Source organism: Balaenoptera musculus, chromosome 16, assembly GCF_009873245.2.
Source record: "Balaenoptera musculus isolate JJ_BM4_2016_0621 chromosome 16, mBalMus1.pri.v3, whole genome shotgun sequence".
NCBI classification, from domain to species: domain Eukaryota; kingdom Metazoa; phylum Chordata; class Mammalia; order Artiodactyla; family Balaenopteridae; genus Balaenoptera; species Balaenoptera musculus.
Window position 1 is genome coordinate 64846745 of NC_045800.1, and position 144179 is coordinate 64990923.

Here is a 144179-nt window from a genome sequence, read left to right on the forward strand (position 1 = left end):
CTATTTGAGGCTTTTTCAGTTCTCAGAGGGTAAGCCAAGAGTCCAAACTTCTAAACATTGGCGTAAGCTGGGCATCCAGCCACTGAATCCCAACGATTCAAAGTTTGTGAATTCTGCCAGAATTGGTCTTGGCAGGATACCTGGCACCACTGACACCCCAAAGCCTCCGTGGCCCAGCTCAGAGGCATAAACAAGATTTGTGAGGCTGCTTTGTTATTTGTTTACCTAAACAAAATCTGATTTAAAGTTCATACTTAATTCCTTCATCCCGAGAATTTCTGGATGAGAAAAGACACAGAACTTGGCTGTGGTATATCCTTCAGAGAACTTAGAAATATCAGTACTTGTCTGATATTTACTTGATAATCGCCACCCTCTCCCATCAGGGGATAAGTTCCCAGGGTGCAGGGACTTTGTGGGTCCCCAGTTCTAGGCACATAGTAGGTGTTGAACGCAGCCTCGAGGTCATGCTGCTTGGTATGGAGCCCTACTCAGCCACATAATAGCCTTGACTCTGGAAAAGTTACTTAGCCTATCTGAACCTCAGTTTCCTCAACTGTAAAATGGGGATAATAACTGTAGTAACAGAGCCACATAGGAATGAGGTGTGTGTACATAAACAGAGCACTTAGAATAGTGCTTGGCATCTAGCACGTATTCAAAATATGTTAGTTAACCATCATTCTTGTTGGTTGATTAGCAAATGTACTGAAATTCAAAACAGTTGTGAAAGCAAAAGGGCTTTTACTGAGAGCATAAGTGGCTCATAATTGGAGGCACAGCCTGTTCAGAGGTGGTTTAGAGCAGTGACTCCACAGGGAGAGCACAAGGCAGTTTGTTGGGGTGAGGGAAGACACTATCAGAACTTTTATTTACAACTTTTTAAATCTCACTCTATAACTTTTTTAGGCTATTCTTTATAGTGTGTATATTCTTTTAGTACATTACTAAATGTATATAATTTTTTAAAAATTGAGCTATAATTCACATACCAAAAGATTCACATTTCAAAGTATGTATATAATTCGGTGCTTTCAGTGTATTCATAAGGTTGTGCAAACATCACCAGTATCTAATTCCAGGACATTTTCATCAACCCCAAAGGAAACCCTGTAGGGAATTCCCTGGCGGTCCAGTGGTTAGGACTCGTCTCTTCCACTGCAGGGGGCGAGGCTTCGATCCCTGGCCAGGGAACTAAGATCCCACAAGCTGAGTGGCATGGCAAAAAAAAAAAAAAAGAAAGAAATCCTGTACCCACCAGCAGTCCCCCCTCCCCACTCACTCCTCACCCCCAGCCCCTGGCAACCACTAATCTACTTTCTTCTCTATATAGGGATTTGTCTATTCTGAACATTCCACATATATGGAATCATACATGTATATAATCTCAAAATAATTAAAACACATGCATTTGGGAATGTGTCTACAAAAATATTTTACTGATAGAGTGCATGACCAAAAAAGGTTTGGAGGGACCTGGCTGGGAGCGTAAAGCCTGCTTGGTTTTATCCGCAGCTCCTCTACTAGTTTGCTCCACCGACACTGACAGGAGGTAACAGGCTGCATCAACCCAACGCTAATGAAATTCCAGTCGCAGAACATGATCTAAGCATAACAAAGGTTTTGCTTTGTAAATTATGATTTAACTTCGTTTTTATAAAAAGATGTTCTCCTCCTAATTATGCTAGATTGGCTAACAGTTAAAATAGCAATGCAGCCTGGGACCTGGGCTCAGTCCTTGCTCTGCCACTTACTGAACTTCTCTAAGTTTCCTTGTCTGTAAAGCGGGGGTAATAATAGTTGAAAATTAATAACCCTTTTCTACTTTTTTTTCTTTTTGGCTGCACGGCACGGCTTGCAGGATCTCAGTTCTCTCACCAGGGACTGAATCCCGGCCACAGCAGTGAAAGCCCGGAATCCTAACCACTAGACCACCAGGGAACTCCCCGTTTTGCATTAGAATGTGGCCTTAGGTTAGTGCTTTAGCTCTGTTCCCCTGCTTACCTGGTAAGGGTAGTATGTCAAATATATTTCTGAGCAACATCTCCTAGGGTAAAGATGACCCTAGTTGGTAGATTGCTTCTGGGTTGGAAGAACTATAAATACTAGATGGAATGCCATAGCTTTGGGCTTCCTGAGAGAGGTGACTCTTGTCTTGTCCCCTGCAGGGACTCTGGAAGATGTCCCTATGGAGCTGCTACAAGAGAATTTGGTTCCTGTGGGGCAGGAGGCTTTTAAGCAGAGAGGAATCCTGCACCTGCCCAGTGAGATCTTGTCTCCTCCTGTCTGTGGACTGCTACACGGACTCCCTCAGGAAAGAAGTGCTCCGCCTTGCCCTGCCGGCAAGCTGTGGTTCCTGTCTTACAGCCTTGCACGCAGAATGGGGCCGAGTGTGGCCTGTGGCAATCATTAAATCTGGAGGTCTAGTAGAGTCTAGAACTCTCCTGACGGGCACTGCAGATTAAGTAATGCAGAGAGCCTGGCATAACAGTAAGTACTTAATAAGCGACAACTATCAGTACTAAATAAATGGTCATTATTATTATTAATGTTTTGTTTTATCTGCACTTACCAACTCACAGTGGGCCAGAGATCATTCTAACCCCAAGAAGCCCGGGTCAGGATATCAAGCTGCCAGATATAGCCCCATTATGAAGCATGAGAAAACACCTCTCTGTAATTCTCAAAAGAGAATTTATACAAATGTCCATTCACCAAGTATTTCTTTGTACTAGATATTAGGAGCACTGTAGTGGAAAAGAGGGACACAGTCCCTGTCCTTGCAGAGCTTATAACAATTAAAGAGCAATTATAGTGCATTGTGACAGGAGAAGAGTGGGGAAATATATTTTGAACGATATATATTTAGAAATCCAAGAAGACTTCTCAGAGTAAGAACACCAACCTCTGGCCCATGGCACAGAACCCTAGGTTGGATAAAGACTGGAGCCCTGGCACTCACCTTCTCCCCCCATCACTGTACACACTGTACACATGGTAGATTGTTGCAACCATGGATAGGTCTCTCTGTAGCCGGGCCCTTGGGTAGTTCCCGTCCACAAAGACCCGGGCTTGACAAATGACTTGCTTTGGCCGACTGGCCAATAGCAACTGTGCCACAGGAAAAAACTTGAAAAATGCCTACACATGAGGGACTTACTCTCTCTTGTTGCTCTTGGGAGCCCTGCCACTGCTGTCATGGGAAGAAGTCCCTGCTGGCCTACTGGATGATGAGAGGCTACAATGGGGCAGAAACAGTCATCCCAGGTGGGTATCTGAGGCCAGCCCCCAGCCAACCAGGGAGTTGACTGACATACAGGAGCGAGCCCAACCAAGACCAGTCACATCTGCCTCAGATCTGCAGAACCACTGTGATACTGTGATTTACAATAAGAAATATATATTTGGTCTTCAACCCTGTTCCTGGCACATAGCTCCTAAAGCCCTTGTAATTTCCTAAGTGATAAAAAATTATGGGAGAATCTTTGGTTATAATATCTGGTCTTTTGTCTTCAAACAGCTCCAATTCCTGAAACAGCTCAAGTGATAAAGGGGAGTGTCTTGTTATTCATAACAAGCCTCTTTTAACCGCACCTTAGTTTATGTTAATGAGGATGGGGCTGGTTGCCAGGGGAACCAATCCTGGGATTTGAGGGTTGGAATTTCAGCCCCCTCTCCGCCCCACCCTCAGCCCACCTATGGGGAAAGGACAGGGGCTAGAGGACAAATTAATCAGCAACGGCCAGGGATTGAATCAATCATGCCTATGTATTGAAGCCTCCTTGAACACTCGAAAGGATGGGGTTCAGAAGCTTCCAGGTTGATGAATATATGGAGGTGCTGGGAGGGAGGTGCACCCAGAGAGGGCATGGAAACTCCATGCCCCTTCCCACATACCTTGCCTTATGAATCTTTCCCGTTTGGCTGTTCCTGAGTTATATCCTTTTATAATAAACTGGTAGTCTAGTAAGTAAACTGTTTCCCTGAGTTCTGTGAGCTGCTCTAGCAAATTAATCAAACTTGAGGAGGGGGTTGTGGGAAACTCTGATCTACAGTCAACTGGTCAGAAACACAGGTGACAACCTGGATTTGTGATTGGCATTGAAGTGGAGGTGGGGAGACAGTCTTGTGGGACTGAGCCTTTAACCTGTGGGGTCGGTAGATGGTGTCAGAATTGAGTTAAATTAGAGGACATTCTATAATTCTGATGTCACAGAATTGCTTGGTTTGGGAAAGAAACCCCATCCATTTGGTGACCAGAAGTGTTCAGTGTGAGTAGGGAGAAGGAGAGACACAGGTGAAACGTCTTCCTTTACAACCACCCAGCTGAGCCCAGCTCAAATTGCTGTAGCACAGAATCATGAGCTTATTGTTTTAAGCCACAAAGTATGGGGGTGGTTTTTTAACGCAGCAATAGGTGACTGAGCCCTCCAGGAGCAGGCTGTCATAGAAGAGTCCTAAGTTAAGAGTCAGAGAGCCGGCTCGCTCTAGTCCTGGGTCCACCACCTGTTACCTAAATGGTCTCAGGGAAAATGCTTCACCCCTCCAAGCCTCAGAGTGTCACCTGGTAGCAACTGCTCTCCTGTCTACCTCAGTGGGTCATTGTGAAGATCACATACAGCTACTTGGATCCCTCAAGGGAGCTATTTAGCACGACCTGAATGGCAGCTGGCCGTAAAGAAACTTTGTTGCCCAATAATCACTGATAATGCCATAAGAAGAAAGAGTTGCTTTTGCACTTATACATTTTCTCACTTGATCCTGGTAACACCATTACAAGGGGGATAATATGATCCTAAGTTATAAATGAAGATGCTGACATTCAGAGGGGTGCTGTAACTTGCTTAAGGTCACACAGCAGGACATGGGGAAACAAGCATGGGTGCAGCTCTCACAGACTCCAGAGCCCTCTTCCCACTCCACGAGCTGCCTCTCCTCCAGAGTCTGTCATGTCATCCACCCCTCCTCGCGCCTCAGCATCCTGAATGCTGGGGTGGGGTGAATCACACACTCCCCAGCTCCAGGCCCTCTACAAGGAGAGCCTGCAGGAGCTGAGCTGCCCACTAGCTTTCAAAGCTGCTCATCAACAAATTCCACATGCACACTTTCTGATACCAGGGCAGCTTCCCAAGTCTGGCTCAAACACTGCCCTGGATCACCAAAGCAACCTAACAGAGAATAAACTTACATCTTTCCCATTGGTATTTCTTTCTTAAAGACCCCATGGGTCTGTCGTATGACAGAGAAGATTATGCTCTCATCCTCTTCTTCTCTGGCTTCCTATCTGCTGTTACCCAGGAGACAGGAGTGAGGGGGAAAAGAAACCCTAGGGACTGGCCCAGCGCACTCAGTTTGAAGGTCATTCAAAGTAGCGTTGCTTTTTGTCAAAAGACGGCTTGGCCCAGAGTTCATGTAGAAATTGGTGTCATTTCCACTGGCCCACCGCCGTGGTTCCTTCTGCATGCACACCCTCCTTCCTGCTGGGAGCCAGCATTCTTCTATCACTCAATTCCCCTGGGAGCCCATCGGTCCTCTCTCTGGGACTCACACAGATCTCCCTACAACTCCCTCCTCAGAATTTAAAGCATCTGTGTAAACTGAATATTGCCCTTCCCAAAAAAGCTGGCAAAGGTACCATCACAACACAATTTCAAAACAGTTGCTTCACAACATTATAAATCAACTATACTTCAATAAAAAAAAAAGCTTCATTTCTTGCGTCATTTAACTGAATGTAGGGATCCTGATAGCCCAGCATTTTAATAACAGAAAAATCCACTATTCACTTGCATCTACCAATGGCTGTTGGTTTCCAGCTATGCTTTCTTTGAATCGTTTTCGGCTCTTTATCAGAGAGCAAGAACCCCCTAATCAACTGATTTCCCATCTTTCCCTTAAGCAACTCACTTGGAGGTAATTGTAACTAGCATTTATTGAGGGCATATTATTTGTCAGGCACTGCTACAGATGAGTCAAGACATTAATTCACTAGAACACATCATAAGTAATATTGTCCCATTTTACAGATGAGGAAACTGAGGCTCAAAGAGGTCAAGTAACTTCCCAATTTCACACAGCAGGTAAGTAGCAGAGCTGAGATTGGAGATCCAGCTGGCTCCAGCTCCTGCACTCTCCACCCCTGTACTACACTCTTCTTCAACAGCAGAGCATCAGCTCAGACACTGAGGTTAATAAGAAGGGCAAATGGTACTCAGGGGAGAGAGGCCTTTTACAGTCTATTAAGCTATGGTGAATATCACTACAGCATTTACCTTTTAAAAAAAAATCACACTGTAGACAACATTAGCCCAGTTATTTCAAACAGAAAGACCTAACTGAAGTGAGTTTGGGTCCAGCTAAAAATCACTGCGTAACCTGGCAAAGTGTTTGTCCATCTCTGGGGCTCTTCAGTCAAGTTAAGTGGGTTTAAACTCCAGGATCTACCCTTTGAGATCATGAGACTTGAGTATCTCTTTATTCATCCTGTTTTACAGAGAAGGACAGGAAGGTGCCTAATGCAAAGGTCAGGGAGAGTGTGGCTTGGGGAGGAGTGAGACCATCAGGGTTTGGCCGCCCACTCACTTGCCTTGGGATGACTTGAGACACCTCTACTGGCTCTTCACTTGGTCTCACTTTCATTTTTCCAAAAGGACAACATATGCTGCCTTGCAACCCGAGTGTAGATTCTTGGCACAAAGCAGGTGTGTGTGGGTGTTTGGCTCTTTTCTTCCTTGGGAACAATGCTCTTGGGTAACAGTTCTTTGGTTGGTTAGTTGGAGTCCTGAGAACAGAAAGGGACAAAAGATGCATTTGTCACAGTATCAAGGGTCACCAAAGGACTGGAAGGGGTGAAGCCTGCTCCAGCATCCTGTGGAAGCAAGGGTGCGGGCCTTGTTTCCAGTGAAGGGGATGTTACTGCAGCCTCGTGGTCAGGGGCTGGGGCCCTTGGTGTCCTTGTCATTCAGAGGCTGCTTTATGGTTATAAAGTTCTTTGTCCCACTGGGCCCTCACAGAAGCTTTGGGTGGGGGGGACAAGAATGGTGACAATGGTGAAGAGGATGGTGAAGATGGTGATGACAGCGGCAACCTGTGTGCACTGAGCCCTCACGTGTGCCAGGCACTGTGCTAAACGCTTCCTGTGTATTGACTCCAGAAGCTTCCCAACAACGTCAGGAAGTAGGAGACTATTTCCTTATGCCCAGGGAAGCTGAAGCTTAGAGGGGTTGAGTCAGGTACTCATGGAAACGCAGCAGAAGCAGAGCCGGGTTTTGAACTCGGATCTCTCCCACCTTGGGGCTTTACTTTTTCATTTTACGGGTGCAGTAGCTGAGGCTTAGAGCCGGCAAGTAGCTCAGAATTAGTAAAACCAACTCAGATTTTTATTTTTATTTATTTATTTATTTAAGTAAAGCATTTATAGTCTAAAGTATGTAGAAGGAAAACACCCTGTAAATAACAGAATTAAGCATGAGAAACACATATGTGAATATGTTTAACCCAAATTCAGTACAGTATTCGTTAAACAAGTTCACAAAAATTGAACTGTAAGTTTTGAAACTTGTATAAGGTTCATTCCATTTCTTTCATTTTTTTTAATGTTTTTTTTTATGGTAAAAGTTACATAATATAAGACATACTATTTTAATCCTATTTAACTGTACAGTTCAGTGGCACTAAGTACATTCACACTGTTGTGCAACTCTCACCATCATCCATCTCCCGAATTTTTCACCTTCCTAAACTGAAACTCTGTCCCCTTTAAACACTAACTCCCCATCCCCCCTCCCCACCCCACACCCCCCGGCCCCTAGCATCTACCAATGTACTTTCTGACTCTATGAATTTGACTATTCTAGGTACCTCGTATAAGTGGAATCAAACACCAACTCAGGTTTTTAAATCTGGGGAGATATGAAGTGCCCAGATTGGTGGAAAAAATAGAGAAGGTAAACCTTGTGTGTTGGTGCCAGACTGAACTGGGGTAGACCTGAGCCAAAAGTCCTAGTGACTGTCCCAGGTCACCTCCTTCCTTCCTCCTCGCATCACTAGGAGCTTCTTTCAGGACAAATACCCCTGTTCTTCCACCCTCTTCCACAGTCCTGGGGGTGATCTACCACTGTCCCTCCACCTCTTTCCTACTGTTCTTAAATCCTGCCCTCATGGAGCTTACAGTCTCTGGAGGAGAGGGAGCTTAATTAAGAAGTCACAAGAGGGGGACTTCCCTGGTGGCACAGTGGTTAAGAATCCGCCTGCCAATGCAGGGGACATGGGTTCAAGCCCTGGTCAGGGAACTAAGATCTCGCAAGCTGCACTGTGTGGCCAAAAAAAAAAAAAAAAAAAGATTTAAAATGGCTTCCTCTGAGTGGAGTATAGCCTTTAAAAATTGTGAATCACTACTGTGTACACTTTGTACACCTGTAACTTATATAATACTGTACATCAACTATACTTTAATAGTATAGTTGTAAATAATAAATAATAAAAAAAATAAAAAAAAGAAGTCGGGACTTCCCTGGCAGTCCAGGGGTTAGGACTTGGTGCTTTCACTGCTGAGGGCCCAGGTTCAATCCCCTGGTCGGGGAACTAAGATCCCACAAGCTGTGAAGTGCAGCCAAAACATAAATAAATAAAATTAAATTAAAAGAAGTCACATGAATTATAGTTACAAACTGTGAACGGGGCGTGGTCACATCCGGAGGAAGTAAGGGGAGGCACAACACCTGATCCCGGAAGTGCATGGACAGCTTCCCAAGGGAAGTGACTTTGGGTCTGGGATGCATCAGCCTCTGTCAGAGTTTCCTTTGAGGCCCCTGAGCCAGGGAGAAGTGAGCCTTGATAAAAGGACAGGAGAGAAAAACGAAGGAGGAGGATGTGCCCTAACACTTACTAATCCATCCCTCCAGATTTGGGCCTTACTGAGAGTGGGCTGGCTTGGGTCTCTAGGGCAGTGGTTCTCAAAGTCTGCTCCCTGGACCAGTGGTAGGGGCATTACCTGGGAACTTGTTAAAAATGCACATTCTCAGGCCCTGCTGCAGAACTATCGAATTGAAAACTTTGGGGATGGAGCCAACCATCGGTGTTTAACAAGCCCTCCTGGCCATTCTGCAACCTGCTGAAGTGCAGAGCCATGTTCCAGATGCCTACAGTCAAGTGGATTCACCCACTAAAAGTATGATAGGTCCTCATAGAGGAATTCATAGATGATGTTCTGAAAGTAGGCCTGACAGGGGTCCGCAGCTGTAGAGAGAAATGGGACAAGTGGCTTGATGGGGCTGAGGATGGGGGATAAAATACCAAAATTTTGGCAATTCAGAGATTCACTGCCCCAGGTATGAGACTCCAGGAGGTAAAAGCATAATCTTGGAGAACTGGAAAGAACCTGGCACCTCATATCCTATTCCTATCTCCATGCAAGACAAGATCTGGGTAGGTGATACCTCACCCTTTAAAGTAGCCTTTTCCGTTGTTGGCTGGTCACGTCTGAGATGAAATCTGCCTCCTTCTGACTTTCTTTCATCAGCCTTAGTTCTGTGGATTCTTGCAAAAAAATCTTCTTTCCCATGACCTCCCAAGGATGATAATCATGCTTATCCAAGGTTCTTAGTGAAGACACAATCACTGACTGACCGAAATATAAGAGAAGACCCCAGACTTATGAATGCTTTTATTAAAGCAAGAGTGAACGTGATAGAAACAACTTCAAGTACACGTGCCCTTCAGCTGGGCTGGTTGACAGGAGGGTGGCTTTGCGGACTGGCCCACATTCTGGAGAATGTTCAACAAAGGTTTACAGGGTCTGATTCCTAACTCTGGCCCAAGGCTCCCATGCTCCCTAACTCATTGACACCTCTAGCATGTGGTTTATTTCAAGTCGTGCATTCATGACTTGGCTGGTTAGGAAGAAGTTTTTGGACTATACATTTAAACTGTCAATGCTTATGTAACTACTTTACAGCCAGGATCTACTCCGTTTCTGGAAGAAACAGGCCTCAGAGCATGTTTCTTGTGTCATTCTGAGGTTCCTTATCACATCCAACCAATTGTATGTTCATTCACCCATTCATTTAACCACTCTGCACGTCCAATCCCAGCCCACCCTCCTCAGTCTACTTGCAGTTGGGCACTACACAATTTCTTCTCAAAATTGAGAAACCTAAGAAAACCCTAGGCAAGTTCTACTCCAAAGACTATGCTAACAAAAGACCCAGAGAAAACAAATTGTGGCAGAGTGTGAAAGAGCAGCTTAAATTCTCTTTTGAACTTGCACTCTCATGCTCTCCCAACATCCTTTGCAACACAAGGAAGAGGGCAGAGAGATGATTAGCCCAGGGAGAGCCAGACTGAAGCCCAGGAAGAAATACAACACCTGACCTGCCGCTCAGCCTGGTCATCCCACCACCACTCAGCACCTCCCAGGCCTGGGAAGGCTCTCTGGACACCACCATCTGGAGATGATGTCAGTCCTTGAGTGATGATAAGAAATTTATCTTCAACCAAAATAAAACATCAAAAGAAACTTACTATGAAATGGGGCTCTGACACTTCTTGCATAAAGATGGTCTTTGGAGAATCACATCAGAGAGAAAAGCTCCCTCTTCTGAGGCTGGAATCACAGATTCTCTATGCTCTTGATGATGTCGGACAAAAATGTGACCACATGCTCTTAAACTGGCTTTCCACTGAACGCCAGAGAGACAGCTCATTTGCCCACCACCTCGTAAAAACTGGAGGCAAATCTCTGTCTCATTTTTACCGAAAAAAAAGACTCCATCCTACCACAACAGTCCATTGAATTCAAGCCTCTACACAGAGGAAGCAAAAGACTTCCTAATCTCAAGCAAAAAAATGCCAGCTATGTGCTCCCACAGGGTTCCAGTGCCCTGGAGGCGCAGGGCACCAGGGCTATCACAAGAACCTCCCAGCTGATCCACATTCAATTCTCTTTTGTGCAAAACTCCAGACACCGTCTGACCATTCAGATCCAAGCTTCAATCCCAGGACAGTTCAGCCTGTGTTCCCCCCAGAAGCATTCACTGGCCTCACCAGCTGACTCAGAAATCTAGATAGACTAGAATCTGGGGCTCAGAGACTGACCAAGTAGCTCTAGCCCTCTTTGAGAGGAGAGACGGATTTCCAATTTCCCAGCAAGTGCTGCCTTCTATGTACCAGGCACAAGAGGCAAAGGGCATGGGTGAGTGGTGGGGAGTGGGAGGGCAGAGTAGAACTATGAAACCCTCAAAGAACTGATAGAACACAGATTAAGCATACACATACCTAAGAAAAATGAGCCAAGCAGCCAGCATGTGAGCAGTAACTGCTTTATGCCAAGTGCTTTAGGTGTCAGAGGGAATGCCGGTTGGTTCCAAGAAGATGGATTTGACCTGGGACATTGGCTAACCTGTCAGTTTCTCTGGGAAATGTCAATCTCCTTTCCTCTGCCCCCTCAGATTTATTTTTGTGCCCAGCCCTGTCCCCTGTCCCTCCACAGTTCACTGTAAAACATACTGCGTTTTTATCAGCACTGGGGTACCTGGTGATTATTATTTTATTTAGGCTTATAAAGAGCTATAAAAAAAAGACATAAATTGTAATTGTTATCCACGATGTATTGTTAAGCCAAAAAAGCTAGATACAGAGTAATGTGTAGAGTAGAATCTCATTTTTATTACCACTGCTACAAACAAAACAACCATATCCATGTGTATCAACTGTACCATGTGAAATGTCTATTTTTATAGGTGAAAAATAGTGAAGATTAGAGAAGAGTTATTTAAAATTTGCTCCTGCCTCTCCCTGCATATAACCTAAGACAATTGCTTCCTGCTCCTTCACTACGGGCAGGAATATCTCAGACTCCAGTACAGGGGTCCATGGAGTAAGACCAGCATATAAACCCTGCTTGGGTAAAGAGCTGGGAAAGCAGGTGAGGCTTAACTAGCCTCAGGCATTTCCTCTTCTAATACATTGCCCTTTCGAGAGTTAAAACAAAAATTGTTAGACCGGGCTTCCCTGGTGGCGCAGTGGTTGAGAATCTGCCTGCTAATGCAGGGGACACGGGTTCGAGCCCTGGTCTAGGAAGATCCCACATGCCGCGGAGCAACTGGGCCCGTGAGCCACAATTACTGAGCCTGCACGTCTGGAGCCTGTGCTCCACAACAAGAGAGGCCGCGATAATGAGAGGCCCGCGCACCGCGATGAAGAGTGGCCCCCGCTTGCCGCAACTAGAGAAAGCCCTCGCACAGAAACGAAGACCCAACACAGCCATTAAAAAAACAAAAAAAAACAAAAAAAAACACTTAAAAAAAAAAAGTAAAAGTCTATTAATAAAAAAAAAAAAGAAAAAATGGAAAGCCTGGATAATCTGATTATTCAAAAAAATTGAATCAGTAATTAAAAATCTTACCCCAAAGAAAATAAAAGGCCCAAATGGTTTTATAGGTGAGTTCCACAAAACTTTCAATGAATTCTTCCAGAGAATAAAAACTCATTCTATGAGGCTAGTATAACCCTACAAAAACAAGACAATGACAGTACAAAAAAGAAAGTTTATAAGCTTATTCCACTTATAAAGATGCAGAAGTTCTAAATAAAATATTAGCAAATCAAATCTAACAGTTATAAAAACAGTAATGAACCACGACCAAGATGGGTCTATCTCAGGGCTGCAGGGATGGTTTAATATTATTAAACTAATAGATAGTACTCATTATTGTAAGCAATTGAGAAAAAATTAAGATATATCAATAGACATAGTAAAATAATTTGATAAATTTCAATACCTGATCATGGGAAAAGAAAGTCTTCATAAACTATGATCGAAAGAGAACTTACTTACTCTGATAAAAGTTACTCCTAAGAAAATACACAAAAATTATTCTAAATGAGGAAATGTTTGGGTATACCCTATAAAAATCAGGCATAAGACAAAGATGCTCACTACCATCACTTCACTTCGACATTGCACTGTATGATTTAGATGGCGTAAATAAGACAAGAAGAAAATTAAAAGTGAAAAGAGTAGAAAGGAAGAAATAAAACTGATATTATTTGTGGATTATATGATTGTCAATACATAAAATTCGAAATAATCTAAATAATTAGAAATAATAAGATATTCCTAAATTTGATAACTGCACTGTGGTTTTGTAAGAGATTGTCATTGTTCCCAATAAATACATGATGACTTTTTTAGGGGTAAAGGGTCATGATCTTTGCAATTTACTCTTAAAGTTAATTGCATTTCTTTGCATCAGCAACCAAACAATTAGGAACTAAAAAGTTTTTTAAAGGACTTAATTTATAATCACAACAAAACTACAAACTACCTAAAAATAAACCTAAGATAAAAAAAGAGTGCAAGACCTATATAGGAAATTACAAAGCTTTTTGGAAAACATTAGGGAAGCTATAATCAAAAAAGAGACATCCCATGTTAATGACTAGGAAGAATTAACAGTTTAAAGAGATCATTCTCCCCAAATTGATCTACAGATGCAATACAACATCAATACAATTACCAGAACAGCTCTTTCTTAACACCAGTCCTAAGAGACTGACAACCTACTAAGGTACTTTTAAGAAATCAACATTCTAAGCCAGACAATGACAAATACTGTATGATTTCATTTATGAGTGGGGCTTAAAAAAACAAAATGGTTCAACTACTTTGGAAAATAATCTGGCTTTTGCCTAAAAATTTAACCAAATGACCTAGCTTTTCCATTCTGAGGTATTTACCCAAGAGAAATGAAAGTATATATCCATATAAAGACTTGTATGTATACAATGTTCATAGCTGTTTTATTTTTAATAGCCAAAAACTGGAAACAACCCAAATACCCATGAAAAGGTGAATGGATAAACAAACTGTGGTATATTAACACAATGGAATACTCAGCAATAAAAGGAATGGACACTTCGTACTTGCAACAGCATGAGTGATTTTCAAAATAAGTACGCTGAGTGAAAGAAGCTAGATCAAAAAAGTGTACCAATGTATGCTTCCATTTATATAAAATTCTAAAAAATGCAAAAGAAATTATATTAAAAACAAAGCAAATCAGTAGTTACCCAAGTATGAAGGAGGAAGAGAGGGGCAGGAAGGAGGGATTACAAAGGGTCACAAGGAAACTTTTGGTGGTTAATATTCATTATCTTGATTGTGGTAATGATGTCATCAAATTATATCAAATTATATACTTTAAATATATGCAATTTACTATATGTCAAAGGAAAAATGCTTGTTGTAGCTTGACTCTAAGAGAACAGAATAATTCCTTTTAGAGAGAAAATCCTTCTTTTTCTCTCAAAGGTGTTCATGCAAACACCTCAACAGGCCTTTTTGTTTGGGAAAGGTGTGGTCCCTTGGGCTGCCCTAGGAGTGGATTGAGACCATAGGAGAATCACTTACTCTGTAAAATAAAACTATAGGAAGTTTTCATTTTATGGAGGAGTCCAGAATTCACAGAAGAGGAGAAAGAAGTCTCCAGAGAAAGTGGGAAGAATCCATAAAACATGTAGCCAGCAGAGCCTATGGAGAAAGATGGCCAGTGAGAAGTTCTCTGGGGCAGGGATGGTCATAGAACTTTTTTTTTTTTTTTTGGTCATAAAACTTTGATATCTAGTATTTCATATTTAAGTTTTTTCCTGGGAATTCCCTGGTGGTCCAATGGTTAGGACTTGGCGCTCTCACTGCCGGGGCCCGGGTTCAATCCCCAATCGGGGAACTAAGATCCCCGTAAACCGCGAGACATGGACAAAAAAAAATTAAAAAGTAAAAAAGTAAAATAGTTTCCTATTGTGTGACGTAGTCCCCCTCCACAATCCCCAAACCTTTAGCTAAGTCTGTTCCTGCCACTGGCCTTGAGTTAACGGTGTTTTGGGGAATCAAAAAGAGACAGTTCCACATAGCCGGCAAAACAGAGAGAGAGGAAGTAGCTGCAGGAATTGTGGGATCAATTGAGATGGGGGGAAGCAAACTGGAGACAGGAATTAGAGGAGTAACGGGAAGATATAAGCACTCCCTCCAGGAATTGCTGAAATACTAGGTGGGAGACAGACCTCTCTGTAGTATGTGGGATGGAGAAATAAGCCATCTTATTTAAGTATTAAAGGAAAGGGTGACTGACTCCAGGAACTGGTGAACTTGGGAACATCCAGTTGAACTTTGAACATACTTTGTGAAAGGCCACTTTAGACCATGCTAGCTACCACAGAGGTGACTTGTTAGGAACTGGGCCACAGACAGACCATGATGTGAATGGCAGACGCTGGAACTGTCCTTTGTGCTGTTAGTCCAACCCTGTTCTTTAGGTCAGTCCCTCAAGCCATTCTGATTCCAAGTTGTCAATAACCTACCTTTCTCCCTATCTCTTTCCTTCTCATTAGGAAAAACAAAAACAAAACACAAAAAAACTTGGAGGATTTTTTAGTATTTTCACTTTCTCCCCAGCTTCATTCTTTCCCTGGCTGGACCGGAAAAGAATCCAACTCTTCTACTCTAATCGCCTCTCCTATTTCACCCCAGATATGGGCTACCAGATTCCCCTGTTATTACCCAACCTCTCCCAAGTCCCCTCCTTTCTCTAATAAAATATGGTTCACCAGGAATTTTTACTGTGAAATGGCAAGAGAGGGAATATCAAGATGTCAGAGGTGGAAGGAAGGGGTTGTGAGAAATGCATTTCCCCCAGTTGCCAGTCATTAGCCAGCCATATGTTCGGACAATAGGCTTGGAGGGACCTGAATGTTGATCATACCCATGATAAGACGGGCCCCCAACAACGGTTACCGACCTTAACACACCACCTCACACGTGTACAAACGGCTCATAGCTTATCCACATGTCCACAGTTTAGCTTGTGTTGTTCGCATAACCATGTTAGGCTGTTATAAAGTCTCCTTTTGCACATGAGGAAATTGAAGCTCAGGAAGGTTAAATAGCACACCTAGTTCTTCTGAATCCAAGCATACTGCCTCTCTGCCATCTAAGATGCTATCCCTAAATTTGCCAGTTCTATTAGGACATTTTGATCAGAGATGATTAACCTGGGCCCCATGGTAGGGGGGGTGCGGGGTGGGGGGACTCTCAAAGCAAGGAGTTCATAAACTTCTCTGGGAAAGAGTTTCAACTTTATTTCAATCACCTCTAATTGAAATTTAGCCTCTCCTTCCATTATGAATGTGGGCAGCAAAACACAGTAGTTTTAGCAGCACCTGTAACTTTGTCTCCAGTGGGAACCATGGAAGTTTTCATATATGTGCTGTTATTACAAATGTCTCAAAATACTGTTTACACTCATCAGGAAAATTATGCTTGTTATTAGGTTCCTGCTGGAACTTGTCATAGAATGCATTAACAAATAAGCACATCTATTACCATACTACCACTTTAATATTCTAATAACTGTAATACACTACCACTGACTTCCTTTGTAATCCTAGGTATTTAATGCATTTAAAAACATTCTGAGAAAGGATCCATAGGTTTCACATGATTGCCAAAGGGGTTTATGGTGCACACGCGCACACACACACAAAGACTGAGAGTTCCCGACCTAAAGGATGCAGGACATGGTCACGAATTGTGTGTTCATCTTGTTCCTGTTTACCATACTGTACTGCATATACTTATATGTCTTTCCTTCCCTGTTAGCCTGTGAGTTCTCACAAAGCAGGAATGGTACCTTACATTTCATTGGGTCCTCAGTGCCTAGAACAGGGCTTAGCATTTGTTGAACTATCATTTATAGAGTGTCTACTGTGTATAAGGCTCAAGTGCCACTGGGTGAGATAGAAGAATGGAGTGATTAAAAGGAGAGCAATAATTCATTCACGTGCTTGTTTTAGCATTTATTCATTCATTCATTTAGAGAATTGTCCAATGGCTACTCAATGCCAGCCACTGTGGTAGGCTCTGGGGACAACAGGAAAAATGAGACCCAAGTCCTTATTCTCATGGAGTGCCCATTCCAGCTAAAGGAAGGAAGAGGAAACAAGATTTCTGAAGACAGACAAGTGGGAATGAGGTCATTTGTTCTGAAGAGTCAGAATCATGGGGAAAATCTAGTTCTTAAATCTATATTCATCAGCTCTTTCTAGCCAAAAGGTTACTGGCAGAAAGTCACCACAGGGGTAGAAAATGTAGATGATCACGAAGCCCTTCCTAAGAGGATGTCTGTGGGACTTGCACGAGGACAGTTTACCTGGTTGCATGGTTGCTGGTCTTGCCTAGTAAACTCTGAGGAGAAGTTAGCCCTCCATCGCCCCGGGTGTTTCAGGGGCTGGCCTGTCCAAACACAGCAAAATGGATGTCTGCCCTCTCTGCAGTTCCGTTCTGGTTCAAGGATTCTATGATGCTATCAATTAGTCAGAATGTACAAGATTGCCTAGATACCTTGGGGCTTCTCTTTCTTGTAAGAGACCAAAACTGAAAAACAAGTAGGCCAGGTGACCTTGAACCTACCAAACATGTGCTGAAAGACCAGGTTGTAGGAGAATGTGGTGGTGCAACTCCCTGAATCTCTGGGCCAGATCATCCATCTAGGTAGGATGGCAAAGGGAGAGACCCCCCAGCAGAACCAGGAGAGAGAGGGACTTGGAGCTGGGGGTGTCTTACCGAGGAATAGGAGAACTGGGGAAAGATAACAAGGACAACAAGGTTTGGGGTTGACTAAGACAAAATCTGTTAAGGTGAAACATTTCCCCAAGGAAGCATAACCTCAAAATACAAAAAGATAATTTTAACAAATCCACACAACATCTCTGCAGAGAGGTATAACTCTAAAATACAAAATAGTTCATTTTGGTAAATCTAGAACCTGTCCACAACAGTATCTCCGTATCTGTTTCATAAATGCATGAAAAAATATTTCCTAGGGAACCTCAGCCCCCTCATCTGTCCCCAGCCTCAGTTGGCCTCTCTTACCCTCCTCCAGCCTCCTCCATTCTGTCTGTCTGAACATCCTGCTTCAGCAAGTGGTGACAATTAGCACTAGGAATAAGTAAATAAATCAGAATAAATCAACCTGGATGATCTAGAATATTATTCTTTTCAGTTTGTTTCTCATGATAATGGTCTCCACTTTTTCTAAGAAAAATTTCTTGGAACACTTTATTTCAATCATGCCTCCATCCAGTAAGTATTTAATAAGAATGGCACAGCACTGAGTTCACTGGGGCAAAACAAAAACGTATCTAACAAAGAGCTTATAATCTACTAGGCCAGATAAGAAATGCATACAGATAACTCTGTGACAAGGTAGAAAGTTATGGGTGGTTCAGATAAAGGGCGGAGAGGTGTGGGGTAGGTGATGAAATGAAGAGAAAGAGAGAGAGGATGTCCACTGGGAAAATGGTCAGGAACAGGCCAATTCCTCTTAGTTCTGGAGGGTAGAATGGAGACTGATGGGGCATGTGGGAGGGGCCGAGTTCCAGAGAGGCAGAGGTTAGGTTGGAGGGTGAAAGGACTTCTGGTCAACTCCAGCTGTTCAAAAGCAAGAGCTGTAGGATCATGTGGTAAATGCCCAGTCACAGGAAGTATTCATTTAAATGAAATTCGGATAATCTGTCAAAGATATTATAGAAGATATTCCATATATTTTTCCCCTGTTGGTAAGAAGTTTGAACTAGAGAGATGCTGTCAGCAACTTCTGACTCTATGGGTCCCTCATTCCACCAACAGAGCATGAAGTTACCAAGCGAGCCTCCCAGATAAAGTATTAAAACCTCATGCAAAGATTCTTGGGAAATCAAATATTTTTATTCATTTACTGGATTTCATATACCTAACAGTCCTTAAAACAAATATCATCAGCAGTGACAAAAACCACATGTAAAATGATAACAGGTGCCCCAAACAGCACCCTCCCCATCACACATGTTTACTGAGAAACAAAATCCTACAGGGTGCTGATATAACTCACTTTAAGCATGAAAAGTTTCCTACAGGGCTCCCTGGCAATCAACGCTTCTTCATCCTGGGGCTGAATACTCCAAAGTTTTGTTCTCTCTTCACGCTTGAAGTCAACGTGACAAGTTAATGACAAGTTAGATTAGATCTCCAGTTGATTAAGCCCCTATCCCTCTCACATGTGCATCCACAAGTAGATGGCTCAATCTATTACAAGCAATGGCTGAAGCATCCCACTGGGGAATTCAGCCAGCCAGGCCACATGGGCAGATCGTGTATTTGTTTCCAAGCCCAGTAGCCACAGAACCCAAAGCCGTAGAGAACAGCTCAGGTCTCAACTGAAAGACTTGCTGAAAGGGGATCTCTTGGGCCCAATGCTTTGATTTTATAAGTTGGCCCATCTTTGGTCCAAACATGCCAAATAGAGATGTCATTTAATGCCCTTGAAAACCAGTAACAAAATGCTAAGAGTACCCAAGAACCTGGGGTTCTCTTCTGGCTATCCAGACAGTGAAGTCAGCCAGAAGCTTGCCTGTTGGTCTCTGACCAACTCATCTGCCAGAGGAAAGGCTGGTCAGTATCCAAGGCACATGCGGCCCAACCCCAAGGGGTTCCTAGTTCTCCCCCCGTGCCTGCTGTAACCTCTTGGCCACAGCAGTGATCAGAGCTGCTCCCTTTCCACTCCCATCTTCTGACAACATGAATGTCACATCACATCGAGGAGCTAGTTCTTTCACAGTTTCCTGCAATATCCGAGAAAAGCTATAAAAAAGAAAAAGAGAAACATCATCAGCACTTAGCTGTAGCATGTATCAGTACTTCCTTCCTTTTTATGAGTAATATTCCATTGCATAGATGGAAAATAGATTGCTTATCCATTCATCAGTTGATGGTGAGAATGTAAATTGGTGCAGCCATTATGGAAAACAGCATGGAGGTTTCTCAAAAAATTAAAAATACAACTACCATATGATCCACTAATTCCACTCCTGGGTATTCATCCAAAGAAAACATATATGCATTCCTATGTTCACGGCAGCATTACTTACAATAGCCAAGATATGGTAGCAACCCAAGTGCCCGTCAATACATGAATGGATAAAGAAGATATGGTATATATATATATACAATGGAATATGACTCAGCCATAAAAAGAATGAAATCTTGCCATTTGCAAAAACATGGATGGACCTAGAGGGTATTATGCTAAGTGAAATAAGTCAGACAGAGAAAGGCAAATACTACATGATTTCATTTATATGTGAAATCTAAAAAACAAAACAAATGAACAAACAGAACAGAAACAGAGTTACAGTTACAGAGAACAAACTACTGGTGATTGTCACAAGGGATGGGACTAGCGGGTTGGGCAAAATAGATGAAGGGTTTTAAGAGGCACAAACTTCCAGTTATAAAATAAGTAAGTCGGGGGATATAATGTACTGCATAGAGAACATAGTCAATAATATTGCTATAACTTTATACAGTGACAGATGGTTACTAGACTTATTGTGGTGATCAATTTGTAATGTATATAAATGTCAAATAACTATGTTGTATACCTAAAACTAATATAATGTTGCATGTCAACTATACTTCAATTAGAAAAAAAAGATTTGGGAAGTTGCTCTCTTTACAATGTTAAGTTTTCCAGTCCACTAGCATGGGATATTTTTCCATTTATTTAGGTTTTCTTTATTTCAACAATGTTTTGTAGTTTTCAATGTATAAGCCTTACACTTATTTTACTAAATTTATTACTAAGTATTTTATTCTTTTTGATGCTATTTTCTTAATCTCATTTTCAGATTATTCATTGTTAATGCGTAGAAATGCAAATGATTTTTGTATACTGAGCTTGCATCCTGAAACCTTGCTGAATTTGTTTCTCAGTTCCTTCCAATAGTTTTTTGTGGATTCCTTAGGATTTCTATATACAAAATCATGTCATCTGCGAAGATAGTTTTAGTTTTGTCTTTCCAATATAGATGTCTTTTATTTCTTTTTCTTGCCTAACTGCCTTGTGTAGACTCACCCTTGATTTTCTGCTTGAGGTCACATATTTTTGGTCTGGTTCCTATAAGCCTCTCCCTTGAATCGAAACTTGACTGAGAGACAAAACCACACAACCATCTGGAGGCAGTGCTAGAAGCAGTACAATGTTGAACAGCAGTGGCAAGAGTGGACATCCCTGTCTTGTTCCTAATTTTAAGGGAAAAGCATCCAGTGTCTCGCCAGTAAATATGATGTCAGCTGTGGGTTTTTCATAGATGCTTTTATCAGATTAAAGAAGCTCCCTTATTCCTAGTTTGTTGAGTGCTCTTATCATGAAAGGTGCTAGATTTTATCAACTGCTTTGTCTGCACCTATTGAAATGATCATGTGGTTTCTGTCCCTTGGTCAGGTCTTGGTTCAAAGGAAGAGGCTTGTAGGAACCACACCAAAAATATGTGACCCCCAAGGGAAAACCAAGAAAAGATATCAGTCAGTTATTCTGGATAATTAGTCAGCATCATAGGAAGGGCTAAGGATCAAGGATTGCAGTAATAATATGTTTGTGTATACATTTCAGCATGATTGGAAATTTTTGTAAGCTTGCTAATACCTTTCTTCATCACCAAAACAAAATGTAAAACATTAAATAAAAATAAAAGCTTTCAAAAAAATAAAAAATAAAAAAAAAAAATAAAAGCTTTCATTGCCATCTTTTTGATGTGCCATGTAGTCTACAGACACTATTTGACTTAATTCTCCTGACAACCTATGGGGTAGGTATGATTTTTGTCACCATTTTAGAGATAAAGAATTAGGGTCAAAGGGGGTAAGAAACTGGCCCTGGGCCCCCCAGCTTCTAAGTAGTGGAGCCAGGATTCAAACTCACTCTTAATCCTTCTGCCTCCTGACTCTGAGCTCATCCTTGTCACATACTCTATACTGTGCAAAACAGTCAGTTCTGGGCTTCCCTGGTGGCGCAGCGGTTGAGAATCTGCCTGCCAATGCAGGGGACATGGGTTCGAGCCCTGGTCTGGGAAGATCCCACATGCCGCAGAGCAACTAGGCCTGTGAGCCACAATTACTGAGCCTGCGCGTCTGGAGCCTGTGCTCCGCAACAAGAGAGGCCACGACAGTGAGAGGCCCGCGCACCGCGATGAAGAGTGGCCCCCGCTTGCCGCAACTAGAGAAAGCCCTTGCACAGAAACGAAGACCCAACACAGCCAAAAATAAATATAAATAAATAAAAATTAAAAAAAAAAAAAAAAGCTTTTAAAATAAATAAATAAATAAAAAACAGTCAGTTCTCATTGCTTCCTGTGAGGTCAGGTGAGACTGTGTTGATAATAATCACTTGTATTTACTGAGCACTGCGTAAAGCACTGTTCATGTAGGAACTCACTCAACCCTGATGCAGGCCTAGGAGGTAGAGATTATTACTGCCTGCCTGTTACAGATGAGGAGCCTGGGCTTCAGAGAGGGTGGTGAACACCCCACATCATAGCACTAGGAAGCAGAGCCCCCAGGGCCTGCACTTTGTCTGTCAGATTCACCAGGGTCCACACTCAGCCTCAGCATCCCCACCCCTGCCTCTCTGGAGCACTCACTGCGGGTGCAGCTTGTACAGCGTGCCATCCACACCCACGGTGATCTTCAGGTGCTCAAACCCCTGGTCTTCCCTCCTTTTCTCCACGACGGCGGCCAGGCCGGCACCGTAGAGCTCGGCCGCCCGCCGGGACACAGCTCCGCACACCTCCTTCACCACGATGCTGTCCTCACACGTGCTGTCCAGGCCAAGCTGCTGCAGGATCCTCCTGACTTGGAGGAGGGCCAGCCGATCGCTGCAGGCAAGCAGAGCAGGATGTCAGGACCTATTCCTGGGGTCCTAGAACCTGCTCCGCAGGGCTCACGGGCCCCCATCCCTAGATGCTCAAGCGGGAGGGAGAAGAAAATGATCCAAGCCATGGTAAGATTGGAGCAGGATGCCTTAGAAGCTGAGATTCAAGAAGGTCTGCCACCCCCAGGAAGTCCCATCATCTTTAAAGAATAAAGTGTGAGCACATCATCTTTTCAGGATCAAAAGAGGATCATTTTTTAGCCTAAGCTAACTCCTGTGTAACCATTTAGGAACCTCGGGGCCCAGACAGGCTGCTGGACCCTCAGCTGGGTGCTGTGGTCCTGATACAGCTGGAGAGAGGGAGCAACCCCAGGAGGCAACCCTCTGCCCAGCCAGGCCCTTACTCTTTTTATTTTTAAATTTCAAATCTGCTGGAACCTGGTGTGACAGCGGCACATCCAACATAGGGTCTTTCACATCGAGCAGGTGAAATTGATCACGAGTCACCTTTCAATTTGAGACAAGAACTTGGTTTCAAAGATGCCCCTGGTCCGGAGACGCTCTGAAATCTGCCCTCGGAAGAGGAGACCCTGCTTGGTCAAGTCAATCAGGATCTGCCGCACGATCTCCCCCAGGTACATCCCACTGGTCATTTTCTCGTATCTGTTTAGAGAAGAGGGATAAGGTTGGAGAGAACAGGAAAATCAGTGCTGGTGAGTAGTTCCCGAAAGGATCACAAGTCAGAGTGTGGAAGGCATGCCATTGGCATCCACCACCTGCCTGGGTTGCAGTGGGTCAGAGTGGGCAGCAGGCCCAGAGAAGTGCATGCAGGAGACAGTATGATGTGGGAAGGCCAGGCTTTGGAGCCATATTGAGCAAGAACTAGGTCCCAGCTCTGCCACACATTAGCTGCATGACCTGAGCAAGCACTTTAAACCATCATCTATAAAACAGGGAGCAAAACCCTGACCCCACAAGACTGTTGGGAGGCAACCGTCTGGTGCACAGTAGACACTAAGCTAAAGCGAGTCCTTTTCCTGGCCCCAAAGCTAGCTCTCCTTGGCTTTGTATTTGAAGAAATCTGTTCCACTAGAGCTCCTGCTCCATGAGATAACACTTTTAAACTGTATGCACACACCAAGGGTGGTCCAAAACGTTAGCTCCCTTCCCCCTTCCTATCAGGCCGTGAGCTCCAAGGTGGAAGGTGCAAGACAAAAAGGAGCTTTGCAACTGACAGGCACTGATCAGGCACGCTGCCCAGGTAGGTGTGACAGTATTAATAACAACGATGCAGAGCTGGACTGCCCCTGCCTGCAGGGTCAAATGGAAATCTGAGTGTGCCTGAGACTTACGTGCTGGACTTGTGTTCTCTTAACTGCTCAGGACCTCATCAGTCTAAAGAACTGACACTTAGACAAATAATGGTGACAGCAGGTGAATTCAAGTATGTTGCCCCCTTAAACTCTCACTCCAAAAATGTGAGTTTCCAGTGGATTCAGACACAAAACTTGGATGCCCCAACTTGGGATTTAGAGATAAGGCCCTTTGTTAAGGTCCCTTGTGTTTTGGTCCCTGGTTCAGCTGGGCTTACCACAATTCACCTGCCTCCCACCTACAAAGACTAGTGCCAAAGGAAGATGAGGGACCACCAGGGCTGGTTTTGGTCTTGTCAAGCCTCTTCCTATTGAGTTTTCTCAGTTTAACAGTCAGCGAGGCATCTGTGGCCCAGGCATCCCATTACATTTCCTATCTGCTCAACTTTTCCACTTGGGTATCGTCCATCAAGATAAACCTGCATTTTCATCTTATTTTATATAGTAAGACACTGGGTTTAGTTGTAACAAAGACTATATGGCCTGACAGTAAAACATTTACTATCTGGTCCTTTACAGAAAAAGTTTGCCAACCCCTGTCGTAATGGATGGGCTCAGGCTAATGATCAATCCACCACAGGCTAGCTCTATCCCTGTCTACCCCTTTCTCTCCTATTCAAGAAGGTATATGAGAATGCAAGTGAAAATGTACTCTGTTTTGTGTTTTTTTTAAACCATCATTATTTTCAGTATTTTGAGTATGGTTATCAATTGGAATACACCTCACAAAGTGATTGTGACCCATGCTGGAACACAACGTCATGGCTGAGAACCAGGACTCCCAACCGTCACCTGCAGCCACTTCCCCACCCCCAGAACAACAGAGATCACCAACCTGGCAGCCTGCTCTTGAAAGACTAAGGATGTTGACCTCTAAACTGGACCTACTAGACGCCCATCTTGAGAGGGCCCACTAAGTCACCGTGTCCCAGCTCTGTGACACCCAGTCCACAGTGAATGGACTTTTTGACGACCTCTGCCTCACTTCCAAAGCCACCACTAGACCTTATGGTACACTGTGGTAATTAGAAAAAGGCTCACCTTCTTTCTCTCTGTTGGAAACTTGTCATAGCTTTATGCTTTGGTTCAAATAAGACATTTCACTAACATCTGATGGAGAGTTGTCATAAATATACAAACCATGGTGTCTGTAACATGAAAATGGTGCCCCCTTAGATCTGTTGAAGTCGTACACTGCACAACCTGCATGAATGCACACATCTGCCCTCCTCACCTCTGTTTGCCAGGATTCAAGGACCCCTCGTCCACCTCCTTGTCGTACTGGGTCCGGATGTCATCTAGGCAGCCATTATCTCCAAATCCTCCCCACTCTGTGTTTATGCACATCTTCCCTTCATCCCCTTCCACCAGTTCAATGTTCCTCATCTCCTCCATGTAGCACATGTTGCTGCCTGTTCCTAAAAGGTCAAGATGGGACTTTAGTCTTCAAAAGACACCACCACGTCTTAAAGAGCCAGCAGGGTACAGTAGATAGGAATTTAGGTTTGGAGTCAGATACCAATGGGTGTGGACTTTAGCTTTACACTCATAGCTGGGTGACCCTAGACAAGTATCTCATCTTTCAGAGATCCATTTACTTCATCTGTAAAAAGGAAATAATACCTGCTTTATAGATTTGTTATAAAGAAAAAAAAAAATGAGACAATGTTCGTAAGTTTCCTCCACATAGAATTGGTACCTGTGATATCATTATCCTTCTCCTCCTTCTCCTCATGATTATTGATAAGCCACAGGCACACAAAGTAAGCTCCAAGTAGTCACAGAATTAGTAGTCAGAGCTGGAAGGGACCATGAGGAATCATCTAGTCTTGGATAAGTAGACACTTGGCATCTGAAAGCCACCCTCTTCTCCTTTGTCCATGACCTGGTCTCAGAACTATTCTCAACACAACAGTCCAGGCAACTATTATCATCAATCAAACAAATCTTACCTCTTTGTCCTCCTAGATCTAGCCCAGCCCTTCCCACAGATGAGGAAACTCAAGTCCAGACAAAATAAGCAACCTGCCCAAGGTCACAAAGTAGGTAAGTGTTGGAGTGAGATGAAACCTCTTAGTTGGCATTGAAGACATCTCAATATATCCCCATCTCCTGTTCTATGTACTACTTAAACTCAGGAAGCCCAGACAACCAGCTGGAACAACTTTCCCAGATTCTGTGATTACTTAACCTGTGCCTGTCACTTAGAATGCCCATCACCCTTGTCTCCACCTGTTCAAATACCACCTGTCCCCTCACCTCTTAGAGTATCCCCTGGAATCCACCCTTGCCCTTAATCACTGCCAGACTTTTCCAAAAGACCCTTAAAAGGCCTATATCATACCTCAGACTACTCCCTTCTTCTCTCCTAGGTTTCTTTCCAACTCTTCCCCATCCTGTGCATCCTGACAGCCAGAAGAGGTCAGAGAACAGAGGAGATGCATGTTGGAGCCAGCATGAAAATCTAGCTCCCTCAGCCCCGTGCCAACCTGATCCAACTGTGGTCTCCTTCCTCCCAGGATAATCTGCCCCAAGGCCCTAATTTGAAAGTCCCCTCTTTCTATGTTATTCTCCTTCCTCAACAGAAAGGAAAACCTTGGCTTAGGACCCTTAGGGAAAAAGATGTTAAGTAAAGACTTGGGAATTAGGAGACCTGGAATCCCAATCTTAACTTTGTCTCTACTTTGGACAAAGCTGGCTTCAGAACCTCTGTGTAATGGAACAATGGCCCCCTGCCCTTCACTATGTTAAAAGGGAACCTCGAAAAGATCAGATGGGAGTAGGCCAATGGGACATGCCTGATCACTTACCTGCAATCAGGCCAACCTCACAATTACGATCTTCATAGCCACAGGTCATCATGGTCCCCACTGTGTCATTCACAACTGCGACTATGTCCAGGTCAAACTCCTGCAAAGGAAGCAGCTCTACTACAAGTAGGATGTGCAAGCCAAACAGGCTCAGGAGGGGCACATCAGCCTGATGTGGGCAGAGGCCAGAGTCACAGGGCTGGGTATAGGATGGCAGAGCAGAGGGGTATAGGATGGCAGAGCAGAGGGGTATAGGATGGCAGAGCAGAGGGGTACAGGATGGCAGAGCAGAGGGGTATAGGATGGCAGAGCAGAGGGGTATAGGATGGCAGAGCAGAGGGGTATAGGATGGCAGAGCAGAGGGGTATAGGATGGCAGAGCAGAGGGGTATAGGATGGCAGAGCAGAGGGGTATAGGATGGCAGAGCAGAGGGGTATAGGATGGCAGAGCAGAGGGGTACAGGATGGCAGAGCAGAGGGGTACAGGATGGCAGAGCAGAGGGGTACAGGATGGCAGAGCAGAGGGGTATAGGATGGCAGAGCAGAGGGGCCTCGGGGAAGGGGCAAGGTCAGGCATGAGCCTCAACACCATAACGTACATTTCTCCTCTTGATGGCTTCCCTGAGCATGTCCACCACATCTTCCCCTTCACAGTCAGTAGCCTTGAAGCCTTTGGTCCACTCAATGAGTGTTCCCTGAAAGAAAGGAGGGCAAATTCATTTGAGCAATAGTTTGCTGGGACCACTGCACAATCTCAGCATCAAATAGATGCAAGGCACTATAGCTGACGGGTAGTCAAATGCTGTTGACTGTGCTTCCATCTGTAGCCCTAACACTGGGCCCAGAGGTGCCACGGACCGTGATGCTCAGACAAGGTCCACTGCTGAGGAATAATTGCAGCAATTCATATTTATCAAGGGTCAACTCATGTTCCCTGGCCATGACTGCACAGAACAAAGGCCACTTCTAATTCACCCAATCAATCACATCTTTGTGATTAAAGATAAAGCTGCAAAATGTTTATCAAAGCATTGTTTCACAGGAACTAGAGGCATCCTGTCATTCCAACAATATGGATCTATCATCTTGTACATCAATATAGGAAATGCTCTACACCCATAAAACATAATGCTTTAAGAGACGTTAGGTGTTAGAGAAAGATGTTCACCATACACTGTTAAGTGAACTCACATTAAACAAATACAGATGGTGAATTATTCTATTATTATTTTAAAACTCACACACACTCAAATCTGGAAAAAGGCCTGGAACAAGGCATACACCAGGTGGTTGACAGTGGTTCCCTCTGGGTACAAGATTACTGGTACCTTTTAGTCTCTCCTTTTTGTTTGCCTATATTTTCTAATTTTCCTAAAATTAGCATGTACAATTTTTATAATACCGAGAAAAAGTATTTCTAAATTTTTTTTGAATTTTATTTTTTTAATACAGCAGGTTCTTATTAGTTACCTATTTTATACATATTAGTGTATATATGTCAATCCCAATGTCCCAATTCATCCCCCTCCACCACTCCCCCCCACCTTGGTGTCCATACGTTTGTTCTCTACATCCGTGTCTCTATTTCTGCCTTGCAAACCAGTTCATTCTAGATTCCACATATATGCGTTAATGTACGATATTTGTTTTTCTCTTTCTACTTACTTCACTCTGTATGACAGTCTCCAGGTCTACCCACATCTCTGCAAATGACCCAATTTCATTCTTTTTTTATGGCTGAGTAATATTCCATTGTATATATGTACCACACCTATGTCTCTCTTTTTGGAACTAGTGGTTACCAGAAGGGCGAGGGGTGAGGAGAGGGGCAAAATAGGTGAAAGGGATTAAGAGGTATAAACTACTAGGTAGAAAATAAATTAGTTACAAGGATGTAATGTACAGCACAGAGAATATAGTCAATATTTTATAATAACCTTGTATGGAGTATAAGCTATAAAAATAGCTTATAGTATATGTTGTATACCTGAAACTAATATAATATTGTAAATCAACTATACTTCAATTTTTAAGTCTCTCTTTTTTCTCCCCAGTAATCAGTGGCTTTGCTCCCAGCTGTCCATTGGTCTCCCCTCCTTCTTAGCTGTGTCTTCATGAACCTGTCAGAACTGCTGAGAGAGAGGCCTGAAGGCCCAGTGTCCTGGGTCAGGAGGTGCAGCTGTGCCCTGGATCATTCAGAACCATGGACAGCTGCACACGGCTCCCCCTTCCCATGTGTATTAATTTTTTTTTCAATATCTTTATTGGAGTATAATTGCTCTACAAGGGTGCATTAGCTTCTGCTGTATAACAAAGTGAATCAGTTATACATATACATATATTCCCATATTTCCTCCCTCTTGCGTCTCCCTCTCATCCTCCCTATCCCACCCCTCTAGGTGGTCACAAACCACCCAGCTGATCTCCCTGTGCTATGCAGTTGCTTCCCACTAGCTATCTATTTTACATTTGGTACTGCATATATGTCCATGCCACTCTCTCACTTTGTCCCAGCTTACCCTTCCCCCTCCCCGTGTCCTCAAGTCCATTCTTTACGTCTGCGTCTTTATTCCTGTCCTGCCCCTAGGTTCTTCAGAACCGTTTTTTTTTTTTTTTTAGATTCCATATATATGCGCTAGCATATGGTATTTGTTTTTCTCTGTCTGACTTACTTCACTCTGTATGACAGTCTCCAGGTCCATCCACCTCACTACAAATAACTCAATTTCGTTTCTTTTTATGGTTGAGTAATATTCCATTGTATATATGTGCCACATCTTCTTTATCCATTCATCTGTCAATGGACACTTAGGTTGTTTCCATGTCCTGGCTATTGTAAATAGTGCTGCAATGAACATCGTGGTACATGACTCTTTTTGAATTATGGTTTTCTCAGGGTATATGCCCAGTAGTGGGATTGCTGGATCGTACGGTAGTTCTGTTTTTACTTTTTTAAGGAACCTCCATACTGTTCTCTATAGTGGCTGTATCAATTTACATTCCCACCAACAGTGCAAGAGGGTTCCCTTTTCTCCACACCCTCTCCGGCATTTATTGTTTGTAGATTTTTTGATGATGGCCATTCTGACTGGTGTGAGGTGATACCTCATTGTAGTTTTGATTTGCATTTCTCTAATGATCAGTGATGTTGAGCATCCTTTCATGTGTCTGTTGGCAATCTGTATATCTTCTTTGGAGAAATGTGTATTTAGGTCTTCTGCCCATTTTTGGATTGGGTTGTTTGTTTTTTTAATATTGAGCTGCATGAGCTGCTTATAAATTTTGGAGATTAATCCTTTGTCAGTTGCTTCATTTGCAAATATTTTCTCTCATTCTGAGGATTGTCTTTTCGTCTTGTTTATGATTTCCTTTGCTGTCTAAAAGCTTTTACGTTTCATTAGGTCCCATTTGTTTATTTTTGTTTTTATTTCCCTTTCTCTAGGAGGTGGGTCAAAAAGGATCTTGCTGTGATTTATGTCATAGAGTGTTCTGTCTATGTTTTCCTCTAAGAGTTTGATAGTGTCTGGCCTTACATTTAGGTCTTTAATCCATTTTGAGTTTATTTTTGTGTATGGTGTTAGGAAGTGTTCTAATTTCATTCTTTTACATATAGCTGTCCAGTTTTCCGAGCACCACTTATTGAAGAGGCTGTCTTTTCTCCACTGTATATGCTTGCCTCCTTTATCAAAGATAAGGTGACCATATGTGCGTGGGTTTATCTCTGGGCTTTCTATCCTGTTCCATTGATCTATGTTTCTGTTTTTGTGCCAGTATCATACTGTTTTGATTACTGTAGCTCTGTAGTATAGTCTGAAGTCAGGGAGCCTGATTCCTCCAGCTCTGTTTTTCTTTCTCAAGATTGCTTTGGCTATTCGGGGACTTTTGTGTTTCCATACAAATTGTGAAATTTTTTGTTCTAGTTCTGTGAAAAATGCCATTGGTAGTTTGACAGGGAATGCACTGAATCTGTAGATTGCTTTGGGTAGTATAGTCATTTTCACAATGTTGATTCTTCCAATCCAAGAGCATGGTATATCTCTCCATCTATTTGGATCATCTTTAATTTCTTTCATCAGTGTCTTATAGTTTTCTGCATACAGGTCTTTTGTCTCCCTAGGTAGGTTTATTCCTAGGTATTTGATTCTTTTTGTTGCAGTGGTAAATGGGAGTGTTTCCTTAATTTCTCTTTCAGATTTTTCATCATTAGTGTAGAGGAATACTAGAGATTTCTGTGCGTTAATTTTGTATCCTGCTACTTTACCACATTCATTGATTAGCTCTAGCAGTTTTCATGTCATCTGCAAACAGTGACAGTTTTACTTCTTCTTTTCCGATTTTGATTCTTTTTCTTTCTTTTTCTTCTCTGATTGCTGCGGCTAAAACTTCCAAAACTATGTTGAATAATAGTGGTGACAGTGGGCAACCTTGTATTGTTCCTGATCTTAGTGGAAATGGTTTCAGTTTTTCACCACTGAGAACAATGTTGGCTGTGGGTTTGTCATATATGGCCTTTATTATGTTGAGGTAAGATCCCTCTATGCCTACTTTCTGGAGGGTTTTTATCATAAATGGGTGTTGAATTTTGTCAAAAGTTTTTTCTGCCTCTATTGAGATGATCATGTGGCTTTTATCCTTCAATTTGTTAATATGGTGTATCACATTGATTGATTTGCATATATTGAAGAATCCTTGCATTCCTGGGATAAACCCCACTTGATCATGGTGTATGATCCTTTTAATGTGCTGTTGGATTCTGTTTGCTAGTATTTTGTTCAGGATTTTTGCATCTATGTTCATCAGTGATATTGGCCTATAGTTTTCTTTTTCTGTGACATCTTTGTCTGGTTTTGGTATCAGGGTGGTGGTGGCCTCGTAGAATGAGTTTGGGAGTGTTCCTCCCTCTGCTATATTTTGGAAGAGTTTGAGAAGGATAGGTATTAGCTCTTCTTTAAATGTTTGATAGAATCCGACTGTGAAGCCTTCTAGTCCTGGGCTTTTGTTTGTTGGAAGATTTTTAATCACAGTTTCAATTTCAGTGCTTGTGATTGGTCTGTTTATATTTTCTATTTCTTCCTGGTTCAGTCTCAGAACGTTGTGCTTTTCTAAGAATTTGTCCATTTCTTCCAGGTTGTCCATTTTATTGGCATATAGTTGCTTGTAGTAATCTCTCATGATCCTTTGTATTTTTGCAGTGTCAGTTGTTACTTCTCCTTTTTCATTCCTAATTCTATTGATTTGAGTCTTCTCCCTTTTTTTCTTGATGAGTCTGGCTAATGGTTTATCAATTTTGTTTATCTTCTCAAAGAACCAGCTTTTAGTTTTATTGATCTTTGCTATTGTTTCCTTCATTTCTTTTTCATTTATTTCTGATCTGATCTTTATGATTTCTTTCCTTCTGCTAACTTTGGGGTTTTTTCGTTCTTCTTTCTCTAATTGCTTTAGGTGTAAGCTTAGGTTGTTTATTTGAGATGTTTCTTGTTTTCTGAGGTAGGATTGTATTGCTATAAACTTCCCTCTTAGAACTGCTTTTGCTGCATCCCATAGGTTTTGGGTCATCGTGTTTTCATTGTTATTTGTTTCTAGGTATTTTTTGATTTCCTCTTTGATTTCTTCAGTGATCTCTTGGTTATTTAGTAGTGTATTGTTTAGCCTCCATGTGTTTGTATTTTTTACATTTTTCCTGTAATTGATATCTAGTCTCATAGCGTTGTGGTCAGAAAAGATACTTGATTCGATTTCAATTTTTGTAAATTTACCAAGGCTTGATTTGTTACCCAAGATGTGATCTATCCTGGGGAATGTTCCATGTGCACTTGAGAAGAAAGTGTATTCTGTTGTTTTTGGATGGAATGTCTTATAAATATCAATTAAGTCCATCTTGTTTAATGTGTCATTTAAAGCTTGTGTTTCCTTATTTCTTTTCATTTTGGATGATGTGTCCATTGGTGAAAGTGGGGTGTTAAAGTCCCCTACTATGATTGTGTTACTGTCAATTTCCCCTTTTATGGCTGTTAGCATTTGCCTTATGTATTGAAGTGCTCCTATGTTGGGTGCATAAATATTTACAATTGTTATGTCTTCTTCTTGAATTGATCCCTTGATCATTATGTACTGTCCTTGTCTTTTGTAATAGTCTTTATTTTAAAGTCTATTTTTTCTGATATGAGTATTGCTACTCCAGCTTTCTTTTGATTTCCATTTGCATGGAATATCTTTTTCCATCCCCTCACTAGCAGTCTGTATGTGTCCCTAGATCTGAAGTGGCTCTCTTGTAGACAGCATATATATGGGTCTTGTTTTTGTATCCATTCAGCGAGCCTGTGTCTTTTGGTTGGAGCATTTAATCCATTTACATTTAAGGTAATTATCGATATGTATGTTCCTATTCCCATTTTCTTAATTGTTTTAGGTTTGTTATTGTAGGTCTTTTCCTTCTCTTGTGTTTCCTGCCTAGAGAAGTTCCTTTAGCATTTGTTGTAAAGCTGGTTTCGTAGTGCTGAATTCTCTTAGCTTTTGCTTGTCTGTAAAGGTTTTAATTTCTCCGTCGAATCTGAATGAGATCCTTGCTGGGTAGAGTAATCTTGGTTGTAGGTTTTTCCCTTTCATCACTTTAAATATGTCCTGCCATACCCTTCTTGGCTTGCAGAGCTTCTGCTGAAAGATCAGCTATTAACCTTATGGGGATTCCTGTATTAATTTTTAATAGCAGCAGTAATACAGGAATGCATGACCTTTGTAAAACATTAAAGTGTTATTGATAAGGACAAAGTCCACTTTAATTCCCCATCCCCCCAAACTTGAGAGGTAACCTCTATTATCAGTTTGATATTAATCCTTTCAGACCTTTTTCTCTTTGCTTACATGTATTTTCAAATACATTCATACTGTGTGTGGACTACTGCAGTTTGTTTCTCTCACTCAATAATATATCTTTTAGACCATTCCAGGTCAGTTAATATGGAAAATATTCCTCAAATATAATTGCACAGAAAATTTTAAATTAAAAAAAAACAACTGTAAAACAAGTACTATTTTAATCGCCATTTTTCAAATGAGGAAGCCAAAGGTGCAGAGGTTAAATAATTTGCCCAAAGTCACAAAGCCAGTAAGTGGAGAAGCCAAGATTCGACCTGAGGCAATGTGGTTCCAGACCCATGCTCTTAACTACTACACGCTCTTGCCTCCTGACTAGGTAGGTAATATCTGTGAAGCATTTAGAACAGGGTCTGGCACTGAGCAAACACCATGTATGTGTTTGTTAAATAAAAATCTAGTAATTCTGTATGATTGATATACCATAGTTTAGTCATTCTCCACTGCCAGACATTTGGGTTATTTCTAATTTTTCATTATTAAAAAGTGATGCTGTAGTGAACATCCTTGTTCATTCCTCCTTAGGTACATTTTAAGAAATGGAATCTTGAGAAATGGATCTTATGGCTCTTAGCATTCTGGCATTTTTAATTTTGAGAGATCTAGCCATATTACCAGATAATTTTGCCTTTTGAACCCCTCTCTCCCTGTTCTCTGAATGACTGGGGGGCAGTGGGGGTAGACCTGGTGAAGAGTGTTTTCATAGCATTCTCTGAGCCCTGGAGAGCTCTGTTTCAGTTCTGATTTTGCAGCTACTGATTGGATAAGACTGCATGCCTCAATTTCCTCATATCAAAAGTGAAATAGGGAATTCCCTGGTGCTGGTCCAGTGGTTAGGACTCAGCGCTCTCACTGCTGGGGCCCCCAACTTCGATCCCTCATCAGAGCACCAAGATCCCACAAGCCGTGTGGCACAGCCAAAAATAAATACATAAATAGGATAGAAAATAGAGTATAATGCACAAAATGAGGGTAGGTACTATTTCTTGATTTTTTTGTTTTGATTATATATATGTAAGTGTACTGTGCATTATAGCCAAAATGGTCCAAAAACACTGGGCTCCAGGTCCTGATCCTGAGGGTAGAGTGCAAGAACCTGGGCTCTCAGGCCAGTGTCCTGGAATAACCCCTCTACCACTGTTTATAGATGTGGTAACCTGGACAACTTAACCTCTTTGTGCCTCCGTTTTTCTTAACTACAAAATGGTGATTAAAAATAGTGTGTATACATACAATAAAATATCACTCAGCTTTAAAAAGGAAGGAAATTCTACATGGATGACCCTTGAGAACATTATGCTAAGTGAAATAAGCCAGTCACAAAATAACAAATATTGTTATGATTCTACTTATACGAGGTACCTAGAATAGTCAAATTTATAGAGACAGAGAGTAAAGTAAAGGTTTCCAGGGGCTGGGAGAGGGGCAAATGAGGAGTTATTGTTTAATGGGTATAGAGTTTCAGTTTGGGAAGATGAAAGGGTTCGGAAGATGGATAGTGGTGATAGTTTCATAACAATGTGAGTGTACTTAATGCCACAGTACACTTGTACTTTTTAAGTGTACCAGTGTACACTTAAAAATAGTCAAAGTGGTAAATGTTATATCTATTTTACCACAATAAAAAATGGTAAAATAAACAAAGCAAAAATAGTGTGTACATCATGGGGACATTGACTGGATTAGACAAAATCTTAACAAGTCTTTGGTGTCATTCTTATTATTGTCATGAGCTCTCTGGCTGACTTGCTGTGCTGACCAGAGTTCTCTCTATAAATTGAGGAGTGGTGTTCTGCTTTTATGCCAGTCCTGTAAGCTTAGTTGACATAAGCCTATCAGAGAGCAAGAGAGAGTGCTCTGTTCTCCATAAGCTGGTGAATGGTGCTTTTATCCAAGAATTCCAAGAAAAATCTTGTGATGTACATTTCGAAATTATTGTGAATAATTTATTAAAATCATCATCCATGATGTTCTTCAATGGCAACTAGGTAAGTGTCTATGTGATAAACTCCTGAAATTCTAATATCAGGAAAGAAATGCATTTCTTCTGATGCACTGGTATGCTTTTGTTCATCAGACAATAAAAACCCTACGACCTATTGCATTTCCCTGTTTACACAGGAAGACCCAGGTAATATTGTGGACTAAGAGTTATAACTGGCCTTAACTGGTCATTACCTCTGCTTATCTCTCGATAATATGATTTGACCTCTCTTTTAACAGTAGCCTTATCCATGTGTCCATTTATTGTATACTACACTAAATTATTTTGTAAACTTCAATCAAAGAAACGATAATAATGAAAAGGGAACACAGTAAATAGAAAAAAATTAAATGGTCCAAATTCTTGATCATGTCTCCCCAGCTGCCCTGAACCTGAGACCCCGAAATAAAATGAACAGTGACTCAGAGCTGTCTCGAGATTCCCCAGGTGTAGGAGGGAATGGGCCCACCAGGCTGGGCCGTCTTACCTTGTCAATGCTCTCCTGCCTACAGGGAAATGAGAATGTGAAGCCCAAAGGCAGCTGGGCTCCCTTGAGGCCCATGTAGTCCAGGAAGTCAGCGATGCACTGCACGATGTGGTCAAACAGCTGCAGGGAGAGAGCGGCAGTCATGCCAGGCCTGCACTGTACGGGGTGGCAGGCTGGCACCTCGGAGTGCGGAACCCCCTGCCCGGCATCTACCTCCTCGCCGGTGCCCTGCATGATCTCCAGGGGGATGGCGAAGATCTTGTTGTACATTCGCACCGACCTCCGTCCGCTTCTGATCTTCACCAGGAGGACCCGGAAGTTGGTTCCCCCCAGATCCAGGGCGAGGAACTTGCCTTTCTCTGTGGTGGAGAAAGTGGGGGCTGCATTCCACCGGCACGCACCAAGCAGGGTCTTGTGTGCAGGCATTGGGAGGAAGAGGTGATGCTGAAAGTGAGCAGATCCAGAGCCTGCCCGCCTGGGGCTCATGGGCCAAAGGGGCGTGGCGGTCACCAAGCACAGTGTCAGAGCACTGGGCAGGCACCCTGAGCCCATCTGAGGCCAGCCTGCTTTTCTTGCTGTCTGGTAAAGGCCACACATGATACTTATGCTCAGGGAGCCTCTGAGGGTGAATGCAGGCCAGGCTACCTGACTACAATGGACTCAGGAAGGTGCTTCCATCCTGTCTATATGGCCTAGAGGAACTGTTCATCCTGAGCATGAAATGATTCTTCTGTCCTGCTCTCCCCTTCCCTGGATTCTCACACCCCGACCTGACTAATAAGAAACTATATCGAGTCTGACGCCCATCACCGTCCAGGGCCCCCCAGTGCAGTGCCTCTCGGTTCTCTGACATTGCAGAGCATGTCAGTCTGTTCTGTGTGATTCCTCACCTCTCTCCCTGCCTCATTCACTCTGTTCTAGCCACACCGGTCATTTTGCTGTTCCTTGAATTTGCCAAAGACCTCACTCTCAGCCAGTTCTCTTACCCCTGATGGTGGTCTATTTTTCTTCATAGCCCTGTCATTACACGGCATCACCTGGCGTTTATTTGTTTACTGTCTGCCAGCCCAACAGAACTTAGGCTCCATAAGGGTAGGGACTGTGTTTTCTTCACTGCTCTGTTACCGTGCCTACAACAGAGCCTGACAAGTAGCATGTGCTTAATGAAACTTTGAGGAATAAAGGCAAAAGGATAAAAGTGATGAAAGAATGAATAGTTGAATAGTGTCTTTTACTGCTGTTATTCTTTTCCCCCCCAAGTAGACTCGAACAATACTGGCTCTGGAAAAGATCTTTGTTGTTGAGAGATTCCAAGTACAACTGTGTGACCTTGAGTATGTCACCTAACCTCTCTGAGTCTCAGTTTTGGCATCCATAAAATGGGAATCATTCTCTTTATATAACATACAGAGTAGCTGTGAGCACAAAATGAAATTAAATGTTCAAAAGCAAATTAAAGATATGAAGCATTTTACAAAGGTCATTAATATCTGGGTGAGACTCATGAGATTCAAAGAGGTGGAGTAACCTGTCTAAAGAACTGACCTCACTGTTTTGTGGCTCCCGTCAGACGAGCACAGAGGACCAGGAGAAAGATCAAGTATCGGAAAAGTCAGGGGCAGAAAGTGAAGAGAGAGGAGAGGAAGAGAGCCAAGCCCCAGGAGAGAAGAGAGCCAGAGAAGAGGGTGGAAGACAAGCCAGACACTCCAAGTGTCCAGATGGTAGCCCCTGGGAACAGCATCTGGGTCTTCACACACATGGAACCTAACTTAGGTATTCTTCACTGCCAGTGCCGTGGATCAACCAAAGCAAATAGATTCAGCAGAGTACTAACCTTCTACCCCAACCCTCCTCCCTCCATTCTAGACATGAACCCAAGGCTCTTGAAACAAAAGACCTAACTGGATTTAAGGAGTTTTGATACGAGCTCTGGGTGGCCCATCAGAGAAGGGAGCTGTGCATGGCCCACCTGTGCCATCTGGCATCCCGCAGACGTAGGTGGGCAGCATCTTGACCGTGGCCAGCGGGTGGGTGTCCCTCTTCAGCCCGTACTCGAGCTCAACCCGCATCTTGTCCCGAACGCCCACAAGTTGCTCTCGGGTCAGCCGGAACAAAGCCAGCACCTTGTCAATCTGCTTCCGCTGGGCCTGCACGCGGGAGGCCACTGCGGTCACCATGGCGGCCCCCTTGGTGCTGCCACTCTCCGACAGGAGGAAGCGGACGTCACAGTTCGGGACCAGTTTCCTCACCACCTTGTGCAGGCGTTTTGGGTATCTGGAGGCGGAGGGGGGATGGCAAAATATGTAAACATCATAAAGGCCCGGGCCCAGCCAATAGGAACAGACGCAGGTGTAGCAGAGGAACGGGTTCCTGGGGAGCCCTGCTGGGCCAAGGCTCACCCCTTCAGTTGCTGGATGGAGAGGGAAGATGGGGGTGACTGGGGGTAGGGACCAGGGCAGCTGGGACAGTGGAAGGGACACTTGAAAGGCTCAAAGAAGTGGTTATTTTATCACTAATATTATAAGCAGTAGGGCATGTCCACACATAATGTATTAGCTGAACATCATCTCTGCCCAAAGGGGAAGGGTTCTTTCCCCAGCTCTTCCCAGGTGTACGCACCTGACTTCCAATAACACCTCTGTTAGTCAGAGGGACTTTCGTGCTCCCTCCTTCTGGGAAATTCTCATTTCCCTGTGTCTTCCTACTGGTATCTTTCATGTGGACTTAGCAACCCCTGCCATCCTGAGTTTTCCCCATTTATAACTGGGTGTATCTTACTTTCCAATCTTACCACATAGCAAGTATTCAATAATAATGGATAGATAGATGAATAGATGGATAGACAGATGGATAAACACACGGCTTTGCTAGTCAGGCAATTGGTTTTAGCAGAATATTCCTTTAAGAATGATCCCCTAAAGCAACCCAGCCAGCTAGATGAATGTGATCTCTGAATTCACCCCTTCCCCTGTAATCTCAGAACCAGAGAAGACAGTTGGGTCCAGCAACCCAGAGAAGCAGCGTAGTTTAGAGACAAAACTGGACTCGGTTCCAAGCAGACAGACTGGACTCATTTGCAGGGGGTGTGGGCCGGCGGCCAGCACTCACTGGGGGTGGATCTTGTAGAGTGTGCCATCCATGCCCACCGTGGTCCGGAGCCGCACCAGCTTCTTGTTCTCCCGCAGGCGTGTTAGGATGGCTGCCAGGGCCGCCGCACAGAGATTGGCTGAGCGGAAGGAAACAATGGTGCAGACGTGCTGGACCGCGACGCAGTCGGCCTCTGAAGGCTCCAGGCCCAGATCCGTCAGGATCTCTCTTGTATTAGCCAGGCCTTCTTTATACCTGGCCAGGGGACAGGAATGAGAGGACCACACTTCTCCATCCCGTGCGAGTCCCCCTCAGAGAGCCAGCATTCCCACCTCTCAGGGCTGTGAAAATAAACAGGCTGGCACATAGTCATATGATAACAATGACGATTTCAACAATGATCATGGCAGCCACCATTTATTGCACACTATGTGCCAGGTGCTTGTCTAAGGACTTGACATGTGTTAACTCAGCCCTCACAACAATCCTGGGGGGAGTACTGTCATTATCCTATTGTACAGAAGAGGGATCTGAGGCACAGACAGGGTAGATAACCTGTCCACAGGCACACAGCTGGTAAGTGCAAGGGGCAGGATTTGAACTCAGGCAGTTCAATTACAGAGCCCACCCTTTTAAGCATCCTGTGCTATACTGCCTTTTACAGAAACTCAGTCTCTGCCAAGCTCTGCATAAACACAGACTCTGGGAGTCAGATGTCACCCTGTTGAACTCAGAATCCAAGCTGATCGCAAAGCTCAGGGCAATGCCAGGGTTTCTAAGCCTGAGGAACAGGATCCTGGGTCGACGGGGGCCAGCCACCATCACCAGTCAGCTCCCCACTGCACACCTTTGTGTGAGCCCCCTAATCACCAAAGCCAAAGCCAAAGCCAGTCCCTGACAGCACCAGGTAGAGAAGGTTATGGCTATAGCAGGAATTCTTAACTTGGATTCCATGCTTGGGTTTTAACAGGTCCAAGGATGCCCTGATATTATAAGCAAAATGGTGTGCAAATGTGCATTTTGGGGGTAAAGGGTCCAGAACATAAATCAGATTCTCAAAGGGGTCTGTGACCCTAAAAATGTTATGTCACCACTTCAGTGAGGAAAAAGGTAACAAAACATGAGGAGGGTGCAGACCTCTGACAGCAGAATCCCTGGCTGCTGAAACCAACAAGAAGCCACATGTGAGGCGTGGCAAGCATTGCTAATACACCTGAAGCTGCGCCCAGGTATGAAATCGTCCTGCGAAGAGGGAAGATCTGGTTCCTTCTGTGCACCACCACCATGAGCACACCACTCCTTGGTTGCCCACCCTAACCCTCTGCAGAGTCAAGGTGAAAGGGACCCTGCCAGCAGCTTACTTCTCCATGGCAGCCACGTGCCGTGTTTCAATCTTGCCCTTAATGTGGAGAGCGGAGGATTTCTCGCCGCCAAACAGGAGGCCTGCCTTGGCCATCTTCAGCAAGATGAGCCTGACGAGTTCACCTAAGTACAGGCCGCTGATCATCTTCTCAAACCTACAATTTGGTGAACAGATCAGTGGCAGCAATGCCTCTGGTTATGCAGCATCCTTTCCCAAAGCCCATGAGCCACAGCCCATGGTTTGGAGCATGAGTAGTGGAAGGGCCTCTTTACAGGTCAGGCGGCCTCAGTCCCTGTCCCAGCTTGGGGTGCCCTTGGGAGCCCACTCATCCTCTCTGAGCTACATTCTCCTCACCTATAAAAGGGGAGGACTAAACTAGAGGAAACCTAAGATTCTTTCCTGATCACAAAGTGCTTGATTCCAAAAATCTTTATCTCAAATCACCCTTGGCCATGGGGGTGCCATTCTCATATTAGGCATAAGGAATCTCAACTTCAGAGACTTCAGGTGCTTTCCCAGCATCACCAACCATAGCATGACAAATCCCAATTTCAAATGTTTCCAACTCCTACACATGTTTCTGCCCAAGAGAGAAACATGCTGTGTCTGTGAGATGGGCTTGGATAGCTCCAGAGAGGTTCTACAATAATATGGATGAAATATCCCACCAGGCTACCTACACCTGGACTCTCAGTCTGCATACAACAAGCAATTACTTACTGTTTCCCAAGTAAACTATTAAACATAATTTTTATTCTGCAAACATAAGATACAAAATCAAGGACAACTTGTTTCCTAATCAACTTTATCTATTTCATATAAAGTCTTAGAACGTTGCAGAAACAAGACAATCAAAAGAAATCCAGGTTGGGTTTCGGGGAGTGGAATTTATTTTAAGTGAAATGGATAGGACGAGGATGATAAAGTTCCCAAAATGGCACCACTTCCTTGGGCTGTGGCTGCTCTGTGTCACCAGTGAAATGGGTGTGTGCTGGGGACCAGGTGCATCCAAAGCAGAAATTTGCTCCCCAGGTATGCAATTCTAGTGTTGAGTGGTTTCTAGGAGGTACTTAAAATATTTATTCACCAGGGCTTCTTGGGAAAATGGTTGATTCCAGGGCTGGGGCTGGGAAAATGCATGGTAAGCCTAGAGCACCTTACTGTGCCAGAAAATAAGGAAGTACTTAAAGAGTGATGGAATCATGTCAAAAGGACACAGGGACTAGCTTGAAGGAGCTTCCACTGGCTAAATCTGAAAAGAATTTGAATATCAAAAGAAATATAAAAGGAAGGAATTATAACCCATTAAATTAAAAAAGAATCCATATTAGTATAAGTAGATAAATGGAGGAGATAGGAAAGCTCTTACTTATAGTAGAATAACAACTAATAACCTAGAGGGAATGATGGATCTAGAAATTCATCAATGGATGCTAAAACTAGAGAGTGAAAGTTTAATGAGAAACAGGGTATTTACATAGTCTCAAAGTATCTCTTCACCAGATACTTATTCATTATAGAGGGAATAATAATGACCTTACGGTGCTGAAACCTCTTTCATATCCTCTTAACCAAGTGATCTGAGTTAGCATCCCCAGTAACGGAACAAACAACATGTGCTTCCAGATCCGATGCCCACGGGAGGACACACACCACTTGTGTGATAGTCCTGCCAAAAATACATCGCCTGAAGCTAATCATGAGGAAACGTCAGACAAATCCAAGTTGAGGGACGTTCTGTGAAATAAATGGCTTGCATGCTGGAAGATCATGAAAACCAAACAGATATTACAGAAGATTAAAGGAGGCTAAAGAGACACGGCAGCCAACATGTAATGTGTGATCCTGGACCTGGACCAGGACAATTTTTTTTTTTCTTATAAAGGACATTAGTGGGGCAGCAGGTGAGTTTTGAATAAGATCTGTAAATTAGAGATTAGAACTGATCAAGTGTTAATTTCCTAATTTTGATAATTATACTTTAATTATATAAGAGAATGTAATTCTTTTCAGATAATACACTCTGAAGTATTTTGGGGTGAAGGGATATTATGTTTGCGATTTTAGTCTCAAATGTTCAGAAAAATAATTTTATATAGACATATGTGTATTTTATGTGTCTGTGTATATACATATACACAGAGAGAGAATGTTACTATTAGGGAATTTGAGTGAAGGGGAATTTTATACTATTTTCACTACTTTTTTGTAAGTCTGAAATTATTTTTTAAAATTGTAAGCGTTTTTTCTTTCAACACTTTTTTTTTTTTAACAAACACTTAATGAGCTGCAATAATATGTAAGATCCTATGTGTAGAAAGGAAAGGAAAATCACAGGTGTAGCCGCCTTCAGGGAGCTCAGCATACAGGTAGAGCTGAGGCAGACCCTGAACACTTATACTACAGGTGAGTGTGGGATGAGAGCAGAGAAAGGCTCGGCAAGACCTGAGACTGAGAGGGTCACACGAGGTGCTGCATGATTAGGCCTCGGAGCAGGAGGGGGCGGGGCGGAAGGGGAACACAAACGAGGAGGGTGTGCTTCCTCAGGCTGCACTGGTTTGTTCTATGGCCACTCATCCAAATGTGCCAAGAAGCCAGGACACCTAGTTCACAGCTGTATCTCCCCTACCTCCGGACTGAATTCGAATCAGGGATATGACCTACAGGAAATCACTCAATTTCCTTGGCTTTCACTTTCCTCATCTGTCCGGTGAAACTGAAATACAAGCCTTGACTCATAAACTCCCTGTGATGGATAACGAGTCACAGCTAAGAAGCCTCCCAGGTGTAAAGCGTACCTGAATAAGTGGCCATTTCCCAGTGCCGATGCCCAGATTACAGCGCAGGGTACTCACAGCTGCTTCCCGGGGTTGAGAGAGCCGAGGTCCAGCTCCCGGTCGAACTCAGTGCGGATGTCCTCCAGGGCCCCGTCGTCCCCGAAGGCCCCCCACTCGGTGTTGATGCACATCCTCCCCTCGTCACCTTCCACCAGCTCGATGTTGCTCATGTCCTCCATGTAGCACGCGTTGGTGCCGGTGCCTGGACGAGGGATCAGGGAGAAAACAGAGACGTGAGGGCTCCCAGCTGGACAAAGACAGAGGGGACTCTCAGCTGCCCAAGAGTCCTCTGAACGCATCACAAAGTGCTTTTGATCCACTCCGGGGGGCTGGTTCTCGCTGAGGGAAGCAGCTTTTGGCGAGCCGGGGAGTTCATGAGGAATAAAGCTGACATGTCAAGTCTACACTTGTCAGGGTGTTAATGGTTTGCTGTTATCAATGGAGTCAATTGTGAAGAAGTCCCTGATGAATATGTATGAAAGCTGACAGTATATTTACTAAGAGGAGGATGAGTTAACCAAACTTTGTAAATACATTTTTTAAAAAAATCACCGACCCAGAGTAATATTTTTAATCCTTTCCCTATGCTACTTAGCTTCTTCTCTATTTGATACTAAAAATATTCCTTACTCATAGCCTGCCACAAATTGTTCCTAGCATAAGCTACATCCTTATCTTTGACAGTGATTAGCTATCACATAAGAAAGCAACATGCCATATTCAAACACAAACTCACTCCAAGGAAATACCTCAAACACTTGAGTAGTGGGGAGTGGCTGCAGATAGGCACAATCTGCAGCCAGTAGGTTTGGGACCTATTGGGATAATGGAAATGTGCTAATTGGATTGTGGTGATGGTTACAAAACTCTATAAATTCACTAAAAATCATTGAATTATACAACTAAATGAGAGGATTTTATGCCTCAGTAAAGCTGTTTTTGTTTTTGTTTTTGGCCACATCGCGTGGCTTATGGGATCTTAGTTCCCCGACCAGGATCGAACCCAGGTCCCCAGCAGTGGAAACAGGGAGTCTTAACCACTGGACTGCCAGGGAATTCCCCAACAAAGCTGTTTAAAAAATTATTTTTTTTAAAGTATCTTCCCCTGGCTGATACTCTGGTGTCAGAATTTTAAAGCCAACATGAGAAATAAAAGATGTAGAGAATCAGAGTGTAATAGAATATTTGGAAAAAGCTTTTCTCAGAAAAGCACAGACACTGTTTAGGCATGGCACCCAATTGGCAGGTTACCAGACACAGTCGCTAAGACAGACACAGTGGGCAGTAGCAGATGCCATGACCGACAAGCGCCAGGCCCATCCAGAGGTGTGGGGCTCCAGAAACAGGAAGGCAGATCAAGCCCCTCCGCTGTAAAGACCCTGCCCTTTGGGAAAGTCAGGCTGAGGAGAGAGTTGGAAATTAAGAAAAAGCAATTCAGAAAACTTCCCCCAATAGTGGTAAAGGAAAAGGGAAGCTGAAGGGATGTTTGAGAACAGCCTATAAACCCGGTCCATTTGGCCTTACTGTCCCCTGCACAGCCTTCTCATGGACCCCTCCAGGAGAGCCCCTCCCAGCTCAGGTGTTGAGACCACCCACCAGACCCCACTGCTGCTGCGCTGCGGCCTCCCTGGTCCAGGTCCACATGCAGCAACGAAGGCCCAATGCAGCCAAAAAATAAATAAATTTATAATTAAAAAAAAAAATGCACATCCCACTTATCCATCCGCCACCCAAAGTCCTCCCGCGCCCTGCCTCCCCTGGGGCAAAAGCCAAAGGCCTTCCAGTGACTATGCTCCGTGTCCTAGGCCACCTGCCCAGTCCTGTCCACTCTCTCACGTGAAGGGCCTTCTACCCTCAGCCTCACTCGCTTTGATTCAGCCTTTTAGGGTTTCTCGAGCACCCCAGACTCATTCCCATCTCAGAGGCCACAGGGACTCTCTTCCTCACCAGCTCTGCTTTGCTCCCTCCTCCTCATCACTGAGGTCCCTGCTCAAATGTCACCTCTCAGCAAGGCCCGGCCTGACCACCCCACCACACTCACTCTCAGTCACATCACCCTGCTTTATATTCCTTATCATACTAACCACCACCTGAATTTATATTACTTGTTTAGGCCTTTTCGGTCTCTCACCCACCTCCGCACTGAAAGCTTCATGAGTACAGGAACCTTTGGGACTCTCACCACTGAGAATCTGATGCAGAGCACAAGGCCTGGCACACAACGGGCACTCAGTAAACACTTGTTGAATGAAGGCGTATATTAAGTTTCCATCTCCCTATGTTGCTTCTTCTAAGTAGAAAGTGCCAATAACCTTCCCACAGAATTTACTCAGAGTTCCCCGAAACGAAGCCCCAAACCAACCTCTTTCGCCCTCCTCCAAAAAGCAAGTCAAATTGAGTTACCAATGATGACACCAACTTCACAGTAGGGATCATCATAGGCGCACGTCATCATGGTCCCCACGGTGTCATTGACCAAAGCCAGGATGTCCACATCTAAATCCTGCTGGAACACAAGTCCCAGAGGGCATCAGTGGGTGGGAGGGAGGTGTTATCCCTTTATGTTTCCCCACAGAGGAAGCAAAAGCAGTGAAGGTGCCTGGTTGAGACAATCTCTAGATCCTGCCTTCTGGGCCTGCCTGTAAGGAATAAGGCCCTTGTCAAGGTTCAGGGGAGAGAAAGAGCAGTTGGGAGCTGAAGGGTGAAACTCACGCTCCTGCTCTGTGGGTGAAAGCCTCTGAGCAATGAAAATACGAGGGACCGATCACCAGGACTCCAGCCCATGTTTGAGGGACCCTGAGAAAAGCATGTTTATCCTAGGAGCAATAGCGTTTTCGGGAGAATACACCAAAGTCCTTGCCCATGGGGACATTTTAACCAGCCTCAGCCAAGTCCTCTCCGTGGGCACCACCATGGGTTTCCCGTTCTACCAAGTCAACGTGGGTTATTACACCATGGTTCCACAAGGTTTGGGGGAGCATTTTAAAGTGAAATGAAAACAATAAGAGAAAAACAAAGGATACAAAAGAACATGAGAGCAACTTTAAAGAGAAAAAAGACTGGAAGGGTATACATCAATATATTCCTCATGCTGTCAGGGTAGCAAGTCATTTGGGTTTATTTGTGTACTTCTCAGCTCTGCAAGGAGCATGTCTTGCTTTTATAGTTCTTTAAATTATCATAAAATGCATTCAACAAACAGAGATACTCAATGAGTAGAGAGTGGAGAGTGGGATCGAGAGCCAGACAGGAAAGAAAGTGACCTTTTAAGCCTCAGAGAGGAAAGGTGGCGGTTGGAGCATCACACACAGCATCAGGTCTAACCAAGACCCCCAGGGGCTGTGGCAGCTGGGGAGGCCCCAGGGAAGTGCGGGTCACCCTTCAACAGTGATCGGAACACTCTCCACATGCCAAGGCCCACAGGTGGGTTTATCCATATCGGCAGCATCTGTGCTACAGTGAGACCTTCCCTAAGATCAAATCTGTCTCTGATTCTCCTTCGAGGGCAGGCATGTAGCAGACAACCCTCCCCCACATTCTCCCCTTACCCCCGCAAGAGAAAGGGGCTACAACTGGGAGACCTCCCCACGCAGAGGTGGATTCCTTACCTTGTGTTTTCTCATAGCATTGGTCAGAGAGCTCACTACGTCTGTGCCCTGAACTCCCCGCGCCTTAAACTTCTTTGTCCATGAAAGCAGGACACCCTGGGGGAAGATTTCAGATCCAGACAAAATAAGGAAGGCACTCAGTTCTGAAAATGAGCTGCAGAAATTTCATGCTTAAAGTGTATCCCCCTGTGGTCTTCTCTTCTTTAAGCTGAATCACACCAATCCTTTCAACATTTCTCCAGAGGCCTTTTCTAATAATTTCGACATGTTTATTACTCTCATCTGAGCAGTTTAAAACATAATACATAGGGGCAGAAAGAACAATGGCTGCAGAGTCAGAACACTTAGATTCATAAGACATTGTCAAAGTCATTTAACCTCTCTGAGCCTCAGTTTACTCATCTGTAAAATGGAAACATCACTTCCCTGCCTCTGTCACAGGACTGCTCTGATAGAAGTACCGGCATATGGTAGATGCATGATGTGTGCAGAATGCCTGGTTTGCCAGGTCCACAAAGCAGAACTGACATGTTACCTTCTAAGACTCCCTCAGGGACTTCATTTCAACTTAGAAAAATAGTTCTCAATTTGCATTATCAATTATCTGCTTACAATTGGTGTTTCTCAAGAGTTTCATGTCTAACATAGCAAATAATCACAGAATTTTTCAGACTGGAAGAGAACTTGGAGATTAAGAGACTTGCCCAAGGTCACATAGTCAAGAGGAGCTGAGCCCAAACTTACTAACTCCCTGACCATCCCCACCCCCTCAGTTTATGGATAAAGCAGCCAAGCTTTAGAGAGGAAGGAAGCTGTTCCAGGTGTCACAGTGAGTGAAGGACAGAGCCCAACTGGAACACAGGTCTCTGACGCCCCCCTTCAGTGACCAGGTTTTTCCCTGCACCACAGCGCTACCTAGTGGTAGCTCTAAATTCTGCCCTCATGGGCTATGGTAACATCCCTGCCCCACCAGACAGAGGAGTGAGAGATTGTAGGGTGGTGTCCCCCCAAAAAGGATGCTAGGGACAATGTGGGACCTGTTGGGGGGAGTATATATGGGGCAGTGGGGAATAAATGCAAATGATATACTGTTAAGTGAAAAAAAAGCTGTACATACAACTACATATTTTTAAATTACACATACAGTATAACACCAGTATTTAATATAGATATGACTGGAAGGAAAACCCAACAATTCTAGTAGGGCGTATCTCTGAAGGTTGGGATTAGAGGAGATTTCTATTTTCTTCTTTAAACTTTTCAGTTCCTACCCTCTTTCCTCTCTCTTCTTTTTCCTACCTTGAAAAAGTATTACCATTTTATCATCAGAAACACACACACACACACACAAAGAAATTTCTCTTTGGCTAAGACTTTTCCGTTCCCTCACTTAAACAAACAAAACAACAGCAACAACAAAGTGACATCCTCCTTTAATTCCAATGCCCTGATCTTCTTTAATCATTTTTTAGTTTTACAAAGAATCCCCCTTAGCCATACCTCCTCATAAGAAGTCTTCCCCTTCCCACCTCCTTCTGCACTTACATGGCTCATCAGACTCCACCTTCTCCAAAGCCCTAATTTTCATGTCACAAATCTACATCTGCAGCAGAATCACAGTTAAACAGCTATGCCCACTCTCGGTTATTATTACTAACGCATTTCCTTGTGGCTGAAGCTTTTCTACTTCAGACTTCACTGAAAGGCAGCTTGGGAGGAAATTTTATAAAATGCAGGTAATTCAACTAGACTTTGAAGAGAAAAAGGTTTTCCCTTCCTCGATATAATCAAGCCACCCTTGCCTCGTTTAAATGTCGTCTGAAAACCCTCATTGGGATACAACACAAAATGGGTTAAAATGCTTTCAGGCACCTGCTGGCATTTTAAACAACATTCTAGACCTGTGTCTTTTTGGAAAGTCAGTGTGGTCAGGGAGTTTGTGAGCTTGGGCTGAGCCATTCTGGGCTGTGTGGCCTTGGGTAAGTCTCTTAACCTCTCTGAACTGCATTTTCTCAAATATAAAGTGGAAATAATTATATCTCCCTCATATGATTGCTTTGGGATTTAAATGAGGTTATACACATAAAGAGTTCATCATAGTGCAAGACACAGTGTCAAAATCTGAGATACAGTCTATCATCATCACCATCATCATCATCATCATCATCTTCCTTCTTCTTGAGGTCTCTGTTCCTAAGCTCAAATAAGAGGTGTTTAACTATTTGGTGAATTGAGGCCTGATTCCTGACTCCTCCCACTTCTCCTACTGACTCGGGGGAACTCTGCTCTTCCAGTCTGCAAACACAAGCAAAGCTCCACCTGGCCTCTTCTAACATTCCCTGAAACCTTCTTCACACTATTTTTTTCCAATTCTTTCTCAAGAAAATAATTAAAAAGTAAACCTCAGCCCATCTCCCATATAGATAGATGATGGCAAATTTCCATTCAACGGAATCCAATAAATGATTGATTGCACCTTTCAATTGTCAGATACTTATCAAATAGTTATTAAATATAAGACATTGTGCTAGAGACCCTGGGGATGGAGAGGAAGAACAATATAAAATAGTGCCTGCCCTCCAGAAATATCTGTGGAATTGGGCGACAAGGTACAAAAGAATGAAGAGACAAGTTGTATAGGGACAATTGTCAAAACCTTGCAGCTACCATTGATCCACCAGGCACAGTGCTCAGCGCATTACAGATGCTTCGTCTAAGCTTCACCTCAGCCCAGCAAGTACATATTATCCTTGTTTTACAGATAAGAAAACAAGGGACCCAAGAAGTTAAGTAACTTGCCCAGGGGACACAACTTGTTCTGAGCCAGGATTCAAAGCCAGGTCTGTGGAACGTGAAAACCCATTCCCTTTCCACTATCCCATTAACAATAAGCGGCTCAAGCCAACAATATCAAACACATCCCAAGTCAAGGTGGTCCCTGAATTGACTATGAGTTGGGTGTCATGACCAGTCTGTGCAGCAGGAGCTCACAGACCACCACCCCAGGCAGGAGTGGCCTGGGGAGACCTGACTTGTGACAATAACCCCCTGGCCCCAGAAAGCTCATTGCCCTTTTATATGGCCCCTTGTTTATTGTCACAGATTCACGCAAGATCAGCTTTGCCTTCTGCCTGTTTACAAATTGAAAATCTGAGGCACACAGAGATGGATTACCGGAGACTCCAGCTGGCTAGTGGCACAGCTGAGACTATACATCCCAGGCGCTGGGTCTGCTCGGTAACACTGTCACTCCAATGACCCCACTTCAGTCCTCCTCCTCAGCGCTCACTGTAGAGGGAGACTCCCCAAGTCTTCCTCCTCTTATTCTAGTTAGCTGTGTCAATGCTTCTGAGAGTGGTCGCCAGACCAGCAGCATTCGTATCACCCGGTAATCTATTAGAAATACAAATCTAAGGCCCCACTGATTAAGAAACTCCTGCATGGGGCCCAGCAATCTGTGTTTAACAAACCCTCCAGGGATTCCGATGCAACCGAGGTCTGAGAACCACTGAGCTTGGTGGTGAAAACCATGTCGTTCCCTGTGCTGTGCCCCTAGGACACAGTGTAAAATCAAGGCGGCCATGTTAACATATTCCCTGCCTCACAATTCCACCTCACTGTTTAAAAAAAAAGAAAAAACAAACAAGAAAACTCCTGCTGATCTCTCCTGTTCCCAGCCTGACCCCTGCACGTGCCATTCTCCAGCCCCAAACCCAAATCCTATCCAGCTCCTTCCCTCCCTTGCACCAGCCTTACCTCTTCTAATTTAGTCTGTTTGCAGGGAAAAGAAAAGGTTAGGCCAAGAGGTAATTTCTTCCGCATCAGCTCTTTGGTTTTCATGAAATCTGCCAGACAGTCAGCTACGTATTCAAACAGCTGCAGAGAAGAGAAAGCACAGGACACGGGGCTAAGGCACGGTCACCCAGGAACTTGATGCCAAGGCCTTCCCCCACCTTCACAGAGCCCCTGCCCTGCTACCTCTGTGCCATTCCCTCGGATAATTTCATTCGGTGTTGGGTAGAACTGACTCTCCATCTGGACATTTCGTTTCCCCTCTTCGGAGACTTGCACCTTCAAGACTCGAAACTTAGATCCTCCAAGATCCAGGGAAAGAAACTCCCCGTTTTCTATTAAAAAACAAAGCCAAAAAAGTTATCATTTATTGAGGGTCTGCTAAATAGCAAGCTCTGCATTCGAAGTTGGAACTGTAATAAATGTCATGAAGTCTCATAACCACCCCACAAGCCAGGTATCATTATGCCCACGTGCCAAGACTCCAGAAGTGTGCCCGTTGATTTGTGCCCTCCAAGGGGCAAAGCTGGGGTGTGACCCAAGTCTGCCTGCCTCTGCAGCCTCAGCCCTGCCCACTGGGCCATCCCGTAGGGAATAAACGTGTTCATCTGGAGAGGGCAAATGTGAACTCCCTTCACACAGGTGGTGTTAGAAATGGGCCTTGACAGTGGAGCTTATTCTAGCCCGCCACAACCCCGGCAACCAGGAGGAGAGAGCTGATACTCCGGGAAACGGGCAAACGGCAGAAAAGGCAGGGGGAGTGCAGGGAGGAGAAAGCAGCCCCATACGCGCCTCAGTCTTATGAGCAGAGAGGAGACACTCCAGGAGGGAAAGGAGACGAGAACCAAATGCTGGTCCTTAAGGAGCCAAGGATGCTTAATATTTTGGGCCAGAGCCACTCCAAAAGGAGAAAAATGTAACCTGACCGAGTCCAGTATAAGACAGATGCTATTAATAAAAAGGTGGAAATGACACATGTGTTGGGGTGAGGCAGCCCACCCTGATGACTTCAACTCAGATTCCAGCCAGAGCTCCTGCCTAGGACCCTGCCAGTATCTTCAGCATCAGCCACAGATATGGGATGGGAACTCATGTGTGCAAACCCTTGAACCAACAAGTCTTTGTATAGAATTATCTGTGCTGGAAAAGTGGCTGCATGTACCAGGCATGCTTCATGACATATGGCCAAGGCACGTGTAAGTGAAACTCCGTGACCACAAATCTGGTCACCCAAGTGGCCTTTCTTTGGTACCATGTGACCCTAAACACAGCTGCATGAATCTAAGGAACCAGCTGGCCATTCAGATTCACTCCTTGTGAAATGTGAAATAAAACATAGAGGGAAATTGCTAGTAAGTGGTAAAAGCTGAAGTGGAAGCATCCCAAACATCAGAGGTCAGCTGGGTAGCCAAGGTGGCCACATGTATGTAGGCTGAAACCGTGGAGGAAAATTCCTAAGTTCCAGTTCCCTTGAAGCCTGAGTGTACCACGGTTCCTGCCCTCAGATTCCCACAAGGTCCTGTGTGTCTCCCTTTTGGGTTTATGTGTCCTTGTACTACAAGCCTCCTTTCCTGACCTGCCTTGACTGGGTTTCTCTGTTCCTAGCAATCAAGGAACTAGTGGCAAGCCCTCCCAATGGCGTGGAGCACCGCTCTTCAAACTTTAATGTGCATGTAAATCACCCAAGAGTTTTGTTAACATGCAGACGATGATTCAGTGGAGGTGAGGCCTGAGATTTTACATTTCTAAACAAGCTGCTGCTGCAGGTCCGTGGAACAAGGTTTAGAGTCCTCATTTACAGACCCAGCCAGCTGGATATTTTGCTTTTGTGGAGATTTCTGGAAAGCAAGATTCTTATCTCCCTAGATCAGCCCTGAAAGGAACCTGATGGAGCCATTTATTCAGGGAGGGACTCCAAGGACCTAATCCTGTGCAACTTTATTAGCACTCATCATGTACCAAGCAAGAGATGCTTTCACAGGTGTTATCACAGGTGTTGCACAGGAAAGAGGGTAGATCACACGATCCACGTACGTATGAACATTTACTGAGCACTGACTTTGTGGCAAGTGACATGCCAGGTGCTAGGGATGCCAAGATGAAAGACTGTGGGCCCCCTGGGAAGCCCATCAGAAATACAGGCAAGTAAATAAACCATTTCCACACAGTAGGGCACGTGCTCTGATTGTGGGAAGCACAAGGAGCAGTGTCTAAATCAGAGCAGGAGTCAACACCCCAGAGGAAGTGGTACAGAGCTGAGTGATGAAGAGAGCGAGTCAGCCAGCCAGACAGAGGCGAGCAGGGGTCCAGGGAGAGGAGGCCATGAGCAAAGGAATGAGATTGCCTGGGGCGGGAAAGGTCTGCACTTTTGAGCAGGAGGGACGTGTGACAGAAATGAGACTGGCAGGCAGTCTCAGGTTAAATTAGGAAGGATTTGGAAAAGCCACCCCACCTCCAAGAAATTTGGGATTTATCCAGAAGGTGAGGGGGAGCCACAGAAAGATTTTAAGAAAGATTTTAACCAAGACCTGATTGAGATGTTGGGAAAACGCCTCTGACACCAACCAGGATAGATTGGAGGATTTTAATAAAAACCGCACGGTGTGATCCCTTCTGTGACTCTGACACAGAGAAAGGACTCATTGGACCCCAGGGAAAGGAGGACCTGCCTAGAAGAAGAGGGCAACAGCGGCAGGGGGGCCATCAGGATCTTTACGGTGATTATTAAGATCATTATGACCTCTCATCATGGGGCTGTAATGTACAGCTTGGTGACCATAGTTAATAATACTGTATTGCATATTGGAAAGTTGCTAAGAGAGATCTTAAAAGTTCTCATCACAAGAAAAAAAAATTTGTAACCGTGTGTGCTGATGGATGTAACTCGACTTTCTGTTGCAATCTTGTCGTAATATATACAAATATTGATCAGTATGTTGTACACCTGAAACTAATGTTATATGTCAATTGTCACAGTTTTAAAAAATAAAAAGAATACTAATTTTTAAAAAGAGAAATGATCTTTCAAGGAGGTGAGGTGTCCTTGAGAATCCACCAGCTGTAGACGATCCTCCAGTGACCTTTCAGGGGCTCCAGGCAGCCGTGGACGCCAGGGGTTTCCTTCTCCTAAGCCATTGCCAGGGCTTGTGCTCCGGCTCCTTCCCCACTCCCTAGTGCAGCATCTCCCAAAGGCGCGGGAGGACTGAACGTGTATATTCCTGGAGATTCACCATCTCCAGGGGGAGAGGCCTGAGAAGCCATATGTTTAGGAATCGTCCCAGGTGAGTCTTATGCTCAGGCAAGTGCGGGACCCCTGTCCTAATGCAGACCCCTGAGCCCATCAGCTGACAACATTGGGGCTCCTGGGCTCAACCTGCAAGGCTCACCCTCCGGGAGGCCTAGGGGGCTGCCTGGAGACAGAGGCCAAGAAGAGAGGCAGCTGGGATGGGGCCTAAAGAACCACTGTCACCTTCTAATCACAAGATGGGCACTTCCTGTCCCCCTTCCCTGGTGACTGGTAGAAGAGAAGGCACAAACGATAACCATGCTTTTAAGGCACTTGGAAGAACAGTCAACTGCTGCTCCCTGACTGACAGGCTGGGAGGTAACTAAGGCTCAATCAGGTTACCCCCTCTCTCAGGGAGGTTCAGATGAAAGGAGGGGAAACTAGAGAGTAGGCAAACTCAAAAGGATTTCTCTGGAAATTGAATACATTTCTGAAATGGAGGCCCCAAGAGACGAGGATATAATTATGAAATCATACCACCAGCTCCCAGGAGCTCTGTAGGACTTGGGACATTTTGAATAGTTGAGAGCATTCCTTCCACATGACCTCATCTGATCCTAACGACCCTACAAGTTGGTGGGACAAACTGGCCATGTCCCTTTTACTAATGAGGACATGAGTACAGTGGTTCTGGGACTTAACAAGGTCACCTGGCTCCACAGGGACTCTGGGCCCAGGGACCTCACTGCAGCAGGATCACTGGTGAGATTTATTGTGTGATGAGAGGCTCTAAGGAGACAGTGAAGAAAGGAGGTGGCGTCTCCTGGCCTGAGGAGGACGCAATTTCTAAAACTTGGTCGGTTTCACTTCCAAACCTTCCTGAAGCAGCTGGGGTCGGGAAGGCACACCTGGCCAGCAGCCTCACACCATCAAAGTCCACTTTCCCTTGCTTCTGGGGACACACCTCTACAAGAGGAACCAAAGCACCAAAAGCCAGGAGGACTCTGACCTGGGGCTCCCTCCCTCACACACCTCATGATTCAGGTGCTTCCTCGGAATGCCCCAGATGATCTATCAAGGACACAGTCCCCACAGCATTCTCAAAGAGCAGTGTCAGAACTCAGCAGAGATTTCAAAGCAGGACTGTCTCTCTCCACAGCCTGTGTTCCTCCATGGTGGTACACCGCCCACTACACAACCGCCACCAGCAAGGGAACGGGTCTTTCCCATCACAGTTCCCAGTTCTCACACGGCAGAGCCAAGCTACTTGGGCCCAGGCATTGTCCCAGAGGGGCCCAAAGCCCGCTAATCCGATCAAAGGTCCCTGCTCCTTCAAGAGCCCCAAAGCCCCTGCTGGAGCTTGGCTGCAGAACTGGGGCCCTGACATTGAGGAAGCCCCTTGGTCCTCACTGTGCTCATCTGACCTGAGGATAAGAGTCACACCATGGGGTTCTTATGGGGATTGTATGAGACAGTGAGTCCCTAGCACCGCATGACCGTAATAGGTGCCTGGTAGATACCAGTTCCTTTCCCTCCTATGGCTTTACCCAGAGGCTGAGAGTGAAGGAGTTTGATGGAACCTCATAGATTCCCTCCAGAGGTCTCTAGGCTGTGGTAAGCAACATAATGGCTCTCCCAAGATGTTTACATTGTAATCCCCAGATCCTATGGATATGTTAGGTTATGTAACAAAGGGGAATCAAGGTTGCAGATAGAATCAGAATTGTTCATGAGTTGACCTTGAGGTTGGGAGATTATGCTGGATTATCTGAGTGGGCCTATGTAATCACAGGGCTTTTAAATGTGGAAGAGGGAGGCAGAAGGGTCAGAGTCAGAGATTTGAAAATGCTACACTGGGGCTTGAAGATGGAAAGGGGCATGAGCCAAGGAATGCAGGTGGCCTCTAGAAGCTGGAAAAGGCAAGGAAACAGGTTCTTCCCCAGAGCCTCCAGAAGGAATGCAGCTCTGCCAACAGCTTGGTTATAGCCCAGGGAGACCCACTGCAAACTTCTGACCTCCAGAGTTGTAAGAAAATTAATTTGTGTTGTTTAAAGCTGCTAAGTTTGTGCTAACTTATTACAGCAGCAGTAGAAAGCACATTTTACAGATAGAAAAATTAAGGCTAAACATTTTGCCAAAGGTCACTGAGATATGACAGAGGTGGGCCTAGAACCTAGGTTTCTTCAATTATTATTTAATATTTTTGCCACTATGTCACACTATCTTCCACTACTTCCTATCTATAGTCTAGAATCTAGATACCTAGGAGTGAAATGCCATTTACTATCCATTCTACAAATATTTCAGGCCTAGTATGCATCAAGCACTATGCAGCGCTCAGAGCGCTGTGGTGAAGAAGACACAGACCCTGCCCTCAGGGACTGTTGGTCCAGTGGGGAGACATTCATACACAGCAGGGTGACAGGCGCTCTGATAAGAACCTAATCCAGCATGGGGATGCTTCCAGATGGAGGCAGTAACCTCTACACTGAGATGGAAAAGCCAAGCTGGTGTTCATAAGGGGAAGAGTGTTGGGATTCTCCAACAGGAGAGGGAACAGAGTGTGTAGGGCTAAGGCAGGCAGGGAAGAAACAAGGTGCATTTGAACTTTGGCTCAAAACTTTTGGTACCGAGCATGACTGAAGCATAGAGAGTCGGGGGGTGGGGGGATGTGGAGAGAGGGCTGGAGAGGTAAGCCAGGGAACAGGAGCAAACTTCAGTTACCCATCAGCCAAGAGGGAACCAGGGGGATCAGGGTCCCTGGCAGCCCCCAGTCCCACTCACCTGAGCCATCTGGAATGGCCCTGACAAAGGTGGGCAGCATCTTCACTGACGCTGTGGGGTTGGTGTCCTTCCCCAGGCCCTTCTGCATCTCAGCCTGGAACCGAGCCATGATGTCCAAAAGGGTCTCATCGGAGAGCCGCATGTGATACAGGAACCTGTCCACCTGGAACAGATAGCAGAGTGATCAGGGTTGGCAGCGGGGACACCTGCCCTCCATTCAAGGCTGTAAATTCCCACTCCAGGCATGAAGCTGCATTCCTGACTCGGGACAGCTTCTTGATGTGGATTCCCAAAGGTCCCTTGCCTGACCACTCATCAAGCTGGGGAGTTAGAACAGAAGGGAATGGAAAGCCAGGGAGGTGGGGACTTATTCCTCTGAAAAACAAGCTCTGAGGAAAAAATGATTCCCCCATTTTTCTGATGGGACAATGGAGGGGCAAAAATGAAGGATTCAATTTCTAATTCCCGGTTCAAGGCCCTCACCGTTGTCCTATTGCCTCTCCTCTGGAAAAAACTAGCTATAGCTTGAACCTCAAATTCCTAAACATGGAAGCTTTCTTTTGTGCAATGATAACAATATATATTCACACGTTTCCCCTTGTTTATGGGCCGCTAGGAAGATCAGAGCTAAATTCAGTTTCCAAGTGCAACCTCTAAAGTCCAGTGCTTTTAAATTTCCATTTTGTTTTTAACTGAGGTTGTTTTGACTAAGATGAAGTTTAATTTTTAAAGCCAGATCAAATTGCTATTGGAAATGAGTGCATGTCACTCAAGTAACCAGAAAATTGGGACAAAGGGCCGCTACCCCAGTGGAGGGAAGATGTAAAAATTACTATTGCTGGGCACAGTTCATTTGAAGGTAGTAAGTCACATCATATTACCTTCCTCCCCATGCTAACGCTAATCACTTGGTGGTGGCAGCCTAGATTCCCAGGGCTCGCTGGGATGGAGTATCAGGAGGAGGGACAGTGGCATAGGTACCCTGTATTGCCACCCTGCTTTATCTACTGAACAGCCTCTCTATTCATCCAGGTCACAAGGAGGCTTCATCTTGGCACATTCCTGCAGGAATTGCTCTCCCACACTTTTATCTAAGGCTAAGAACATTTGTTGCAGTATACAAAGTGCTTTCATGTATGTCACCTCATCTAACCTCCAAGACATCCATTTGAGGCAGTCAGATAAGGCCAAATTATTGCTCCTAATTGAGAGATGGGGACTCCAAGGCTCAGAGCCATTAAGCAGCATTAGGAGGAGAGCCATCGGTAAGTGGCAGCCCTGGGACTATAATGCAGTCTCCATATTCCTCGCTCCATGGCCTGGTTTTGCTTCACAGCTTTGTGCAGGACCCACAAGCCCAACAGACAAGTTATACCAAAGTCCAGGGGTCACATGACCTTTATCATAAGACAGGTACCCAGTCATCAGCCAGGCCTAGAGGCCAGGCATCCCAGTTCAGTCCAGGGCCAGTATGGAGTCCTAAGCCAGTGAAGTGGTCCATGGCTCCAGGGGCTTGGGGGCCAGTGAGAGGCCAGAAAACCATCAGAGAGCCATTAACAAAAGAGGACAATTGGGCTTTCAGCATATTTGAGAAGATAGGATGGAACCAGGTCATGCTTCATTAAGGGCTTTCTGTTCACCCCGAGTCTGTTTATGACTAATTGGTTGGCACAGCAACACACAAGGAGAAAACCGACAGAAGGGACGTGACCCAAGTAATTGGGGCTTGGGGAAGGGTGAGATGTACTACACGGAACCTGAACTTGCTTCTTTGTCACCCCAAGGTCCTTCAGACAGTGCCCCTGAACGTACTGCTCATTTCTGCTCAGCCCCAGAGTATAAAGACCTCCTCCAGGTAACCCCGTAGCATCATCCTTTGTATGTAAGTAGTGGTTTTGAGGCCCTTTGGGGGTAGTTTGCCCCCTGAAGTTTAACAGTCATTCAGGACTTTGGGTCACTACTCCTGCTCTTTCAGTAAGTTAAAGTTATGACAGACAAATGTCAACTTAGCGTCAGTTTCTTGTTTATTCTTTGTATCTTCCACAGCACCTGGTACAGTAGTTAGAAGGGAAGAATGAAACATACGTTGGGACAAAAAGGCTGTATTTTAAATCTAAACAGGTGATTTGAGGCCTGTATAAGCAGGCCCACACGTCACAGGCACCAAGGAAGGGTACTTGAGTTCAGAAAACCAAGCCCACTCTTGGAGTGACTCACAAACCATGTGACACGGGATATCTTCTAAACAAAAGAGCCAACAAGCATCACATTTAACGTATGAAGAGCAAATTCAAAAATGCAAGCTCAGAGCTGCTGAATTACAGGATGTGGGAGCCGGAAGGGACTTTACAGATCACTTAGTCCAAAGATCCTGTATTATGAATCGAGAGTCATAAAATGGTTCAACTCTTGAACCCAGTGATGTCACTTCTGGGAATCTATCCTTAGGAAACAATCCTAAATATGGAGAACATTAAATACACACCAATGTTTATCATAGCAATATTTTATTTGTTAAAAAAATGTTTATGAAAGTGGCTGAATGTCCAACAAGAGGGAAAAGGTTAAATTATGGCATATCCAACTTGACTGAATATTAGGAAGATAATTACGGAGAAATGTACTTAAGTGGTTACATTATAACAGTAAGTGAACTATATAGATCCACAGTGGTATACTCAATATAACTGTAAAAACATCCACTGTGAAAAAAGACAACAAGGGCTTCCACGTGGCAAATATGACAGTGTTTGTGAGAAGGGTGGGATTAAAGGTAACATTTCCACTTTTTGTAATGTTGACTTACTAAACTGTAAAAAGTACACAGGGAAAAACCTAACCAGTTCTTCTCTTATGAATGAACAATCTGCAGGTCAGTGACCAGACCCAGTCCAATGTTATCAATAGGTCAAATAATGTCACTACATCGAATTGGAAAAGATCTCCTCTCCTCTCCCCTCCCCCTTCCCTTCCCCTCCCCTCTCCTCCCCTCTTCCTTTCTTCCTTTCTTTTTCTTTCTCTTCCTTCTTTCCTTCCTTTCTCTTTCTCTTCCTTCTTTCCTTCCTTCTTTCTTCCCCTTCCTTCCTGTTTTGTTTTGGTTTAGTTTTAATGTTGGTATAAGGAAATTTTAAAAAATTGTTCCAGGGTCTGAATAGTAACCCTCGTAGGCAAGTAGCACCCAGGATCTTGACAACTCTAGAAGCAGGAAGCACAGAAACTATGGAGGGGACTGGCTACCTGACCGGGACGCAGAAAGAGCCCGTGCCTTTTGACCAGGTGTGTTGTCACCACGAGGAGGAGTGAATGAGTTGGTGTTCTCAGAACCTGTGACTCAACGCAGCAACTCATAAACCAGCCACCCTTGCTACCCCAGACACCTGCTGGCTCACTCATCAAGGTGGCTGGAAAGTGCTCCTGACTATCCCTGCTCAGCTCACTCTTAGCTATCTTGCCTTCCCCTGGGAGAGAGAGAGGGGTCAACCCCAGGCCTTGACAAATGCTGACCCTCCTCCCAGAAGGACCTGGAACAGATCAGTGGAGGCTGCAATCCCGCCTCCTGGGCCTGCACCTGGGCTGGCGGACAAACATGTCTAGCCTGATTCTTGGGTGTAACTAAAGGTTAACCACCACAAAGGGGCCCAAGGAAACGCAACTAATTTGCTAGAACCAGAGGTATAAAGGTCCAAAGACTCCCCTTGAGGGCTGGAGAGACACCATGCAGGTTACATCTTTACTAAGAGGTCGTAACAGAAAATGAATTCTTAAGCAGTGCTGTACAGGACTTTTCCACCTCCTTAAGAAGCTAGTAGAGAGCTCCGTGAATCTAATCAATAAATGAAAATTAAGATAACTCTGATTGATTTACAATATTTTAAGATTTGCTATAACCTGCAACCGGACTCCCTAATGAACAGAATGTAGTGGGAGATTATCCCACCCAGCACAGGAAGGCTGCCAGGTGCCATGCTTTCTTTCTTTCAGTTTGAAAAGCCAGGAGGCATCATGACACAATGGAAAGAATGCTGAAGGAGGATTCAGAGGTTTGGTTTAATCCTCACTCCACCTTAAATACCTGGGTAATCTTGGCTAAATCCACCTGCTGGGAGGACTTCTGTTATCTATAAATTGAGAGATGCTTGTGCCCAGAGCCCTGCCACTGGCAGCTGGTGTGGCTAGAGGGGCAGGCTGGGCTCATTCTAGGCTGCCAGGAGAGAACGCTGGTGGCTGGCTCCCATTTGAGCCTTGGCAACTTTTCACCAGCCGACCTTGGAATCAATTTTGTAGACAGGTTTCTTGGGCAAAGTGGCAAAATAATGCACATCATTAATAGCACACCACTGGCCAACAGCACGTGCCAACAATACATATTTTGATTACTGTATGCAGAAAACTCACACCCCTCTTGGTATCCGTATTTATATCCTTTCAAGCATGTGAAGAATCATGTGAATTACTTTGAGTTCTCAAATTTTCTTTAAAAATGACTCTCCTTTGTAGCCTTTCCCCCAAACATTCCTCACATCAAACACAATTGTCTTCAAGCTTTCTAAAGACTTTCTCCTCATCCCCTTCCCGTCTGGCATCTGCCAGGAAGTCCGAGTGAAATTGAAGGCTCAGGACAGTATGCAATGTGCAGCCCATGGGAGATTTACTTCCTCTTCCCCTTCTGTGAGTTTTTACTGCCTCTGTGCACCGTGTACCTTTTCTAATAAGCTCTCTTAAATCTCTTCACATGTAGGCACGGGATCGATTAACTCTGTCAGGGAAGCCTGAACCAGGTATCTCTCAGCTCTGTGAGTCCTTACCTTCTTGATCTGATCCTCCTTCAGCTTGGTGAAGTAAAATGCCATCAAGTGTACCGCAAACATTTTCCCCAAGTTTGGCTTCTCCTGAGGTGAGCAGATACTTCACTCCCACGTCTCTGGAGCGCTGCCCACTTCCAGTCCAGACTGGATCCCTCCGGGGAACTAGGTGCTACAGATTAAATACTTCCAGTCTGCTTAGTTCAATGATTAAACTTTGCCCCCTGTCTCTGGTCCCTCCCTCCAGTACACACTTGATTGTCTAATAGGAGGCTCAGGATGGTAGCTGAGGGTTGGTGGAGGGCAGGCAGGGGATGGGTTGCTTGACTCTTTGAGAATCGGGTCCCACAAAATCTCGTTGCTAAGCAACACTCTCAAGCTAATGTCCCACCAAGCCCACTCAGCCGAGGAAAATCTTCTGAGAAGCTGGGCGTTAAACAAAGCCAACTCTCAACCAGCTGAGCTGCTCTGCAAATGTCTAGTCTCAGGCTTTTCTCTTTAGTCCTTTTCTTCTCAGCACAGGAATATAACTCCTAACTCTCTGCTCCTCAAGAGCGCTATCTTAATTAAGACTAAGTATTGCCCTGGTCAGAGAGGTTTCAAGAATGTTGGGGCAAATTCCTTCATTTGTGACCAATCAAATCTCTTAGCTTACAGCCCTTGGTAATGGAAAAAAATCAATAACGGTTTATCTATTCACAATGGTAAGCCAGAAAACCTTGATATCCCAGCTAATGAACCAGAAAAAAATTATCTATGAGAAAGAATGAAGTCACCCATACTCACTGGGAAGCTGCTGCTGGAGAGAAAAACTGAAGTCACAGACGGGAAATGTCTCAGACCACCAGGATATTTGGTTCACTCACTTATCTCCCTCCATCATACTTGATGTGAGAAGGACCCAGAAAGGGGTCAATGTATGGGTACAACAGACCTTGCACTCTTCCCGCAGTCATTGGTCAGCTGATGAAATCAACAACAACAACGCTGTTAACAGCAGCAGCTAACATGGATGGAGCACTTACAATTTCCATTTTATAAATGAGAAAATTGAGGCCCAGAAAGGTTAATTTGCTCAAAATCACAAAGCCTGTAAATAGTACAGTGAGGAATGAAACCCAGGAGTTTCATTTCAGTGCCCAGCTCTTAAACAACACATAATATTGCCTTTCTTCCTTTTCCATGCAATAGATACTCAGTTAATAGCTACTACTAGCAGCAGCATTCTGTCGGGTTATTGTCAAGAATTCCAACCACAGTTAACCCTTGAACGACACAGGTTTGAACTGCATGGGTCCAGTTACATAAGGATTCTTTTCAATAGTAAATATACAGTACTACATGATCCAGGGTTGGTTGAATCCGCCTGTAGATGTGGAATCACAGATACGGGGGGACCACTTGTACAGGGGGCCGGCTATTAATTATAAGTAAATTTTTGACTGTGTGGAAGGTCCAGCGTCCCTAACCTCTGAGTTGTTCAAGGGTCAATAGTACTTGGAAAACTAAACACAGAGATATCACTTCAACACGATCTTCCCAGTGGGGGAAAATGGCAAATGAAGAAATTCCTGACCATAACATCCCAAATACTAATCAAATGTTTACTAAAATTAGCAACTGATCTGATGTTAATGAAGGTCAGCTGGGCACCCCAGTGTTTCTCTGCTCCTATAGGCACCTGCTCTACAATACAAAGGGAAAAAAATGAGTTTTTCTGGTCAACTTAGCAGCCTCAGCTTTGTTTGCTTTGCAACTGCATAATCTCATTAATCAAGACAATTGCCAGACAATTGCCTGGCGAGAACCTTCAACAGCTGCCTCTTCAGAAGCCACTGATTCTCCAATCAGTGCTCTTTATCCATCCATCATGTGGATAAGCCATTGGAAGTCTAGCCTAAGCCCAGGGTGTTTGATTAAAATTACTCAGATGCTTTTCTCAGACTGATATAAAACCGTCTCCCAGAATGAGAAACACTATCCTTTTCGGTGTGTTTACCCCTCAGACTATGAACTCTTCTAGCTCCTTTACTTTGTCGTTTCTACAAACAAGCAAAGGCTAATCTTTAGTTGTTGACACTATTCAATTCCCCATGTGGAACTGGTATTCTGAAACAGACGTGCTGTCCCTGAGTCTGCACTGGATGAGGATAACATCCTGGGCAGGTCACCTGCCTACAGGTGATAACAGTACTGTCTTAATTCCCTCATTTAAAAAGTAACCTCTGAGGTGCAGTACGGCACCAAGGTCATTGACTTATTCAACATAGGGATAAGGGGTTACAATGGCTCATGGACAAAAGGACACAAAGCTATAACCAAAGATCTCTGCAATCTAGTGGTTGCTTTTATGTGCCAGATAGGCAGCTTTTGGGATTTTAATTAGGCAAATGACACCAGAGGATTTTCAGCTATTACATCATTCCATTTTTTAATCTAAGCACATTAGCATCTACATTCCCGGTCTGAGCTAGCTGATTAAACCAAGAAGCTTAATGATTATAAAGATCACATGTATTTGAAGTCATCTGGCTCAGCCCCCTCACTTTAGAAAGACAAAATAATTAGATTATTTTACCATTCCTCATCTGATTATTTCAGTTCAACCATTGGAATTCTTCACCCTTATTAAAGCTCTACGTAGCTATTCAACGATATACAAGTCTTATAAGCACTTAGACTTTGCTTAAGAACACCATTTGAGGGTTAGCGCTGCTAAGTGACATTTTAGTTAAAACGTATTACCTGTCTGGCCCAAACCTTCCATGTAAGAAGGAACTCTCTCACATCTATACACATTTCTGTTTCCACAGAGCTGGCCCTTATGGGAAGACCTAAAGACAATATCTGCTTTCCTTTAAGTACTGAGCACAGTAGGAGGACAAGAAGTGCAACACAATTTACCTATTATTTAGTAAACACTTGTATTGATATAATGTTTACTAGGTGTTTTACAATATTAATTCCCACAACTATCATTCTCTCCATTTTACAGATAGAGAAACTGAGGCAAAGATCCCAAGTGGTACATGGTAGAATAGGTATTTGAATGCAGGCAGCGTGGCTTCAGAGTCCATGCTTACCCACTGTGCTACACTGGCTCTCATTAACCTGGAAGCAAAGCAAGGGGAAAATACAGGACCTAAGCTAGGGAAACTGGCCCAGTGGAAAGTGCACAGGCCCTGACTTCCCACTTTGGCTCTGCCCTGACTGAAGACAAAGGCTCCAAGTTCATATCTGTAAAGGGTTCATAGCTCCCTTGTGGTCATTTGCAGAATAAAAGTAAATGAGATCACATAAGAGAAGCCATGCATCTCATAGTGGGCACACTAAAAGCATCTCTTTAATCTAAGCCTTCACCTAGCTCAGTACCCCTTCTTAAAACTGTTATTTCATCTCATCCCATTTAATCCCTTAGGATAAAAAAAATGCATGCAGCCCTTTCAGTACATTCAGTAAAACATAAAACATATATTACTTATATATGGAATCTGAAAAATAAATTAGTGAATATAACAAAAAAGAAACAGACTCACAGATATAGAGAATAAACTAGTGGTTACCAGTGGGGAGAGGGAAGGGAGGAGGGGCAAGATAGGGGTGGGGGAGTAAAAGGTACAGACTACTATGTATGAAATAAATGAGCTACAAGGATATACTGTACAACACAGGGAATGTAGCCAATATTTTATAAAAACTACAAGTGGAATATAACCTTTAAAAATTGTGAATCACTAGGTTGTACACCTGAAATTTACATAATATTGTGCATCAACTATACCTCAACAATAAGCAAATAAATAAACTTGAATAAACTTTAAAAAAAAACCATAACTGTAAACCATTAGAAGGTACCAGTTCCATTTATTGGAATTATAGAAACAATTAGGAATTTTATAAATATTTTATTCCTGTTACTAAAGAAAACAGATCTTGAATTCTGTCCCCTATTTTTTTATTGATATGTCCAAAGTTAAGTTGTCCATAATATAAAACAATCTGCCCTGCTGGTATTCCACATGCTGCAAAAGAATAAGAAAGAGAGTGTGTGAAAGAGCAAACTGCCATAAAAGAAAGTCAAAGTAGAAACTTTCAAACCCTGCCAGCAGTTACAGTTACTATGGTGTTGCCATGGGAGCAACCACAAATGAAGCAGAAATGTTAACTTCAGCAAGTTTCAAAAGAATACTACTGATAGTTTTTTATAGGTTTATTCCTGACCCAAGAGCAGTCAGGGAATGCTCATGAAGAAATGAGCATGTATGTTAACTACAGTTCAATAAAAATCAATTAATTAATTAATCTTTAATAATTTAAAAAAATGTGTGCATATTATTATGTATGTAGATAATACCTAAATAAATTTGATTTTTAAAAAAGGGGGGAAAAAAGAAAGAAATCAACCGCACACAATTATTTTTTATCACAACTGTACATTAAGAGCTGTATTTGCAAAATACATAAGTGCGGCATAAACCCACAAGGACAAGAGAGCTTAACATAATTTTGGAAGACAGAAAGCTGACAGAGAAGTAACAGCTTAGCAGAGGAAACACTGACACCTCAGTGCCTGCAGAGAGTGACTGCACCAAGAAACGAGCAATGACATCTGTAACTCTAGAAATGCTCAGGAATCGAAGGCCTTGATACTTCAGAAAAGCAAGAGGCTGAAAAAAAAAGAGATTGGCTAAAAGTGTATATAAAAAAGCAATTAGGCCCCAGGTGTGCCCTCTGCCTAGAGCAATGAGTGACCACTCCACCCCCACCCCTAGAGGAGAACAGGTGTTTATTCTTTGGAGAGAGTGAACCCAACAGCCCCTGGACTTGGGACCATCAGGCACCCAAGTGGTAGTGAGGCACAAGACAGAAAACAGGGCCATCAAATGAAACCCTCAAATTCAACAGTGAGACCCCAAACCACTTTTTTCTGTCCAATTTTCACCAGCAAACATCTATCTGTATACACCCCTTTCTTCCCTCATTGGGAGGAGTTGGGGGATCCAGTTTTTCCTCTGGTAAAACTATATGGCCTCAGATAAGGAAAAGGCAAAACAATAGGGACAGTAAACAGATCAGTGGTTGCCAGGGGTTTGGAAAGGAGGGCTGAGTAAGTGAAGCACCGAGAAGTTTTTAGGGCAGTGAAACTATTCTGTATGATGCTGTAACAGTGAATATATGACAATACATTTGTCAAAACCCATACAACTTTATAGCACAAAGAATGAATTTAATGTATGTGAATTTAAGAAAATATTCAGGATATCATGGATGCAATGGGAATGACAATATAACAGTATTACAAATGTAAGAAATAGCCTCACTGAAGGGGATGGGAAGAAAAGATGCTGACCTGAGTAACTTTGGAAATGAGTGAGTACTCTGGGTGATAAAGCTGTTTTTCCCAAGAGCATGGCTTAATAATTCTGAAATCACTGTAAGTGTACAGTCATCTCTCAGTATCTGTGGGGGATTGGTTCCTGGAACCCCTGCAGATACCCAAATCCGCATATGCTCAAGTCCCTTATGTAAAAAAGTGTAGTACAATGAATATAGTTGGCCCTGTGTATGCGCAACTTTCAAGTCTGCAGATACAGAGGGCCGAATGTATACTGGAATTAGACAATCAAGTAAATGGAGGGTGGATGGCGGGAGGTAGTTTTCTCACTGCTAGAGTGGGAGACCACAGACAAGCTAGTAGAGAAGGCTAGAATGATCCAGGTTCTGGATTAGAGTTGAGGCCATCAGTGTAAACTCACGATTAGCTTAATGTAAATACAGATGGATAGATATATTGTATATATACACACACATACGATATACATATATACATAGATACTTGTAGATATGTATATGTACATAAGTTGGTATACTCATATATATTTCCTTGCTCTGTGAGCTGAGAGACCCTGGAAGCAATGATACCCAGCAGCAACAAGAATACCTAGCACTCAGATCTTGGTTTCTAGTATCATTCACCACACACACACCCCCCCCCCGCAAAAAAAAAAAGAACCAGGGCTCCTTGGAGAAATGTCTGATTCTAGAACTAGGCAGAGTATATACAAGATGAGTCTTGGGCATCTTGTAGTGCCAAAAAAAAATAAGAATGCTAAAAAAACAAAACACAGTAACAACAACAAAAACAAATGATGAGGATATATCAAAGGGACACAAGACCAACTGAAAGAGCTTGCAATAACCAAAGCTAGAACAATTTGAGCAACAAGATGAAGTATTATTGGATTATAACCCAAAGTATAAAATAAATACCCATCAAGCCATACTAATATAAATAAATTGAATGAATAAATATGGGAGAAAAGACAAATTTCCCACGCAGAATGACTCCAAATAATTTATGTAGATACCTCCCCCCACCTCCAAGGAGGTGGAGCACACACCCCTCACTCCTGAAGTGTGGGCTGTGCACAGTGACTTCTTTCCAAAGCATACGGCATGGAAAGGCGGTGGGGAGGGGCCGGGGAGAGTACTTTACAGTGGAGAAACCTGATAAACACTACCTCAGCCAGATGATCAAGGTTAATACCAACAGGGAGGTCATGTTGATAGTATGTACCTTTGACATGGTGTGATAAGAATAGCACTTTACCTCTGTGGTCTTCCTCTCAAAAACCCGTAACTCCAGTCTAATCCTAAGAAAAACATCAGACAAATCCCAATTGAGGGGCATTCTGTAGAATACATGACTAGTCCTCCTCAAAGCTGTCAAAGCCATCAAAAGCAAGGAAAGCCTGAGAAACTGTCACAGTCAAAAAGAGTCCAAGGAGACGTGACAACTAAATGTAATGAAGTATCCTGGATAGGACTCTGGAACAGAAAAAGGACATTAGGTTAAAAACTAAGGAAGTCTAAATGATCTGTGGACTTTAGTTAATAATAATGTATCAGTCTTGGTTCACTGATTATAACAAATGTACCACACTAATGTAAGATGTTAACAATAGGGGGAACTGGGTGTGGGGTATATGAGAACTCTTTTGTATTATCTTTGCAAACATAAAACTACTCTAAAATTTGTTTAAGTTTATTTTCAAAAAACCCTACAGATGCTGATATTTGGGGCATACACTAAAAAAGTCAGCTTATACCCCATTTAGCCAAAGCAATCATAAGAAAGAAAAACAAAGCTGGAGGCATTACAATACCTGCTTTCAAGCAGTATTACAAAGCTAGCAATCACAACAGTATGGTAGGGGCTTCCCTGATGGCGCAGTGGTTAAGAATCTGCCTGCCAATGCAAGGGACATGGGTTCGAGCCCTGGTCCAGGAAGATCCCACATGCTGCAGAGCGACTAAGCCCGTGTGCCGCAACTACTGAGCCTGTGCTCTAGAGACTGCAAGCCACAACTACTGAGCCCGCATGCCACAACTACTGAAGCCCACGTGCCTAGAGCCCGTGCTCCGCGACAAGAGAAGCCACCGCAACGAGAAGTCCACGCACCACAACGAAGAGTAGCCCCCACTCGCCACAACTAGAGAAAGCCCACGCACAGCAACGAAGACCCATTGCAGCCAAAAATAAATAAATAAAATAAATTTATTAAAAAAAAAACACAACAGTATGGTACTGGCATAAAAACAGGCACATAGCAGTGGAACAGAACAGAGAGTCCAAACATAAACCCCCATATATATAGTCAGCTAATTTTTGACAAGGGTGCCAAGAATACACAATGGGGAAAGGACAGTTTCTTCAATAAATGGTGCTAGGAAAACTAGATATCCACATGCAAAAGAATGAAACTTATCCTACACCATTCACAAAAATTAACTCAAAATCAATCAAAGATTCAAATGTAAGACCTGAAGCCATAAAACTCCCAGAAGAAAACACAGGGGAAAAGATCCTTGACATTGGTCCAGGCAGTTATTTCCTAGAGAAGTCACCAAAACACAGGAAACAAAAACTAAAATAAACAAGTGGGACTACATTAAACTAAAGAGCTTCTGCATAGCAAAGGAAACCATCAATAAATTGAATAGACAATCTACAGAATGGGAGAATTCCCAAACCATATATCTGATAAAGGTCTAATATCTAAAATATATAAAGAACTCATACAACTCAACAGCAAATAAAGAAAATAATCCAATTAAAAATGGGCAAAGGACCTGAATAGACATTTTTCCAAAGAAGACATATAAATGGCCAACAAATATATGAAAAGATGGTCAACATCACTAATCATCAGGGATATGCAAATCAAAACCACAGTGAGATTTCACTTCACACCTGTTAGGATGGCTTTTATCAAGAAGACAAGAGATAACAACATTGGTGAGGATATGGAGAAAAGGAGACCCTTGTGCACAGTTGGTGGGATTGTAAATTGAGATGACCATTACGGAAAACAATATGGCAGTTCCTCAAAAAATTAAAAATTGAAGTACCATATGATCCAACAATCCCGCTCCTGGGTATACATCCGAAGGAATTGAAATCAGTATCTCAAAGCAATATCTGCATACCCATGTTCACTGCATCTTTATTCACAATAGCCAAGATATGGAAACAACCTAAGTGTCTGTCAACAGCTGAATGGATAAAGAAGATGTGGTGTATATATATATATATACAATGGAATATTATTTAGCCATGAGAAAGAAGGAAATCCTGCCATTTGGAACAACATAGATGGACTTTAAAGGCATTATGCTAAGTGAGGTAAGTCAGAGAAGGACAAATACTGTATAATCTCACTTATATGTGGAATCTAAGAAAACTGAACTTGTAAAAACAGAGAGTAGAATGCGGTTACCAAGGGCTGGGCATGGGGGAATTGGGGCTATACTAAAGGTGCAAACTTGTAACTAGTAAATAAATAAGTTCTGGAGATCTAAGGTACAATATAGTGATTATAGTCAATAATACTGTATTATAAACTTTAAAGTTACTAAGAGACTAAATCTTACCGACTGTTAACATAAAAAGAAATGATAAATATGTGACATGATAAAGGTATTAGCTAATGCTCCTGAAGTAATCATATTACAATATATAAACACACTGCATACCTTAAAATTACACTGTTATATGTCAATTATTTCTCAATTTAAAAAAAAGCCAGCTTATGATCCAATCAACCTACATCAAAACCCAAAAGCCTTACCCATGTAAACAGAGCTTCCTATTAGCTTAATTCCTCACTTTTTTTTTTTTTTTTTGACCACACTACAAGGCATGTGGGATCTTAGTTCCCCAACCAGGGATTGAACCCATGCCCCCTGCAGTGGAAGCATGGAGTCTTAACCACTGGACCACCAGGCAAGTCCCATAATTCCTCACTTTTAAATATGAACATAGCCTAAGACTACTAGACACTAAAGAAAAGTTTCCAATGGTAAAAGCAAAAACCAAACAAGAAAAAAAAAATGTAGGAAACAGAAAAAAACTTAAAACAAAAACTATAATATCTTTAGGGAAATAAGATATTGATTGTATCCATGAAACAAGAACAAGAGGATAACTAAAAACAAGGGTGGGAGCAGGGGGGAGGGAGAGGAACTATATGACACTTAAAAAAAAAATTCAGTACTTTTTTCCTAGCAAGAGTTTTAAGCTCAAAAAGAGAAATTTAACTTTGAGCCATAACTGATATAAAACTTATATGAATCTATAGGGAACGTCCTAATAAAACTTCTGGGAATAATTTAAAGGTGTGTTCTCTAACACATTTTCCAATATTTTTTGATTGTATTAAACATTCATATTCTCTGGTTACATTTTACAGCACTCTTAATTAGCTCTGAGTGGTTTAAATTCCACTAATAAGATAATGGCCTCTGAGAAATACATACAGTTGTACTAGGATTGTCTGTAAATGAATAAGGATAATACACACATGCACACATTGTAAACTTTGCTGTAACAATACAATATGATGTATTAAGTTGGTAAGGGAAGAAGAGCATTAGCTGAGGAAAATAAGAGAAGCTAAAAAGTTTTAAGATCAAGGCAAGATTTATAGTTAAAAGAATATGTGAAAATACATGAGTTCTAATATTACTAAAAATTAAATAACAGGAGTCAGAATTGATAATTCAGCTGGAAATCATTTATGTGAATTTGCACATAAAATTGAGTAAAAAGTCACAGTATATGGATCAGGTGGTGACGAAATTAAATCACTGTGCAGAACTTAGGAGACTAAAACATGGGAGGTTTTTCTTCTGTCATCTCAAGGTAGACTCTTCTAGTGGCTGAAAGCCTCCAAGAAAAGGCCAGCGCTGAAAGCATCTACTTTCTGAGAACTCAGGACTGCCAGCTGTTAGAATGTCAATATTCTCAAAGGAACCCTCCTACACTGTTGGTAGGAATGTAAATTGGTACAGCCACTATGGAGAACAGTATGGAGGTTCCTTAAAAAACTATAAACAGAATTACCATATGATCCAGGGATCCCACTCCAGGGCATATATCTGGAGAAAACTATAATTTGAAAAGATACATGCACCCCAATGTTCATTGCAGCACTGTTTACAATAGTCAAAACATGGAAGCAACCTAAGTGTCCACTGACAGATGAATGGATGAAGAAGATGTGGTAAATACATACAATGGAATATTACTCAACCATAAAAAAGAATGAAATAATGCCATTTGCAGCAACATGGATGGACCTAGAGATTATCATACTAAGTGAAGTAAGCCAGAGAAAGACAAATCATATGATATCGCTTATATGTAGAATCTAAAAAAAAATGTTACAAATGCACTTAAGTACGAAACAGAAATAGACCCATAGACACAGAAAACAAACTTATGGTTACCAAAGGGGAAAGGAGGGGGGGAGGGATAAATTAGGAATTTGGGATTAACATATACACACTACTATATACAAAATAGATAACCAACAAGGACATACTGTATAGCATAAGGAATTATACTCGATATTTTAGAATAACCTATAAGGGAAATGAATCTGAAAAAGAATATACACAGGCACACACACATATATATACATAACTGAATCACTTTGCTGTACACCTGAAACTAACACAACATTGTAAATCAACTATACTTCAATTAAAAAAAAAAATGAATGCCAACATTCTCATAATAAGCAACAAAAGTCTTACCTTCTTTCTCCCACTTTGCCATACTCCCCTTTATTCTTCTGAATTCTATAACTCTCTTTCTTTTCAAATGTGTATCTGAATCTCTTCTCAGATGTAGACATTACACTGTTTGTTACTCCTCTTATTTTCAAAATGAAAAAAGGAGCTATCAAATAATGAGCTCTAACAAATGAAAACTAACATAGAGAAAATTAAATTTTCAATAGGTTAGAAGATAAAGTTGGAGAAATTGCCTAGAAAGTAGCAGAAAAGTCATGAGTATAATTTTAAAATACTGATTTAACAACCACAAAAAGGAATAATAGCTATATCAAAAGAGAAGTGGAGAAAAGGAATGATTTAAGAAAGGAGTGATTTTTTTTTTTATGAAAGGAGTGATTTAAGAAAGCTAAATCCTCACCTACTATAACAGGAAATCAGTAGCTAATGCTTTAAAATGATGACTCAAGAGACAGTAGGAGATGTATATTATGCAGAGTCAATGAGGTAAATATTAGAAGAAATAGATAATAGAGTTGAAAATGCTTGTTTCTGGTTTTTAAAGCTATGTATATATTCCTTTGACAAAAATTAATTTTTAAAACACGGCTTACACTTACTTGGCTTATGTATATAGTTAGAGGTAAGTTAATGTGCAGAAGTGTGGCTTAGGGGAAAGTTCTTATTTCCAAGTGAGCTTTGTTTTGAATTTATATTATATACTACTTTTAAATACATGTGGTCAACATCTATTTATCAGTTTTTAAAGAATAACAATGAGTGATAAACATGCTAAGAAAATGAAAATGCAGCTGTTAAGAGGAAAGAATAAGTCAATTTGTGAACATTACAAATTACTTAAGGAACTTTAAAAAATATATATGATCTCGACCTAATTACAAGCACTTGAAAAAAAACGATCTCCCAGCAGGGAATTATCAATTTCACTGTACTTTACAGGTGTGTCAAATAGCAGTTCAAAGTAGTCACTGACGGGAATAGAGACACAGACCTACCAGAGAATGGACTTGAGGACACGGGGAGGGGGAAGGGTAAGCTGGGACGAAGTGAGAGAGTGGCATGTACATATATACACTACCAAATGTAAAATAGCTAGCTAGTGGGAAGCAGCCGCATAGCACAGGGAGATCAGCACGGTGCTTTGTGACCACCTAGAGGGGTGGGATAGGGAGGGTGGGTGGGAGGGAGGGATATGCAAGAGGGAAGAGATATGGGGATATATGTATATGTATAACTGATTCACTTTGTTATAAAGCAGAAACACACCATTGTAAAGCAATTATACTCCAATAAAGATGTTAAAACAACAACAACAACAACAACAAAGTAGTCAACTGAGGTTACAAGCCTTTCCCAAGCCTCTATAAGCACCAAGGGCTTTTCAAAGGCCTGGACTGGTTAAGGAGCACATGATATTGAATCTCTGGGCAGATTCTAAGAGCATAGCTTTAAAGGACTTCAAAAACGCCTCCTCAACCCAAATTTGCCAAAAGTAGCTTCTTAAATTCAGTCTTCAAAACCCAATCCTATTTCAAAAGCTTTTTTCCCCTTCTCCGGCATCTTTCTGCCCATTAAGACAACTACTGTTTATCATCTCTGTTGGAATTGTCCTACTATGTTGAGTGACAGACTTTTAGATAATAGTGCTCAGAAGCATGTTTATAAACATTGTTATCTCTGTTCAAGTTTACGTATTTTACAACCTTCGAAAATAGGAGGGAAACAGCCTAATTCATTTATCCATTTGCTTCTCTTATCAAACCACAACTTTTCATTATATCCTCATAGGTTTGTTTTCAATTGGACACACAAAGAATGACCGCATCATAATTACGGACTCCCAGGTCTGAGGTGTAAGAATTTTTGGTGATTTGTGATGACAGTTTTGTTTGTGATTCACAATAAGTCATTTTTCAAAAGACCCAATTCCATTTTGTATACTCACACTCATCCATAAACAATGTACAAAGCATTACAAGTCATTGGTTATTATTGTTAACCACTTATGTACTAACCACATTTTACTAAATTACCCAGATCTGTACTGATGGAACTGAGGTCGGCATCTAAGCCTCAGTCCATACCCAATGCTGATTTTCAGCTGAATCCACAATAGTCCAAGGAGGGTTTTCAGGCAAGTATTTCAAAACCTGTTAGAAAACTGCAAGAAAAAAAAGAAGTTTTGGAAAGATTGAAAACATGACCTTAGTGAAATGTATACCTTGAACTTAGCTTGCCCCATAAGCCCACAGAGAAAGATAAGTGACATGTCAAACTTGTAGCAGAGAAGGAAGACCTGATTTCACAGTGACAATTTTAAACACACTGCAGAGAGTTATTCAGGGCCACTCCAATTATATTTTTCCTTTTTTGTTTCACCTGATTTTATCTTTCTTTTAATCTCTTCTTCTGCCTAACCACAGAGCTCTCCCTCCCCCACAAAGATGGGGAAGGTGAAAAGTAAACTATCACTAGTATTTATAAACACTCTGTAGCTCAACGTTCAAGCAGCCCTTCTCTGACAGCACCCCACCCCCACTCCTCTTATCTGAGGCTTCACTAACATTTAACTTGCAAGTGTCTTGCCTAAGTGTCTTCTCTGACTTACCAATTCTAGCTTCCAAACTGGAGAAAGTGAGAGAATTAATAACCCTCTAAGGGCTTCCCCTGGTGGCACAGTGGTTAAGAACCCACCTGCCAATGCAGGGGACATGGGTTCGAGCCCTGGTTCAGGAAGGTCCCACACGCCGCAGAGCAACTAAGCCCGTGTGCCACAACTACTGAAGCCCGTGCTCCGCAACAAAAGAAGCCACTGCAGTGAGAAGCCCGCGCACCGCAACGAAGAGCAGCCCCCGCTCGCCGCCAACTAGAGAAAGCCTGCGAGCAGCAATGAAGACCCGACGCAGCCAAAAATAAAATAAATTTATGAAAAAAAATAATAACCCTTGTAAGTGACGTATCTCATCACGTAAATACGAGACCAAACCCATTATCCAGTTCAGTTCATGGGTATTTCTTGAGACCATCTGGGCAAGAATAGACTATGTCTGCCATGACGTAAGTCACAGCGGAAAGCAAGTCCTAGAAGTTAAAGTTGCTCAAACACAAAATATCAAAAGAAATATGCCCTTCCAGGCATTTCACTAGTGATTATCCACAAGTAAGGGAGATATACAGTCAGTGCTGCCTGTTCAGCGTTTATTTTTATGAAGGCAAAGGTTAGAAGAATAAAGACTGCTATCAATTAAATATCATCTGAACTCTGAACTACTGAAGAAAAAGTCAGAGAGATGACTAACTGTAAACTTGGCTATTCCTTGACCCAACTGCAACCAAATCAGTTTAATCCCTAGTCTGAAGTCAGCCTCGATTTAGCAGTTGCTCAAGAAATTAGTTTAGTTCTTCGAATGACCTAAGAGCTCAATTCACAGCCCAGAATGAACCCAAACCTTCAGGTTCATTTATAAAACACTTCCTGTATACCAAGTCCTGTGCTATATGGCATCTCATCACATTTAACCTCCCAAACAACTCTAAGTAGGTGTTATTGTCCATCTTTTTCAGATGTGGAGACCAAGCCATAGAGAGGGTAAGATTACTGAACTAACTGGTAGTGATGAGAGAAGCTAAACCAAGATCTATCCAACTCCAAAGACTATGTCCTTAAGCTCCTTTTAGCTATATCTCTAACCAAGGCTTAAAACTTTATTGGACAAGTAAAGGCCACTATGCATCCGACTGGCCTTTGGACACGGGAAGACCACTCACTCTATGTAAAATAGCCCACCAACCACTACCACTCTCTTCCCTCATTCTACTTCTTTCTAGCATTTATCTCTGAAATCACATCTATTAATTTCACATTCATTTGCCCTTCTACTATATTCCAGGCACCATAGATATGGCAGTGAATTACAGAGACAACAATATTTGCCCTCACAGAGCTGACATTATTTATTTAACTTATTCCTGTCTGTCACCATACCAAAATATAATCTCCACAAGGGCAGGAACATTATCTGTCTCATTTACTGCGTATTTCCAGCACCTAGAACAGCCTCGGGTACATGGGTACAACAGACAGCAATCTCTGTCAAAGAATTCTACCTGTGACATCCTCAGCAAAGGTATAGGAAACTGGTCAAAACAATTCACCAAACTGATTTTATTCCCATGCAGAGTTCCTTATAGTGCATTGTCTTAGTGCTATACTACCAATGGCCATTAAATAAATCTTTAAATAAATCCTCTAAGACACAAAACAAACAGCAGTTTAGTTATCCTTAACAGTTAATTTTTCTTAGCAAAAAAAAAAAAAAAGACCAGTAAAAGACAGCCACAGTACCATACCAGGCAGTAAATGCATATGAAGAAAAAAAGGATTTTAAAATAGATTTTTATTTGCAAAAATAAAAATAAAACTAATCTGAATCGGGTTCCTTCTTCTTTCTTCTTGTCCCTTTTGAGGAAGTCCCAGATTCTGTTCTTCCTTTGCCATGCTCAGTTTGTTGTGTCATCCACTCTTTTTCTAGCTGTTTCAGCATGTCTGCAGTGAGGAGGCCTTGCTGCACCAATCTGGAAGCAAGGGATTTCTCTCCTGCACCAGGGCCAAGTGGTCCAGCAGCTTTACTCCCTAAAGCTTTGTTGCCGTGATTCCTTCTAGTTTGGCTCTTTACTGTTCCTGACAAACGGGATTGGCTTTCTGCTGATGAGTTCTGCAAATTCAGCAGTTTATGTGCCTCTGAAATTTTAATCAGTTTGGTGATGTTATGTACACCATCTTGGATAATGCCATCTAATTGTTTCTGGAGATCTCGAACAAGGCTGGCATCTGGAAACATATCTATAAACCGGTAGCTGGAAAAAAAGACATATTACATTATAGGAACAGCTCTTACCGCAGTCGCTGGACTAATCTCAATGAAGTAACTACATCTTGACACTGACTCATTCCAAATATTCTGTTTTTGCAAAACTGTGTCCAGTGCCTTTGCTCAACCTTTATTTCGGCCAACACACCTAAGGAAGATGTTGTTATGAGAGTCGGTCATTGCTCATATCTTAAATGATTCCAATATGCTCCCCTAGTGGGACATGCCCCTCCTTTGATAACCACTGATCTACAGCAGTACCTCTCAAATCACAATGTATACATGAGTAACCTCAGGATCCTGTTACAATGCAGAATTTGATTAAGCCTTGGGTGGGTCTGATATTCTCTATTTTTAACAAGCTCCCAGTTGATAACAAGGCTTTTGGTCCAGGGATCACCATTTGCGTAACAAGGATCTAGGGGACTTTCTCACCTACCTATCGTAACTAGAATCGTAAGAACTCCTTAAGTCATTTTTGGAATAGGTATAAACCAGGCTCAACTGCCTTAATGGACAATAAACATAAAATAGAGCACCCTGCAAATATGTCCCTAATTTGAAAGTGCAAAAGACCATCATAAAACCTTTGATTCGCCCTATTACTTAAAAAATGAGAGCACATACAGGAAAAAAATTGATACCTTAGCCACAGGTAAAGATCCAAGACATCATGGACAGCTTCAAGATCCATGAGGTCTTTAATATTCTTAGGTGGAAGTAACGGCCATTTAATATATCGTTGTAACCATGAGAAGGTCAGGGGCTCATTCCTGCTATACTGCCTGGCAAACTGAGAGAAACAGAAGAAACGAATTTGGTAAAACAATCAGAATTCACTTCAGTCTGTGACCAGAAAAAAAAAAACAAACAAACAGCACAACAAAATGTTAACTGTGGCTATATCTCAATAGGCAGGCTGGTTTCTCTCCTTCTTTATACTTTTCTGTATTTTAGAGAACATTTAATATCTTATAAAGGTATTTTTTTTTAAAAAAGGGATGATTTCCTTCTTTCTTCCAAAACCAGGGCAACAATATGTACATGAACTAGCTTTCCAGGGACTGTCTATTAACTTTTATGAACAATTAATGTTCTAAGTTTCAGGCAGACAGTACCCGAAGACCCTCATTCCTTCATGCAATAGTCCTATAGCTTCAAATATGAGCTTGTATTTTTTAATATCCTCATTATAAAGAAACTCTTTGAGGTGGCTTTGTGCAAGGTTGGTCATGAGTCAATCAAACTAGTAAAGAGACTGCCTCTTTACTAGTTATATAGTTTTGGCCAAGTCACCACTGTGCTTCAGCTTCCTCATTACCATAACACCACCATACCTCCTTCTTGAACCACAAGACACTCTTGGAGGATATGCCGCCTCCCAGACAATGCTACGCATTATTATGCATCACAATATACTATAGGAGATAGAAATAAAACTATGCAAGAACTATCAAGCAGAAGTTTAAAATCTTTAGCTTCAAGGATAAGGTGATTTCAAATGGTTCATTTCCTAATTAGGGAAAATTATCTCTAAATACTTAACCTAAGCAAGGTCAATACTTTAGAGAGGCAGGGCAGTTTTCAAATAATTGTGGTTAAATAATGTTACAATTTTATTAATTTCAGTCTGGTGCATTCTGCTAAGTTTAATAAATGCCAAGTAGGACAGCCATGAAGAATGTAAATGTGACCATGCTAACTTACTAATAAGCAGGACATGCCAAAAAGTTATCTTATAAAGGCAGTGGCTTTAATATTTTTGGCCACAAACAACTAATGGAAGCCCAATATGTAAAAGAGCTAAGCACGGAGCTGCTCAGAGACGGGGAGGGAGAGAGGCCCATGCAGGAGCCATGGAACACAGTTTCAAAACAACTTCCTAAGGGGCATCAGAGACCATCAGTGGGATTGAGCTCCTTTCTACTTCAGTAATAAGATCAAGATCAAGAGAAAAGAAATATCTCTAGATTTCACATTTTAATCTGTAAACACAACACGTAACAACTATTGACCTGCACTGTTCCAGACTCCTTACTCCTTAGTAATATGCTTCCGCTTTATTAGGGTAGCTGCTTGAAGAATGGTGTAAATGGGGTCAGGGCCATGGGCTCCAGCTCCATCCAGGCCAGTTTTTTAAGTTTAAGGCTTTGTTCCATAAACTTCAACCTTATGCTAGTTAGCTCTCTCACAAATGCCAGCTCTAAGAAACATAGAGCTGGTGATAGCTGGACACAGTAAATAGCTGGACACGGAACACCTCTGAGACACATTAAGGAAAAAAGAAAAAGGCAAGCTACAGACTAATTCATTGTAACATTTATGGGAAAGCACACCCACCCAACAAAAACTAGAATTTCTACTCATACAGGTATGTAGGCAAACGTAACGGAAAAGGTCTGCAAGGACACACAAAGCTGATAATAGTAGTTATGCCAGAGGACTGAGACTGAAGGTGGTAGCCCAATTTAACCTTCTCTAATGTTTTAATTTTGCTCACACAAAAAAAGTACTTATGTATTATTTATGTAACTTTAAAGTAATTTAAAACATAAGCTTATAAATAGATTTGATACGAACAGAGCTAGTATGCAGAAAGCTCACATCTATTAAGAAGATGGCAGTGAAACTACAACGATGAATCAGGAAAAGATTCGAAGAGGAGACCTCTGGGTTTAGTGGGGAGGGTGCTCCAAGCAGAAGCAAGAGGGAGAGCAAGGGCCCAGAGATGTGAGAGGACACGGCAGGAGACTGGAAGTTCAGCTTCTACTGCCTTTGCCTAGTCCCCCCGTTTGGGTGAATCTTGTGCTCAGAAGTTAGAGATTTGTATCCCTACCCAAATGAGTTAAAAGAAAAGAGGCTGGAACCTTGGCACCAAATTCACACAAGACAGCCATCCCTGGCCCAATGCCTGATAGTTAAGAAAACTGAATACTACTGCCACTACTGACCCCAAAGCCACCTCCCTTCCAAAACATATTACGCAACACCAATAAGGAAAAAGTATATCATCAGGCAAAGACCCCTTTCCTCGAAAAAACTGTTTAATTATTTGTTTTATCTTCTTCAAAAAGGCTACCATATAAGCCCAAATACAAAGCAAGACTTCTCCTTCCCCCAAAATATTATCTGTAAGGAAAAAGAGCCATTTTTATTTAAGTTCGTACACAGTATCTCATATTAAAGGGTACTCTCTTATTTCTTTATTTTGAATAACAAACTATTGTTTGGGGAAAATGCATCAACCTGAAACAACTCAAAATATCACAGAGATAAAGGCTTACCTGTAACAGTGAAGAACAGACAAAAGGCTGCTTCTTGTTGATAGGGGCTGTGCAGAAAACATACCTCACTCGTAGACTTAATGGAATATGCTGGATCAACTCTGCAGAAAATTTAAAATCATCCATATTGCAGACAAAATACTGCCCATCAACTTGTGAAAAGTCTACAAAAATATCCTGGGGGAAAAAATATATTAAATTACTGGACTACCTAGCTGGGCATGAATAAAGTACTCAAGTCTATAAATGACAATCGCTTTAATCCATTAACAGACTTCCAGAAAGGCCTGCTTAATTCACTGCCTCCTCAAGCTAACAGACTTCCCCCATAGCCTTCCCGACCTGAAATACTCAGAAAATTCCTCAGGACAAAAGTCCCAAAAGATTTGGAGAGAAAGTTTCCGCTTTCAAGATAAACTTCATAAACAGCAACTTCACAAAAACAGACTATCCATTCATGTCCACAAGGTTAACCAGTAACTGTCTGACATACTGACCTTTTTAGAAAAGCGATGTAAGAGTTTCTACTTACAATGAGGTTAGAAAGCGTTGTGTCAGGGAGATGGTAGGCAAACATTTCAATCTGTTCAGCAGTTGGATGAAGACCAGCTGCCTTTAGTAAAGAAAAAACAACCATAAGCTTATTTTTTTTTAAGGATACGTTTTCTTAAGTTATTTCAAGATAAGTCCTATATTCAGGTTAAGCTATTACCAAATGAGTTAAGGGACAAGAATTTGAGTAAAACAGAGAAAAGCATCATACTTTGCCATTTATTACCAACTGGGAAAGCTGACGAGATGATTTAGTAAAACTAACCAAGTATACCCATTGAGTAATTAATCTTTTGCTTATATTTTAGTTATATTTCTAAAATCTGTGATGACCTGACAGAGTACCAGAAATAGTTTCCGGGGTCCCAATTCTCTCCACTGAACAAAAACGAAAAAGGAAAACCCAATCACTTTAACCAGGGCAATAAAACTGACATACATACATAAAAGAGAAAATGTCTAAATTGGAGGTCAGCTATCTCTTTACCTGTATATTTACAATGTTAAGAACTGCCCACAATAAGTATAAGCAAGAAAATAAGAGAGAAAAGGAATGGGAAAAAGAAAGAGGAAAGGAGGAGAGAGAGATGAGTCATGGGAGGGAGGAAGACGATGAACACAAGAAAGGAGCTACACAGGAGGGAGATGGAGGAGATTCATTATCAGCCGCACTCTTTTTTTTTTTTTTTAATTTATTTATTTATTTATTTTTGGCTGGGTTGGATCTTTGTTGCTGCCCGTGGGCTTTCTCTAGTTGTGGCGAGCGGGGGCTACTGTTCGTTGCGGTGCGCAGGTTTCTACTCATTGCAGTGGCTTCTCTTGTTGCGGAGCACAGGCTCTAGGCGTGCAGGCTTCAGTAGTTGTGGCTCGTGGGCTCAGTAGTTGTGGCTCGCGGGCTCAGTAGTTGTGGCTCGCAGGCTCTAGAGTGCAGGCTCAGTAGTTGTGGCGCACGGGCTTAATTGCTCCGCGGCATGTGGGATCTTCCCGGACCAGGGCTTGAACCCGTGTCCCCTGCATTGGCAGGCGGATTCTTAACCACTGCGCCACCAGGGAAGCCCTCAGCTGCACTCTTAACAAAAGCTACAGAAATGATTTCAACCACAGCTTTCCTCCAGGAACTTTTCCTTGCATTCTCTCATTTATATACCCTTTTACGTGGGGTCACTAAAATCAGATGAGCCTTAATTAGTGAATTTTCCAGGCAAACTTTAATTTGTTAACAGTTTGTTTAAAACATGTACACTTCTGCCTCATTAACTACACTAAGCAAAATTTAACCCTGTCCTTACTGGTTTGAAGTTGTATAGCTTAATGCTATTTTTGCCCCACACACAAAGGTTTCTTCTACTTCCAAGCTTCTCACAATTTTCAGTCTGCTGACATAGCTGTGTGCCCACCTGAAGCAACCGTGCCCCTATCCCCACCCACTGCTAGATTATAGGAAGAACTAAAGGAATAACAGGTTTACTAAACTTGTTGTATTATGGCTACATTTGTAAAATCTGAATCTTTCACTTGCATACCATTCTCTAACCAAGGGGTCTCTATTAGGCCTCTCAAAAGCAATAAAGCAGGGTTTTCTCTTCTTTATTTTTTTATTTACTTTTTTTATTTTTGGCTGCGTTGGTTCCTTGTTGCTGTGCACGAGCTTTCTCCAGTTGCAGCGAGCGGGGGCTACTCTTTGCTGTGGTGCGCGGGCTTCTCGTTGTGGTGGCTTCTCTTGCTGCGGAGCATGGGCTCTAGGCACGTAGGCTTTGGTAGCTGCGGCACGCAGGCTCAATAGTTGTGGCTCGCGGGCTCTAGAGCGCAGGCTCAGTAATTGTGGTGCACGGGCTTAGTTGCTCCGCGGCATGTGGGATCTTCCCGGACCAAGGCTCGAACCCGTGTCCCCTGCATTGGCAGGCGGATTCTTAACCACTGCACCACCAGGGAAGCCCAAAGCAGGGTTTTCTTGACATGATTTTCATGGCATAAAATTTTCTTTTGCTTATTTGTTTTCAGGTGTCTGAGGCAAAAGTCTGGAAAGTAAGTGAAGGAAGGAATGACTGTCCTCCACAGAGAAGTAGCAATTACTATGTTACACCTTACCTTTATAGGCTCCACAGGCCTATTCAAAATTTCCTTTAATAAACTGAGGTCTTCTCGATTCATTGTTGTAACCTCTCCTTCTTTAAATTTTGAACTGAATCTACCAGCTCTGCCAGCAATCTGCAAGGCTTGAGAGGTGGTGATTGGTTCTATTTCTTTCTCTCCCTTTTCATTGATACTGGGCTTCATAAGGGAGTAAAAAATAATTCTTCTTATGCTCCTGAAACAGAAATACAAATGATCTCACAGACTGCTGTCTGAAAAACCGTCCATCATTTGATTCATTACAGAAATGCTCACTCTAATTCTAGTTTAGGCCTACTTGCAATATTGCCCACTGTTTACAAAGTAAGGTTTGTTGGTAATTCTTTTTCTTCCCTTTAGATAGCATTTTTTAACAACTGTGTACACTTACTAAAAATCATCATCAAATTATACATTTAGAACGGGTGAACCGTATAATATGTAAATTATACCTCAGTAAGGCTCTAGAAAATAACTTTTTTACAAATAAACCACATAAACCCTTCTTAGGCTACTTTTAAACATTGACTGCTGTTAATGGCTTTGAATAGTTCTTTCATGCATAAAGGTACAGTTGCATTCATTCCCCGGAGAGGAATATTCAGGCTCATATTGCTAACCCCTAAAAATAGTGGCTGGCCCTGCACGCCCAACAGGCACACACCCTTGTCGACTGAGACACTGAAAATAAAGTGAGGTAATGCAATAGGTTAGCAGTGGTAGGAAGCAGCACCCAAAAGTCCAAGTGTTATGTGATATTTTCATTTTATTCCCTCAACAGGTGTGAGCGAGATAAATCTCAGATCTATACTATAATATCCATTCTCCTAAACCAAAGTGTCTGGTCATTCTAATGCCAATTGTAAGTTTTTTAATTTCCATCTAACCCACTGAATATCCATGATTATTAAAAACAGATTACTTACAAATTAAGTCCCATGCCAACTGCATCTGTAGCAACCAGGATTTTGCATGCATCATCAGGATCATTAAACTTTCTTGCTTGAGCAAGTTTGGTCCCTAAAATAGGAACAGTTTATGTTAAATCAGTAGTCTCAAACTTTTACTACATCACACTAAATATATCTTGGAAACCCTTACCTCCTACTCTCCATTTTTATGGATAAAACTCTTATTGTTTCAAACTTATTTCTTTACATTCTCAAGGAGCCACTTACCCTTTATTTCCATTCCACTAAGTATACCCACAAAGAGCAACACAATCCTCTTATCATTTCTGAGGACACTTATCAATAGATTTCTGGTAATATTTTAAGAATATTACCAAGTTCATATTTTAGTGACATTTCTGTAAGAAAATCATCAGCTCAACATTTAAAAATACAGTCTAATAATAGCAAGTAACAAGAGCTATAATTAAAATACTTCTATCACCACAAAGGTGACTAGAGAAATATTTATTTTATATGACCTATAACAAATTACACACCAAGCAACTTAATTCATATCTTTTACTGTGTTTTCTAGACATATCTCAACATAAATGGCAAAAACAAGAGATTTCATATCTTGTCATGATGAAAGCCAATAATTACCAGGTGGGAGACTGCCATATATAACAGCTGATTCCAATCCCCGAATTTCAATCTGTCGACTCACAGAATAAATATCATTCTTGCTAAAACAGACAATGCAGTCCCCAGGCCGAAGGTTGTCTAAAGATTCTAATGCGTGATCCAGCACAAAAATGGGGGTAAGCCTCTTATAGGTTCGAACCTACAATAAACGATATGATATTGTAAAATAACATACCTAACTCAGCTTCTTCTAATATTGTGAAAAACTCACAATCAAGAGTAGCTAGAAACTGGTAAGTTCCAACTTTTTCAAGAGAAAATACAGAAAAACATTTATTTTGATATTATAAATGTTACCATCCATTCTCACTGGTATTACTAAATTAACAAAATGTTACAGAGGATTTCATAAATTTTCAAAGCACTTCCATATATATTTGATTTTTATGGCAACGTGGTAATTTCAGAAGGGTTATTAACTATTATTTCCCTTTTATGAAAGAATAAAATAGAGTCTAATAAAAGATCAGGTCTGATGAGGATTTTTCCAGTTCTAGCCTTCTGTGATTTGCCTAAAAACACAAAGTGAATAACAGCAAAGCCAAGACTAGAACCCAGAATTTCTTCCACTATATTCCACTCTCTCTCCCTGAAAGCTGAGCACAAAACTAAAGTAATGGACCAATTTAAAAATATTTCTTCATTTTATTACAGAAGTCTGGTAAAGAAAACAAAAAGTAGGATTAAATGGAAATGAGTTGCTTCCTACTCTAGGAATTTGAAAAAGGGTATAAACTATCTCTACCAATCAGATATATATCAAAGTCCCCAATATCTGACATCTGAGACTTTGAAAATCACAAACTTTTGCTGGAGACTCCAACTTCCAACATTCCTGATTTATTTAATTCTAAAGAGTTCTGTTTAAACTCCAAAAGGTTTTGTCAAGAAAAGATAAGGAATCTCCTTATACTTTTGGAGACTTAGGGTGTGACAGCCACGCAGTCAGAACTTTAGTTCATGAGGGTCAACCAACTATGTATGATCTAGTCAACTATGAGGAAATGAAGCTAATCTTTCAAGTTCTGATTTTGCCACCATCTGGGGCCTATGAAGCCACTGCCTGGGTACTCTGGGCTATGTGCTATGCCACCTTGAGAACAAAGTGTATAATCTAGTACCTCCACATCTTCCCCAGTTGTGTACATAAGCTCGGTAACCAGGTCAATAGCAGCAGATTCTCCACACAAATGGATTTCTTCAGCACAGAGTCCTGTTAAATGCAAAATTGGCATTCTTTAAAATTTTAAAGATATAAAATTAAATATGCAATACTTTACATACCAAAAATACTTTAAGTTTGCTTACCTATTGCTTTACAACTTTACCAAGTGTTTTCATATTATCTCTATGATTCTAACCTCAAAACAAAACCTTCTAGTAGGCAAAAATTATCACCACTTTTATAAATCTTGGGGTTTTTAAATTGCTTTGGCCAAGGTTTTGAGTCTACTAGAGGATGAAGCCAGCCTGAACTAGAACCTGCATTTTGATGGTTAATACTGAACATTAGTCCTATACTTTTCTTTTTCAAATTAGGCTCCATGGAATCACGGAGGTGCCTCAGAGGCTGGGGGGCTGGTGGGTAGAAGAAACTCCAAGCTCCTTACCTCTGAGCATATCCACTTTCATCTATTTTATATTACAGGCTTTAGTGTATAGTCTTTGTTTACACAAAGAGTTCCTATGCTTTAAAATTTGAAAACACTTGCCCTACAACATGCTGATCAAAAATTCACTCCGATATCAAGCAGGAGAAATGTTCATTCATGTCTATGGACCTCACTTGCAGGAGCCTATCCTAAAGAAGTAATAAAATGAATAAAAAGTTACGCCTACAAAGATTTTTACTGCATCATTAATCATAGGGAAAAATGTTCGACTCTTTGGGACAAATTACAACTGGTATCCCACATCCACAGGTTTCGCATCTGCAGATTCAACCAACCGCGGATTGAACGTATTCAATCCGCGTCTGGTTGAATTCATGGATGCAGAAGCCATCCAACTGTAAGGGATTTGAGCATCTGCAGATTTTGGTATCTGTGGGGGTCCAGGAACCAACATCCCACAAATACCAAAGGACGACTGTGTAGTACAGTTCTTCAATGGAGAACATGCAACGTTAATATGTGGTATGAAAAAGAAGTCTATGAAACAACAGAACTGAAAAAAAAAGCAAGATAAAAATTATATATTCACAAAACACCATATACATGAGAAAAAAGACTATCATGAAACACCAAAATGTTAATAGTGGTTGTGTAAATATGGCAAGATTTGAACACTTTAATTAAGTGATTATGCTAATTTTATCATAGAAAAAATGGACTTCCCATTATTAGAACAATATTTAGAAAATTAAAGCTCACACTTAGCTGACATTTTTGTTTGATTTGTGTCAAAAGAGAATCTAGCTGCTCTATTTGGCAATGTCAAGCAGATAAATGCAGATAAATCCCAGTGCAGATGTCACAAAGCACAGGTTTTATAGCAATAAGACCACCAACCTAGTAGTGCTCTGGTCCAGGCCCATCCTCTGGCTGGATCTTTAATCATTTGAATTTCATCAATCACGGCCACTTCATCTTGAAATAAAAAGTTATCATGAGCAAGACAATCTACTTCAATAGTATTATAAACAAATCACAATACCAAAATTCAAGCTTTCAATACCACCATAATCATCATCATTACTTATTAGGTGCTTCGTTTCTGGCAGGCTTGTTCTAAGTGCTTTACAACTCATTTAATCCTCACAACAAATCCATTAGGTAAGTATCATTATTACTTACATTTCCTTTTTAAAAATTTTTAATCTCATCTTTTTTTTTTTTTTTTTAAATTAAAAAAAAATTGTCTTTGGCCACGCCGTGCAGCTTGCGGGATCCTAGTTCCCCAACCAGGGATTGAACCCACGCCGTCGTCGGCAGTGAAAGCGAGGACTCCTAACCACTGGACCACCAGGAAATTCCCCTACATTTACATTTTACAGAAGAATAAACTGAGACCCAGAGAAGTTAAGTCACTGGCCCTAGTGTAAGGTTTAAAACCGTGAAATTCAAACCCAGACCATCTCTACTGCACTGCCTCCCAAACTGAACAGGTTCAATTGTCCTATTTTCTGCAATCTCAGAGGCAGCCTGGAGAATATGCCTAATAAGAACACATCCACACAGCAGTTGAAGTAGCTCCTGGGACCAAGGAGTAGATAACCCTGCAGTAAAATGAAGCGCCTCAGGAATCCAGACGGGTGTCAGGAGGAGAACCGGAGAAGAACGTGTAATTCCCTGAGCTCCAGCTCTGCTCCTTCTTAGGGGTTTTAAAGCTTATTATTATGGTAAAATAAATAGTGGCTCATTTTATTTTCTAATGCCAAAATGCTTCCAACCATATTATTTTATTCTTTTTAAGTCATATAAATTATATTTTAGTTTGCTTCCCAAAATACCAAGGATTTGCAAGGAGCATATTTTAAAAAAAGGAAAAATTTAATATGCCCACAATGACATTTAACAAACAAAAGAAAGCTAATTTTATACTGAAAAACCATCAGATTAAAAATTACTAGCATATCTGAGCGTATACAAACAGGATTAGAAAAGAGGGGGCAGAAGAAGGAATTTTGATTTATATGTGCTATTTTAATTTTTACAATGTATTACTTTTAGAATAAATGGATTTTTTTGAAAACTATCCATTTACTCAGAAAGTTAAGATTATTAAAATGAAAAAAGCAAGCTACCAAATAGTACATAATATATAATCCCTATTTTATTTAATATACACACCCACAATGCACACGTAAGTATATGCATACACAATACAAACACGATCTAGAAAATATACACCACAGGGTTAACACTTGTTGATTCTGGATGGGTGGAATTGGGAAATATTTTTTTTCCTTCTCTTTGCATTTATTTTTATGTTTTCTATAATGAAGAAATGATTGCCTACATAATAAGGAAAAAAGTTAATTTTCATTTAAAATACTTTCAAAACTACAGTACTTAAATAGAAGTTCTCTGTGGTACTATATGTAATAGTGAAAAACTTTAAACAACCTAAATATTCTTTAATAGAGGAATGAATAATTTTAGTCATAATATGGAATACTACATAACAATTTAAATGAATAAATGTGATATATATTCATGATACATATATATGTAAACAAGACTAGATCTAAAAACGTGTAAAATAAAAAGCAAGTTGTGGAATAATAATGCAATATGATAATCATGTAAATGTTTTAAAACACACAATCCACAGTATTGATAGGCAATACATAACAGTGATACCAAAAAAAAAAAAAAAAAGGGAAAGGTATATACAAAATATTTGATAGCAATTGGATCAAAAGAGGGGAGAGGAATTGAACTGGGGAGTGATACAAAGGAAAATTCATACTTATTGACATTTCAGTTCTTTTAAGAGAAAAAGGGAAAGAAATTCAAAAGCAAACATAAGAGAATGTTTGGCATTTTTAAGTAGTGGTAAGTCCTGGGTATTTGCTGTACTATTCTTTTCTTTGTCTCAATTTAAAATTTGTTTCACAATAAAAAACACATTCCACATGTTCATCTGAATTTTAAAATAAAAAAATACTAAACCATAGTTTTTAAAATGGTATATACATACAAGGAGTTGTAACACTGCACATCTCAACAGTACAAGCAACGTGGGCAGCCTGTTTCCCATCTGGCTCTACTGTCACACGTTCTTCACCTGTTACCAAGTCACATGGCACACCCTAAGATGACAAAAAGAAAACTGGAATTATTTCCACCTTGAAAACAATAGCAAAAAGAAGTTTTGGATGTTTAATAGAGTATTCTCTCCATTACGTCAAATTTATTTGTCTAATAGTTGAAACAAAATATTCCCAATCCTGTAAAAAAAATTTTAATAAGAAAATAAAAGCCACTCTCTTATATAACCTAAGTAAACTTGGAAACATCTCAAATCAGCTAAATTCTCAGGTAACAAAAGCATGAGAAATTGCAGCAGTTTCACTTTTTACCTTTGTACTATTTCAATAGTTTCTGTACCATTTTAGTTTATTAAAATGAAATTGTTTCTACGTTCAAGAAGAATATTATAAATAAAATTTAAGAATATAAAGACCTCCTAATATATTTCTTTGAGAAGGACCAACATCAATGCTATGGTGTATCTGAGTTACCAACCACCCCGGTCCACTCAGGACTGAGGGGTTCCCCAGGATGAAGAACATTTGGTGCTAAATCAGGGAGAGTCCAGGCAAACTGGAACAGCTGGTCTCCACAGTGGCCTGAAACTAATGAGGAAACATCAGACATATCCAAACTGAGGGACAATTTACAACACAACTGACCTGTAGTCTTTCAAAATGTAAAGGTTATGAAAGACAAAGAAAGACTGAGGAATTGTCCCAGATTAATGGAAACTAGAGACATGACAATAAAACACAGGGGGAGACCCTGAACAGAATGCTGGGATCAGGGCGAGGGTGGGGTGGGTGCGGACGGGGAAATGGAGTGGTGGCAGTGTTATAGTACAATTGGCAAAATTTGAATATGGACTGTGGATTAAATAATGGTATTCTATCGATATTAAATGTCCTACTTTAAATGAATATCCTGAGGCTATGTAGAAGAAAGTCTTTGTTCTGTGGAAATACTTTAAGTATTTATGAATAAGGAGGCATTATGTATGCAAATTACACAAATTATTCAGAACATAATAAAAGAGAATGCAAATCACCTACCAAAACGGGTTAATCTTTCATTATAAAGTCATAATAAAATAATGAACTAAAATGTGGCCCCTTTACTGAAATGATGCCTCAGACCACAGGGCATTCAGTCCTTTTCTCAGTCTTTATTGTTAGTTCTAGTTGACAGCATCAAAGGTCTAATCTTAAAAAAAGGTAAATTGAATACAACAGAGTAGGTGGGTAACTCTGAGGAGACAAAGAAGGGGTTCAGAGGGCATTTCCTCTATATCAATATTTTCTTTTTCTTTTTTTTGGCTGTGCCACATGGCTTACAGGATCTTAGTTCCCCGACCAGGGACTGAACCCGGGCCCTCTGCAGTGAAAGCACCGAGTCCTAACCACTGGACTGCCAGGGAATTCCCCAATAATATTTTATTTCTTAAAAAAAGTTAAAAAAAAAAAAAAGTATGGCAAAATATTAGAATCTGATGGGAGCTGGGTAGTGGACTCAGGTTATCTAAATGTTATTCCCTGCATTTCTCTGTATATGTGAAATATTCTGTAATATTGTATTTCACTCATTCTAATACACACGTTTTTTCACATTTTAGTATCTCTGAAACCAGGATACCTCTTAACAATGGATGGCATGTCAGAATTCAGTCGGCAGCATCATCTTCTTTCTCAGCTTTACATAAAATAACAGTACATCTTACACTTGATGGCTTGTTAGATGCAATGCAATATGGCACTTTTTGTTAACAGTAAATTACTACATCCCCCTCTACCCCCTTCACTCTACTCTCCCCCAAATTAACAAGAAAAAGAGAGAATATTTGGTAATATACTAACAGCAGCATTACTCTTTTCGAAGATCTCATGTGCCAGTAATTTTAAAGGGCCACAATATACTCCAGATTTTGCTGACAAGTATTTCTGGATTGCATGGTAAGTCTTTCCACTGTTTGTGGGACCTGAATGGAATATTATCTTCCGCTGTAAGGCTCTGGCTTCTGGGTACCTAAAACATGAGTAGGTAAACAGCTTAATTCCATTAACCTCAAAATCCTGGCAAAGGTATTAAATGAAAAAAATTCCAAGGAAACATCCTCTTAACATTCATAAAATAGCATCTTTGAAAAATTAAATGATGAGTTTCATATCCACACTAAAATGACTGCTTTCCAAGAATAGCATTTACTAACTAGGGGACAAAAAAATCCAAATGCAAATTAATTTATTGGATATTCTTGCCACTGTACAAATCCCCTTCCCCAAGAGTTACCTAAAATAAGTTTAAACTGCTAACAGCTCCAGAGATTTGTCCACGTTATTTCCACAGCTCTACATATGCCCTATAAATAAATATTCCTAGGCTTCTGAATTTCAGCATATACAATAAAATGACTGAGTCTTCCGCTTCTGGCCATGAGCACTTGCCCTCTCACCATAAACAAGTACAAAACTGGACAAAATATATACAGCAGCTGCCTGGGGACACGGACAGGAGGCAGTGCAGGACTACAAGCCCCAAAAGAAAGGAACACCTGAGATGAGCCCTGCTGTGCCCCGGTAGGGCACAAGGAGGTGGAACCCAAGCAAGGTAAAATAGTCCCACTGAGCTGAGCAGTAGAGATCAAGTTCAAAGCTGCTGAAGCAGCTGGAATTTGAAGGCCAGAGTGTGAAAGAGAAAAAAGGGCGCAATAGAGGGGGTGCCTTGAAGCCTGTGTGGGAGTTCCTTGGGTCCTTGGCCAAGGGCTGGGCTGAGCATGTGCAGGGCCTAACAGAGGACAGCTTGCTAAGAGTCTGAGTGGAAAGTCTCAAAGAGGTGGCAAAGTGCTAGGAGATGCTGGAGTTCCAGCCACAGTGGTGGTGGGGAGAGCTCATTAATAGCGTATTCAGCTGAGACACCAGAAAGGCCACACCTGAATTGTAAGGATGACACCCTAAAGGGCTACTCTAGATCTGCCCTAATAAAACCTTAAACCAAACCTGATTAGGATTCAAGGGGAGATACCAGTTAACTGCCTGCCAAAACTGCCCACTTTTCTAGAGAAAACAAAACAATCTAGACAACTTATGATTTATCATCCAGCATACAATAAAAATCTATAATGATCACTAATTTCCCAAGATTAGAAACTGAAAATTTCAAATCCACAAATAAAGAAACTAACCAGTTAGGCGGTATTCTTAGGTCACTGATTTTACGTAGATCATCCTTACATTCCAACACAGGAAATATCTGTTTTGCATGTCTCAAGAAAAATGGAAATAAATCATCCACGTGAGCTGGAAAATAAAACATTGCATTAATATGTGCAATCTAAGTGTTACCCATAACTGAACTGAATGAGAACTTTACTCTTAGTGAGCTAAATTAAGGGGACATCGCCAGAATAAACAGAAAAACCCTAAAACAAGGAACTCCATCCTTTCCTGAGATCCTGCTTTGTCTTACATTTTCCTCCTTACTTCACTTATATTTTCCAGGAAAACAGAAAATTGGCTTTCAACAACCATGTTCCACTTCTTCTATGCAAACAGGTAAAGATCAGCATTGATGAAAGTTAAGTTAAAAACAAAGAACCGGGCTTCCCTAGTGGCGCAGTGGTTGAGAATCTGCCTGCCAATGCAGGGGACACGGGTTCGAGCCCTGGTCTGGGAAGATCCCACATGCCTCGGAGTGGCTGGGCCCGTGAGCCACAACTACTGAGCCTGCGCGTCTGGAGCCTGTGCCCCGCAACGGGAGGGGCCGCGATAGTGGAAGGCCCGCGCACCGCGATGAAGAGCGGTCCCCGCACCGCGATGAAGAGTGGCCCCCACTTGCCGCAACTAGAGAAAGCCCTCGCACGAACCGAAGACCCAACACAGCCAAAAATAAATAAATAAATAAATAAAGTAGCTATAAAATTTAAAAAAAAGTTATGTTCTTTCTAAAAAAAAAAAAAAAAAAACAAAGAACCTGGGGGAATTCCCTGGCAGTCCAGTGGTTAGGACTCGGCACCTCATTGCGAGGGGGCCCGGGTTCGATCCCCGGTTGGGGAACTAGGATCCGCAAGTGGCATGGTACGGCCAAAACAAACAAACAACAAAAAACAAAGGACCTGGGAATATACATGAGAGAGAAGGCCTGTGGTTACTGAAGAGAAATACAGGTGCAAGTATTTTTTAAACTACAGAGACCACTAAGAGACAAAACATGAAAGTGAACTGACTCCTCAGCAAGAAGTCTCCACACCTTAGTGGCTCTGATGAGGGTGGGGCTGTGTCCAATTCTGCTTTGTGTCCAGGTTCTACCTCAGTGCCTGGCCCAGGGCAAAAGTCTAACAGTCAAATACATAAAAATATAACCAAAGCCAAACTGCCTATGGGAACAAAATAATGATGTTCCTACATTTTTTTCTTTTATAGCAAGAGCTTTGTCCTAATATGAGGGAGAAACAAGCCAGTGGCAGAAACAGATGGAATCTGTTATGTATTAATTCTGTCTTGTGTGAGAGTTTATTTCACTGTAGCCTATATTACTACATAGTGAAGAGCAGATAATGACAGATCAAGACCCCAGTCTTCCTCCAGCCTATGACATACGGGTGATTTAATAACCAGTTCAGGGACCCACTATAAAAGCAAAAGGACCTAGAAGGCCTCCTATGAAAGCACTGAATTATTTACAGAGGATATTAACAGGGCTTATTCTAAAGCAAATAAGCCCTAACTAGAGAAATAAACATAGGAAGAAACAGAAAGTATGCTCAACAGGATTTTAAAAAGTCTCTAAACACTTGCCTGCACTGAAGCAAATATCATTCAAAATAATGTGAATGTCCACATCCAGGGAATGAGACTGCATAATATAATTTCTAAAGCTTATGAAAGCTTGGTGGAAGAGACGAGCTGTGGGAAACACAAAATCAAAATAGGTAGGATTTAGTTTTCATTTAATTTCTCATTTTAAAAAATACATATACACATCACACCTAACTCCTCAAAGTGTCTTTTTGTTTTCTTGTAGTACAGCTGGCTTGTTATGATCTGGGCTAAAACTGATATTCTAGTAGAGCATGAAGGAAAGCTGAACACACAGCTCCCCTGCCGTGTGTCTGGCTCCCCAGGTGCATCCTGCCGAGCTCCTGCCTGGAGAGAAGCAAAAGTCAGGGACATTCTCTAGATTACAACTATGTATTAATACGTATGTCCAGGCCACACTAGGTCCCACACAATAATGACAAAGCTGTAATCTAAGCAGTAATGTCTCTAATGGAAATCTTATTAGCCTTACCATCGAGTCCATAATCAGCACTCAGTTTCTGAATTTCTTTTCTCTTGTAAAACTTATCTAAGATCTTCTTTACTTCATCTGGAAGAAAGATATAAAAATTTAACATATGTTTAACATTTGTTTTCCAGATAGAGCAATGCCCAAAGAGCAAAAGAAACCTGAAGTCGTAACACTCAAGGCAGCAGTCTACTGTGTGTTGCAAGAACTTGAAGGTTTTAGTTGATCACAAACTCTTTGTAGTTTAATAGTGTCTAGAAAAAGTATAAAGTCAAACAATGCAATATTCCTGTAATACTGCAGAAGACTAAGCAAGGTGCTACAGGATTAGCATCACCCCTAGCCTCCAACAGACCACTTTTAGATAACCATGTTCTGTTTTGTTTACTTACAACCATTCTGAACATCAAATAGTGAGCAGCTAAAGGTATCTAGAAAGATAACCAATACTGTGAGGGCCAGATCATTATGCTTTCATGTGAATGACTAAAGGAGCCAGGGATGATCTTTAGCTTGAAGATGATTTTAGGGAGAACAGATTATACATATTTTGTTCTAGATGGCATAACTAAAGTCAGTGGGAAGTGAAGGAAACAGATTTCAGTGTAATTTATACAAGAACTTCCTAATAATTAGAACAGGGAAAAGGGGTTGCCTCACAAAAGTGCCAGCTCCTTGTCACTGAAAGTACTCAAGCAAGGCTTAGATGACTGTATTTCAAGGGTGACAGCAGAGAAATTACTGTGCTACAGTGGAGGTTGAATTAGATACCTGCTGAAGTAACATGCCACTATGAGGCCCTAATTTTACAGGTGAAAATACTTTAATCAAGCTGAGATTGTATTAACAGTGCACACGTTAAAACACTACTGCATTATTCTGTAGAGATAAACATTTTACTAATCCAGCCATACACTCTACATTTCTGGGAAGGCAGGCTAAAACTGATACAGTCTTTGCTCATGAAACACAGAATGGCCAGGTGGCCTGCATTTTCATCCAACCACAACACACACACAACACTCACTGAAGAAATTAAGCCTTAATAAAGCATCTCACTATCAAAACTTTGTTTTACAGAATGAGGGAATTTCAAAGTCGCTGGTTTAGCCATTAGGTTTTCCCACAACTAAATGTAAGATGCATACAAATACATCTACTATCACAGGCAGCTATCCTGATATTTCTGGGTCTCTGTTACTTTGTACCCAGTAGTTGCAACAGTTTCTTTACAATAGTGGAAAAATCAGTGACAAAAAAGGCACATGCAATTGCTTGGGGAAATTCTGCTGACCTATAAACTCAATACAAACTGAAGACATCACATTTATTAGAATTAATCCATTTTCTGTAACTAATACTCCAGTGTTATGCAAGAATTATGATACTTCACTCAATTTAAAATGCTTCAGTAATATGAACTTTCTCATGCTAAGTGAAAGAAACTAGTCAGGAAGGCCCACGTACTGTATACTATTTATATGAAAGGTCCAAACAGAAAGAGAATGTGGATTAGTGGTTGCCACGGGCTGGGCAGAGGGGACTGGGGGCTACGGGAATGGGGAGTCACTGTTTCTGGGTATGGGATTTCTTTTGGGGGTGATGAAAATGTTCTAAAATTACATTATGGTGATAGTTTCACAACCCTGCAAATACACCATTTAATTACACTTTAAATGGATAAACTTTATGATATGTAAATCATATTGTACAGCTGTTTTAAAAAATGAATACTACCCACATACTAAAAGTGAAGTTTCTCTGTATCAATACTTTCTTTTATCTAAAATTTAAAAGATAACTGCAAAAACATTAACACAATGGAAATAGCACTGAAGAAAACTTAATCTACTACAGAAGTATATGGAAACATAGTTTTGTTTTTCATAAAAATTAAGCTTTAACTGTCTCATTGTTCTTTTTAAAATTTATTTATTTATTTATTTATGGCTGCATTGGGTCTTCATTGCTGCGCACGGGCTTTCTCTAGTTGTGGCTAGCGGGGGCTACTCTTCGTTGCGGTGCGCAGGCTTCTCACTGTGGTGGCTTCTCTTGTTGCAGAGCATGGGCTCTAGGTGCGCAGGCTTCAGGAGTTGTGGCACACGGGCTCAGCAGTTGTAGCTCGCGGGCTCTAGAGCACAGGCTCAGTAGTCATGGCACACGGGCTTAGCTGCTCCGCAGCATGTGGGATCTTTCCAGACCAGGGCTCGAACCCGTGTCCCCTGCATTGGCAGGCAGGTTCTTAACCACTGCACCACCAGGAAAGTCCCTGTCTCATTGTTCTTAACAGAATGACCTGATTTGGGGATCACAGTTATTTCTCATTGAAATTAACGGTGATTAAAGGAGACTCTCTAGATTTCAGCCACAGTAGAAATGACTCAGTACTACAACTTTTAACCAGTTAATAGCTTTCTTCCAGCTTCCTACAATGGGAGTTTGGGATTTAATAACAGGTTCTCTTCTAAAATGTAAATGTACCTCACATGAGTCTTTACACAGAAATGATCCACTTTACTCACTCCACGTACATCTCGATGAAGAACAAAGTAGCTACTACTAATGGTTGGGACTGCTTAAACCTTATGATTTACCCATTTTGTTAAAACGTTTTAATTCGCTGTTCCACTGTACTTATCAGTAATTAACTAGAAGCCCATTTCTTAATACATCAAAGTTCTATGATCACTTGAGGGTTGGAGAAGCAGGTGGAAAGGTACAAAACTCAACCTCTTCAAAACAGAATTGGAAACGCCAAAGTCACAGTGGAAACACAGGTGGAGAGAAGTGATCAGAATATATCAGAACATCTCTAGGATCCAAAAAGGAAAGGGAGAATCAATCCTGAAGAGACTGTACCAAAGACCACCTAGTAGTGGCATTTAGTTTCCACCCCTTTAATATTACAACTAGTATTACCACTCTTGTTGAATATGAAGAAGTACTGAAATACTGTTCTAGTAGTGGCTGAACTCATGATGAACCTTTTGTATCATCACAAAGGGAATTATAAAAACTAGTACTAGATTTACTGAAACTGCCCCTATTGCAGCAGACAGCTGCATTAGGCCAAATGCCTCCGACCCTTCTGCATCTCTCTCAGGTGATGGCTGTGAGAGAGGACTATTCCCTACACCCTCAAATGTTATCTGTACCTGATACACCTACATCAAATTACAATGACTTCGTTAGGCTTCTGTTCTTTCTTAAGGTTCCCCTTGTAATCAACAGCATGATTCTCATCCAGGAAGCTAGCTGTGCTCTGGTCAGAAAAGTGTCGCCTAATACCCTATGCAGAAACTGTCTCCATAATCTTGACCCCCTTAGCATTACACCGTAATTCTGTACTTCATACTCTGACTCCAGTTCACTTCACTAATATGGAGCTGAGTGGCTTCAACCCTACGAATCCAAGTTCCAATCTGCATCTACCCATCTACCACTACTAGCATCTATGAGGAAACTACCACAACCTGTCTCAATTAATCTGATACCTTCCCTATGAGTCACAACTGCTAATAAAATTCACCATGAATATTATTTGTTGTTGTCACATCCTGTAAACATACCAGTGATCAATCAAAAATTAGAAAGAGATCATGTGAGGTGCATCAATCACCCATGGTCAGCCAGGGCTCACCTAGCTTACCTCAGTGCCTGGGTGCTACCTTCCTCCTTCACTGTTCCACTTGAGATCACCCAAAACTTCCAGCTTAGTCAGCTGTCCAAGAAAGGGGAGGGCCACTCTGCCATCAAAGGTAGCTGCACTTCATTGTTAGAACTTCCAAACACTTAAAAATTTGTAACAGTGCCCAAAAGATTTCAAAACACTAATCTGGTGGGACCAGCTGATCATGAGTAAAAATACATCCAAGGAATTTTACACCAGCTATTTTACACCCTAAAGAAAGAGAGGCTTAGAACCTTTATTTATACGATAACCCAAAAATACGTATTTTGTTAAATCCTCACATCAACCTATGCTATATAGTTGCGATAGATTATTTGGGCTCCTAGGGGAATAGTTTTCCCAGTTTCCACACATCACAGATTCTACTGCAGGGTAACTCCATTTTTCAAATAGCAAATGTTTACAAGTGATACTAGTTTACATTTGTTCACCCCTTTACACTTTTCAAAGTGCTTTGCCCAACACGTTATCATGACTTTCACAATCCAGAGATGTAAGCAAAGAAAATATTATTCTCATTTTACCATTTGGGAAATGGAGAAAAGGTAAGTAAACTGTAAATTGGGCCAGTCACTTAAGTGCTGTAATGACTATCACAAATATGCACCATCTTTCTACTTGTAGTCAATCGTGTTCACATGGCTAAATGTGTTACAATCAACCAGAAAAAAATACATATATACATATAATATATATACATATACTTATATACATATATGTATGTGTTACAATCAACCAGAAAAAATATATATATTATATATATGTTTACATAATATATAAATATTATGTATGTGCTACTGTGTGACTAGATAAATATCTGTCAGTGGTAAAGACTGTCTACTTCATAAGAGTTACTGTAAAGATTAAATGGGTCACTTGCTTAAAACAGTACCTATCTCTAGCAAACACTGAGTATTAGCCATTGTTATTCTTAGAAAAAGAAGAAGAAAATGGAATTACAGAGGTATTCTAGGCAGAGGGAGTATCATGTGTAAAAGCCCTGGAGCACAGTGCACATTTCATCAGTTTGACTGAAACAAAGAGAGTGGCGCGCAACAATGCTTCTCCAACAGGTACCCACGCCAGATCAGGCAGGGATTGAAGACCCTTTTAAACTGGGAACAATGGAAAAACATTAAACAATGTTTTGCAGGGGAGCAATAGGATTAGATCTTGCCACTTGCTGATGCTAAGCTATTCCTTTCCCTCTGGAGCCCCGGATGACCAGGGAACCTACCACCTTTGGTGAGCACACCCTGATCATGTTCTACCTTGTAGTACAGTTGGTCATCCATAGGTCCTTCCTCCCCACGAGACTGTAAGTTTCTGGAGCAGAAGAGATCTGGATGTGAGTCTGGTTCCTCATGGCAACCACCATACAGCCTAACACAGTGTCTGGTTTGCGTAGGTACCCAGTCAATGACAAAAACTCCTGAAAGAAATCTTCCTCTGGCTTTTCAATGCCTCACTCCCTTGTCCCTTCTCGGAGCAATAGTTCTGGGTAGCGGGGGAGGAGAAAGAGTACGCTAGAAATCAGTCGTCCACCTAACGACTCAAAAAAGGTGAATCGTCCCATCACAAGAGGGCTTAAACCATTCACAGGACAACAGTGAAAGAGAGAAGGCCATTTCTGGGGCAGCACATCAAAGGATCAATCAGACACAGTCCCAAGCCGTGAGGGGCTCACACGCCAATAAGGGAGGCAGACACTGACAGGCACGATGACAACGCTCGAGGGGACCTCGGGTCTCCAGGGGAAGGGCGGGGGGGGGGGCGGGGGTAAGCTTCTTCGCGGGCCCTGCAACACCACCCGCGCCGCCCTCGCCAGCTCCTGCACTCACTCTTGTCCAGAGGGCGGGTTAGCTCGGCCCCGACATCGCCGTCCGCGCTGCGGCCCTGCGGTTTCACAGTCAGCGGCACGAACAAGGACGTGTTCGGAGCTTTGGAGCCTCCTGAGGCAGAAGAAGAGGCGCAGGCAACGGCAGGAACGCGCCCCAGAGTCCCAGGAAAGGGCCCAGTGTGGGCGCGAAGGGCAGAGCAGACGGCTGCCCGGGGGCCAGGCTGGCGCCCCGGGGGAAGCCGAGCCCACAGCAGGGCACACCGGGGGAAGGACATTGAGACCGCAGGCTCGAGAGGAGGCTGGCTGGAGCAGCCTGCGGACACGGCGGCGGACAGTGACGCACAGCGCCAGTGCCTACAGCCCGCAAAGACCCAGAACAGCGGAGCTGCCCAGGAAGACGCCCGATCAATAAGGAAAAAGGAGTGCCGGAAGATTGCTCGTAAAGGAGAGGAAAAGCTTAGAAGCGAAAATCACAAAAGATAAGTGCTTGTAAATCCTTGTCCTCTCTCTCTCTTTTATTGGAGATCGGAGCCAGCTTTCTTTAAAAAAATAATCTGGCACCTTTGGGGATGTCACAGATGAGATGCGGGGCCTGCGAGGTGTGTCACATGACGCAAGCTGGCCCTGCGGGTAAGTGTTCGGAAGCACGTGGGCAGTGCGGCCAAGCCGTGTGGGTGCGACTGGTGGAGGCGCAACTCTCTAGGTTGTGGCGCCAGCGTGGCTTGCGGACTCGAAGCTTTGAAGAGCATTTCCCAAAAGTTCCTTAGACTATTAACTTTCGTTTCCTGATAGAAGGCGTTAGAGAACATAACTTGATCTGCCCTTCAGGACCGTTGTTAAGGAATTTTGTTCTACAAGTTCTTAGGTAAACTCCTTGTATGACGTGTGTAGGTACTTATACTTTAATATGAGCAGTTTGTATACATCATCCTAGCAGCTGATATGTCACAGCCGCGTAGCAAAAATATGTTCCCTGTACTCGGGGCAAAGTTTAATTTCTTTTGCATTAGTTGGATACTGTTTCATTTGAGGTTGCGACATCTTAAATTCAAGATATGCCGTTGGATTTTTCATATCTCTTATTATACTTAAAACATTAAGGTCTTGCAACTTGAAGGAGCACGGCATATGATTTGTAATATTGTATGTCAAATAAGATTTCAGTAACAATTTGCTATTGTGCCTTTGATTCACCGAATACTTTTTAAACATCAGGGATTCAAGTAGAGGGCCGTTTGTCCTCAAGAGTTTTTGATCTGGTTTTGGTCATACGAACGGTTAACGTTAAGTAATGAAAATGTTTATTATTCTTAGGCTAATGAGAGTTCAAAGAACTATTCATGCCAGAACTACAGGCCAGTTGTTATGTCATCGTTTCTCACCTACATACCTCTGAATACATTGGGTGCCTAGTACAACTGCTATCAAAGCACTAAAACTGTATCATAATTGTGTTTCTAGAGTAGTAGTACTCAAACTTCAGGGTGCATCAGAATCATCTGGAAAGTTTGTTAAAGTTGTTGGGGCCCTACTCCTGGAGTTTCTGATTCATAGGGTCTGGGGTGGGGCCCAAGAGTACGAATTTATAACGTGTTTCCAAGTGATGTTGACCCTGCTGGTCTGCGGAACCACACTTTGAGAACCACTGCTCTGGGTTATAGTTCCTTCAGGGTAGGGCAATAAAATAGCACTAAGGAAATACTCAGGAAAATGCTGAATGAATGCATAAATAGAGAAATAAATGGGAGACAGGGAAAGGAAGTGGGAGAAGTAAAGATATCCTTGGCAGTAGGGAATAAACTAAGTTCTCTCTTCTTTGCCTTTGCTATTAACAAAACCTGGTTTATAAGTTTTCTCAAAAGCACATTCTAGTAGATTTCTCCCCCTCACATCTTGCCTACAAATTCTGTAATTTGACATTTCTAGAGTATTTTTCTAATGTAAGGTTATCATGATCTGGATAACAAATTGTTTATCCCTTAGAATCATGGAGTAATAGAGCAGGAAAGGGGTCTTAGAGATTATCTGGTCCAGTTTCCCCAGACCTAGGGAGGGAGCAACTATCAAATGCATTTGTAGAACTTGTAGATAGTGTCCACATGGTCCTGCTTTGCTGTCTTGGTTTCTCTTCCCAGCCTGATAAGACTCCTAGAGAGCCTAGTCTATTTTCTTTATTCTAATACTAAGTTGCATAACAGTTCTTATCCGTAATTTTATTACATTTAGACACATTTTTTTTTCTAAAGGAGGACACCTTTAATTTTATAAGCACTAGGAAAATAAGCTTCATCCATTTATTCAGATATTGAATGTATTATGTGATAAGCACAAAGTATACCAAAACAAAACAGGCTGAGCCCTCAAGAGGCTTATTAAGTCCATACAATTAAAAAGTCTTCTAGAAGTGTGGTAAACAGTCCTGGAGGTGTGCACAGCATGCCTTGGCAGCACAACAAAGGGACATCTCTTTGACTTAGAGGTGGAGATGGTGTCAGACAAGAGTGGCCTGGAGAGTCTTACAAGAATTTAAGTGAAGTGCCGGCACAAGGGCAAGCATTCTCCAAGGAGTCTGGCGTAACTGGAGCTGAAGGTGTTTTGTAATAGGGAATTTAAGCTTTTCCTGGAATCAAGTCACTGAAAGATTTTAAATAGGGGAGAGACATAAGAATTATGCTCATGGAAGATCCCAAGCCTAAAAAGGGATCTGTCATATTTAAGAGTGCACATTTTCCTCACTATATCTTTGATTTGAAACTGTAAAATGTGTTACATTTCAATCCAGGCTAGTATAAACCCCCTGGAGAGTGCCTGTATATGTGTTCAACAGATTTAGCTGAATATAAAAGGAACAATTTAAGACTTTACTGACTCACATGGTAATTAGAATTGAGTATTCCAACTACTTGATCCACATTGAAGGGGTCCAGAATATGCCACTGGGGCATAAAATTTTTAGAAGGCATTGGAGTTCCTGAAATCCTCTGTCTGCCTAATAGCAGAGCCTCCCAAAAAAACTCCATTGCCATAAATCCCCTCACAGGGAGGAACCAGGGAAGATAAACTCATCACCAGAGACAGCAAGAAATCGACACCTAAACAGACTTTCGTTACAGAACTATCATATATCTACCATCTATTTTCCTAAGGATCGTTTTATCTTTCCTAAAAATCATTTGCTTTCCCATTAGTGCTCTTTCTCCCCACAACTTCCTCTAAGTCATTTATAAGCGTACTTCACCCCCTTTCCCCTAGCAAGATGATATATAAGCCCCAAATTCTAACCACCCCGTTAAGTCACACTTTTGTGAACTTCCTCTAACTCGATTAGAACTGTCTTTTCTTTTGCTAATCTGTCAGTTTAATTAGTAGGCTCTCAAACACAAAAGTGGGTAAAGTTTTTCCTCCCTAACAATTCAAAACAATGAAATAGTTATTTCTCTCTTCACCAGCGAGAGAAATAACTAATTAAATGGTTTGAACAGTGGTTCTCAATCCTGGGTAGTTTTTATTTTTTAAATAAATTTATTTTTGGCTGCTTTGGATCTTCGTTGCTGTGCACGGGCCTTCTCTAGTTGCAGCGAGCGGGGGCCACTCCTTGTTGCGGTATGGGGCTTCTCATTTCTCATTTCAGTGGCTTCTCTTGTTGCGGATCACAGGCTCTAGGCACTCGGTTTTCAGTAGTCGTGGCACGTGGGCTTAGTTGCTCTGCAGCACGTGGGATCTTCCCAGACCAGGGCTCGAACCTGTGTCCCCTGCATTGGCAGGCGGATTCTTAACTATTGCGCCACCAGAGAAGCCCCAATCTGGGGTAGTTTTTAAATGCTGATGTCTGGGCCCCTGAAATTCTGATTTTATTGGCCTGGATAGGACCTGGCATGATTATTTTTAAAAACTCCTAAAGTGATTTGAATGTGCAGCCAGGGTTGAGAACCACTGGATTAGATATTGTACTCTTTATTAAAGACACAAATTTCTTTTTCAGTTCATTTCTAATTAACTGGCCAACTTTTTACAGTTCACCAAATACTGAGTTCAAATTTTTATTTTTTAAATCGGTTATGCAACAAACTTTCAAGCAAAGTGAGTAAGCATCCTATTTATGACAGTGTTTTAAGCCACCTAATTAAAAGCATTATATATTTAAAATTGAAATTGAATATTTATAAAAACTTCTAATCATCACAATTATAGCTTCCTAAGCTACTGAGCAATCCTGTCCCCAAAGATAAATATGACAATGAGAAGAGATTTGAGAATATAAATATTTTAATGATTCAAATAGCAAGCTCAATATCTGTTTCAAATTCTTTATTATACATCATGGTTGCACAATTTGAGGCTGGTTAAATACAATTGTTTTTCAATTTTTCTTTGAATATTTTCCAGATTACTACATGCAAGTGACCATGAAAATATCTGGCATTTTAAAATTTTGAAACTCTGAACAGGCACTTACATGAAGGAAAACATTACCATTCACAGATATCCACATTTAAAATAGATGCTCCAGCACATGGTACCTGGAACCTTTTGCCAGTTAAGAAGTTGGTTACTGACCATTTTTCAAAGTGCCATAGTAGTAAAACAGGCTTAAAGAAATGTAATTTGGGTTACTTAGCTTACCCATAAAGTAAGGTTAACTGACAAGACTTGCACTGAAGTGTATAAAAAAATATTGGTACAAAAACCAATGAACCATAAGTGAAAGTAGTTTCACACAACAGGCTTCATTTTAGTTCCTACACCCCACATTTAGTGTATTTGCGATCAGACCCCATGCATAGCATAAAAACAGATGACTGCACCTTCTTTTTTAGAGGCTTTGAATAATACTTGAATTTAATATTAAAAAAATTTAAACAGAGTGGATGAATTAGTTTAAATTTGAGTTTGAACTAGTCAAGTTTCCAATTTAACAAACATGAAATTGTCCAGATCTGGGTAACTACATACTTCACCAGTTCTCCTGAGTCCCCCATCCTCAAATTTTCCCCTGAAAAGGGAAGAGAATATTTGCAAGAAAATTATATTTGCATATATGTGCTAAAAAGATTCCTTAAATCAAAAAAATTTTTTTTCAAAATATTTATGGAAAAATTATATAGTTTTAACGAATTAAAATGCCAACATAGAGTCAACTCCACATTGCAGAAAACATACCGTGGTACCTATCTGACAGTAGTAGCAAAATGGTTACTTAATATGGTACCCCCCCCCCAAAAAAAGCTGCAATGACATGCCACATAATCTCTTATGGAAAAAAATTTAATATTCACACCACAGAAGACTTCAAAGAGAACAAAATTCAGGAAGCCATGAAATGGTAGACTCAGAGGCACCTACAGCGAAACACTCGTATGCATTTCTCAAACACGTATGGAAAAACAAAAATGTAGTTTTCAAAAATATTGAGATGCCACGTTTTAAATCTTTGCAGGATTAAGGGCCACTCAGGTTTTTCTAATTTTATTTGAACACAAAATGTTTAATTTTTTGCATGTAGAGAATAAGAGGTAATCATTAGCATGAAAAAGGAGAATAAAAGAATTTGTAATCAACATTATGCAGAAAGAAAGCAAAATTACAAATACCAACCTACTCACATGAAAATCTTTAATATTTATGCTGATGTACAGCTGAGTGCTTATCATTAAATGAAAGTGTGTGGTTAAAAAAAAAAACAACACGGCAGTTTAAGAAAGTTCCAGTGTTTCAAAGAAAGCATTTTTTTAAATGTATATACATGAAGAACATATAGTTATGTCATAAAATAAACTCAGCACTGTAAGATAAAGGAAGACTATCATAAATGGAGTTTTGGCCTTTTCCCCGCCCTACACGCTGCAACCATCTTTAACCTGCCGAACTTAAATCTCAACAGATACAGGAGTTTTTTTCTTTTTTTTCTCCTATTCAGTTCACATTTCAGGCTGCTCAGCAGATGCCTGTGATTCTGGCGATTCAAATCGCTGGTGAAAGTTTGTTCTCTGTTTCCTCAGTTTTTCAGGAGCTTTTCTCCACAAAATTATCTCCTAGAAGACAAATGCAAGACAACAAATTAATGTCCTCATATTATTCCTTATATTTTCACCATGGAAATAATGCCACTTCAATTTTAACCATAACAAAACTAACTTCTTCCCTACAAAAGCCCTCCTCTTTCCTTATTGACTCACTTTCTTCCAATTCTAATCTTGGGCCTCCCCTTCTGCCAACTCTGCTCCCCCCCACCAACACCCATGCATGCCACCACCATGAATCCAATCTGGCACAAAGTTCTAGCTATTACTGCTTTAAAGAATTCCTAAAATCTATCTTTTGTTTGTTGTTCCACTGCCCTTATCCAAATTCAAGCCCTTGTCACTTCAACCTGAGATACTAAAATAGCTTCCTGGTAGATGGCTCTCCCTCCCTTGCCTGATACCCCTTTCTAAGCTATCCTTCCTATCACTTCCAGATTAGTCTAAAACATTGCTTGGATGACTCTTCAGTAGTTCTCAGTTCCTCCAGGATAAATCTCCAACCCGGCATTCAAGCCCTCCATAACCTTTATCCAATTTATCAACATCACTCTCTTCCCCACCTAGACCCCAGTACCCCACCAGCCAAACTGGGTTACTCTCTGCCTCTAACGCACTTCAAATTAAACTTTCCCTCCATCTTCCCCTTTATATTCTTCAAATCCCTATTCCTCTGCCTATCTAAGTCTTACCCTAACCAATACATCCTGAGATCTCTTCTCTTCTAAATTCTTAAAATTACTTGCTTCATAAAGTCATGGCAGGCTGTTTTTTAACCAACATAGCAGAATTTAAACATCCAAATGAATGCCCGTGGGAAGCATATACTTACTCAATAGGGCCCCAATATGTAACTGATTTGGAAATTGTAAATTTCATATAATCTAATTTGAAATTATAAATCACCTATGTTTAATTATATAGCATTATGGCAGCATTAGCAGAGTAACTTTTCTCTCTTCCAAATTACTGTCAAACTATTACTTAAGTTTTCTGTTAATTATACAATCTCTCTTTCCACATATCGGCAATGTGAGGACCTTGAGGACAAACCATGTTTAAAAAGGTAGCTTTTGTATTCGTCACAGTACTTAACACAGAATAATTTCTTTTTTTTTTCCAGAATAATTTCTAATTTAGTTTTGAACACTCAACTGACATTCAAATATTTATTAATCTGATTCAGAATACAGAAGACCATTCTAATCACGATCTTTTATTCAAAATTCACCAAAGGCTTTTGATTTTCAAATGAGAACAAGTTTTATGATAAACATCTTATATTTTAAAAGTATTAGGGACTTCCCTGGTGGCACAGTGGTTAAGAATACACCTGCCAATGCAGGGGACATGGGTTCGATCCCTGGTCCAGGAAGATCCCACATGCCGCGGAGCAACTAAGCCCGTGCGCCACAACTACTGAGCCTGCGCTCTAGAGCCCGTGAGCCACAACTACTGGAGCCAACGCGCCTAGAGCCCGTGCTCTGCAACAAGAGAAGCCACTGCAATGAGAAGCCCGCGCACCGCAATGAAGAGTAGCCCCCGCTCACCACAACTAGAGAAAGCCCACACACAGCAACGAAGACCCAACGCAGCCATAAATTTTTTAAAAAAGTATTAGATTTGGGTCATCTCAAAGACATTTATAAGAGGATTGTTTAATTATGGAAAAATGGAAACCCCCAAATCCATCAAGTTGATGCAGTCATTAAAAGTGATAAAGGAAATCTTTATTTGTTGCTAAAGGAAAGCTGTTCAAGACACTATTGACTGAAAAAACAAATTAAAGAACAATATGCGGGCTTCCCTGGTGGCACAGTGGTTGAGAATCTGCCTGCCAATGCAGGGGACATGGGTTCGAGCCCTGGTCTGGGAAGATCCCACATGCCGTGGAGCACCTGGGTCCGTGAGCCACAATTACTGAGCCTGCGTGTCTGGAGCCTGTAGGCCGCGATAGTGAGAGGCCCGCACACCGCGATGAAGAGTGGCCCCCGCTTGCCACAACTAGAGAAAGCCCTCGCACAGAAACGAAGACCCAACACAGACATAAATAAATAAATAAATAAATAAAAATTACAAAAAAAAAAGAACAATATGCATAATAATGATCTAAAAGCACATATACAGATTTGTCTAGAAAACTAATCACAATGGTGACAGAATTTTTGTTGACCTTTTACTTCATTCTGTTTTTTATTGCCTGATTTTTTTTTTTAACAAATAGCAGGTATTGTTTTTATAAAAAACAAAGGTTTCAATAAAAGCCCTGCCAGGGACGTCCCTGGCAGTCCAGTGGTTAAGACTCCTCACTTCCACTGCAGGGGCCGCGGGTTCGATCCTTGGCAGGGGAACTAAGATGCCTCATGCCGCAAAATTAAATTAAATTAAAAAAAAAACAAAAAAAAAAACCCTGCCAAATTATAGCCCATTCTGGAGTCCTGCAGACTGACCGGGAAGAGATGGATTACAACATAGTTCCATTCATGCTTACTTCTATATCATACTGTCAGTGTTTTCACTTACTTAGAAACCCCCACTTGCTCAGTACAATAAAGCTTAGAAAAGTGGCTGCTTTCCAGGTGTTTTCAGAATTGACAAAGAACAAAATAACATCTGGGTGGCACCATACCTGCTGCTTGAAGTACCTCCTGTCTTCCTCATCAACAAGGACTAGATTCAAAAAGTACCTTACTGAAAATTTTTTGTTCACATCTCTCATTGTTGGAGTTGGGTCATAGCCTGCTAAAAACAATCTTATTGGAATTGATTCACCTGAAAGAAAAGCAATTTCCATTTAATTCTAAAGGATGATTAAATATATCAATAGTTACATAACACCTAAAACTAAGCATCATAGAGAAGACATTAATGCTTCAGTTCCTCACAAGGCAACAGCATAACAAAAGCTTTCGACAAGGGTTTCTCAGCCTTGACACTATTGACATTTGAGGCCCAATAATTCTTTGCCGTGGATAAGGTCCTATGCACTGTATGAAGTTCAGCAGCATTCCTGGCCTCTACCCACAAGATGCCAGTAGCAGTCCCCAAATATGATAACCAAAAATGTCTCCAGGCATTGCCAAATGTCCCCAGGGAGGGGGGACCAAAATTGCCCCTAGATGAGAACCACTGCTCTAGAGCCAAAATGCCTGGATTTGAATCCCAACTCCAGCCAAGTCACTTAACCATCTGTTTCATCTGTACCATAATTTCTAATCATGTGTATAAATTATTGAATACTTATTACTAATTCACCCAAAACAACAAACATGTTCAGAATGATGACATTCCTTCATTACCAAAAAGATTGCTATTCAGATTCTCATGGCTTCTCTAAGAATGATTATTTGCATATTCTGGTTTGAATCCTTTTTATGTAATACTTTTCTTATGTATATCTATTTCCTTAAAGATGTACAACCCGTCACTTTACATAAAAATTTGTGGCTGCTGGAATTTTACAAAGTTATGTTGCATAACATAAGAGTACACACACAAGAGTCCTGGAGTCAGAAACCCCTGGACTCAAACTCCAACTGTGCAATGATTAGCTATCAAAGGAAACCAGAATATATCACCGAAAAATATTCCTCTTTGACATACAGATTATTTTGAGCTGAAGGCAATTAAGCAGCAGCAAAAGCAGAAAAGAATCCCCTGTTCTGCCTAAAGGCAGGATATAAATTCTCCTTTTACTGGAGACAGCCGCTTTTCAGCCCAGGGATGGCACCAGAGGAATCTGCAAACAAGCCTACTCCATTGGTTTTCTCCCACATATTTACCTGCCCGTAGTTTGCCGCCCTGGGAAGCCTAAACTGCTCTCCTTTGCCCAGTCATTTCTCTCCAAATTTATTGTTCTTTTCAAGATGCTATATAAGCTAAAATTCTAAGTCACAGCTTTGAGTTACTTTTTTGTTGAGGTTTCTCCTGGGTGATGTGTACTGCATGCATTTATCAATTGTTTTTCTCTTATTAATCTTTTTGTTAAAGAATTCCAGCTGAAAATCTAAGATGGGTAGAGGGAAAGTTCTGCCTCCCCTACAGTATATCACCTTTAACAAGTTTTTAACCTCTACAATCTCAGTTTCATGTATAAAATAAGGGCTACCACTACCTAACTCAAAGGGTGGTAGGGAACTTGACAGCGCCTGAGAATACAATGCCTCATCTATAGTTGGTACTCAGTAAATGGTAACTACTCTTTGAAGTAATTACTAACAGAGTAAGAAAAAGCCAAAGACATAAATTTAAAATGATAAATACTGGCTTCATTATCTTAGATGCTGAAAATTATCTAGTAAGAGAACTGCTTATTTTCTTGAGGGCTATATAAGAACTCCAAAATCCCACAGAAATGAATACTCAATTATACTGCACCTTATGTTCAGCATGAGTAAAAAAGATTTACAGAGAGAAACTACTGTAACAAAAGATAATTAAAATATTATAAATTCAGAACTAGGGAAGAGATATCCATAAATGTCTCTTCTAAATTCTAAATTTAAACTGAGTAAAAAATTAAACCTTATTTCAAACTAGAAAGTACTACTATAGTCTTCTCAGCATTTATACAAAGATGATCTTAAAAATCATTTTAAGAATCATTTTAAGAATTCACAGATATATTCACACTGAATAAATACTTTCAAACTAATCTGCCATGAACACTGCTATCTGCACTACCTGTAACTTAAAAGTAAATGAAAAGTGTATTACCTTTTACTGGTGCACCATCCATTATTTCATATTTAGCGATTGTTTCTGTTTCTGTTGTGGTGCTGGGTCCTAGTGCAATAATGTAAATGATATTAATTTAAATACTGCTAGAATATGATTTCCAGACTTATACCTTCTTCCTATTTTCTGACTACATTATTTTAGTACTAATTTACTTTCCCCTTTTGTGAAAATGTTGATCATTCTTTTCTATTTCTTGATCTACACTTACTTACCACCCAACTGAAGGTCTCACTCCCTTCCTCCCAAAGGTAATTCAATAGACTGTTGAAAAACTGCAGGGGCTGGGGCGCCTGACCGTACACACAGGAAAACCTGTGTATAATTTATAGTCCGTTCTCTGTATCCTCCACTCCTCCCTATCCACGGTTCCTCCCTATCTGTGGATTCAACCAACTGCAGATGATGTAGTAGTGTAATATTTACTACTGAAAAAAATCCGCTATAAGTGGACCCATGCATTTCAAACCTCATGTTATTCAAGGGTCAACTGTATGTATACAGTTCAGAAATAATCTTCACAGACTGCCTTCTATCATTTCTAATATCTGCTAAAATAGAAACTAGCAATGCGTAGCAGTGCACTGACATGCTAGTTTTCTCTGCAACACCCAAAATGTTTTCTCTTGTTAACTTTAACATAGACAAAACATCAAAGTGAATACCTGACATACAGTTCTTTTAAACAGTCAATGATATAAGTTTAAAAGGAACACTAAAACATATAGTACTGATCCCAATGTTGTAAAATATATAATATGCAAAGGCTAAGGTCGGTTCTGGATTATGAGTACAAATTATTTTTTATTTAAAATTTTCCAGAACCGAACATAATTTTTATAACTAGAAAAAAATGTTTAAATAAACAATTTCTTTTTAAACAACAAATGGGAACCTGAAGTTTGGTTTTAATATCTTTAAATCACTTTAACTTTTTTTTTTTAAATATTTTTTTCCCAGTCTGTGGCTTGTCTTTTTATTCTCTAAACCATAGACAGTTTTCAGGTTTTTAAAAAAATTAATTAATTAATTTTATTTTTGGCTGCCTTGGGGCTTCGTTGCTGTGCACGGGCCTTCTCTAGTTGCGGCAAGCGGGGGCTACTCTTCACTGAGGTGCACGGGCTTCTCATTGCTGTGGCTTCTCTTGTTGCGGAGTGCGGGCTCTAGGTGCGCAGGCTTCAGTAGTTGTGGCACGCAGGCTCAGTAGTCGTGGCACACAGACTTAGTTGCTCTGCGGCATGTGGAATCTTCCAGGACCAGGGCTCGAACCCACGTCTGAGCATTTGCAGGCTGATTCTTAACTACTGCGCCACCAGGCAAGTCCCTAATCACTTTAACTTTTATTAGCAGGTGAAAAATGGAGATTAAGAAATTACAGATATTTAAAATCATGACTACCAATTATAAATTCTTAAAAAGTGTTGCCTAAAATTCTTTTTAGCAGAAAACCAGCAAAGTTAAAGGGAACAAACTAAATCTAAATATTAATTAAAATCAGGGAATTCCCTGACTGTCCAGTGGTTAGGACTTCACACTTCCGCTGCAGGGGGCACAGGTTTGATCCCTGGTCAGAGAACTAAGATCCCACAAGCCACATGGAGTGGCCAAAAAAGTAATAATAATTAAAATTAAAAAGCAGTTATGAACCAATAGAAGATTTGGGGGCAACTGGTCAGCTATCTGGAGAAAAGTAAAGTTGGATCCATAGTTGATCTCTTACATCAGGACAAATTCCAAATGAATTAAAAGTTTAAACAAAATTCCTAAACTATAATATATTACTTTAGTAGAATCAAGCACAGAAAATTATTTTTAGAACCTCAGTGTAAAAAAGGGCTTTCTAACTGTGGTATAAAACCCAGAATCCATAAGAGTAAAAACTGATAAATCTGACTTACATAAACATCAAGAACTTCTAGATGGCAAAAACCACCATAAGCAAGACAAACTGAGGAAATTTTGCTGCTTTTAATACAGAAAGAGAGGGACTTCCCTGGTGGCGCAGTGGTTGAGAATCCGCCTGTCAATGCAGAGGACATGGGTTCGATCCCTGGTCCAGGAAGATCCCACATGCCATGGAACAACTAAGCCCGTGCACCACAACTACTGAGCCTGTGCTCTACAGCCCGCGAGCCACAACTACTGAGCCCACATGCTGCAACTTCTGAAGCCCACACGCCTAGAGCCCATGCTCCGCAACAAGAGAAGCCACCACAATGAAAAGCCTATGTACCACAACGAAGAGTAGCCCCCACTCGCCGCAACTAGAGAAAGCCTGCACGCAGCAGCGAAGACCCAATGCAGCCAAAAAAGAAAATAAAAAAAAAAAAGAAGAAAAACGGATTGATTTTCCTAATATATAAAGAGTTTCTACACATCAAAAGACTAATAATCCAATAGAGATGGGGCAAAGGATATGGATAGGTGGTTTACAGAAAAGAAATACAAATGGCTTTTATACACATGAAAAGATGCTCACCCTCACTCAGATGAGAAAAATGAATTAAACTTTTCCCCCTACCCATGAGATCAGCTAAAAGTTTTATAACATCATGCTTATGAGAATACAAGGAGAAAGAGGCACCGTCCTACATCCATTGCTGGTAGTAATGCAAACTGGTACAGTCCATAAAGAGGACAAACTGATAATATGAATCGAAATTACAAATGAATATACCCTTGGAAACAGCAATTCCACTTCTAAGATTTTATCTTGCACACAAACCAACACATATGTGAAATGATATTATTAACTAAAGCATTGTTTATAATAGCAAAAGACTAGAAACAACCTGTATGTCCACCAATAGCTAGCACACTCATTGAATGGAATACTGTAAGAAAGATGAGGAAGTGTTCCACACATTGATATGTAAGGAACTCTAAAGTATGTATTGTATATAACCACTTAACTAAAAAAAAAGGGGGGGGTGTAATATAGAGGCACTTGCACGTATATAGATAAATACTTGAAGGATTTTAAAACTTATAAACATATCACCTATGAGTAGCTGGAGTACATAAATAGGACACTCTTTACTGTATAATAATTCACACTTTATTTTTGAACCATGTGAATTTATTATCTATTCAAAAATTAATTTTTTTAAAAACATAAATGAGTAACTCACTGCCAGCAATATTAAGTATCAAAGTTAGTATCCAAGGTGGATATTTATTTTAAGTTTAAACAATATTTTAAGGTTTCAAAATTTCAACTAAAATGAATTTCAGTTCAAATACTCTTCAACTTACCAATTCCCGTGATCTCTTTTTTAATCAGTTGTAACTCCATATGTTGGATTTTTATTCTTACTAATAAGAAGTAAATTTTTCCAACAATCACATCCTTTAAATGATACCTTTGGGGAAAGAGTATTTGTCACTTACTAAATATCAGTTTACAAAACAAACAAAAAGAGTGAAATATGTCCTGAAAGGCTTTATGAGATATCTGTAGGATAATTACTATTTAAGAATACCATTCTGACTATTCATGTGTTTAATGTTCTTTTTTCAAAAAAGTACTCATCATTTTACTATAAAAATAAGGAAGCAAACTTTACTTGACCATCGATGCACCTCAGAGGGAAGAATTAGCCTGATTAATTGTTGGTCCCTACGTAGAGGTTAACTTAGTTTCCAAAGAACTTAAGCATGGAAAATTAAGATTTTTATGTCTGAAAATTTTTATTTGGTGTATGAAGATGTTTTGAACATTAAAAACTCTACACATGGGTTTAGTGTCAGTATTACTCCAAGTGCTAGAATAGTGCAGCTAACAAATCACCTGGCCACAAAGAGAGACTCCATAAATTGAGTTTGTTGCTGTAATACCTACTAATCAAAGACTTTTCCCAGGGACCTTGAAATAATATGGTAGCAAACCTAGGAATTCCTGTAATTCCCAGAGGGCTTTTTTTTTTTTTTTAAACTTCTCCCAGGTTTGGATCTCAAAATAATATCCTAAGAGTTGATTAATGCAATTATGTTAGTCTGAAGGGAGGCTTCCAGTGACAAGTTTTAGGTCCTAAACATTTAATAATTTTATCAACAATATAATTTAAGACCCTGAATGTGTGTGTATCACAATTTCAGTGATATAAACTGGGACATAGCAAGTAATAAAAATAATGTAACAGAAGAGTGCACAGGAAGGGGATAAAAGAATGAACATCCATTTCTTCAACAAATAAACTTTAATGAAAAATAAATAAATAAAAGAGAAAACCTATAAATTAAAAGAGATTTAAGAATAAAAAAACCAAATGTATTGTGTTTGGATCCACTGGATTTGAGCAAGTCTTGTTTGGATACTGATTTGAACAAACCATATGGGGAAAAAACATTTATGAGTAAATTAGGGAAAAGTGAACACAGACTAGATATGTGATGAGGTTAAGAAATTATTAATATTTTTAGATATATACGTTGGTATATGTTTGAAATTTTCCATAATAAAGCTTTAAAAGGCATTAATAAATAAAATAAGAGCCCATTTCTGAAAATGCACAACATATATAAACATATATACCCCCTCCCATGGAAAGATATACAAGAGGATTTAATAGTGGTTATAGTAATGGTGAAAATATGTGGTATTTTTACTTCCTTTGACTTTTCTACATTGTCAATTTTTTTAATAATAAAAATGTATTGCTCATGTAGTCAGAAAAAGAGCGTTTTTGCTTACTTTTAAAGAGATGACCAGCTAAAATGATCTCAAGACAAAAAGATAAGTTTTTTGAGACATATAGGATTAGATGCCTTCTGAGATGGTGAGATCCTCTATAAAAAACGGCCGATTACCAGGAATAGAATAAGAAAGACATCTGCAACTGAGTCAGAAACAAAACCAAATTCCTAAAGTTTCTTTCAGCTCAGAGATTCTGTTGGTCTGTTAACATCAGATTAATGTTGATTCTATCCTTACCTTGACCAATTTACAAAGACATAAAAGGTTTATTAATTTTCCCTGAACATTTATATTATCTGTTTGTGAAAGGTACTTACTTTGATTTATTATATTCAAATTCTATGTGTAGACAATCTTCAATGCCCACTTCCATCTTAATAGAATTGTTGACATCAGGATAGGTAGCAAGCTGGTGAACAATAAGATCATATTCTTTTACCAAGTCTGTCAGTCTTCTTACTATCGTCACTTTAAGGAAATACCTACAAAATTAATGGAGAGGACAAGTTAAATCTCCTGTGATATATCTCAGTGTTTTAAATAAGCAAACATTAACTGCAACTCTGCTTTCTCCTTGCTGGAACTCCTTAGGGATCAATTTACTCCATTTACTTCATGAAGAAGTTTTAATTTTTAAATAAATGCCCCCACCATGGAAAAAATACAAAGTTCAATTTTAAGAATAGTGTACATACTTTTTAGATCAATTTGAAGTACCATCATCAAGCCTACTTGAGGACATCTCTCTAGATCACTGCTTTTTGTTTTTTCTTTTTTTCTAGATCACTTCTTAACCATACACTAAATGAGATTCATTGGGAAACTAACGGATTTAGAGAGTAATTCCATTTACAGGACAAATGAAGTACCTAAGAACGATTCATACAGGGAAGTGTATGACTAAAACTTCTCATAATAGGATTCTCTAAAACTACAGAAGGCTCCTACTACATCAGATGAGCATTAGCCAGAAAAAAACAAAATATTTGACAGAATTTTAAAAATCTTAAGTCTTCCAGTCCAAAAATTATAATTAGAAGTTCTAATAAGACATTCAATAGTAGTCAGTACTTTCTGGTTTTGATTCTGTCTACAGTTTCTGATACACGTTCATACCTTAAACGGACATTGGCACCGATGTAAGATTCATATGGCTTTTCAACTTGCATAAATTCAAAGTCATAACTTCTGCTCTGAGTCAGTTCTCCAGGCAAGGCTAGTTCTTTCACTAGGTTTACAAATTCGTGAGTATTACTCTTGTCATTGAAAAGTTCTAAGAAATTTTAAAAAGCAAAAAGACCAATTATATTTAATACCCATCTCATTAAAACCCAAACTTTTACTTCCAAAGCAAATAATTTTTACAGAAAGAATTAGTTGGATTTGCCTCCACTTTAAATACTAGAGCTATGATCTGAATTCCATTATCCTTCTCACTATTATGCTCTACTTAGGCATAAAAAAATTCAAGCAGCATAGCAAAATGAAAATTTCTATTATAAAAAAATGAATTCATTCCTTTAATGCAGTTAGGGTTTGCCCAGTATGAAGCTGTTTTAACAGACATATTTCCAGCAATTATTTGAACTTCCTCCCTTCTAGGCAAAAAATGTATTGTCTTGTTGTTTTGCTTTAGTTAGGCAAATATATTACCTTGATAAAACTATAATACGCAAAAGACTAAAATCAACTATCAGTTAATTACTATAATTTGCCCCTTAAATATAATCTCATCCAAAATAGACATGTAAATAAATATCCACCCATTCCAATTTTGATACTTTAAAAATGTACAGTAAAACTTAGAAAGCTAGGACCTATTTTCTTTTCTCTTTTCCGAATCTGCAGTACCAAAAGATTTATACAGTTTAACTCCTACTAAATCAAGAATGTCTCTGAAATACACATATGGAAACATACACAAGTTGATCTAAGTCAAAAAGAAATTACACTTTTCCTTTTCACATGGAATTTTCTATTGACAAGTGAGTCTGGCTACAGGTACACACTAAGTTAGGAAGACAAATGGCATGGGTAATTAGAAAGTGAAGGATGAAGGTGACACTGCTAATTGTGAATAAAGCTAGTGAAAAATGTAGGCAGATGGAAATTTCAGTGAGTAAACTAATTTACTTGAATTATTTTTCAAGGCTGGTAGCTTACATAACTCCTTTCACTTTTAGTAATTAAGTTTAATCACAAATAAAGGCAGGATTAGTCAAATATCATTTAATACAATTAAAAGAAACATGATTTAATGTTTTTAAAATAAATCCTCTTTTATTACGCAAAATCAATTCCTTCTTTCCATAAAGCTAAGTGCCAAATCAAACTCTCTTCAAACTCAGTTATCAAAGAAAAAAAAGTAATACTATTTTAAAACTCACCAATTTGACCTACAAATTCAATTCTAATTCCTTGGTGCTCTAGCCTCTTTCCAGATTGCTTAAAGGCTATGTTTACCTGCCAAAACATGAAATTGTAAGAGACGTTAACAATCCTTTGTGGGCCTACTAGCAGATTGCTTCCAGATGAATACAATATATAAATATTTCAGGTATTCAGTTCTGAAGTCTGAGACACCACCACATACCTAGATCCTACCTAGACCTTATAGCGCCAGAGAAAGTAAAACCTACTCATATACAATCAGTATGAACCTATTACTTATACGTACACTTAAAGCATCTTCTTTGTTAGTAAGGAATCCTTCTTTAGAGCTGGAAAACTATAAAGACTCAATAAAAGGGAAAACTTTCAACTATTCAAATATGTTTTCAGGTCAAATAGTTAAAAAATTCTACAACAGCATTTTAACGTAAGGTTATTACTAATTCCAAGAACTGATCTTAAAGATCACTTTCAGCCTTTTATAACCAACAATATATTGTTATAATTCCTATCTTAAAAGCAATGCTTATTGCCCTGAGTCTGATACTCATCCTAAAAACAGAATGTCTAAAGATTTAAATTTTGAGTATGATTATCTTACGTACTTTTCAAATTAAATATATAATCTAAAATCCCTAAATTCATATGTGCCAAATGGAAACCTTAATTTTATACATTTTAATTTGACAAAATATCTATAAAGTACATACATATTAAAAACAAAATTTGAAACATTTAAGGATTAGCTAACATACCAAAAAGCATACTTCCGGGTTTATTCTTTACTATAAAAAATATTGGTAGCATGACTCTTAAAAGCTTTTCTTCCAAATAGTGTTTTCAAAACACAACAGAAATTAAGGACCAGTAAAACTAAAGTTCAGTTACTTCTGTTTGTAAACTACATAATTAAAATATTCATGTTTCTATATCTTCCATATCTGTGACCAGGATGAGTTAGTTACTTGCCTTCCAAATTAATATCTCAGAAAAACAAGTAAATAATTAAACAAATTGTAGTATATCATATGATGGAGTATAATTAAAGTATAAAAATAATAAGGTCAAAGAATATTTAATGATGTGGGAAGATGTGCATGGCATGTCACATGAAGGAAGCATGGTCAAACTGTATACAAGTATAATGCCAATTATATTTTTTAAACTACAGAAAAAACTCTTAACAGGAGTTACTTCTGGAATGTATGCTTATGGGTAATTTTGTTTCCTTCTCTGTAGCTTTTTTTGACAGACGGCAATTAAATTTAACTTAAAAAGTATATGCTTCAGGAGTCCCAAGACAATTCAACGGGGAAAGAATATTCTTTTCAACAAATAGTGCTGGAACAACTCAATCTCAACACACAAAAGAATGAAATTGGATTCCCTACCTCGCACCATATACAAATATTAACTCAAAATGGATAAAAGACCTAAATGTAAGAGCTACAGTTACAAAACTCTTAGAAGAAAACATAGATGTAAATCTTCATTATCTTGGATAGGCAACTGTTTCTCAGATGACACCAAAAGCATGAGAAATGAAATTTTAAAAAAGATAAACTGGACATCATCAAACAGAAAATTTTAGTACTTCAAGACACCACCAAGAAAGTGAAAAGACAACTCACAGAAATAGAGAAAATATTTGCAAAACATAACTGACAAAAGACTTGTATCTAGAGTATATAAAGAACTCTTACAACTCAACAATCAAAAGACAAACAACCCAATTAAAAATGGTCAAAGGACAGGTACAGACTTTTCTCCAAAGAAGTTATACAAATAGCCATAAGCACATGAAAAGATGTCAATATTATTCATCATTAGGGGAAATGAAAATCAAAACCATTATGACCACTTCTCACCCACTAAGATGGCAATAAAAAATACAGACAATAATAAGTATTGCCAAGAATGTGAAGAAACTGGAACCTGCATACATTGCTGGAGAGAATATAAAATGGTGCAGCTGCATCGGAAAAGCCTGGCAGTTACCTTAAAAGTTAAAGATAGAGTTAACGTATGACCCAGCAATTCCATTCCTAAGTATACACCCCAGAGAAATGAAAACACAGTCACACAAAAACTTAACACACAAATGTACAGCAATATTCATAACAGTCAACAAATAGAAACCCAAATATCCTCAACTGAAATGTTCTCAACTGATGAATGGATGAAGAAGTGTGGTACATCCATATACTACACAGATATATACTGAAATATTATTCCGCTATAGAAAAGAATGGTGTTTTGATACATGCTACAACATGAATGAACCTTGAAAACATTATGCTACATGAAATGAGGCAGACACAAAAAGACAAATCTTATATGACCACTTATATGAAATAGAACAGGCCCAGAACAGGCAAATTTATAGGAAAAAAAGTAGACTAGAGAGACTTACTTCCCTGGTGGAGCAGTGGTTAAGAATCCGCCTCCCAATGCAGGAGACACGGGTTTAAGCCCTGGTCCAGGAAGATCCCACATGCCGCAGAGCAACCCCGTGTGCCACAACTACTGAGCCTGCGCTCTAGAGCCCGTGAGCCACAACTACTGAGTCTGCATGCCACAACTACTGAAGCCCATGTGCCTAGAGCCCATGCGCCACAACAGGAGAAGCCACCACAATGAGAAGCCCACGCACCGCAACAAAGAGTAGCCCCCCCTCGCCTCAAACAGAAAGCCTGCGAGCAGCAACGAAGACCCAACGCAGCCAAAAATAAATAAATAAATAAACTTACTAAAAAAAAAAAGTAGGCTAGAGGTATCCATGGACTGGGAGAAAAGGGAAAAGAGTAGTTATTGCTTGATGGGTACAAAGTTTCTGTTTGGGGTGATGAACAAATTTTTAAAATAGTGGTGATGGGGGGCTTCCCTGGTGGCACAGTGGTTGAGACTGCGCCTGCCAATGCAGGGGACACAGGTTTGAGCCCTGGTCCAGGAAGATCCCACGTGCCGTGGAGCAACTAAGCCCGTGCGCCACAACTACTGAGCCTGCGCTCTAGAGTCCAGGAGCCACAACTACTGAGTCCACGTGCTACAACTACTGAAGCCCGTGCGCCCTAGAGCCCGTGCTCTGCCACAGGAGAAGCCGCTGCAATGAGAAGGCCATGCACTGCATCGAAAAGGAGCCCCTGCCCTCCGCAACTAGAGAAGGCCCGAGCACAGCAACGAAGACCCAATGCAGCCAAAAATAAATAAATAAAATAAATTTATATTAAAAAAATAGTGGTGATGATCGCACAACATTGTGAATGTGATTAATGCTACTGAATTATACACATAAAAATGGTTAAAATGGCAAATTTTATTATATATATTTTTTACCAAAATTTTTTTAAAAAGGAATAAACCTTGAAGACATCATGCTGAGTAAAAGAAGCCAAATACAAAAGGTCATATATTTTATGATTCTATTTATATGAAATGTCCAGAATTGGCAAATCCATAGAGAAAGAAAGCACATTTATAGATTAGTGGATGCTAGGTGTCTTAGTCCATTCGGGCTGCTATGACAAAATATCATAGACTAGGTGGCTTAAAAACAACATAAATTTATTGCTTACACTTCTGGAGACTGTGAAGTTCAAGATCAAAGCGCCAGGAGATTTGGTGTTCGGGGAGAGCTTGCTTTCTGGTTCACAGACGGCTGTCTTTTCACTATGTCCTCACATGTCAGAAGGTGCACACGGGATTTCTCTGAGGACACTAATCCCATTCATGAGGGCTCTGCCCTCATGACCTAATCATCTCCCAAACCCCCCCAGCCCCACCCCCCCAATACATCACACTGGGGATTAGGTTTCAACACATTAATCTTATAAGGACACAAACATTCAGTTTATGGCACCAAGGGAGTTACTGCTAATGGTATGGTGTTTCTTCTGGGGTGACGAAAACATTATGGAATTAGATAGTGGTGACAGTTGCACAATTCTGCAAATATAGTAAAAACCTCTGAACTGTACACTTTAGAAGGGTGAATTTTATGTGAATTACAACTCAATAAAGCTATTTTTAAAAAAAGAAATGAAAGTATATGTCACAAATAAACCAATGGAACAGAACAGAGATGTTGAAACAGACTCATACAACCTCTGGCTAGTGACAAAGGTGATGCTGCAGTGTAGTGGGGGAAAGGATGGCTTTTTCAATAAATATCCTGGGTTAATAAGATATCCACGTGGGAAAAACAAACAAACAAACAAGTAGCCTTGACTCCCATATCACAAAGACAAAATCAGTTCCAAAAAACTGAAGATCTAAATGTGAAATGTAAAATTGTTTTAAATTATAGGAAAAACAGGAGAACATCTTCATGCCCATACGGTAGACAAAGATGTCTTAAACAGGATACAAAAAGCACTAACAGGGGCTTCCCTGGTGGCGCAGTGGTTGAGAATCCGCCTGCCAATGCAGGGGACACGGGTTCGAGCCGTGGTCTGGGAGGATCCCACACGCCGCGGAGCAACTAGGCCCGTGAGCCACAACTACTGAGCCTGCGCGTCTGGAGCCTGTGCTCCGCAACAAGAGAGGCCGCGATAGTGAGAGGCCTGCGCACCGCGATGAAGAGTGGCCCCCGCTCACCGCGACCGGAGAAAGCCCTCGCACAGAGGCGAGGATCCAACACAGCCAAAAATTAAATACATAAATAAATAAATTTAAAGAAAGAACATCATTGTTAAAAAAAAAAAAAAACTAACATTTGTAGAGTATTAAAATTAAGAACTCCTGTTCATCCAAAGACACCATTAAGATAGTGAAAAATCCAGCCAGAAAGATATTTATAATACATATGCAAAGGACTCTATATTGAGAAGCACGTATCAAGAACATACCAAAAAAAAAAAAAATCCTACACATCAATAAGAAAAAAAGTCAACTGAGTATAAAAATGAGCCAAAAAAACCCCCACCAAACCCCAAAGCCTTGAATAGGCATTTCACAAAGGACATCAAATAGCCAATAAATATATGAACAGTCACTCAACCTCATTAGATGTCAGGGAAATGGAAATTTACACATGTAACAAGAAAATGAGAAGATAAGACGACAAGCCATAAACTGGGAGAAAATATTTGCAGAAGCCACATCTGAGAAAGGGCTGTTTTCCAAAAAGGGCTGTTTCCGACTCTTAAAACTCAATAAGAAGAAAACAAACAACCCGAATGAAAATTAGGCAAAAGATCTGAACAAGCACCTCACCAAAAAAGATACATATTTGAAGATAAACATATGAAAAGATGTTCAACATCATATTATTAGGGAACTGCAAATTAAAACAATGAGATACCAGTACAAAACTATTAGAATGGGCAAAATCTACAACACTGACATCATCAAATGCTAGCTAGAATGGGGTACAACAGGAACTCTCATTCATTGCTGAAAATGGTAGTGCTAGTTTGGAAAACAGTTTGGCAGCTTCTTACAGAACCAACACTATTTCCTTTACTCGTTTGACATGTTCCATCCTTTTAATGATTTTGTCTGCTCTCTTTCAGGCCTCTTCTCTTTCTCCCCATCATTTTAAAGGGAGAGTAAAGTAGAAAAGCAAAATATTTATTTCAGATATAACACTAAGACATCAGTAAGTAAACTGGCAAAGGACCAGAATAGACGATGCAGTAAAATAGCTAATAAACCTAAGTTCAACCTATCTAGTAACCAAAGAAATGCTATCAAAGAATAATATCATTTTTGCCTATAGAAATAGCAAAGATTACAAAGTGACCATATTCAGTACTACCCTGAGTGAAACAAGGCATTAAGTGAACATGTGATTTGATGCAAATTCTCCAGGTTAATATGTATTGATATCCTTCAAATATTCATGTCTTCTGGTCCAGCAACTCACTTTCAGGAATTCATTCTAAGGAAGTAATCTTATCCTACAGAAATCTGGAGAAAAACTTATGTACTAAAGTTTTATTACTAAAAACATGTCTGTATTACTAAAGATACGGTGATATACTACAAGCAGTCTGAAAAATACAGTAGAAACTATTTAAATATCCAATAATAGGGAAAAAGTATGCTTAATATATTATACATACATTAATGCAGAGAGACTAGGAGGAAACACATTCAAATTTTAACAGTGAATTATTTCCATATGATGGGAATATAGATAATTATTTTATTTCCCAAACTGTCTACCATGTGTATGTATCACCTTAACAAGCAGGGGAGAGAAACTCTTAATATTTTATATTTAGAAAAATTATTTCAAATGTTTTATGACTTGATTTTATCTAGGATATTACCATTCTTCAGTATCACAAACTGATGAGTACTAATCATGTTCCATAAGGTATAAGAACAATCTTATACATAACTTGGTAAGGAAAAGGAGGAAAAAGTTAAACCACAGAAGGTATCAAAAATGTATCTGACCATGCATGGACACATTCCAAATGTACTTAAGTCCTCTACAGAGTATCAAGAAATGAGATCAACAGACACAGTGACAGTAGTACAGACAGATAAACTATAAAGAATGAGAAAGAGACTTTTAGAAAGGTATACTAGAGAATTATCCCCAATCTCCACAACTCAACTTTATGTTAAAGGAGAAACAAACTTTGAGTGGATCACAGCCCCACTGTAGAAACTGTCTGAAGTTAAACAGATGCACATAGTCACAAACACACAAAATTTTGCACACAGTTTAATTTAGACTCTGCGCCTATAACCCTTGCAGTTTAAGAATCTTTCCTGTAAATATTCTACTGAATCAAGGATTTAACTGACCTTCTGAAAAAAATTTTCCATCTCTAATAAAATCATTCAAATTTAGATACAGCACAAGCCACTTTCATGACTAATTCTAATACTCTACAACTAGGTAATTCTCCAAACAAAATATTTACCTTTCCTGAAACAGACTCTCCATCATAGAAAAGATAGTGTTTTTCTACTTTGCCATCCTCAGTTTTCATTTCTGCCATTTTCCTGGTTTCCCCATCATTAAGGACAACATCGATCTCACAAATGGGACCAAAAAATCCTCCAAGAAAACTCTGAAATAAAAGGAAAATGTTCATAATTATGTTTTGTCAGTCACTACATTTTTTAATTCAAATTTAATTACCTATAACCTACAGTTAATCTATGAATTCACAAAGAAATAAGAACTTATATCAAATACTACATCAAAACTAAAATTTCATACAATATGCATACAGTTAATGCTGTACTGTACGCTTAAAATTTTGCTGAGGATATATTTATGTTTTATGTTTTCTACCACAATAAAATAAAAAGACAAAAAAGAAAACAAATTTAAACACGCTATAATTTCAATCATTTCCACAGGCAACCACCATAAATAATCAAATACTAACATATACCAAAGATCTAAAAGGACTACCCCAGTGGTCCAGTGGTTAAGACTCCCCGCTTCCACTACAGGGGACACAGGTTCAAACCCTGGTTGGGGAAGTTCCGCATGCATGCTGCATGGCTAAAAAATTAATCCTAACATCTGGATTTGAAAGGTTACCTTTAGTAATACATCTATGAGGTTCTTTCATTATACTGCTATAATGAAACTCATACAATCCCAATTACTCATGAGTTATTACAATGTACTACTTATGGTAAAATCTACTGCTATATAGGTCTGAACAGCATGTGTTACATTGTGTAAGCCCTTGGAATAAAACTGGCTCTAATGGAGGAGACTAATTAAATTTCTGTAAATTTTGTGAATACACAAAAGAAGTGAGCTAAAACTAGGCATGTTTGGTTAAGACCAGCCCTCCCGCAGGAAGTTAGTATTGGTGCAGTAGCAAAATCTAGAGCAAGGAACTTGCGTTAAGGCTCAGTTCTGTCTTCAGGAGGAGAGCAAACAAGCTAATGATCCTGCTAAGGCTATGTGGGTCATAGGGTGATACTATGATCAAAGGAGATAGTGTTTTCCTAAATTCTGAGCTTGCTTCTTTGTTTTTGGGCAGTGCCACGCAGCTTGTGGGATCTTAGTTATAGAACTCGGGCCCTCAGCAGTGAAAGCTCGGAGTCCTAACCACTGGACCGCCGGGGAATTCCCACTTCTTTATTTTTATTAATCCTTTATTAACAAAAGGATTATAATTTCAAGAAATCAACTCAAAGAATTGCCAGATTAGTACTTATGACATACTCCAAAGACATAACCAGCAAATTTTCCTTTTGGCAAGATGTTTTAATCTTTCCTGGCAATATTATAAATGACAAACAGTTTTAATTAGAAAACTGTTCTGAACTAACTTAGAATGAAAAACATCAATGATAGGGCATGTGCACTGTCCCTTCCTAGTTAGCTTTCATACCCTAAGTTTTAACTTTAAAACTTGCTCAAAATGGTACACATTCTCCTAAGAGTTACAAATATGAGAATGTATAGCAGCTGAAAATCAGTTACTATTTATCAACTGTGTGCAAAGCACTGAGCCAACAAAGCGGGGTGGCGGGGGGGTGCTGCTGTGGGAGGAGCAATTATGAAAGGGTAGAAGATGACAGTCCAAAATTCGGGTTATAAAATAGAAGCAGGAAAATAAAATTTAATTTTCTCATTCCCCCTTAATACTTCCTAGAGCTGGTTGCAGGAAAACAAGATTTGAAAACTATAAAAATTGTTTTACAAATGAAATATTATGGTAACTTTTCCCATATACATATACTTAACGCATACAGCTGAACTGGGATTTGAAAGTTGATATTAAAAGATCAAATAATCAAAAATAAAATAACAAAATCAAAATTGCCACTAATTAAAATGGTATAAAACAGACTTAAAAGTCACATAAAACTTCACAATTCACTAACAACAATGAGTAATTGTAAACAATAAGTTTTATTTTGACACTATATGTAAAAATGTAAGTCTTAGGCATTAAAAACATGTAAAAACTATGTGTTATCCTCTATTATTTTCTGTATGCATGAAGTATTTCATAACTAAAAATTAAAAATGGACTTACTTTTCAACACAATCAAAACACTAAGATTGGGAGAGATCAGAAGGAATAAAAAAAGCCTAGTGTAGCATATGCAGAAAAACAAAAGGTTGAATGATAAACTACAGCACTTTAACATGGTTAAGTTAATGAGGCCATGAGAATTTAGCACTGGGTTAACATCCAGTTTTTTACACCAGGACACATCAAAAATGAACTAGTCTTAGTAAAAGCCTCCAGAAAACTGTGCATGTAGATAACAGAGAGAAAAATATCTGAGAAAAAAGTTTGTCTTGTTTTCCTTCTAGAAGGAGTTGAAAGAAAGATTCTCTACCCAAAGTCTTCTAGAGTTTTTATTTCTAAAAAAAAAAAAAAAAAAAAAAGGGATTTCCCTGGCGGTCCAGTGGTTAGAACTCTGCGCTGTCACTGCTGAGGGCGTGGGTTCAATCTCTGGTCAGGGAACTAAGATCCCACAAGCCGCATGGTGTGGCCAAATAAATAAAGTTTTTATTTCAAGATGTGCATCTTCTGTATTTCAAACAAAAAGTCACAAAATTAAAATCTTCTTAAAATTATTCACAATCAAATTATAATACTTCTGATATATAAAGAGGAAAAAAAATGGTCAGAATGGTGAAGACCAGAAGAAGGAAAAGGAATAAAAGCTGTAAAGAGGATTAGGATATATTAACATACACTTCTGCTGAAATTACAGAAGGCAGTTTTGAAATCTTTTAAGAGAAAGACTACCAAGTTCTTTTAGAAAAGATATCTTCAAGTGAGCATTCAAAATAGGGGATTTTCAGCAGCAATACTAGACGATATACAGGTTCAAACTCTTAGGCGGCCTTTAAATAACTAGAGGGCAATATATATGACTACTTAAATATTAGAGCAATTGTTCTCACAGTTTTCCAATCATAGCCTAAACTACATATCACTGAATTTAGGTTAATTTAAGATTTTTCACATAATTTGTAAACCTAACACTGAGCATTACCATCTAGCAAAATTACACGTGTATATGTTAAAATACAAACTTTTTAGCCCTCGCTAAAGAAATTTCACTACATCCAGTGGCTGTAAAGAAATGCAACTCAAGGTGAGGCAGAAGAGAGGCTCTCAAAATTTATTCACTTAGGGCATACACGAACAATGAAACAGCAAATTTTCATACATATATTATTACACTTGTGCCCATTTCAGTGTTATAAAGCTTTACAATTGTGTTTGTTTCAAGAGTAACTTGAAAATAAAAATTGCTCTTGAACATAATTCAAAAGCTCATTAAAAGTAATAATTTTAAATGTAAGCAAACGATAGGAGGGCCTTTTAAGTTTTCTTTGCAAATTATATTCAACTAAAGAAGCCTTCTTTAACTCCCTGACTAGGCAAGGTCCCCCAATACTTCATTCTAAGCACAACTGTAATTATTTGTTTCCACGTTAAACAAATAATTAAATAAATGTTTATCTCCCTCTGGACTGCAAGCTACAAGAGAGTAAGGGCTGTTTCAGTCTTGCTCAGGACCCCTGGGAGCACCTAAGTATTGTAATTATTTGTTAAAAAAAAAAGAGAAAAAGGTTCCAAGTTTAAGAATGAACATGTCTGTCCTCACTTTCTTTTATAAATTAAAACAACTCGATTTCTTACTTTAAAATGTATTTATTCAAAGTAACTTTTTTTTTTTTAAATAAACCTAACTTGGTCTATAAGCCAAAAGTCTCAAGCAGTTTACGGAACCGGGTGAGCTTTGGGAAAGCAGGTACTATTAAGGAGAGCACACAGTAGGCGCTCAACATAAGCTTGCTAAGTGAACCGAGTAAATGAATACTACCATAAAATGAGCCAAATGAGATCAAATCTAGAGAAGATCGCCAACACACACAAAGCTAAACGCCATCGTGCCCACGCTGGTGCTTCCCACTGTGGTGAGAGTACTCAGATTTCCCTTCCTCCTCTGCTCCCTAGGCCATTTCAACATCCCAAAGCGGTAAGTTTCCAGAATGGCTTGGTGAGGGAAACGAGACCCAACGCTTAAAACAGCGCGCAAGAAACTACTGCCTTTTGCATTAAAAACGTCCTCCCCTCCAACGTCCTTCTCTTTTTCTCTCCCATTCTACAAGTGTCAACATCAAGGTTGAACTGGGTTCAGGAAATCGCAGAATATCACCGTATGCAGGCTAAAAAAAAAAAAAAAAATCACGGAGTTTATCAAGCTCCTGATCAACACTGGAAGATAGTGACCAAGTCCCCCCGAGTCCGGAACTGGGGGACTCTTGGGTCACCCCACCTGAAAGGAAGCGAGGCTGCCCGGGAGGAGCAGAGGGGCTGGCTACCTTGGAAGGGGAGGGGGCGGCGGGCCCTCGCAGAGGCGGGGTCCGGGTACCCAGCCAGGGCCCCCACAGCCGATCGAGGAACGCGGGCAGAGGCTCCGACATGGCCAGGAGAACGCGCCGCCACCTGCAGGTGCTCGGGCATCGCCGAGACCGGGAAGGGGCGGCGCAGCCCGCTTGTCCCCGACCCCGCGGCGGCCAAACAGGCCTAACCCGGCCCCCCGCCCTGCCCGCCTGCCCCCTCCAGCCGCTCCCCGCAGCCCCTCCCGCGACATCTGGCCCGCCGTTGGCCGTCCCGCTGCGCGCTCCGGGGCGAGGGCTGCAAGCGAGCGCGCGGGCCGCCGCGCACTCACCATTGTCATCGCCGCCGCCGCGTGCCCCACACTTCACTCCTCTTCCCTCAGGAGAACTCCCAGCCCCGGCTCCCTCCGCCCAGCGTCTTCGTCACGTGACTTCGGGCCGCTCGCCGCACGTGACCCCTCCCTTCCCTTCCTCCCCTTCGCCCAGCACTGGCCCCCTCCGGGCCTCTCGCCCCGCCCTACTGGTCAGCCTGGCCCTCCGAGGAGAGGCCGTTTGGAGGCGGGGCCTCGTGCTCCACCCCACGGCGGAGGGGGTGGGGCCACTGAGTGGCGTCAAGTGGGTGGGGCCAGGGCGGACGTAGGTTCCCCAGCTCCTCCGTGCCCTCTTGTCTGTCACGTGACGGGCGGTTCGCTGACCGGCGGTTCGTTGACGGGCTTTTTTGCCACACCCAGTTCCACTTCCAGTGGAAGTTTGAGCAGCTGGGAAAGAAGAAAGGAGGAAAGAAGAGGTTCGTGTGGGAGGCCATCTCTGCGGGTGGGTTACTAGGCCGAGGAGTTGAAGGGGCGCTGTTACCCGAGGCCCTGATTCGTTAGGCCTCGCAAGAGACGTGCTCTGTCAATTCGGGGATGAGGCATTCTGCCACCATTCTCGAACTCTACCCAACTTACTTTTTTTCCCTCAGCTTCTGAGTTTTAAGAACTCAGAAGCTTTGTCACCTATGAGGAGACCAAAAAAAAAAAAAAAAAGGGTATACTATATCCGTTGCTTCGTAAAGTACACAGATAGTTCCCAAACTATCCGCCCCGAGCTGTGGAGGTCTGAGAAATCACTTGTACCGCCCTGCCATTCCGTGAGAGGTGGAAGGCGTTCCTGAAAAGAGCAATGATGCTGCTCAAAAGTACTCTGTCTTTAACCGCAGCCTAATCACGGTGGTGTAAGCCTAGAGGACGGGCCCTGAATGGAATACTGGTGGGTTTTTTTCTTTTTTTTTTTAACATCTTTATTGGAGTATAATTGCTTTACAGTGGTGTGTTAGGAATACTGTTTTAAGATCTCAAAACTTAGCGTTGAGCCACCGCAGGGCACTCTATACATAACCAAAGCAGAAAAAAAATGAGTCTGAACCTACCGGTTTTCCCATCATAACAAAACAGCATCAGGTTTGTGAGGCAGGGTCTTAAAGCGAGTCTCAAATTTAAAAGGCTTGAAATTAGAGTTTGGTCTCTAACCACAGCAGAACTGAACTAGAAATAACAAAAAGCCAGAAAATCCACAAATGTTTGGAAGGTGAGCAACATAATTCTAAACCTCTTCAAAGAAGGTTTCAGTGGGAATTTTTATACAGTTTGAACTAAAGGATAATGAAAATACAACATAGTAGAATTTGTGGGATGCAGTGAGCAGTGTTTAGAGGGAGATCTGTAGCTTTAAATGCGTATATTTGAAAAGAAGAAAGGTTTAAAATCTGCAATCTATGTTCGCCTCAGGAAATTAAAAGCATATGTAGCATGTGGAGGGGAGCAGGGGATACATGGGAATTCTGTACTTGCTATGAACCTAAAACTGCTCTGAAAAATAAAGTCTATTTAAAAAATAAAAAGCGCTCACATATATGGTCAAATGATCTTTGACAAAGGTGCAATGATGACTCAATGGGGAAAGGACAGTCTCTTCAACAAATGGTGTTGGGAAAACTGGGTATCCATGTGCGAAAGAATGAAGTTGGACCGTTATCTTATACCATATACAAAAATTAACTCAGAATGGATTAAAGACTTAAACGTCAGACCTAAAACTATAAAACTCCTAGAAGAAAACATAGGGGAAAATCTTCAGGTCATTGCTCTTGGTAATGAGTTCTTGTTTATGACACCAAAAGCACAGGCAACAAAAGCAAAGATAGGCAAATGAGGCTACGTCAAACTTAGAAACTTCCATTGCAGGGGGCACAGGTTCGATCTCTGGTCAGGGAACTAAGAGTCCCACATGCCCCACTGTGCGGCCAAAAAAAAAAAAGAAAAGAACTTTTGTGCATCAAAGGACACAGCAGAGTGAAAAGGCAGCCTATGGAATGGAGAAAATATTTGCAAATCATATATGTGATAAGATACCCAGAATATCTAAAGAACTCCTACAACTCAGTAACAAAAAAATCAAACTGATTAAACAGTCCAACAAGCATATGAAAAGATACTCAACATCACTAATCATCAGAGAAATGCACTTCAAAACCACAAGATGTCACCTCACACTCATTAGGATGGTTAATATTTGGGAAAAAGAAAATAACAAGTGTAGGTGAAGATGTGGAGAAATCAGAACCCTTATGCACTATTGGTGAGATTGCAAAATGGTACAGCCCCTGTGGAAAACAGTATGGAGGTTCTTCAAAAAAGTGAGAATGGGACTACCATATGATTTAGCCATCCCAGTTCTGGGTGAATATCCAAAAGAATTGAGAGTAGGGTCTCAAAGAGGTGTTTGCATACTCACGTTCACAGCACATATGAACGTTCCTGTTCATTCATAATAGCCAAGAGATAGAAGCAACCCAAATGTTCATGGACAGATGAATATTAATCTTTAAAAGGAGGAAAATCCTGTCATATGCTACAACATAGATGAAACTTGAGGACATTATGCTAAGTGAAATAAACCAGTCACAGGACTTCCCTGGCAGTCCAGAGGTGAGGACTCCACACTTCCACTGCATGGGGCACGAGTTTGATACCTGGTCAGGGAACAAAGATCCTGCATGCCTCACAGCATGGCCAAAAAAAGAAATAAACCAGTCACAAAAAGACAAATACTGTATGATTCTACTTATATGAGTTACCTAAAGTAGTCACATTCATAAAACAGAGAATAGGATGCCGGTTACTAGAGATCTGAGGGGAGGAGAAAGGGGAGTTGCTGTTTAATGGATACAGAGTTTCAGATTGCAAGATGAAAACGTTCTGGAGGTCTGTTTTACAACACTGTGAAAATAGTTAACACTACTGAACTCTATACTTAAAAATGGTTAAAATGGTATATTTTATGTGTTTTGTTACCCCCCACACACAAAAGCAAATTAAACTCTAAGAAAGTAGAAGGAAGGAAAACAAAAAAATCCTAAAGTTTATAAAGGAGAAATTTCTGTGAAAACAGTGATCTGTGGATTAGCCCTACACTATGGTTAAATGTGCTTTTTTGTGTACACGGGACAACATCTTTATACATGTTTTAAAGTTTATCGCTATTATTGCTGATGCTCAGGTCAGCATTATAATGTACAGATAAAATATATAAAAATAAGAAATCACTATGTTCTTTACGTGAAACTAATACTGTAAGTCAATTGTACTTCAATAGAAAGGAAAAAGTGGAAATACTTTTCCATTTTTCATTAGGATGTTTGTCTTCTTATTATTGAGTTTATTAAATATTTTGGATACAAGTTCTGTATCAGAAATATTAATTGCAAATATTTTCTCCCAGTGTGTAGCTTCACTATTTATTCTCTTAATAATGTTTTTGGATGACCTGAGAATTTTGGCTTTTACATTTAAGCATGTGATTCATCTTGAATTAAATTTTGCAAATAATGTGAGGTAAGATTTGAGGGCTTATTTTTGTCCACATGGTTCCAGCACCATTTGTTGAAAATAATTTCCTTTCCCCATTAAATTGCTTTGGTGCCTTTGTCAAAAATCTATTGACTATATAATTATGGATTTATTTCTGGACTTTTAATTCTGTCTCATTGATCTGTTTGTCTATCTTTGTACAAACCACATTGTCATGATTACTATAGATTTATAGTAAGCCTTGAAAGTAAGGAAGTATAGTTACTCCAAATTAGTTCTTTTTCAAGAGTGTTTTGGTTGTTCTAAGATTTTTGTGTTTCCATATAAATTTTTGAATTGTTAATCCACTTTTTTTTAAGCTGCTGTGATCTTTATTGGAATTGATTGAGCTCTATTTGAGGAAAATTGACATCTTAACAATACTGAGCTTTGCAATCCATGAACATGGTATATTTCTCTATTTATTAAGGTCTTTTTAAATTTCTCTCAGCAATGCTTTGTAATTTTCAGTGTAGAGAGCTTATACATCTTTTGTTAAATTTATTCCTAAGCATTTATATTTTTAATAATATTGTAAATGGAATTTTAAAATTTCATTTTCCAATTGTTCAATGCTTGAGTGTGTGTGTGTGTGTGAGAGAGAGAGAGAGATTGCTTTTCTATGTTGACTTTATAACTTACAACCTTGTTAAATTTTTTTGATAATGTCCTCCCTTCTCTTTTCTCTCCTCTTTTCCTGAATCTTCTATTAGTCATATTGGGCTTCCTGATTGATTTTGTCATTTTCTTACTTTTTCTTTACTACTTTCCATCTATTTGTCTTTTGGTTCTCCTTTCTAGGTGATTTTCCCTGATTTTATGTTCCAGCTCTTAGAACTTTTTTTTATTACTGTGTTATGGTAAACAGCTTCTAAGATGCTCCCCAACGATCCATATCTCTGTGTAGTCCCTTCTCAAATTCTATCAAGGTTGGTCTGTATGACCAACAGAGTAAGGTGGAAGTGATGATGTATGACTTCTAAGCCTGCTTCTGACTTGCTCTTTTCTGGATCAATTACTCTGAGAGAAGTCAGCAGCCATGTCATGTATCCCAATGGAGAGGCCCACATAATGAGGAGCTGAGGCCTCCTGTAAACAGCTAAGACTAACTTGCCAGCCAGGTGTTTGAGCCATCTTAGAAAGGTGACCCTCCCACCCCAGTCAAATCTTCAGATGACTGCAGCCCCAGCTAACATTCTAACTGCAATCTTATGAGGGACCCCCCCTAACCACCTAGATAATCCACTTCCAAATTTCTGATCCATAGAAACTATGAAATAATACATGTTATTTTTTAAAATTTATTTTATTGCAGTATAGTTAATTTACAAGTTGTGTTCATTTCTGCTGTACAGCAAAGTGATTTAGTTATGCATATATATATTCTTTTTCATATTCTTTCCCATTATGGTTTATTACAGGATATTAAATATAGTTCCCTGTGCTATACAGTAGGACCTTGTTGTTCATCCATTCTATACATAATAATTTGCATCTGCTAATTCCAAACTCCCAGTCCATCCGTCCCCTACCCCACACCTTGGCAACCACAAGTCTGTTCTCTATATCTGTGAGTCTCTTTCTGTTTCATAGATAAGTTCATTTGTGTCATATTTTAAATTTGATATATAAGTGATATATGATATTTGTCTTTCTCTGTCTGACTTACTTAGTATGATAATCTCTAGGTCCATCCATGTTGCTGCAAATGGCATTATTTCATTCTTTTTTTAATGGCTGAGTAATATTCCATTTATATATGTACCACATCTTTTTTATCCATTCCTCTGTCAATGAACATTTAGGTTGTTTCCATGTCTTGGCTATTGTGAATAGTGCTGCTATGAACATAGGGGTGCATATATCTTTTGGAATTATAGTTTTTTCTGGATATAAGCCCAGGAATGGGATTCCTGGATCATATGGCAACTCTATTTGAAATAAAACATGTTTATTCTTGTTTTAAGCCACTAAGTTTTGAGGTAATTTATCACATAGCAATAGATAACCAATAGATGCTATTATATTTTTGATTTCCAAGAGCTCTTTCTTATTCTCTGACAGTCCCATTTTAATAGCATTTTGTCCTTGTGAAGATAAAGAAACAAAACATCCAGTAATCAACATATAAACATCTAAAAATGTAGATTTGTGCATAAATCACTGATGTAATTTCCTTTATATCAAATCACATATCAAGTAGCTGAATGATCATGATAGTAAAGTCCCTAGTTCCTATGTACCAATGATAACTGATAAATAATTACTATTCCATTATAAGGTGAGAACATAACTAATAAGACTGTAGTCCACAAATAATCATTGATTTAGTGCAGTGGTTCTCAAGAGGGGCAATGGGCATTTGGCAATGTCTGGAGACACTTGATTGTCAAGTCTGGCTGAGTGCTACTAAGATCAGAAATGCTGCTAAGCATCCTACAATGCACAGGACAGCCCCCTACAACAAAGAAATATCCTGTCCAAAATGTCAATAATGACAAGGCTGAGAAACCCTGGTTTAGTATAAACCTAAGAAGACAAACAGAATTCTGAAAGATCAATCGTATTAATATTTTAAGCAGTGATTTGGGTGGTAAAACAGACTACTTGCTGAGAGAACGGAGACAAAAAGCTTCTGCAAAATCAATCATCCCTTTCTCTTTGCTGCCTTAGCATTTTGTTTATAACTATTATAAATTGGGAAAAAATCTATAATGTAATGTATTACAGTTATTTATTTGTTTTCCCCCCTACATCGTGAGTAGTCTTAACTGTTTATTCCTGGTGTCTTGGTCCTTAGTAGGTTTTTGTTGATTGTATAATATGAGAAAAAGTGACTGTGAGTGAGAGGTACAAAAGGTACAAATTGAAAGAAGCTCAACCCCTTCCCTTCCCTCAAACTCTATAATTATGGCAAATGATTGATTGATAAATAGAACCCAAAAGGTAAAGGAGTAAGAATGAGAAAGAACATGGGTTATATACTATTTCCCCTGTGTGCCTGAGAATTTTTTTTAAATTTAATTTAATTAATTAATTTATTTATGGCTGTGTTGGGTCTTCGTTTCTGTGTGAGGGCTTTCTCCAATTGCGGCAAGTGGGGGCCACTCTTCATCGCGGTGCGCTGGTCTCTCTTGTTGCGGAGCACAGGCTCCAGACGCTCAGGCTCAGTAATTGTGGCTCACGGGCCCAGTTGCTCCGCGACATGTGGGATCTTCCCAGACCAGGGCTCGAACCCGTGTCCCCTGCATTGGCAGGCAGACTCTCAACCACTGCGCCACCAGGGAAGCCCTGCCTGAGAATATTTACTTCTATCTATCTACCTTCCTTTGTGCCAGGCAAGACTAACATATTACATTCACTCTCACTTGATCCCTGTTAAGGCTCTGAACTCAAGCGCAAAGGCTGTCTGGTGTGTCTTTGTTCCCCTTTGTATCTTCAGTGCCTAGCACAGTACCTGGCCATGCCAGGAATCTTTAAAACAATCTTATGAAGTAGCTATAACACATGTTCATGATTACAATTTTTTAGGGGCTTTGAGCTAATCGTACCACATGTATTGCCTCATTTAATCTTCACCACAACACTATGGGCAAATACTGTTAACCTATAGTACAGATAACGATAACAGCTTGTAAGTTTATTCATCACTCAATGACATTGTTCTAAGCACTTTACATACATTAATTTATTTAATCTCAACAAACCTATAAGGTAGTCACTATCATTATCTTCATTTTAAAGAGGAGGAAACTGAGGTACAGAGAGGTTAAATGAGTTAACTCATCTGATGTTACCTAGTTAGTAAGTGACAGCTTTGAACCCAGGTGATCTGGCTTCAGAGGCCACACAATTAACCCCTTCACAACATTGCCCTCCGTAGACAATATTAGCAAGATTAAGTAACTTGCCTTAATTTACAAAGCTAATAAAGAGTGAAATTGGTATTTAAGCCAGGACTTTGAAATTTTAAAGCTTGTACTTCTTTTATTAGTCTAATTACCTCTCTAAAAATAGAAATATTCTACATTTTCTTTGTGGCAAGTTTAAGATCTTTCTTAGTAAAAGTGTCATTTTTTGATAAAAATCAGCCTAGACTATCTACCCCTTCTTCAAATGTGTAAAACTTATCACTTAACTAGAAAATGCAAAACAGTATGTATATTTTTCTAAACCATGCCTTATTTTTTCTGCTATGTATTTTTGGGGACCCAAAAGATAGGTCTCATGACAGTAACGTCCTACTGGGCATAAAAACTCGCAAAGTTCCTGTTAAATAATCACAGATAAATTTATTAATGGAAAGATTAGGGTATAACTTAACAACTATCGCCAGAAGTAAAATGCTATAAAGATAATTCCTATGAGTTGTGTCCTATGAGACGCAAACCCATAGAGGAAATTTATCAGGGAGTGTCCTTCGGATCAATGCCTGTGGAGGATTGGAAGGAAGCAGGATTAGACAGGAATAAACTGAGCTGCAATGGAATCACAATATGGTGTCTTCGTGTGACACCATAGAGAGTTCTGAAGCAGTTGTCCCTTCAGAGTTGTCCCAAGTGGAGCATGAGGTCCGAACCTTTATACCCCCACACAGATGAGTCTTTGGCTGTGAGCTATCCTGGGAACGGAGCATGACCTTGGATGATGTGGCTTCTTCATCTAAGAAGTTGTAGCTATCAGCCAACCTTCCCAGTACCTGGAGGAATAAGTCCTCCAGTTCTAAAGGGGGAATCTGGGCAACACAGTACAGCACAGCATCCATAACAGTCCACCTTTGTGCCTCTTAGATCCATTTGCTTCATATAAATTCTGGAAGCAGCTTCTTCAGGACACTGGCGGGTTCTTAGGGAAAACTTACGAGGGGAGGGTCAGTGGAATGAACTGCAGCTGCTTCTGCTGCAACTGGTAACAAGATATAATCAAAACTCAAATTCCTCCTTTGTTATCAGTAGTTTTCTCTCATCCATAGCTAACACCACTACTGGTCTAGATGGCTTAGTTGGAGGATTGACCCAGATCTTCAACCATGAGGATCTGAGCCCCTGGTTACCATGCACTTCTCAGGCCTAACTGCTAACTTTATCCATTTACCATCAAAACTGGGTAAGGAAGTACTAAGAGAAGCCTCAGTAGGTCACCTGGATTTCAAAGATAATCCTCCGTGTCCCCATTGTGTAGCAGCAGCCCTCTCTCCTCCTGCTGATCAGGTCCATTTCCCCCACCTAGATGGTTACTTCTTATTGACTGTTCATCCCTTGGCACAAAGGGCTTAAAGTGCCTGAATGATGAGAACCATAGCTTAAAGTTCAATAGGATTCTTACTGTGTCCCCTGGTGGAAACATTTCCCCAAGGGTACCATAACATCTAAATCTGCAAAACACAGTTGCAGGGATAGGAAGCACAAATTCCCCAAGTAGCCTTGATGTTAAGTGTGTCCTAGCCTACTTCCACTCCTTGGTTCCTGGACTCATATATTCTCCACATATTAAGGGCACAGAACAATATAGAAGTTACTGATCTGGCATGTATACTGCATCCTGGCAGTTGGTGTGCCAACCTCGGTATATCATATCCAAGCTTGTACCTCAGCTGTGCCTTCGATAGACCCTTCTATCATTCTATAATGTTGGTGGCATCTAGGGTCACCAGTGGATCCCATCGTCATGTGCCACTGCTGAATCTCCTTGCTGTAAAGTGGCCTAATATAGTCAACCTGCCTCCAAAGTCTCCTTGAAGAATGGTGCCATATCAGCGGCACAGCAGTGAGCTCTGTTGCTAGCATATGGGACATTTGGCAACATCAGTAGCTAAAGTAGCCTTGGTCAGTGGGAACCCATGCATAGTCTCCCTCTCTGTCGTTATGGCTACTCCTCCATTAATTCATTGTGCTCTCATTAGGGTAGCCCGTGACAGAGGCTGACTAATACCTGCCCGTCATTTAATCTACCTAGTTGTTAGTACCTCTTCTGTACCGGATGCTTTCTGATTGGCATTGGCATTTGACACAAAGATTTTCACACTTTGCATCTTCTCTCACTGGTCCATTCATGTGCCTTTACCCCAGACTTCTTACTCCCCAGTCTTCCAATATTTTCTATTTTAGGCCCCTTATCAACTTACCAATACATTTACCACTACCCATGAAACTGTGTATATCCTAACCTTGGGCTACTTCTCTTTCTACACAGGGTAAATGACCAGGTACGCCACCTGAAGCTCTGCTCATTGGGAGGATTTCCTCTCACAGCTATTTTCAAGGCTACCCCTGATTGGCATTTCAGTGCAGCTGCCATCCATTTTTGACTTGAACCTATATAAGAGGCCAACCCACCTATGAACCCAGCTTGATCTTATTCCTGCTTTGTCAGTCATAAAGAACACTCTCTACCCCCCACCATACGGCCATAGTTTTGAGCTGAGGGAGAGATGTCAGTCCATCAGTGGCCCATGACATGGGGGTCTGGATGCAGGCTCATGATCCATCGATACAGTGGACCACTGTGATATTCTGTGAGATGTCCAGCTAGTCCAAGTGTCTTCAGATTCTATTATGGCAGAGGGTAGAAGATTTAACATAGCCCTGAGAATAGACTAAATGTATACTGTTATCCGTTCCAAGAGAACATAACCTGTTTCTGATTCTCCTTTTTGATAGGGATGGAAAAGAAAGCACTTGCCAGCTCAGTGCCTGCCTACCACATACCTGAAGCTGTGTAACTCTGCTCCAGCAAAAGTACTATATCTGGCATAGCTGCTGCAAGTACAACTACTACTTCGTTGAATTTGTGATAGTCTACTCTCACCCCCCAGAATCCATCCGGTTTTTGCAAGATCCAGACTGGTCAATTAAATGGAGATACACTGGGGACTAGTATCCCTGCATTCTTCAGGTTTTTAAAGGTACTACTAATCTCTGACATTCCCCCCAGGATGAAATGTTTTTGATTTGTTGGCAGATGGGAGTGGGTAGCTTTAGCAGTCTCCACCTGGTCTTCCCCATTGCAATAGCTCCTATCACACAGGTCAAGAAGCCAATGTGGGGTTGTGCTACCAATTATGTCCATTCTAATTACACATTTAGGGACTGGAAAAATTACCACTGTGAGCTGGGTCAAGATTCCATTTAATACCTGATCACCTAATGCCCCACTAACAGGGAGGCCATGATGATGCTTTGGATCTCCATGTATCAAAGTTAATTAGACCCTGTAACTGACTGTCCTTGAAATGTCTGAATACTCTCCTTTCCCCAGAATATAGTACCTGAGTTCATGGCCATCAGTCCCTTTGGGTAAGCATTAGAGGAATCAGTGCTGTATATACTTGCCATGGTGTCACAGGGTCTTATTCCAGAGCACCTAACCTCTCTTTTAGTCAGTGGGTTCCAGGTCTGAAAACTGGCTCAGGTAAGGAAACTGGAGCCAACTGTTTGATTAAAGGGTTGCAACTTTCAGTCCCACCCATGACCTCCAGGGAGGGAGAGACGGGAGAGGGGCTAGAGATTAAGTTCAATTACCAGTGGCCAATGATTTAATCAATCATACCTATGTAATGAAGACTTCAAAAAACCCGCAAAGGACAGAGTTCAGAGAGCTTCTAGGTTAGGGAACCAGAAGCTTCCATGTGCCACCGTGCCAGGCCCCAAACTCCACGGGGACAGAAGCTCCTTTGTTCGGGACCTCACCTCGTGTATCTCTTCATCTAGCTGGAGTTATACCCTTTTATAATAAATTGGTGATCAGGTAAGTAAAATGTTTCTCTGAGTTCTGAGAATTGCTCTAGCAAATTAACTGAACCTGAGGAGGTGGTCATTGGAAGCTCCAATTTACAGCCAGTCGGTCAGAAGCACAGGTAACAACCTAGGTTTGCGATTGGCATCTGAAGTGGAGGGAAGCCTTGTGGGACTGAGCCTTTAACCTGTGGAATCTGATGCTAGCTCCAGGTAGATAGTGTCAGAATTGAGTTGAATTGTAGGACACCCAGCTGGTGTCAGAAACTTTCTGGTTGGTGTGGGGAAATTCTTCACCCCTACCCTGCCAACCCCACCCCCTCCAACACACAATGGAATTGGGTGCAGAACTGTTACCAACTATCTTACCTCTGAAGATGCCACTCTATAACTTTGCCCTGCATTCCATTCTGACCTTCCTCATTATGATAATTGTACCACCTGGCTTCTGATGGCTGAACACCTCCACCTGTCCTCTATTATTTTGGGACACCCCCCCCCCCACATCATTCCCATTGCTATTTGTGAACCCAATTCTGTAACAACATTCTACCATCACCTCTGCCCTTTAGAGGAGAGCTACCACTGATAGCTCAGAGATGCTGTCCCTCTTACCAGCATATTCTTCATTACTTTGGCCTTCCTTCGGAACAAAGTCATTTGGTAGGTTTTTAGGGCTTACACAAACTGTCCATTCTAGCATGCTAACTTCCTTAAACTTTTTGACCCCTTTTCCACTGCCTGCCATAGGAGTTCTAGCATTTCTACTTAAGAGGAGCTGTCACTTTTTCCAAGCTGCTAAGAGCCATTCTAGAAGCATGTCAACACCTTCTCCCGGAGTTCTTGCCAGGGTGATAAAACCTTTATCCCAGAAGAGTACTTCTGTTGCAGGAATGGGGACCCCTTCCAGGGCCCGAGAGTGGGCTCTTGTCTAACACTAAGAAGTGAATTGTCTGAGGAGACACACGTGCTGACAAAGCAAGAGACTTTATTGGGAAGGGGCACCCAGGCAGAGAGCAGCAGGGTAAGGGAACCCAGGAGAACGGCTCTGCCACATGGCCCATAGTCTCAGGAGTACTGGGGTTAGTTTCCAGGTTGTCTCTGGCCAATCATTCTGACTCAGGGTCCTTCATGGTGGTGCGCACATTGCTCAGCCAAGATGGGTTCCAGCAAGAAGGATACTGGGACATATGGACTGGCATCTCCTCTCTCCTTTGGCCTTTCCCGAATTCTTCCAGTCAGTGGTAGCTTGTCAGTGGTAAGGTCCTTCCTTACCAGGACCTCCTGTTGTAAGATAACTCATGCAAGTGTTTACTCTCATGCCTGGCCAGGGCAGGTGGTTTTGGTCATTGGTTCCCCTAACACTTCCATATTGATAAACACTTCCATATTGATAAACACTTCCTTATCCAACTTTATGTTTTTCCTCCATCCCTTGATCTAGCACTCTTAGAGTTAAGGCACATAGACACTTTCTTGGCTTCTGAGGTGCATGACAGCTAAGCTCTGCAGAAACCTTCACCTTTCGTCCTTAGCAGCCCCAACACTTTCCTGTTGGTTTATATTGTAACTTTAGTTATGGATCTGGTGGCTAGGTAGGGTGGCAGGGCAGACCTTGAGGGAGTGTGCATGTGGTTTTAAAGGGCAGAGGCTTCTTAATCATCTTCAAGCCAGAGGAAAGCATTAATTCTTAAGGAGTGGGCCTCTTCTTTTTCTTAAACGTTTCTTTTAATTAATTTATTTATTTTATATTTATTTTTGGCTGTGTTGGGTCTTCGTTTCTGTGCGAGGGCTTTCTCCAGTTGCGGAGAGCGGGGGCCACTCTTCATTGCGGTGCGCGGGCCTCTCACTGTCGTGGCCTCTCCCATTGCGGAGCATGGGCTCCAGACGCGCAGGCTCAGTAGTTGTGGCTCACGGGCTTAGTTGCTCCGTGGCATGTGGGATCTTCCCAGACCAGGGCTCGAACCCATTTTCCCTGCATTGGCAGACGGATTCTTAACCACTGCGCCACCAGGGAAGCCCAGGCCTCTTCTATAGATTCAGAGGGTTTGAGGAAGTCTGGGGATTCGAATTCTGAATGTATCAACCCAGATACATTTCTACCCAGAGGTCTTCATTTCTGAGGGTCCAGTATTTTCCCAGTCAGGGCCCTGATGTTGCATAACAGACTTGGCTAGCTTGGCAACTTAACATTCTTGAACTCTGCTATTCTTCTGATTATATCCTGGTCCTGGACCTCAGCTTTTCCTGCCCTTCCACTGCAGAAGAGAGTTTCTTAATATGCTGATGAGGAGGTCCAATAGTTTTCACATTTAGTCTTTAATTAATCATCCTTGGTCTTTCATTAATTGCCTCCAGCAAGAGCCATCCAATGTCATTGTCTCTATAATTACTACTTCCCCATATTTCTCAGATACCTCATATACCACACCCTGGTGCACTTCCTTCCACTGGTACACCATCCCAGTTCATCATCAGTGAAAGTTTGAACAATTGCAATGCTCCCTTGTGCTTGTTCTGCATCTACAGCCAGTGATAGGGTCCTCATTGCCAGCCAGACAGTAGGTGATCCAGTTCCAAAATCCCATTTTAGCATCTGCTTTCTACCCATCCTGGCA

At 41.0% G+C, this 144179-nt stretch overlaps 3 protein-coding genes across 6 annotated transcripts; all 3 read right to left on the reverse strand.

The window, feature by feature from the left end:
* Window positions 1-6628: 6628 nt before the first annotated feature.
* Window positions 6629-75546, reverse strand: HKDC1 (hexokinase domain containing 1). 3 transcript variants are annotated; one of them, XR_005016919.1, is made up of 21 exons: window positions 72865-73092; window positions 62551-62727; window positions 61768-61936; window positions 56963-57125; window positions 51139-51287; window positions 50917-51036; window positions 47161-47256; window positions 45956-46058; window positions 43571-43754; window positions 40714-40869; window positions 39374-39607; window positions 38235-38539; window positions 36479-36624; window positions 36266-36385; window positions 27521-27616; window positions 26923-27022; window positions 25347-25530; window positions 23247-23402; window positions 22510-22743; window positions 18924-19672; window positions 6629-6781 (listed from the first exon to the last, which is right to left on the reverse strand). XR_005016919.1 is itself a non-coding variant. In XM_036829627.1 (21 exons), exons 4-21 carry the CDS (start codon window positions 61828-61830, stop codon window positions 19525-19527), a joined length of 2757 nt encoding a protein of 918 aa, XP_036685522.1. In that variant the 5' UTR covers window positions 61831-61936; window positions 62551-62727; window positions 72865-72984; window positions 74949-75546; the 3' UTR covers window positions 18777-19524. The 3 variants fall into 3 exon arrangements, 2 of the variants coding, with proteins under 2 accessions (XP_036685523.1, XP_036685522.1); XM_036829627.1 differs by lacking the exon at window positions 6629-6781 and adding an exon at window positions 74949-75546 and having other exon boundaries at window positions 18777-19672; window positions 72865-72984; XM_036829628.1 differs by lacking the exon at window positions 6629-6781 and having other exon boundaries at window positions 18741-19672; window positions 45956-46055.
* A 1629-nt stretch (window positions 75547-77175) lies between these two features.
* SUPV3L1 (Suv3 like RNA helicase) lies at window positions 77176-101129 on the reverse strand. The gene is made up of 15 exons (XM_036829577.1): window positions 100794-101129; window positions 95265-95342; window positions 94772-94879; window positions 93160-93274; window positions 91835-92003; window positions 89926-90037; window positions 87792-87869; window positions 86403-86494; window positions 85240-85420; window positions 84610-84703; window positions 83660-83879; window positions 81552-81632; window positions 81020-81196; window positions 78380-78528; window positions 77176-77721 (listed from the first exon to the last, which is right to left on the reverse strand). Exons 1-15 carry the CDS (start codon window positions 101065-101067, stop codon window positions 77286-77288), a joined length of 2364 nt encoding a protein of 787 aa, XP_036685472.1. The 5' UTR covers window positions 101068-101129; the 3' UTR covers window positions 77176-77285.
* A 3956-nt stretch (window positions 101130-105085) lies between these two features.
* Window positions 105086-130404, reverse strand: VPS26A (VPS26, retromer complex component A). 2 transcript variants are annotated; one of them, XM_036829083.1, is made up of 9 exons: window positions 130274-130404; window positions 125518-125667; window positions 118633-118708; window positions 117362-117518; window positions 116563-116727; window positions 114805-114911; window positions 111529-111597; window positions 109442-109584; window positions 105086-106824 (listed from the first exon to the last, which is right to left on the reverse strand). In XM_036829083.1, the coding sequence occupies exons 1-9, from the start codon at window positions 130280-130282 to the stop codon at window positions 106711-106713; spliced, it is 990 nt and encodes a 329-aa protein (XP_036684978.1). In that variant the 5' UTR covers window positions 130283-130404; the 3' UTR covers window positions 105086-106710. The 2 variants fall into 2 exon arrangements, with proteins under 2 accessions (XP_036684978.1, XP_036684979.1); XM_036829084.1 differs by lacking the exons at window positions 118633-118708; window positions 130274-130404 and having other exon boundaries at window positions 125518-125655.
* Window positions 130405-144179: the final 13775 nt, after the last annotated feature.

What these genes read in the sequence shown, in the direction of transcription:
- HKDC1 (XM_036829627.1), bottom strand. Translation starts at nt 61,830, where the DNA reads ATGTTTGCGGTACACTTGATGGCATTTTACTTCACCAAGCTGAAGGAG. An exon ending in AACAGACTAAATTAGAAGAG is followed by an intron (nt 47,257 to 50,916) that starts GTAAGGCTGGTG and finishes ATCTTCCCCCAG; the next exon opens with GGTGTCCTGCTTTCATGGAC. An exon ending in TGAGGTTGGCCTGATTGCAG is followed by an intron (nt 25,531 to 26,922) that starts GTAAGTGATCAG and finishes TTGACCTTTTAG; the next exon opens with GAACAGGCAGCAACATGTGC.
- SUPV3L1 (XM_036829577.1), bottom strand. Translation starts at nt 101,067, where the DNA reads ATGTCCTTCCCCCGGTGTGCCCTGCTGTGGGCTCGGCTTCCCCCGGGG. An exon ending in CTAAGAATACCGCCTAACTG is followed by an intron (nt 92,004 to 93,159) that starts GTTAGTTTCTTT and finishes CTCATGTTTTAG; the next exon opens with GTACCCAGAAGCCAGAGCCT. An exon ending in CAACGCTTTCTAACCTCATT is followed by an intron (nt 81,197 to 81,551) that starts GTAAGTAGAAAC and finishes TTTTTCCCCCAG; the next exon opens with GATATTTTTGTAGACTTTTC.
- VPS26A (XM_036829083.1), bottom strand. An exon ending in AAAAGAGATCACGGGAATTG is followed by an intron (nt 111,598 to 114,804) that starts GTAAGTTGAAGA and finishes TTATTGCACTAG; the next exon opens with GACCCAGCACCACAACAGAA. An exon ending in GGAGGTACTTCAAGCAGCAG is followed by an intron (nt 106,825 to 109,441) that starts GTATGGTGCCAC and finishes TTTGTCTTCTAG; the next exon opens with GAGATAATTTTGTGGAGAAA.